Source organism: Homo sapiens, chromosome 5 (assembly GCF_000001405.40).
Source record: "Homo sapiens chromosome 5, GRCh38.p14 Primary Assembly".
Lineage (NCBI taxonomy): Eukaryota > Metazoa > Chordata > Mammalia > Primates > Hominidae > Homo > Homo sapiens.
In genome coordinates this window covers 43,440,499-43,559,579 of record NC_000005.10, presented here as the reverse complement: position 1 = coordinate 43,559,579, position 119,081 = coordinate 43,440,499, and the positions used below count along the sequence as shown (strand labels likewise).

General features: G+C 39.1%; 3 protein-coding genes, 2 long non-coding RNA genes and 1 pseudogene across 25 annotated transcripts, besides 8 other annotated features; 4 read left to right on the top strand and 2 right to left on the bottom strand.

The window, feature by feature from the left end:
• Nucleotides 2,169-33,313, top strand: PAIP1 (poly(A) binding protein interacting protein 1). Of its 3 annotated transcripts, none has more exons than NM_183323.3 (11): nt 2,169-2,240; nt 3,581-3,750; nt 11,667-11,852; nt 16,464-16,576; nt 20,545-20,656; nt 22,636-22,761; nt 23,940-24,046; nt 24,610-24,727; nt 25,788-25,842; nt 29,701-29,794; nt 32,111-33,313. In NM_183323.3, the coding sequence occupies exons 2-11, from the start codon at nt 3,652-3,654 to the stop codon at nt 32,202-32,204; spliced, it is 1,104 nt and encodes a 367-aa protein (NP_899152.1). In that variant the 5' UTR covers nt 2,169-2,240; nt 3,581-3,651; the 3' UTR covers nt 32,205-33,313. The 3 variants fall into 3 exon arrangements, with proteins under 3 accessions (NP_899152.1, NP_877590.1, NP_006442.2); NM_182789.4 differs by lacking the exon at nt 2,169-2,240 and adding an exon at nt 2,503-2,761; NM_006451.5 differs by lacking the exon at nt 2,169-2,240 and adding an exon at nt 2,503-2,998.
• Nucleotides 2,208-3,067: a silencer, noted in NCBI's record as "silent region_15995". NCBI's record gives its function as "represses an Ori minimal core promoter by ATAC-STARR-seq in GM12878 lymphoblastoid cells {active_cell/tissue: GM12878}" and the evidence as "EXISTENCE:reporter gene assay evidence [ECO:0000049][PMID:35858748]".
• Nucleotides 37,134-37,743: an enhancer, noted in NCBI's record as "H3K27ac-H3K4me1 hESC enhancer chr5:43521939-43522548 (GRCh37/hg19 assembly coordinates)". NCBI's record gives its function as "activates a minimal SCP1, AML or CMV promoter by ChIP-STARR-seq in naive H9 embryonic stem cells {active_cell/tissue: H9 hESC(naive)}" and the evidence as "EXISTENCE:reporter gene assay evidence [ECO:0000049][PMID:30033119]".
• LOC124900190 (uncharacterized) lies at nt 39,726-50,211 on the bottom strand. Of its 2 annotated transcripts, none has more exons than XR_007058764.1 (3): nt 48,281-50,211; nt 40,278-45,387; nt 39,726-40,147 (listed from the first exon to the last, which is right to left on the bottom strand). It is a non-coding gene; the product is annotated as an uncharacterized LOC124900190 (long non-coding RNA). The 2 variants fall into 2 exon arrangements; XR_007058765.1 differs by having other exon boundaries at nt 43,616-45,387; nt 48,281-48,322.
• C5orf34 (chromosome 5 open reading frame 34) lies at nt 44,432-72,871 on the top strand. Of its 5 annotated transcripts, NM_198566.4 has the most exons (13): nt 44,432-44,774; nt 50,205-50,435; nt 50,914-51,003; nt 53,186-53,832; nt 55,820-55,915; nt 57,085-57,208; nt 64,979-65,070; nt 65,968-66,037; nt 66,690-66,860; nt 67,271-67,365; nt 68,851-68,949; nt 71,631-71,671; nt 72,469-72,871. In NM_198566.4, the coding sequence occupies exons 2-13, from the start codon at nt 50,241-50,243 to the stop codon at nt 72,663-72,665; spliced, it is 1,917 nt and encodes a 638-aa protein (NP_940968.1). In that variant the 5' UTR covers nt 44,432-44,774; nt 50,205-50,240; the 3' UTR covers nt 72,666-72,871. The 5 variants fall into 5 exon arrangements, with proteins under 5 accessions (NP_940968.1, XP_016864934.1, XP_011512340.1 ...); XM_017009445.2 differs by lacking the exon at nt 50,205-50,435; XM_011514038.4 differs by having other exon boundaries at nt 70,591-72,871.
• Nucleotides 44,665-44,824: an enhancer, noted in NCBI's record as "active region_22540". NCBI's record gives its function as "activates an Ori minimal core promoter by ATAC-STARR-seq in GM12878 lymphoblastoid cells {active_cell/tissue: GM12878}" and the evidence as "EXISTENCE:reporter gene assay evidence [ECO:0000049][PMID:35858748]".
• C5orf34-AS1 (C5orf34 antisense RNA 1) lies at nt 52,383-75,661 on the bottom strand. The gene is made up of 3 exons (XR_007058763.1): nt 75,579-75,661; nt 71,438-71,536; nt 52,383-53,372 (listed from the first exon to the last, which is right to left on the bottom strand). It is a non-coding gene; the product is annotated as a C5orf34 antisense RNA 1 (long non-coding RNA).
• On the top strand, nt 63,058-64,702 carry EEF1A1P19 (eukaryotic translation elongation factor 1 alpha 1 pseudogene 19; annotated as a pseudogene).
• Nucleotides 70,598-70,767: an enhancer, noted in NCBI's record as "experimental_85282 CRE fragment used in MPRA reporter constructs". NCBI's record gives its function as "activates a minimal promoter by MPRAs in K562 erythroleukemia cells, with activity observed for both the introgressed and non-introgressed 5:43489000 variant alleles {active_cell/tissue: K562}" and the evidence as "EXISTENCE:reporter gene assay evidence [ECO:0000049][PMID:34662402]".
• Nucleotides 74,841-75,684: an enhancer, noted in NCBI's record as "NANOG-H3K27ac-H3K4me1 hESC enhancer chr5:43483998-43484841 (GRCh37/hg19 assembly coordinates)". NCBI's record gives its function as "activates a minimal SCP1, AML or CMV promoter by ChIP-STARR-seq in primed H9 embryonic stem cells {active_cell/tissue: H9 hESC(primed)}" and the evidence as "EXISTENCE:reporter gene assay evidence [ECO:0000049][PMID:30033119]".
• Nucleotides 74,841-75,860: a biological region, named in NCBI's record as "NANOG-H3K27ac-H3K4me1 hESC enhancer GRCh37_chr5:43483998-43484841".
• Nucleotides 75,193-115,328, top strand: TMEM267 (transmembrane protein 267). 14 transcript variants are annotated; one of them, NM_001377403.1, is made up of 5 exons: nt 75,715-75,758; nt 79,593-79,690; nt 83,322-83,466; nt 105,537-105,922; nt 113,023-115,328. In NM_001377403.1, the coding sequence occupies exons 4-5, from the start codon at nt 105,611-105,613 to the stop codon at nt 113,356-113,358; spliced, it is 648 nt and encodes a 215-aa protein (NP_001364332.1). In that variant the 5' UTR covers nt 75,715-75,758; nt 79,593-79,690; nt 83,322-83,466; nt 105,537-105,610; the 3' UTR covers nt 113,359-115,328. The 14 variants fall into 14 exon arrangements, with proteins under 14 accessions (NP_001364325.1, NP_001364332.1, NP_001364324.1 ...); NM_001377395.1 differs by having other exon boundaries at nt 83,091-83,466; NM_001377398.1 differs by having other exon boundaries at nt 75,715-75,831; nt 83,091-83,466.
• Nucleotides 75,386-75,575: an enhancer, noted in NCBI's record as "active region_22539". NCBI's record gives its function as "activates an Ori minimal core promoter by ATAC-STARR-seq in GM12878 lymphoblastoid cells {active_cell/tissue: GM12878}" and the evidence as "EXISTENCE:reporter gene assay evidence [ECO:0000049][PMID:35858748]".
• Nucleotides 75,630-75,860: a silencer, noted in NCBI's record as "fragment chr5:43483822-43484052 (GRCh37/hg19 assembly coordinates)". NCBI's record gives its function as "represses an EF-1alpha promoter that drives an FKBP-Casp9 reporter gene in an ReSE screen in HepG2 liver carcinoma cells {active_cell/tissue: HepG2}" and the evidence as "EXISTENCE:reporter gene assay evidence [ECO:0000049][PMID:32094911]".
• Nucleotides 115,329-119,081: the final 3,753 nt, after the last annotated feature.

Below are 119,081 nucleotides of genomic sequence, written 5' to 3'. Positions count from 1 at the left end.
TGTTTCTGTCTATGCATTTTGCAATACCTGCCAGTTAGCTCTAAAACAGTCCCAAGATGGATCTGAGCCCTTGCGGTATCTTGGCACCTTTTATGTAAAGTGAAAATATTGGAATGTCTATCTCACAGGATATGAGGATAAAATAAAATGATAAAATAAAAGCTCTTAAAAGGTGACTGACGCATAATAAATATTAGATATTTTTATTATCATGATGCAAAATCCATTCGTGTTATCTCCAAGTCCACCATCCACACATTATAAGAATAGGGCAAAAGTTATACAGTAACAAATACAGAGAAGGCAAAGGATATCTTACCTAATTTTCCTAACAAGAGGGTGTGAAGATGTCGTGACATCACCATGGATGCAGAATGGCCTTATCTTCACATGGGAAAGTCCCAGTTGTTAGAAAAGGTGCTGTTCATCATAAAAGTTTTAAGGGGAAATGAAAAGGTGGTGAGTGCAAACAAAAGCTTGGGGCAGAGTTGGGGCATCTACTTCAGTGGAACATAACTCATTGTTAGTTTTTTAGCATAGTTTATGGGTCTTTCCTGTATGATAAAAAAGTCCAGGCAAGAAGTGACTGGTGACCACATACAATAATGAATTTGAAAATATTAAAATTGTAATTTTTAAATTGTAATCTTGTCTCTGCAATATATGCTGAGTGTTACCACACAGTTATTATTTTACAGATGAGGAAAGTGAGGCTCAGAGAAGCTAAACCCCTTACTTACTCAAAATCACACAGACAGCAATAGTCAAGAGTGGAATCCCAACTAAGCTCTGGCAGACTGAATCCTAAACTTTCCGTACACCGAAGAGCCACACGTACTGCTGGCTTCCTTCCCTGACTTCATTATTTTGCCTAACATCAATAGCATGAACCATTTATTCATGATTGCCCTCGGTGAAGCCATTTTCTCATTCGTTTAGGGGAAGACATTGTTTTCTTTATTAATGAGAAGAGAAAACGGTTAACAAGAGTTTGTGTCCCTAATTGAAATGATTCTTAAGATGAAAAGATAGAAAAACATGAAACCCTGCTTAAAACAAAAGGCTAAAATCAGAATTTATGGAGATGGATCAATCCAACAGTAAAGAAATCAATTTTTCCTTCCTTGTCGTTACTTATATTCATCTATCCTTTATTTGGCATTAATACTGTCAGGCCTGACAAAAACAACAATTTACATATTAATAAAATCTAGAATTGTGCTGTGCAACGCAGTAGCCACTAGCCACATGTGGCTCTTGAGCCCTTGAAATGTGCCAATCCCGACTAAGATGTGCCATAAGTGTAAAATATACACTGGATTTCAACTAGTATCTAAAAAACAGAGAAAATATTTAATATTTTAAATCGCATGTTAAAAAACCATTTTGAACATAATGGATTAAATAAATTTAAATTAATTTCACCTGGTTTTTGTTTTGTTTTGTTTTGTTTTTTGAGACAGAGTTTGGCTCTTGTTGCCCAGGCTGGAGTGCAACGGTACGATCTCGGCTCACTGCAACCTCTGCCTCCTGCGTTCAAGCGATTCTCCTGCCTCAGCCTCCAGAATAGCTAGGATTACAGGCATGTGCCACCACGCCCGGCTAACTTTGTATTTTTAGTAGAGACGGGGTTTCTCCATGTTGGTCTGGCTGGTCTCGAACTCCCGACCTCAGGTGATCCGCCCCCCTCGGCCTCCCAAAGTGCTGGGATTACAGGCGTGAGCCACTGCGCCTGGCCACACCTGTTTCTTTTCACTCATTTAATGTGGCTTCTCCAAAATGTAAAATTACATAAGTGGCTTGCATTTGTGGCTCGCATTATATTTTCATTGGACAGCACTGATGCAAGATGAAAAAGAGGGCAGAGTTACACTGAAAGGTAGCACATTTTCTTGAAATTTCTGGAGGGGAAGGTTAACGGGAAGAGAACGAAGCTTGTTAAACGTAGGTGTGACCTACTGTGGTAAACACCTAGGGTGAATTAAAGAGGGGACACATATTTTGATTCCGTTTCTACTCCCTTCCCCCGATGCTAACGGAGCAGGTGACAGTCTCCCAGGGACCACTCCTCAGCAGTCCGCGGGTCTCGGCCGGAGCCGAGTCATTGAACACACCTGTGCGCCAGCGAACCCTGGCGCAGGGTCCACGCCCCCTCCCCCCGTGTTTTTATTTCCCGGGCGTCAACTGTCGGTCTCGCACGTCTCTCCTGAGAACTACCGAGTAGGTCGGGCCTGCCTGTGGTAAGCGTCCCCCTCACCCCTCATCCCTCATCCCCCCCAGCCTGGCCCCGGAACCGAGATGCCCCTGCCCGAGCCTGGCTGCGGGCCGGCAGGTGGCCAAGACGCCACTCGGCGGGCGGCCTGCTGGGCCCGGCGGCCGGCCAGCCGCGAACTGGAGGATCCTCGCGGGCGCGTCCCGGGCCTCCGGGCCGCAGGGGGCCGCTGTGACCCGCCTGCGCCCCTGCCGCGCCGAAGGCGGGGAGCCGGGTTTTGGGGGAGAACTGGAAAGCCGAGGGTAGCCGAGCGGGGCGGGCGCTCTGGAGCGGCGGGTGCTCGGGCTGCCGTCCGCTCCGCCAGAAGCACCGAGCAGCCGAGCCGGGGCCCGCCGCCCTCCTCCTCCATGAGGCCCGAGTGAGGCGCGGCGGCTATAGCCGACCCGCGGCGCCTTCCCCCCGCGTCCTATCGCGAGCGCAGCGGCAGCGGCCCCTGGAGGAGGAGGCGGAGGAGGAGGAGCATGTCGGACGGTTTCGATCGGGCCCCAGGTGCTGGTCGGGGCCGGAGCCGGGGCCTGGGCCGCGGAGGGGGCGGGCCTGAGGGCGGCGGTTTCCCGAACGGAGCGGGGCCTGCTGAGCGGGCGCGGCACCAGCCGCCGCAACCCAAAGCCCCGGGCTTCCTGCAGCCACCGCCGCTGCGCCAGCCCAGGACGACCCCGCCGCCAGGGGCCCAGTGCGAGGTCCCCGCCAGCCCCCAGCGGCCTTCCCGGCCCGGGGCGCTCCCAGGTACGGAGCAGCTCTAAGGGCCCCAGTCCTCCTTGGCGAACGCTTCCCCACGGCCCTCCACGCGTGCCGAGGCCCGACGCGCTGTCTGCGGTCCCCACCCCCGGTTCCCCGAAAGCATTCCCCGAGAGGGCCGCGTGACCGGGTAGGGACGGGCCCGGAACCGGGTTTGGAAGGTGTCTGCTGGAATCCTTTGTGCGCCTGGCTGGGGGGAGGGGCCGGGTGCGCGGTCTCGGAGTTCGGGGTCCCGGGAGGAAGTAAAAATCGCCTCCCCTCAGCAGCCCTCTAAAGCGAGACCCTAGCGAGTAACCACCTCTTTTCCACCGACCCCTTTAAAACGACAGAGAGGAAAAAAGCTCGCAAGCACTCATTTGAGAGGCAGGTATGCCCATAACGGAGTCACAGCAAGTCTATTGTTCCTTTTTGTAGGCTGTCTGTACACATTCCGGCGATAACCATAAATTTCATGATGGTTCCTGTTTAACTCTTAAAAACAGACGCTTTTCAGATGGTTTTTCAGTATATAGCAAGTTGCTGTACAAAGGAAAGAATGCATCTGACGCCCCGTTTTTTTTTCTTTTGCAGAGCAAACGAGGCCCCTGAGAGCTCCACCTAGTTCACAGGATAAAATCCCACAGCAGAACTCGGAGTCAGCAATGGCTAAGCCCCAGGTGGTTGTAGCTCCTGTATTAATGTCTAAGCTGTCTGTGAATGCCCCTGAATTTTACCCTTCAGGTTATTCTTCCAGTTACACAGTAAGTACACCCTTTTTCCTACAACTCTGGGTTAATTTACTGGAATAATGTGGTTGTTACTTTGTTAATCAGAGTATGTTTGTGCTTTCTGTACTACACGTAAAAAAATTTTTTTATTGTGAATGTTTTGAATTATTGAACTCAGAAGGAAACAAAGCTGATTCAGAAATACATTTTGTAGTTATATTCAAGGTATTAGAATGTAAGCTTGAGATACACATCTGTGTTCTTGTTTCTAGTGATTATTCCATTATGTTAAAATAGACATAGTTTTGATCCTAATTATTGTATGCAGAAATGTCCTACGGGGTTGTGATAAAGTATTTACATAGGTATAAAGAATGTTTAAACTTTCAGTTTTTCTTTGTCACTTATATAACAACTTTAAAAAATAGTCACTTTTCTTAAATAGCCGTACAAAGCACAGTTGGAATATGTAGAAAGGAATTTGTTGTACTGGATAAACCCAGATGAGTAAATGCATAGGGATTAATTATAGAGAAGTGGGAGGGAATCATTGGAGAAATGATTGATGATACTTTAGCTTAAATCCTGTCTTTCCTATCTTCTTAGTTTTATTGAAGTATAGCAGAGAATAGTGTACTTAAGTGTTAGCTCAGTCTCATAAAGTGAACACTCAACTAACCAGCATCCCAGTCAGGAAATAGAACATTATCAACATCCCGAAAACCCACTCTGTCTCCTTCCAGTTGTTCTTGATGTCCAAGTATAGCACTGTTTTGACTTCATAGGATAGTTTTGCCTGTGTTCAAAGTTTATATAAATAAAGTCATATAGAATATATTCTTTCTCACTTTCAATATCAAGATTACTCCATATTGTAGCATATAATTGGAGGTGACTTATTTTTATAACATTCCATTGCATGAATATATCCCATTTGTCTGTTGATGAACGTTGGTAGCTTTCACTCTTGGGTTATTATGAATAGGGCACATTTTGTGTCTTGCTGGCTGTATGCCTTTATTTCTTTTTGGTATATTACCAAGGTATGGAGTTGCTGGGACTTAGGGTAGCCAGCTTTAGCAGAGACTGCCAAGTAGTTTTCCAGAGATTGTTCCACTGTACATTCTGAGTAGTGTATGATTTCCAGTTACTCTGCTTCCTGGTCGGCACTTGGTATTTTCTGTTTAACCATTCTGGTGGGCATATAGTATCTAGTTGTGGTTTTAATTTATATTTCCCTTATAACTGATAATGACACACCTTTTTTATTACCTCTTTTTGGCTCTCCTTCCATATTTGACAGTAAAAGTATGGAAAAAGCTGTGTTCCATGTTTTAGATACTCCATGATTCTTATGCTGTATAGGAAAAAGCTTTGGGATTGGAAAGAAAAAGATACAGGCATAGCAGGAAAAGCAATTGATATGGGGTGAAAAAGGCCATCTATCGTGTAAGGTAGAAATGAGAGCATCTTGAGTTCTTGCCAGAAAATTGTATTTAGCTCACAGAGGAAAAGAACCATTAGAGCCACTGTAAGAGGTTGAATAAACTCTTAAGGATGCTTGTTCTAGCAGCTACAAGCAGGTTCCCATTTATTTTCTTCCCTATTGACTTGGGCTGTTTTATGATGGAGGGATACAGGGGTGTGTTTGTGTATGTAATAATCGTGTATCAACTATTTTTACGTGGTTCAAGTGACTTTGGGGCTGTCGAGCAGTATATAAAGTCATGTTAGTCCACCTACTTTGAGCCACTGCATCTTTTAGGCATTCCTTGCCATCCTCTAATAGATCAGCACCTCCTGTGCTCAATTTACCAAAACAGATTGCAGCCTGGCACCTGGAAACCTGTGTGGCCTGCAGGTGTCTTCTCTAGCCCTGAATGGGTTTGTTTTTTCTTTAAGTTGTTTTATTTAATTAACCAATACCTAAATTAGATATTAGAAACTTGAATGTTCTGGTTTGTCATAAAATCTGGCCTTAGTGGACTGGCATTTTGATACAGCAAAAATTGGTTGGAGCTGAGTAGAGGCATTCTCTTTAGATGGAGTCTGTGAGCTCTAATTTGCTTTCTGGCTTATTTCATTCATTTGTAATCTACCTGAATTCTACAGGCATTCAGGCTTACTACCCCTGTTCTGGTATATTCTCTAGCCTTACTGGTTTACCCTAATCTTTACCCATAGTTAAGGCTAAGAGAGTTTTTCTCAATCCAATTAGTCATAGAACAGCAGGATCCTTTTTTCCCCCGACTCTTAGGATAAGCTCTTGTTGCAAAGGAAACATTTCCTTTTAGTAGCCATAATCCAAAGTTAGCTACATTCACTCATTCAACAAATAGTCAAGTACTTATCATGAGTCAAGCACCGGTGATACAGCAACAAACAAAATGGACAGAAATTCCTGTCTTCATGGAGTCTCTATTCTAGTAGTCTCCTGGCTCAGTTTGCAGACATTTATTGAATCTGCTTTTGTTCTACACATGAAAATCTATTTCCTGGTATCCTTTTTCTAACAGCCTTTATGGTAGTCTTCTGCTGTGCTTTCTTAACTCTTTCAAGGCACCAAGCCCTTTTATCTTCAGTTCTTCCTCTAATCCTGCTGCTAGAATTTCCTACTTTCCATGTCTTCTTACCAGTGAGTTGCTATATCCATTTATCCCTGGCCATTATTTCTTCTCAGACAAACCATTATGCCTTGAATATTTGTCACAGTTCACTTACCAGAGCCAAAAATTTAACATAGGAATTCATAAAGCATTGATGAAGAGACAGAAGTCCCCTTCCTCCCCTGCAAAAAAACGAGCTTTTTTTCTAAGAGAATCCCTCTTCAAGTTACTTCCCAGTTTTTGTTCTGCCTTGCAGTAGTATCATTCTCCAATAGGTAAAATTATTCACTGTCTCTCACTGTTCAGACCTCTGCAGTCTGATCTCCCTAATTGTATTGATACTATTTTTGTGACTGATGTTCTTCCGATTTTTAAATTTATCTTCCTAAATCTCATTTTAAAACTTTGAGCACTGTAGGATCTATTCAGTTTATAAATCCCCATGTGCCAGGTCCTGTGCTAGGTGCAAAGGTACCTTTTTAGTCTATCAGAAGCTCCCTCCCATTGTTTTAAGAACTAAGTATTTGAGGTACTAGTTTTGTTCTTTTTTCTCTCTGAGTATAATCTCCTTCACTCCCGAGACTCTGCAATGATAATTCTCTTCCAGATTTCAACCTATGAATTTATTCTGTAGCATTTGTTGTTATGAGCATCTCTTCTCCCCTACCTCTTTGGCTTCTGTGGCAGTACTTTATCCTCCCAACTTGCAGATCATTCCTTTTCCCCTCAGATGACAGTTGGTGACGTTCTTTCTTCCATTTTATTACCTCCTTTGCTAATCCCGCCTATTCCATAGAATCTATCACTTATTTATGTGCTAATAACCCTGACATCTAATTATTCCTTTGAACTCTAGTGAACTCTAGGCATACATTTTCATTTATTTGACCACTTCTTGAGGACCTCACATTCAAATGCAAGTATAAAATCTATACACAGTGTAAGAATTATTTATCTCATGCGAATCTCTTCTAACTAGCTGCTTACACTAAGAACTTGGTGGCATATTGACTCACCTCTCCTGCACACCCTTGCCTTAATTCAATCCAGCTAGCTAAAGTAGTCGTGACTATATTCACTCTCTGTAGTGTCTGATCAGTTTTCTTTTATTCCCACGGTTCTGTAATAGGTTCTCATCTCTTGACAATGTATATAGAGTACCTACCATGAAAAAGTACATTTTCTATTTCTCCCAATCTCCCATAGAATTCTAAGAAAAATAAAACTTGAAAATATCTCTGTTTGGAAGCCATTTGACTCCACATTGAAGACTGAAGAAATTTGTGGCTTTAAAAAATCTGGTGCTAGAGAAGTAATGCAGGCTTTGATTCAAACACGTTGGAGTGCCTGTCTGTTCCAAATACTCTATGCCTCCTTTTTTTGCTTAAAATGGCAGGCTCTGGATCCTCTGTTCTGCTATATTCAGAGCAGTTCTACTTTCTTCTTTTACTGATCAGATTTTACATTTTCTTAAAAGAGAGTTCTGTTGACTTTAAAAAAAAAAAAAAAAAGATTGCAAATCAGCGCTCTAAGCAGCATTTTTGCCACGAAGAATGACATTTGATGGAAACAGGAAATTAGTACTTTCAGCTGGGACCCGTACCTTTGCCTTTCTGCTGTTCCTTGTCATTAATAGTGGTAGGATACTACAAGTCTGTAAAACTAGTAACTGTATATCAAAAACTTAAGACTAGTTTTTAGTTATAAAATTCACGCATGTATGTAGTTAACATTAAGTATATGAATGTGTACAATTATGCCTAACTGCTTTCACAACTTTATAATGTCAATATTTATAATGGGAACATTTTCTCACTCTAGAGGTAAGTACTGTTGTCTCTTGTTTTCTTAAATGGCTATAATATTCCATTATACAGATATATGATAATGTATTTAACCAATTCCTTGTTAATGGATTGTTACGTGGATTTTTTGGCAATGAACATCTTTGTACATAAAATTGGGTTTTAAGCTTTTGTCCTTTATTTTGAGTTTCACAGAGAGGTTAAAAATATAGGCTTTGTTCTGCGCTCAGTTCTTCTAATCAGTTTTGTGACCATGCACAGTCACTTAAGTTGGTGCATGGTCCTTCCTTGTTCAAACCCTCTTTCCCCCATCCTGTTTTTCCTACTTCCTTAAGAGCCAGTTTCCTTAATTTGGCCCCCAAAGCCCTCTAAGATCTCCTTATCTGCCTCATTGACCTCATTAGTTACCACCCATCCTCAGTTTCTGTATTCTAGTTATTGTCTTTTTCAAAGTTATTAGGCCTCCTTGGGGCCTGTGTGCTTCTTGTGCCCATAGAAAGAGAATATCTTTCCTTAGATATTTGTATGGCTGGATCTTTTTTTCTTTCTTAGTTTATATATTAACTCTAAGAATCTCTACTTGGCTTTTTGCTTTTTTTTTTTTTTTTTTTTTTGTAGTATATTTCAACTTCTGAATGTGTCTTCCATCATGGGGTATGAGCTCCATGAGAGGAGAGCCTTGTCTGCTTTATTCATGGCAGATATTCATGTCATGGCAGTATCCCATCCCCTAAGACAGTCTTTGGCACTTAGTAGGTACTCAGCAGCCACACCATTTTGAATGAATAACCAAAGTGACTTAACTACTCTGTGCCTGTTTCTTCTATGCAGGGAGGATAGTGATGCTTACCTCAAAATGTTCTAGGTTAAACAAGATGCAGGCAAAGCCCTTATGGTGTCTATCACATATCATATATGCAGCTGGTGGCTATTAGCTTATTAACTGGAGTACCATCCTAGGTGCCAAGAAATACAGCTTTTTATCATTCATTTTGGATGCTTTTTATACTTTAGTCCCTTTATGTATGAATACATGGCTGTTGCATTTGGAATATGACTCAGTATTCTCCTAGAAATTTAAAATGTAATTCATTTGTTGAACATTCTGTGCTTTACTATGTGCTCTTCACCAATCTAGGTGAATTTGATTAATTCACTTAATCCTCAGAGTCACAGTGATAATATTTATGATTAGTAAATAAATGCATCAACATTAATACCTCCTATTATAGTAGAATGTTTAACTTGAATTCAAATGCGTGACAAAAATCTAATGTATTAGAGTTTATCCTTCTATTCAATGAACACTATATGTGAATGAAAAAGGCACATGAATCTGCTATTTCTGCAGCTGGTTTTACTTCCTGACTGCCTCTCATAGTACATGCAACTTTTGCTAAGTATCACTTCAGTCTCTGAAGATACATAGGCCGGGCATGGTGGCTCTCGCCTGTAATCCCAGCGCTTTGGGAGGCCGAGTTGGGTGGATCATTTGAGGTCAGGAGTTTGAGACCATCCTGATCAACATGGTGAAACCCCATCTCCTCTAAAAATACAAAAAAAATTAGCTGGGCCTGGTGGTACATGCCTGTAGTCCCAGCTACTCTGGGAGGCTGAGGCAGGAGAATTGCTTGAACCTGGGAGGCAGAGGTTGCAGTGAGCCAAGATCTTGCCACTGTACTCCAGCCTGGGTGACAGAGCGAGACTCCATCTCAAAAATAAAAATAAAAAATAAAGATAAAATAAAAAGTGTAAAACATGACCTCCAAATGATGGTTATTTGAAGTGGTAGCACTATAGTGGTCCATTTTCATGCTGCTGACAAAGACATACCCGAGACTGGGAAGAAAAAGAGATTTAATTGGACTTACAGTTCCACAAGGCTGGGAAAGCCTCAGAATCATGGCGGGAGGTGAAAGGCACATCTTACGTGGCCGCAGCAAGAGAAAAATGAGGAAGAAGCAAAAGCGGAAACCCCTGATAAACCCATCAGATCTCGTGAGACGTATTCACTATGACAAGAATAGCACCGGAAAGACTGGCCCCATTGATTCAGTTACCTCCCTCCTGGGTCCCTCCCACAACACATGGGAATTCTGGGAGATACAATTCAAGTTGAGATTTAGGTGGGGACACAGCCAAACCATATCAAGCACCAACAGTAAAGGGACAAGTGGACAATTGGCAATGTTGGTCTTTCTCCTAAGACTGTGTCCTGGGCCAGGCGCAGTGGCCTGTAATCCCAGCACTTTGGGAGGCCAAGGTGGGGGAATCACCTGAAGTCAGAGTTTGAGACCAGCCTGGCCAACATGGTGAAACCCTGTCTCTACTAAAAATACAAAAATTAGCCAGGCATGGTGGTGCATGCCTGTAATCCCAGCTACTTGAGAGGCTGAGGTACAGGAATAGCTTGAACCCGGGAGGCGGAGGTTGCAGTGAGCCAAGATTGCACCACTGCACTCCAGCCTGGGCGACAGAACAAGACTGTCTCAAAGAAAAAAAAAGACTGTCTTTCTCCAACATGGAGCATTTCTAAGGGTGTTTTGACCATGTATGACTTTTTTTTTCTTCTATGCACTCACTGACTTTAGAACTTAACCCCTTCACAAAATGCTTCTGTTTTGTAGTCATAACTTTTTTATGTGGCTTTTCATTTACTCTGTTTGGAGAAGGTTAAATTTCATACAAGCAGTGTAGTTATTATTAGATTTTAACTGTTTGGTAAACTTTAAAGCGCTTCGGGTGGTATTCCAGGCATTGAGATGTGAAAGTTGTTGCTCAAGTCTATTATCTTTTGTAAAACTCGCCCACTCAGCCTTCTGCCATTAATGAAAAGGTTGGAAACTGCCAAAGGTGACAGTGGTGGAAACAACATTAGCTGGAAACTACTGCTGCTATCAAGGTTGTGTTAGCAACCTGGATGTAGCAGCCAAAAGGTCTCCTTCCATTTATACCGTGATGAAATTTTAGTTACTCGAGCAGCTTTATGCATTTCTTTGCCCTTGGGGATTAACAGATGATAAACCTTATTAGGTTTTTGTTTTTGTTTTTTTTTTCCCCAATAAAAAAGTTGTCAACATTTGCAGAAATACAGAGAATGGTATAATGAATCCTCATGGCCTCAACAGTAAGCTACATGTGGCCGTTCTTGTTTTTATATCCCTAGTCCATACTTCCCCTCCCACTTTGAAGCAAATCCTAGATCTTATTTCATTCGTAAGTGGATCAGATTCTTAATTTTTATATTGGCATTGTAGTGAAATATTGGTTTAAACTTTATTCCTCAGCCATCTTAGAAGTTGACCCAGAATGAGAAGACAATTCCCTGTTTAGCTGAACAGAACCTTTCTGCTGTTAATTATAACACTTCAGCTTTTAGGCAAGGAAGAAAAATAGCTCAATTGACAATTTTATTGATGAACATAAATTTTTATCATGTGAGGGATCTTTAAAAAAGCATTTGTGCTAGAGACATACCACCTTGTGTGTTTTAGCCAGTTGCATAGATTAAAATTGTTTTTTCATTTTTGATCCGTAGGAATCCTATGAGGATGGTTGTGAGGATTATCCTACTCTATCAGAATATGTTCAGGATTTTTTGAATCATCTTACAGAGCAGCCTGGCAGTTTTGAAACTGAAATTGAACAGTTTGCAGAGACCCTGAATGGTTGTGTTACAACAGATGATGCTTTGCAAGAACTTGTGGAACTCATCTATCAACAGGTATGTTGGCTTATAGCATGCAGTGACCTTCAGATAGCTTCCTTGAAGCCCAAGGATAGTGGCTACTCCTTGAGGGAGACCAGATTCATGATCACCTGCCTCCACACTTACTCTTTATAGTTTCCGGGAGTTCTAAGTCTGTCTTGTATAAAACTCCTATAGTTAGGGATCCAAGGGTAGAGCCAGACAGGATTGCAAGTTCACATGTGTAGTCAAGATTCAATATAGGTAATATTCACCTGTTTAGCCAAAGCTCTATACAAGCAGTATAGTATAGAAGGTGATATGGGCACTGAAAACGAAGGCTACATAAGTGTCACCCCCACCAAAACCCTGCCCCTTGTTTTGCAGGCTCTGAAATTAGCAGTACCAGAAAAGACTGCAATTCTTTTCCCCTATGTGTTGAATTGAATAGTAGTATTAGAGTAGGGGAGGAAAAAAATTGAGAGAATTTGCTTGCCTCATAAGTAGGTCTTTAAAAAAAAGAAAGCCAAACCATAAAATGTCTTGTCTTAGCATTTCTACTTGCCTTTGCTTTCTTTTAAAATTTAAGGATTTCATCTTAATTCCTTGAAAGTCTAATTTAGTCAGTTGAAATTGTTTCATTATACAACATTTAGTTTTTATCCCAGCATATTGGTCATTAACATATTAACGCTTTTTTTTTTTTTTTTTTTTTTTTTTTGATATGGAGTCTTGCCCTGTCTCCCAGGCTGGAGTGCAGTGGCGCAGTCTCAGCTCCCTGCGACCTCCGTCTCCCGGGTTCAAGCGATTCTCCTGCGTCAGTCTCCCAGGTAGCTGAGATTACAGGTGTGCACCACCATGCCCAGCTAATTTTTGTATTTTTGATAGAGACAGGGTTCCACCGTGTTGACCGGGCTGGTCTCGAACTCCTGACCGCAAGTGATCTGCTTGCCTTGGTCTCCCAAAATGCTGGGATTTTACAGACATGAGCCGCTGCACCTGGCCTCATTAATGCTATTTTAAAAGTGAAAAATACAGTAGACAACACTGGCTTAACACAAAATTTCTTAGTCAGTGTGAGACTGGTCAAAAAAAATGGGCCATGATCAGAAATGTAAACTTTAGGTTCTTTAAGTCACTGTTACAAGAGCAACTCAAATTTGGAATATATGGAAGGGAGATTATAATGCAAATTAATGATTATTTTCTATCCTAATGTTTCATTTGGCTGCTTTTCCAAGTTATTCTGGATGGTTACTGGACCCCAAGATTACCTAGCCAACTGTCAGTTTTGAGGAAGTACCTGAGATGTTAGGAAGACAGAACTGCACTGTTTGTCCTCATTTCTGCTTTCTGCTGATAAATGGATTGAAAAGGAATATGAGATAAGAAAATGAAACAAATGTATTTATTTCTTGTTGCCTTTCTGGCTTCCTCCACTATTTAGTTTCAGTTATTCAGTAGGCTGCGTAATTATACTTATTCAGGGCTGGACAAAGGGTCAGTAACCTGATAAGCGTCAACTATTTCTCTGATTGTCAAATATGTAGTCAGTATGTTTAATGTTTTAATATTCTATGATCAATGATGCATAGGTTTATCAATAGCTGCTAAGTTTCATTGAGGTAATTTATGGAAATTTACTCATAGCAACTAACAAACGAGGAAGTATTACAAAAGATGACAGATTAGGCCAGGCGCAGTGGCTCATGTCTGTAATCCCAGCACTTTGGGAGGCCGAGGCGGGTGGATCACCTGAGGTCAGGAGTTCAAGACCAGCCTGACCAACATGGAGAAACCCTGTCTCTACTAAAAAAAAATACAAAATTAGCTGGGCTTGGTGGTGCATGCCTGTGATCCCAGCTACTCGGGAGGCTGAGGCAGGAGAATCGCTTGAACCCGGGAGGCGGAGGTTGCAGTGAGCCGAGATTGCGCCACTGCACTCCAGCTTGGGCAACGAGCGAAACTCTGAATCAAAAAAAAAAAAAATGACAGATTAAATACACATTCAACTCTGATATCTCCCAAACACCACTAAAATGATGCTATGGGGATTTTTAAAAGGCGGAAGCTCATAGGGACAGAGAAGAGGAAAAGAAAAGCACTAGTTTTGAAGACTAGAAAGCAGGTGGGTGAGTGGTACCTGATTTGGCAGATCTAACGTTGAATTCCAAGCCAGTGGTGGTAAAGCTGAGAATCACCATGACTTACAGTGCAAAACCTAAAAGGTTCTAAAATAAGGATGGAATGAGGCTAAAAGGATTGCTTGAGAATCTAAAAAGTTAGACCATCCAGATCTTTTTACACTGAACAGCCGGTTTGAAATTTTGTTGTAACCCTTCTTATGAAATTAACAAAGGACGTACTCTGTCAAAAAGAGGAGTTATGCCACGGATGAAGACATGGGAACCAGGAAAAGGAACTCTACAGGAGAGACTAAGTGAACTGTCCAGATGATGGTTCAAAGGAGATCTCAAAACAATAGCAGCATGCATAGTAGGTCTGAAGCAGCCAGGCTTCACTGGACTAGGTCAGAAGGCTCCAGGAAAGACTTCCGTAATAAGATGAGCACACATGCTGTAAGACATAAGAAGAAATTTACAGAGTAGTGAGTTTAGGGATAAATCAATGAGAAGAATATAAAAGTGTAGTAAAAACTGAATCTAGGGAAGACAAAGTTGTGCAAAAGTAAAAGCAGTGTAATACATGGTTCAGCTATAAATGAAAACACAGCAAATGAATAAAATCATAACCATACTGTGATAGGAGGAAATAGTAGAGTGGGGTGAAATTAAGCAGGGTGAAAGCTAAAAGCTCATCTTCCATGATGGGAAACTGTAAGTTGAGTATCCCGTATCTGAAATGCTTGAGATTTCAAGCATTTCAGATGGATTTTTTCAGATTTAGCATATCCAGTATATAATGAGACACCTCAGGGAGGGTACCTAAGTATATTACAGCTGAAGGGGGTTGACAGGGTCTTTTTTCCTTTGGGGATGCTGAATAAATTATGTGTTGTACACCTGTGTTTTGACTGACCTGTCACATGAGGTCAGGTGTGGAATTTTCCACTTTTGGCATTATGTGGACACTCATATTTTCTGTTTTTGGAGGATTTTAGATTTTTGGACAGGGATGCTCAAGTTGCAGTAAGAAATAACATCTAAACTGAAAAATTACGTAGTGCGGAGATATGGGGATTAAAACATTTTTGGCTGAAGAAGTCAAAAGTGGTTGTCTTTGGGAGTAAAACCGGGATGTAAGTAGGAAACTGTTGAATGACAAGCCTTATAGAACTTGTCTTTAAATCGTGTTATAACACTAAAAAGAAGCTAAAGGAAAACATGCAGTGCCAATAATGGGAAAAATGTAAGGGTGAACCAAGTCTTGGGTACCAGCTAAACATACATGATGTCAGGAGAAATCACTCTTTCTCCCTTAATGTGACATATACTGGCCCCATGTGAGCAAGGAAATAATTAGAAATAAAAGTTAGTAAGTAGACCCAACATATAGAGTCAGAGGGGTAGCAGGACATTTGTTAGATCTAGATTCTATGTTCAATTACATTTGTGGCCAAGTCCCTTAGCTTTTTTTTTTTTTTTTTTTTTTTTTTTAAAAAGATGGGGGCTTTGTTTTGTCACCCAGACTAGAGTGCAGTGGCGTGACCACAGCTCACTGCAGCCTTGAACTCCTACACTCAAGTGATCCTTCCACCTCAGCCTCCAGAGTAGCTGGGACTACGGTGCATGCTACCGTGCCCAGCTAATTTTAAAATTTTTTTATAGAGATGGTGGTCACACTGTGTTGACTAGGCTGGTCTTGAACTCATGGCCTCAAGCGATCCTCTGGCCTTGGCCTTCCAGAGTACTAGGAATACAGGCATGAGCCACTGTGCCCGACTTCTTAACCTTTTAATGTGTGTTTTCTTACCTAATATTAGATGGTAAACTATGTTCTCTACTATTCTTTAGAAATTGCAATTAAAGTTAAACTTGCTGAACACTGCTTCAGTTATATCAACAATCTTTGATGTGTAGTGTTTTCTTACTTTTTTTTTTTTCTGTTTTTAAGTAGCTTAGCTGTTTTCATTTCCCCTTTACCCAATCATTCTTGGAGTGTTTAAGTGTTAGTTGCTTGTGCCAGTTACCATTAATCACCTCTTTAAAGTCTAACTGAAGCTCAGGGAGGTTTACTGATGTCCAAAGTCATGAAGCAAAATGCCAGGGAATCTTGTCCTGGACTGCCAAACACTAAAAAGTCTGTGCTTTCCTGCCCCAAGAAGCCCCACTGGTCAACAGTTTGGCAGTATTCTCATTCATAATTGTCACTGTGCAGTTGAGGACATGTACAGGTTTTCTGCAAAAAATGGGTTAGCATCAGGAGACATTATCTCTTCGCTTTCTGGTAGCCTCAGGTAACTGATGGGTTTTTTCTTTTTTTTTTTTTTTTTGTACTTATTGTGGTTCTTGCTGTAAGGTTGGGAGGGAAAGTGAATTTAATTTCCTTAAGCCTAACAATGACAAAAGACTTGTATATATGGTCAGTTTGGGGAGTCAATTTTTTCTTCTTTAGAATGTTGCTGTTAAGTATTTACATTAATAATGATGTACCTATGTCATATAACACTTTTCTTCTTTTTAAAAGGCCACATCTATCCCAAATTTCTCTTATATGGGAGCTCGCCTGTGTAATTACCTGTCCCATCATCTGACAATTAGCCCACAGAGTGGCAACTTCCGCCAATTGCTACTTCAAAGGTCAGTGTAAATGTGAAATTAAAGGAAAACTACTTCTAAATATACTAGAATTTGACCATTCCTCAGACCATATATTATAAAAAGCTGCAGGAAAGAATAGGGCAGCCTATTCTTATGTGCATTATATTTGAAGTTTATAGTTCAGTATACCAGTCTTTTTTCTGTAATGGTCTGTGAATTTGGTTTTGTGTTTAGAAAGATCTTTCCTTTTCCAAGATCTTAAAAATAAACACTTATGTAATTCTTATTACTTTGGTAGCTTTGGTTTGAATAAGGATCTAATTTTATTTAGATTAGAATAAAAGTGAATAATCCATTTTTCCTTATTGATTTGAATTGCCACTTTTATCACACTTGCATTATTTGGGTTTTGATTCTGGATTTTCATTCCATTTATCACTTATTCTGTTCCTTTTTATTACCATACAATTCATACAATAGCTATTAAAAAGCTTTTTTTTTTTTTTTTTGAGATGGAGTCTCACTTTGTCTCCCAGGCTGGAGTGCAGCGGCACGCTCTTGGCTCACTGCAACCTCTGCCTCCCACAGGTTCAAGTGATTTTCCTGCCTCAGCCTACCCAGTAGCTGGGACTACAGGCACCCGCCACCATGCCCGGCTAATTTTTGTATTTTTAGTAGAGACGGGTTTCACCATGTTGGCTAGGCTGGTCTCAAACTCCTGATCTCATGTGATCCACCCACCTCAGCCTCCCAAAGTGCTGGGATTACAGGCATGAGCCACCCTGCACTGCCAAAAGCTATCATTTTTAAAAATATCTTAGGGTAATTAGTTTTTTGTTCTTTTGTGGGATTTTTTTTTTTTTTTCCGAGACCGAGTCTTGCTCTGTCACCCAGGCTGGAGTGCAGTGGCTCAGTCTTGGCTCACTGCAACCTCTACCTCTGAGGCTCAAGCGATTCTCGTGCCTCAGCCTCCCCAGTAGCTGGGATGATGGGTGCGTACCACCATGCCCAGCTAATTTTTGTATTTTTAGTAGAGATGGGGTTCACCATGTTGGCCAGGCTGGTCTCGAACTCCTGACCTCAAGTGATCCGCCCACCTCAGCCTCCCAAAGTGCTGGGATTACAGGCGTGAGCCACCACGCCCAGCCTGTCAAATATTCTTTGCTATGCTTGTTTCGTCTAATGAACTTTAGAATCAGTGTTTGAAATTACACAAGTCTTGCTAGTATGTTAGATATTTTGGAGATAATACTCAATTTATAAGCTAATTTAGAGAAAACTAGTTTTCTTATAATTTGATGTCTTCAGTAACAAGGTTATCTTCAAGTTTATTATAGTTCGTCCATTAGTTTTTTAAGTGACTTTTAATGATTGCAAAGCATTCCATTGTGTGGTTAAACTGCAGTGGAACAGAATAAAGATTCTAGAAGTAGACCCCAGAGACCCTTGAAAATTCAAGCTTTTGATAAAAAGGATAAATTGTGCTGGTAGCATAACTGGATAGTCATTTGGGAAAAAAAGATGAGTTCCCATCTCACTCTCTGTGCTGAAATCCCAAATATGTCAGAGACTTATTAAAAGTGAAATGATAGGTGGGGCACAGTGGCTCATGCCTGTAATCCCAGTACTTTGGGAGGCTGAGGTGGGCGGCTCACGAGTTCAGGAGATTGAGGCCATCCTGGCTAACATGGTGAAACCTCATCTTTACTAAAATAACAAAAAAAAACCCTAAAAATACAAAAAAAAAAAAAAAAGCTGGGCGTGGTGGCGGGTACCTTTAGTCCCAGCTACTTGGGAGGCTGAGGCAGGAGAATGGCGTGAACCCGGGAGGCGGAGCTTGCAGTGAGCAGAGATCGCGCCACTGCACTCCAGCCTGGGTGACAGCCAGACTCCGTATCAAAAATAATAATAATAATGAAAATACTTGGAATAGCGCCAAATAGATATAGATACAGTTTGGAAAAATACAAATGTCAAAGTTATAAAAAGATATCTAACCATACTTATAATTAAAGAAACACAAATTATAGCTTCTGTAAAGATTCAGAGTGGGTACTTGTAGGCGGTAGGACGCCAGGAATGCTCACTCATATTTTTCAGTGCTTCTCACCCCCGGCTGTGCCTTAGAGTTACCTAGATACTTAAAGCCGAGATCCTGTCTGAACCCTTTGAAATTCTGGTGTAATTAGACGAGGTGGAGCTAGGACATGGTTTTTTAAAGCTTCCCAAGTGATTCTACTGTATAGCTATGATTGAGACCCACTCTTCTCATTGACTGTTACCCACCATATGTGCTTCTGTAGTACTGTAATCCTGTCAATAATAATGTAGAGAAATACTAGTGAGCTAACAAGTAAAAAGCAAAGCATAATTCTGCTACCTCTTTAAAAAATATATACATACTTTGAAAAAGATGGAACGGAAGTTACCTTCACAGCAGTTATCTCTTGTTTTTAGTAGTAGTGCAGGTGACTTTGTTCTTTATACTTTTTCTGTTTTAACCTTTCCAAAATAAACATACATTGCTTTTATAATTGAAAATCTTTAGCTTAAAAATTTGACTTTTCACCTAGTCAATTATGTAGGTATTTGTTTGCATGTACATAATCATATCCTAACGTACAGTCTGTCATAGCATTTTATGAAAAAAAAAGTTATTTCATCAACTCTTACCGACAAAGTTGTAACAGAAAAGCAGCCAACAGGTGTTTTTAAATAACTGATTTGGCATTAATTAACTGATCTCTTCCATTATTAACCAGAATGTACTATCTATAAATATCCCAACTTTTTTCTGATGAGGAATTTAATATGTACAAGATGATAACAAATATCTTACCACATTTGACTTAAACAGAAGATGTTGCTCAGTTAATATACCTCGTAAACATTGGAATTGGCCACGTAAGCACAGTAAGCTGTGCTGGGGTTTCGTGGTTGGCAAACTGACCCAGAGTCAATTACTGAACAAGAGGTAATTTATTTTTTCTTTGTTAAAAATTGTTTACAAAGTCAACCTAAACTGGCTGCGTGGAAACCATTCAGTACCCATAGCTTTTCCCTTTGTCTTGAAAAGGAAAACTGTCAAAACCAGTTTTGTGAAGCAAGTTACTTTCCCAGAGTTTTCTCACCTTATCAATAAAGATTACAAATACTTAATAACAAAATGATAAACTTTTACAGTCCATTTAAAAAATCTATGTTAGTAACAATATCTGACACTGTAGTTCACTTATGAAGGCAGTGACAGGATTATTGTGCCTAGTTTAGTTACCTTGTAGGAACTATGACTGACAATAAGCTCCAAGAAGAGGATTTCTTCTTTTTCTCCTCTGTGTGAAGCAAATGGGTCAAGTCAGGGGCAAAGAGAGCAAGGAAAAATCAGTTATTTGAAGCTGTCAGTCTCATTGGAAATAGAAAACAAGTCCGGTGCTTTCTATATTGTGGTTTTAATGGGGGAATTTTTTCCTCACATTAGTACTTCTCTGATACGTATAATGGAAATTACAAGAATAATGGACTTAAAAACAATTCATTTTATTTTCAGTTGGAGGTTGTGTGTGTGTGTGTGTGTGTGTGTGTGTGTGTGTATTTAAAGATCCTTTTCAAAGTTGTAGTATTAAAAAAAAAATTACAGAGACAATTTGGGTAAAATCAGTGCTTTCTTAGTAAAAAACCTATAAGACAAGGTGAGGCTCTCTCTCCCCTCTTTGGGCTGCCAGTATGCTGTGAATCAGATTACACCTATGTTGCTTAAACATATTAAATTTGATAAAAATCGTTGAAAATAAAACTATCAGTTTTTTCAAACTGGGAGACTTAGTATGAAAAGATGGTGTATATTCTAGCCTCTTCAATAGTCAGGAACAGTTTCTTTATTGTAGAAAGAGCATTGGGACATTGTCCTTGCCTCTTGCTGTGGACAACCAAACTGACAAATGGTTATTTTGTTTGACTATTTAAAAAGCAAAGCAATGTGAGATTATAAAAGATATGTCTTTAATTAGATGTCGGACTGAATATGAAGTTAAAGATCAAGCTGCAAAAGGGGATGAAGTTACTCGAAAACGATTTCATGCATTTGTACTCTTTCTGGGAGAACTTTATCTTAACCTGGAGGTGAGAAGTTTTTCTTTTGTTAAGTACTAACAAGGCCTGAGAACATAAGTTGATCTCAATGAGGAATTTGTGTTCACATTGTACTTTTACAACATTAAGAGTGAAATGAAAGAGAGAGGAAAGAAAACATGTTTCGGCACCTGCTAGTGTCTGTGGTTTACTGGACCGTCTGTCCATAACATTTACTCATGGACAGAATGTTAGGAAATAATTACTGAGGTAAAAATCTGCGTACTTTTAGGAAGCTGTGGTTTACATGCAAATTTAAGTTCTTGAGATATCAACAGTGATACCTTTTTGAGTTCTTACATCTTATATATTAATACATTTAGTATGTTGACTTTCAGATGGTGGCTCAAAGCAGTTTACTCTGCAGAACTCTGAGTGAAAAGAGAGACTAGAGTCTCTCTAGGCTTTTCACTCTAATTCACCCAAATAGTTTTTTAAAAATATTTTTTTAATTGACAAAAATTATATCTTTATGGTACACAACACTTTGATATATGCATACATCGTAGAATGGCTAAATCAAGCTATTTAACATATGCATTACTTGACATACTTTTTTGTGTTAAGAACACTTAAAATTTTTAGCAGTTTTCATGTATACAATATATTGTTAACTATAGTCATCATGGTGTACAAGAGATCTCTTGAACTTATTCCCCCTAAATGAAATTCTGTGTCCTTTGACCAACATCTCCCCAATACCCCAACCCCTAAGAATAGTTCTTTTTTGTCCTATTTTATATATTAATCTTCCACATAAAAATGCATTTGTACAAAGTCTACAGCTAAACGTATTTATAAATTTGGGTGGTATACTTAAGTATATGCTTGTTAGTAGGCAATAGAAGTGCTGGATTCAGCACGGCATTATTACTGTGTAATAGATTTGCTTGATTTTTTTTTTTTTTTTTTTTTTTTGGGTGGGGACAGTCTCGCTCTGTCACCCAGGCTGGAGTGCAGTGACGTGATCTCGGCTCACTACAACCTCCGCCTCCCGGGTTCAAGCGATTCTCCTGCTTCAGCCTTCTGAGCAGCTGGGATTACAGGCACGTACCACTATGCCTGGCTAATGTTTATATTTTTAGCAGAGATGGGGTTTCACCATGTTGGCCACGCTGGTCTCAAACTCCTGACCTCAGGTGCTACCCGCCTCAGCCTCCCAGAGTGCTGGGATTACAGGCATGAGCCACCATGCCCAGCCTCTGCTTGATTTTTTAAATTAGTGAATATCAGATATAAGCTTATACCTTCTTACACCCTGATTTGAGAACTTAAGATCGTAAACGCCATAATATCAGAAACATCATAAGACAATGTGAATCTATCAAATGTGCATCTCAGTCATTGTATCTAAAAGGTCTATGTCCAGTCCAGAGCCTAACTTACTATGCCTTTTTACCACAGGTAGACTTAGTTTTTTGAAAAATCTTATGCCATGTTCTTTTTCAGTCTAATTTTTGTTTAAGCCAAAATATGGACAGCAATCTAAAATAAATACTGTTGAGCATTTTCTATATGGAGATAATGATGCTAGGTCAATGGGGGATGTAAAGATAAGGCTTAGTTCCTGCACCTAAAATTCTTCTACACAGTGATATAAGATACATATACCACTCTGATGCAAAATACCATATTTTAAAATATTTTAAAAGCAGAATAAAATGCTGTGTGTTCAAAAAAAAGTGGTAGTTGAACAAACTAAAGAAAGCTTTATGAAGTAGTAACATCAAAGTGGGCTTAAATTATGCTGACTCTGGTATTAAATTTTACCCATAGCTTACCAGTTTTATTAGAGGTCTTAGTTACATATAAAGTAATTCTAACAAATTCTGTGAAGATATCAGAGTGTGTTCCTGTGACTTTTGTGATTTAGCTAAAATGCTTATTTTGCCAACACCTTGTTAGTTCATTTATGTATCTGTATTATATTTTGGCATCATTCCTTTTGTTCTTTTTTTTGGTCCCGAAAGATCAAGGGAACAAATGGACAGGTTACAAGAGCAGATATTCTTCAGGTTGGTCTTCGAGAATTGCTGAATGCCCTGTTTTCTAATCCTATGGATGACAATTTAATTTGTGCAGTAAAATTGTTAAAGGTAGGTTTTTTTTTTTAATTTAACTAATTTACGTATTTACTTATGATTTAGAGGAAGGTTAGTCTATATAGTATACAGATGAATTCAAGATTTATCACTTTAAGGTAAATATTGACATTTTACTTTTTTCTCGAATATTTTGGAAAAGCGAGATATACTTATTGTTTAATATATGAAGCAAGTTCAGAAGTGAAAAATGGAAGTCCTTTACGCCATTTCCATTTGCAAATTCTGTCTTCTTCCCTTCTTATCTCTGTATATGTGCTCTTATTAAATAAGATCTTACTCTGTTCTGGCTTTTTGTTTTTGTTTTTGCCACCTAATGAAACATCTTAGATTTTTCCATGGCACAGAGATTTACCTCTTTTATTGAATAACTTCCTAGTATTCTGTCATATGCATATGCATTGTTTATCCATTCCGTAACATCTATCAATGTTTACTAATGAATATTTGGATTATCTTCAGTTTAGCCATGGCAGCATTGCTTGTAATCTTTCCTCTTGTCATATATATGTGCAGATACTTTTGTAGGTTAAATTCTTAAACACGGATTTGGTGGGTGGACGAGCATATGTATTTTACGACAAGTAATGGCTAATTTGCCTTCCAAATGCTGAACCAGAGTATAGCCCCATCAGCAGAATGAGTACATCTCTTCCTACATCCTTATAGTGATGGATATAATCAATCTTGGTTTTTGTTTTGTCAGATGATTTTAAGCATTTCTTCATGTTTATTAGCCATTTGTTTATTATTTCCTATAAATTACCTGTTTAAATCCTTAACTGATTTATTTCCTGATGAAATGCATGTTTGTGTTTTTTTTTTTTATTCAAAGCTTCTATACTTGTTGCTTGCTGTATATTTCAAAAAAAGTGACATGTTCATTAAAATCTAATAGCCTATCTTAGTCATACAGGGAATATAACAGTCGTTGACATAAAACCCATGATTAAAGTTCTGCTATTGTTTTTTTTGTTTTAGTTTCTCTCAGTCAAGAGAAATATAGAGGGCGTAGAGATCACTGAATATTAGATGGTAGACAGAATAATTAGGAATATTAAACTTGCTAAATTCATCTTGTTTAGAGAATGCTTGAACTGTTACTGGTATCTTTTTAGAATTTCTATAATACACTATTGAATTTCTTATTTTACTGACACCTGCTTTTTTAGTTGACAGGATCAGTTTTGGAAGATGCTTGGAAGGAAAAAGGAAAGATGGATATGGAAGAAATTATTCAGAGAATTGAAAACGTTGTCCTAGATGCAAACTGCAGTAGGTAGGAAAAGAAGTAATGTAAATAGCCAGTGCATCTCAATTTCTTGCTTTTTCTTTGGAGATTGTTTTTTAATTTGCTATACTTCAGCAGGGTAAGTTGATGGCTAACGGATATACAAAAATGCTTTTCTTTAAAGGAATAATATTTTACCTATAGTTTCTGCTCACTAGACATTTTTGTGATAGACGTGTCAGATATTTTTGCTCAATTACATTTAGAAATTGAAAAAGCTAATTTTCTTAAGATATGAATTAAATGAAAAACAAAATCCAAATATTAACTGTCCAACAAATAAAAGTACTACTGTAAGTATAGTAGGACACATAAAAATGTTTGAAGGATAGCCACTGCCTTTAAGGTCCATATAGTCATAGTTACGTGGAACATAATTCAAGGCTATTTTTTTTTTAAATGAATTTATGTCATATAGGAAACGTCTAGAAAGTCAAGGCATCAGATGTACCTGTTAAATTAAGGAAATAAAGTTTTGGGAATCTGAGATATTTTAGGGTCTGACAGCCCTTATGGTGGATACACTAACTCATTTTCAACTTTGTCTACAGAGATGTAAAACAGATGCTCTTGAAGCTTGTAGAACTCCGGTCAAGTAACTGGGGCAGAGTCCATGCAACTTCAACATATAGAGAAGCAACACCAGAAAATGATCCTAACTACTTTATGGTATGCCAGTGTTTATATTTTAAGTTTTACTTATTGCTTGAATTCCGTTTTGGAAATTAGAAGAGCTACATAAAGCTGTTCTCAGAATTCAGTGCCTAATAACTGTCTTCACTGGCTTTGAGTGACATGGCAGCCATCAGACTGGGTAAAAAAGAAAAGAGACCTGGAATTCTCCAGTGAAAGGGTGGACTAGAGAAAGATATATCCAATGGCAAGAGAGATTGACAAGGCTTGGACTTAAGTGAGCACAGGGATGCCAGGAAGCAGCTTTTCCAGAGAATTTATAACCAAGGACCTGCATCTCAGACTTTTACTTTGCATGTTGTAGTAACGAAAAATAAAATAAAATTGGTTGGCTGGGCGTAGTGGCTCACACCTGTAATCCCAGCGCTTTGGGAGGCCAAGGTGGGCAGATCACCTGAGGTCAGGAGTTCAAGACCAGCCTGACCAACGTGGAGAAACCCCGTCTCTACTAAAACTACAAAGTCAGCTGGGCGTGGCAGTACTTGCCTGTAATCCCAGCTACTCGGGAGGCTGAGGCAGGAGAATTGCTTGAAGCCTGGAGGCAGAGGTTGTGGTGAGCTGAAATCACGCCATTGCACTCCAGCCCAGGCAACAAGAGCACAACTCTGTCTCAGGGAAAAAAAAAAAATGGCTACTAGGCCAGTGATGCCCTGAAGCTCCTGACATGAACAAACATAAAGCAGCTGTGGAGAAATGTTCCTCCAGCCCTGGTCCTGGAAATTCTTAAAAGAAATGGTGGGGTTGGAAACCACAGCTAAAAATGCACTGACACTAAATGACAATGCACAACAGAACAGTTCACTGAAAGACAATAGACAGCACCGTTAGAACCACAAGAACTTGAGATAATGGCATGGAAATCTGAAAACCATAGACTTTCTCAGTGAAGTGAAAATGGCTACCAGGAAGTTAGGTTCCTTTGCTTGTTCTTGCATTATTAGGTGCAGACGGGTGACATCAGCCATGCTTCATTATTGTACTTACAAAAATCAATTCTGAAATGATTACATATTTTTATCACTTTGATTCATCCTAGAATGAACCAACATTTTATACATCTGATGGTGTTCCTTTCACTGCAGCTGATCCAGGTATGTTGTCTCACAGTCATTCCCTCCTCCCAGTTGTTTGGTAAAGTAGTAAATTTACAGAAAACCACATCCTCACCAGCACAAGATTGTAACTTTTTGATGTCTTCACATCATTCTAAAATACCAGTGTAATGGTTTGTCTAATATAGAATGCTCTTCATAGTGACCACTTGAAACATTTCAAATGAAAGTATGATTCCACATATAATGTCTTGTCACTTAACAACAGAGGATGGGAAGAATTCTCAATTAAATGCAACTATTTTAATTTTATATTTCCTCTAACTTTTTTATAATCTTAAATTTTCAGGTGATTAGAATGGAGGGGAAAGACGATTCTAGTTCACTGCATAGTCAGCAACATATATTAATATGGGTTAATACTTTACACGAAGAATTACACATTTCATTCATACTTGGTGTGTGACAGTTAATTAAAATCCAAATCTCTGCACATTTCCTCTTCCAGAAGAGGACCATTTATAGAAAGATTGCCTTAATTGTATTAGATGGAACTGTAGAGTGAGGAAGAGAAATTTTTCCCTTTGGTACAAACTGCAACCAGCTTATGGTTGGAATTTTTCCATTTGTTTCCTCTGGATTCCAAGCATTGACTGTCCTGTGTCTCTAGCACAGAGAAGTTTTTTTAGGGCAAGGAAGTAGAATTAAGTTACACGCTATGGGCATCTTAAACTTCACTAAATGTTACTAAATTGTTTTCTAGCATGATTATGCCACTTAATCTTCCCATCAGCAGCACATGAGGGTTCCTGCTCCTCATCTTTGGCAATACTTTTTATTAAACTTAATTTTTGTCCATCAGATTGTATGAAATTCTATCTTGCTGATATTTTATTTCCCTGACAAGTGATATTGAAGTTTTCTTGTTCTTGTTGACCTTTTTGATTTCTTTCTTTGAGAATTGCCTGCTAATACTCTTTGTTCATATTTCTGTTGGATCATTTGTCTGTCTTACTGATCTGTAATTCCTTTTGTAGTCTAGAACAAAGTGATTCTTAGCTGAGGGTTTTGGTTACCTTCTTTCTCTCAGTATTTGCCTGTCTTTGCATTTTGTTTATAATGTCATGTAGAACCTTTGAGTTTTAATGTGAACAAAATTTATCAGTCTTGTTTGTAATTTCTGTGGTTTAAGAAAGTTTCCTTACCATTTCTGTTTTCTTCTAAAAATCATTGTTCTTTTTTATTTTTAGGTCTTTAATCTACCAGTGCAATTTTTATATAGGATGATATCATAGGAATTATCTTTTCCATTGCCTGTTGTCTCAACAATTGGTATTAAGCCATCCTTCCTTTCCTAGTTATAATAAGCCCCCTTTGTTGTATACTATGTAACTCTTCTATCAAATTGTGTCTTATTCCTGTGTTTGTGTGAATCTTTTTTTCTGTTAATCTCTTTCTATGCCAATACTACACTTAAATTATTTTTACCTTACTGTGAATCTTGCTATGTCTGGTAAGACAAATCTTTCCTCTTATTCTTAAAAATTACCTTGATTTATTTTGATTATTTGTTTTTTATTTTTTCTAACCTGTTTAATTGTTTCTAGTACTGTTCGATTTACAGAAATTCAGTTTGGTTGTTCAGTTTCTTTTCAAGGAAAAGAAGTAATGTAGACAGCCAGTAGATCTCAGTTTCTTTTTCTTAAACGTTTTTTAATCTGCTATACTTCATGAAAGTAAAAGAAATCTTACAGTTTTACAGAAAAATCAAGCTAAATTTTGTTTCTGCATTTTGTTCAAATAATCTTGACCTTTTCTCAGAGTTTCAAGTTATTTTTTCTCATCATTCTAAACATGCTTACTTCTGTCTTATATTTTTGTTTTATCTCTTAATTATAACCCTTCTGTTATTTCTGATCATCACACATAAAATTTTTGCCTTAACCGTCTTAAACTTTTATTTGGAAATGATTTCAAACTTACAGAAAAGTTACAAAAGTAAAATTGTACAAGGAATACCTTTTACCCAGGTGTACTTTTTGTTAACAGTTACTTGCTTTATCATTTGTGCTCTTTCCACACACTTTTCTTTTTTTCTCTTTTTTTTTTTTTTTTTTTTTGAGACAGAGTCTCACTCTGTTACCCAGGCTGGGGTGCGGTGATGCAACCTCGGCTTACTGCAACCTCCACCTCCTGAGTTCAAGCAATTCTCCTGCCTCAGCCTCCCAAGTAGCTGGGATTACAGGCCTGTGCCACCACGCCTGGCTAATTTTGTATTTTTTTTTTTTTTTTATTGAGACAGGGTTTCACCATGTTGGTCAGGCTGGTCTTGACTTCCTGACCTTGTCCACACACTTTTTTTTTTTTTCTTAAACCATTTGAAGTTTCATATTAATATGACCCTGATTAAATGCTTCAGTGCTTTGTCTTTTTTCTTTTTTCTTTTTTCATTTTTTTTTTAATGAAAAACACTGTGGCTTGGATTATAGGAACCTCTGTCCAAAATGGTTTATATTTCCTTCTGCCAGGAGCCACAGAGTAGGTATCACTGACTTGGACAAATTTTTTGTTTTCTTGTCATAGGGGTTCTTTATGTGGGTAGTAGGAATTTGAGGTGCAGGCCCATTGTTAAAAATTCTCTGGGGCACCAATTTCTACAAAGTGCTCTGTCCCTATTCCAAACCCAGGCAGACATGACCAAGCTTCCTGCTATCTCGCAGGGAAGATAAAATACCACTGAGATATTTCTTGGTCTTTTTTCCTGATTCACCTTTTGTTTAAGATACCAGACCTTTGAGGGTCCCAGGTTTGTGCAGGTGAGGTTGGGCATGGAGCATGGATTTCATTTTCCTGTTTCACATGGGGCCCAAGACCTTGCTTTCTGGCTTTCTGTGGGTTTTAAAATCCAAGCCCCTTAGTTACCGAGACCAACATCATCTGTCAGCCTCCCAGCTGCAGCAGCTGCAGTTTATATATGGCTTTCAGTTCCTTCTTCATTTGTGACCTGATGACTTGGATTTTCTTTTTTGTGAACTTATCCATACATTTAAAAGAATGCCTGTCTTTTTGTAGCAGGAAGGTTTTACTGTTAAAACGGTCTCTAAATTGTCAAAATTGGGTATCAAAATGTCCCCAGCCCTTGAAGCTGGAGTTACGGTTTTATACAGACTGACACAGTCTTGGAAGAACATGGCTTTTACCCAGTCTAATATAATTGCAAAATTTCCGTTGGCTTCTGTTCATAAGAAACTATAAGGTAACTAGTCTTAATATATACTGATTCATTTTTTTATTCAGAGGTTAGGACTTCATAAAGAAATACTTAACTTAAAAGGTACCCAATAACTCTTCCTAAGACAATTGGCAGATAGGTGTAATATCACCTGTATTACCTTGGAGGACCCAATGAAAGGAAAGTTGGCAGAGCTGAAACGTTTACCAGGTAGCTGCCTTCCCCATCTCTCTGGGAAGAAAGGGAAGGAAAATCCCCCATTGTTAAAACTTTTGGTAGGTTAACTTCATCTGAGGAACAGAGACCAATTGTTGTTACCTGCTTTCTTTACTTCCTTGTGGAGGAGTACAGAGGGAGCTGGAAACCAGTAGTATTTGATTAATATCTTTCCAATGGAAGGACTGTTCTTCCCCAACAGTTATATAACCATTATTTTGTCTGATGGAAAGCAGCAGTAGAGGATATAAACACATTGGCTATGAATGTACATCACCTACAGTGGCTTTGATTTCCAACTTATATCTATAGTACTATATGTAATTACTTTAAGATTTCTGAGCATGCAGGGGGGCAAAAGTCATAATATTAAAAAACATTTAGGGGTGATTGGTCATTTCATGTGATATTTTTTCAGTATTTAGTTTTTCTCCTATGTTGTCTTACAGATTACCAAGAGAAATACCAAGAATTACTTGAAAGAGAGGACTTTTTTCCAGATTATGAAGAAAATGGAACAGATTTATCCGGGGCTGGTGATCCGTAAGTTTTCTTCAGTTACTAACTTCGTGAAATTTCTGTGTCTAATTTATAGGTGGAGATTAGACAAAGTAGCTCATGAAGGAATGGTGTTTGGGGCCAGGCGCAGTGGCTCGTGCCTGTAATCCCAACACTTTGGGAGGCTGAGGAGGGCAGATCACTTGAGGCCAAGAGTTCAAGACCAGCCTGGCCAACATGGCGAAACCCTGTCTCTACTAAAAGTACAAAAATTAGCCAGGATCACAGAATCACAGCTACTCGGGAGGCTGAGGCACAAGAATTGCTTGAACTTGGAAGGCAGAGGTTGCAGTGAGCCGAGATCGTGCCACTGCACTCCAGCTTGGGAGACATAACTAGATTCTGTCTCAAAAAAAAAAAAGGCATTTTGATTTGATGGTGCTATGTGGTAGTGTTTATGTACTAAAAATTTTCAGAAAATTGTATTAACTCACAGACTAGTTCTGAAAAATGTATAGTTGAGGAAAATAACCATTAAAATATAGTATACTTAAGCATAATTATTTTTTTAAAATAGATTCTATTGTATTTAGACTTTAAGAAGCTCTAAAACTTACTGTAAGATCTTGGGCAACTTCTGTTCTGCTTCTCCATCTATAAAATAAGAATAGTAGTACCTGTTGAGTCTTTTTTTTTTTTTTCTTGAGAACTACATGAGAATACATAAATACTTAGCCTTCCGGCACACAGTAGAAGGCTCAAATCTTAGCTATTAAAGGGTAAGTTAAGAGTAAAGAAAACAGATTACTATGTAAAAATGTTTGAACTGATAAGAAGATGTTAATTATAGGACTGTTTATATATCTGTTTCTTCACCTGCCACTCTTTGTAATTAAAGATCCCTTTAAACATATTACTCACTTACCATCAGAGTGCACTACATTTTCTTATAGAAGGACCAGGAAATTGTGAGGTTTAGTACCAATTCTGTTAACAACTTGTGTATATTTGGACAGGCTACTTAGTTTCTTTTCTTCCTAAGTAGGAGATGGGAGGGAATAAATTATATCTTGAACTTATTTTTTTTTTAATATCTCCTGTGTTGTAGATTTTTTTAAAAAAGTGAACCACTTTTATTCTAGTGATATTTTAATTATGTGTCGGTTTGAGATCTAGAAATACAATTGTTGCTGTACTTCTATATTCTAGTTTAATAGAAAACAAAAAAAATACAGGGATTTAAGGACCCAGGCAGAACTAGGAAAGTTCCATCTACTTGGGTATACCGCTGGAAGATAAAGTTGTTCTTGGCATTGAACTTCAGGTTATCCTCTTAAGTTTATTTGGTAAGCATCATATTCTCTTGCCCTAATGAGCTCATGGTTATTTCAACACATGGCCCTGTATTGGAAATGGGGAAGAAACAGAAAAGGACTCATCAGCAGTTGGTAGGGTTGGCAAGATTGTTTTTTCATGCTTGTAGGTGGAAGGGATTGGATTATTGGAGGGGTGGGGAAGATGTTGATAGAATCATGTTATGGAGGAAAAGGGGTAAGACCTGGAGTCAAATTCTGGCCCCGCCACACACTTAAAATTTTACATTGTTCATTTAACCTTCCAGAATCTCTTTATTTTCCATCTCCAAAATGAAGATGATCGTAATGCATATCTTTTTAAGATGGCTATGGACATTCAGTAAGAATGTGTAGATTAAATCCTTAATTGACACTTTAAATCTTTCCCGCCATACTTAACTATGGGAAGCCTTGCTTTCCACCATTTTAAACTACCTAATAGTTGGAAAAAAATCTGGAATAGATGATCTCAAAAGTAGCTTCCTGTGAAAATCTGATTCCAAATAAATGGGAATGTGACTAAATTGTCATCATGGGAATAACCCAGCAGAAATCATAGCAGGAATAGCACTTTCTGTTATTAAGTAGACACAAAATATTAGTGCATCACTAGAGGTGAATGGCATATTTGAAATTATGTTCTATTAATAGTTATATTCTAATTGTTTGTTGGTAAGGTAAATTTATTAATATCGATCTTGAGCCCCAAGTTTATATGTCAAGCCTTTGATTAACTTTCAGGTTATAGAATTTAACTTATGTCTAAAAGTATATATATTCTTTACTATAATTTCACACACAAGGGACTCAGAATCTGTAAAATTTTACTTACCAAATTAAGCATTTGGTTGTCCGAAGACTGCCATTAATGTAATTCTAAAGTTAGGCTTGTGTTCTATTATAAGTCAGTCTAGGAAAGTTGTATTACATTATTTTTTTCATGATTTAGCATCTTACTTTCTGAGTTGAAAAACCTTACACTTATGAATCATCTTTGCTTTTACAGATACTTGGATGATATTGATGATGAGATGGACCCAGAGATAGAAGAAGCTTATGAAAAGTTTTGTTTGGAATCAGAGCGTAAGCGAAAACAGTAAAGTTAAATTTCAGCATATCAGTTTTATAAAGCAGTTTAGGTATGGTGATTTAGCAGAACACAAGAGAGCAAGAAAATGTCACATCTATACCAAATTAAGGATGTTGAGTTATGTTACTAATGTATGCAACTTTAATTTTGTTTAACACTATCTGCCAAAATAAACTTTATTCCCTATAACTTAAAATGTGTATATATATATAATAGTTTATTATGTACAGTTAATTCTACTGTTTTGGCTGCAATAAAATCGATTTTGAAATAAATGAAATGTTGAAAATTTTGCTAGTTGGTTAGATGCTTATCCTTTAAATTCTACTTTTCTTGAGGGGAAAAAGTCTTCTTCTGGAAATACATATTACTGCAAAAATGTAGCATCCTTTTTTAGGTAGGAGTATTATAGCTTTCATTTTAGTTTGACATTTAGTGTCCCAATGAATTGAATTTCAAATATGAATCATAATCTTGAAAATCTTTAGCACTAAAGTCTTGGAATATATCAACAACTGATTTACATATGCAGATGCTATTTGATACCAAGGGCTTTTTAAATGTCATGGGGGGGAAAAACCCAACTTGGTGAACTCCCAGCTAAACAACCAAGACTTCACTGAAGATTTATTCCAATTCTAGAATTGTTCTTTTTTATTTTTATTTTTTCAACTGACTAACTTCATTACCTTAAAGGCTAGAACATTATTCTGCTTTATTTATATGGCTTTCTCACTTTTATTTTGTAGCATGGGTTGCATCGACTTTTTTACTAGAGAATTTTACTAGATATTTGTCATTCAAGTTTTCATCTGCTTTATAATTGATACACCTTGAGGGTCACTTTTCTAATACTTTTACTATAATGTGGTACCACCTCAGCCCTAATAAATAATATTTTTACCTAATGTCAAATCTTTTTCCAGCTAACTAAAAACTGTGTACAAAAGGATTGCTTGTAAATATGCATGTAAATAGTTCTGTTAATAACCCACTGTTTTACATTTGGTACATCTGTGTCTGCTAATACAGTTAGCTTTCTCACTTTTCTGCTTGTTTGTTCAGTCTGAATTAAAATTAGACTTTGAAAATAAAGCTTAAATAGTTGTTTCCTCTAAATTTTTGAAGTAGCATCTGGTATTTTAAATAATTTGCTGTTGAACTTAAATGACATAATTAATTTACTTAATGGTTTGAAATCAAAGAAATCATATTAGAAGATATTTTATTCATTCTCTGAATAAGAATTCAGTAACAAGTCTACCTTGAAAAACTAGCAAATATAAAACATTAAAACTTTAAAATTCCTTCTATAAAGGAAATAATGTACGTAATTGTGGTTTTTGGAAGTTGTAGTAAGAAATGTTTTTCAAAATGGCTCCTGTAACATGGCAGCTATTAACATAATCTGCAGTTCTCTAAAGATAGCACTGACTATAAATATTGGAGGGAGAGGAGGTGTAGAGAAGAGATGGTACATTAGACCAGGGACAAGGAATGCTAACTGCATATACTTGAAACTTCTAGCAGCTGCTCTGTGAATAACTGTCCAGTATTTGTCTACTAGCTCATTGTCACCAACTACTGCTCTACTCACAGTAGCTACCGACAAGATCAATATCTGTTCCCGGTATTATGCTTAATAAAAAAAGCACAGAAATCTAGCATCTTAAAACAATCATTTTATTATGCTCATGGACTCTATAGTTCAGGAACTTGGAGAGGGCACAATGGGGATGGCTTTATTCTATGATGTCTGAGGCCTAGGCAAGGAAAACTAAGGGCTGAGGGTAATTTGAATATCTGAGAGCTATAATCATCTGAATTCATGGTACTGAGATGACTTTTAAAGCCAAGACTAGATTGGAATCGTTCACCAGAACCATCTACACTTGTCCATGTAGCTTGAACTTCTCACAGCATGTTGCCTGGATTCTGAAGGGCCATTTCAAAAGACCCAGAAAGCAGCTGCATTTGGAAGTTACACAGCATTAGTTCCATTATATTCTCTTGGTCCTAAGGGAGTTACTAAAGCCATATCACATAGGCCATCAAGGAGCATGTGGCCATATTTTAAAACTGATGGCTTGAGCCTGGTGGTCTTTGGTTGACCAGACTTTGCATAATTGACTACACCAGTACATAATGAAAGGAAGAGTTGCCCCCGTCCACAATTGTTGGCCTTTAGGATTGTCATGCCTTAAACAGAAACGTGTCAGCAAGTCTTGAGGAAAGATCATTTTCCAATGAGCAAGGACACAGAGCTGCTAGTAAATATAGTCTTGCGTTCTGGCAAAAAAAAAAAAAAAACCACAAATATTGGTCTTAACCTAGAAGTTGTCATCAACTCTGACCCTCTGTCTTTATGTTGTTAATGCTCTCCAGCCATAGACTACCAGGAACACACTGTACCTGAACATGTTGAGCTTACTGGGTTTTGTTTTTTTTTTTGTTTGTTTGTTTGTTTTTTGAGGCAGAGTATTGTTCTTGTTGCCCAGGCTGGAGTGCAGTGGCGTGATCTCAGCTCACCTCAACCTCTGCCTCCCGGGTTCAAGCAATTCTGCCTCAGCCTCCCAAGTAGCTGGGATTACAGGCACGCACCACCATGCCCGGCTAATTTTGTATTTTTAGTAGAGACGGGGTTTCGCCATGTTGGCCAGGTTGGCCTCAAGCTCCCAATCTCAGATGATCTGCCCACCTCGGCCTCCCAAAGTGCTGGGATTACAGGCGTGAGCCACCTCGCCCGGCCTGAGCTTATTGTTGCAGTAAAGGAGAACATACACCTTGTGGGAGTTGTGGGGTGCATCAGTAAGAGTGTGTTAGAATCTGTGGTAGGATTTGGGCTTTGGTGATTTAGGGGATGGTCTAAAACTTAACGTTCACTCTAGGCTGGGTCTTGCCAGAAAGCAAGCTTAATTCTATAATTAGGTATTTCATTAAATCTTTAGAGAGGACAGATGCATATGGATTAAGTTGTACTTTAGGGGGAAAAATCATTCACATTTAATGAGAGGAGGATGTTTGGTATGAAAGTAAACTCTAGGACTCAAAGTGGCTCAAACTGAAAAAAAAAGCTCCACCACTGTCAGGGGGACAGGCAAGGCAGCTGCAAAGTTAACATGAAACTGTTAGGTCCTGCAGCAGCTATAAAATACCATCATGACTCCCTCATGTGACCACTGCTTTGTTGGCTGTGACACCCTTAGACCTATTTTGCTATAACCCATCTACTACTGGGGATATCCAGTTGCTAAACTTGCCCTCACCTCATTGCAGCACCAATCTCTAGTTAATTCTCACATCTAATCTTGCTACAGAAATAGCATCCAACCCAGAACTGGTCTCCTTTCCCTTATAGCTTGCTCAGAACCCTACACTGGGAACCCAAACCTTACCAAAGATGGCACCCCCTGCCCTCTTGTGGAATGCACCATCTTTGCTGCTTCTGGTTCCCTTGCTTGCAAATCAATAAATGGTTTTGTCAGAAGACAGGCTTGAGCCTGGTGATCTTTGGCGGACTAGACTTCAGCAGATGTAAATAATTTAAGCTCATGTATGCTGCTGCTCTATTGTGTCAGCCTGGCAAAATACCAGCCCTGGATGAACCCAACACTGCTTCTGCATCCTTGCAGCTGGAGGTCGTTTCTGGTAGATTTTTATCACTGTAAATTCATGCTCAGCACATTGAGTTAGGCTGTCAGTACTGCCAACAATGTTAATGTGTTTCTCTTCAATCCTTCTGTAACTATTTCAAACCCCTTTCCCTCTAAAGCCCCTTTCACCCCCTAACTGATTACTTCACAGGGGAAAAAAAAACCATGATACCCATGTACACAAATGCATCTGCATTCACTTCATCCCTCCTCTTCCTGTACAGGAAGAATCCCTCCTCTTATTAAAGGCCAGTTATTCAACATGTGCTGCAATCCTATCTCCTCTCGTTCTCTCATGGAGTCTGTTGTTACTTGGTCTGTATTTTTCCTCTCTTTCTCCATTGGCTCTTTGCATGGACAGTTGAACACACCATTCTCATCAGAAGAAATCTGCTTCTCATATTTGTATCTGACCACAGTCCTATCTCTGCTTCATAGTCAGACTTCTCAAGTGCCTTCCCATGTTTTCCATGTCCTTACCTCCTATTTGAGCTTAAAACCCACTATGGCTCCTGCCCCCACTATATACAGTGGCCCTCACTAGAGTCACCAATGACCTCTATGACACTAAGTCCTGGAGAGATTTCATCCTTAGCTTATCCTGTGGCAATATGTGACATTGTTTTTTTCTTTTTTTTCTTTTTTTTTTATTATTTTTTTATTTTTTATTGATCATTCTTGGGTGTTTCTCGCAGAGGGGGATTTGGCAGGGTCATAGGACAATAGTGGAGGGAAGGTCAGCAGATAAACAAGTGAACAAAGGTCTATGGCTTTCCTAGGCAGAGGACCCTGCGGCCTTCCGCAATGTTTGTGTCCCTGGGTCCTTGAGGTTAGGGAGTGGTGATGACTCTTAACGAGCATGCTGCCTTCAAGCATCTGTTTAACAAAGCACATCTTGCACCGCCCTTAATCCATTTAACTCTGAGTGGACACAGCACATGTTTCAGAGAGCACAGGGTTGGGGGTAAGGTCACAGATCAACAGGATAAGAATTTTTCTTAGTACAGAACAAAATGAAAAGTCTCCCATGTCTACCTCTTTCTACACAGACGCGGCAACCATCCGATTTCTCAATCTTTTCCCCACCTTTCCCCCCTTTGTATTCCACAAAACCGCCATTGTCATCATGGCCTGTTCTCAATGAGCTGTTCGATACACCTCCCAGACGGGGTGGTGGCCGGGTAGAGGGGCTCCTCACTTCCCAGTAGGGGCGGCCGGGCAGAGGCGCCCCTCACCTCCCGGACGGGGCAGCTGGCCGGGCGGGGGGCTGACCCCCCCACCTCCCTCCCGGACGGGGCGGCTGGCTGGGCAGAGGGGCTCCTCACTTCCCAGTAGGGGCAGCCGGGCAGAGGCGCCCCTCACCTCCCGGGCGGGGCGGCTGGCCGGGTGGGGGGCTGACCCCCACCTCCCTCCCAGACGGGGTGGCTGCCGGGCGGAGGGGCTCCTCACTTCCCAGACGGGGCGGCTGCCGGACGGAGGGGCTCCTCACTTCTCAGACGGGGCAGCTGCCGGGCGGAGGGACTCCTCACTTCTCAGACGGGGCAGCCGGGCAGAGACGCTCCTCACCTCCCAGACGGGGTCGCGGCCGGGTAGAGGCGCTCCTCACATCCCAGACGGGGCAGCGGGGCAGAGGCGCTCCCCACATCTCAGACGATGGGAGGCCGGGAAGAGGCGCTCCTCACTTCCTAGATGGGATGGCGGCCGGGCAGAGACGCTCCTCACTTTCCAGACTGGGCAGCCAGGCAGAGGGGCTCCTCACGTCCCAGACGATGGGTGGCCAGGCAGAGACGCTCCTCACTTCCCAAACGGGGTGGTGGCGAGGCAGAGGCTGCAATCTCGGCACTTTGGGAGGCCAAGGCAGGCGGCTGGGAGGTGGAGGTTGTAGCGAGCCGAGATCACGCCACTGCACTCCAGCCTGGGCACCATTGAGCACTGAGTGAACCAGACTCCGTCTGCAATCCCGGCACCTCGGGAGGCCGAGGCTGGCAGATCACTCGCGGTTAGGAGCTGGAGACCAGCCCGGCCAACACAGCGAAACCCCTTCTCCACCAAAAAAATACGAAAACCAGTCAGGCGTGGCGGCGCGCTCCTGCAATCGCAGGCACTCGGCAGGCTGAGGCAGGAGAATCAGGCAGGGAGGTTGCAGTGAGCCGAGATGGCAGCAGTACAGTCCAGCTTCGGCTCGGCATCAGAGGGAGACCGTGGAAAGAGAGGGAGACCGTGGGGAGAGGGGAGAGGGGAGAGGGAAGAGGGAAGCAACAAATAAATTTTCTCAATATGTGACATTGTTAAGTGACACTAAAATTGAAAACCTCAGGCTGGGCGCGGTGGCTCATGCCTGTAATCCCAGCACTTTGGGAGGCCGAGGCGGGCGGATCACAAGGTCAGGAGATCGAGACCATCCTGGCTAAGACGGTGAAACCCCATCTCTACTAAAAATACAAAAAATTAGCCTGGCGTGGTGGTGGGCGCCTGTAGTCCCAGCTACTCAGGAAGCTGAGGCAGGAGAATGGCGTGAACCTGGGAGGCGGAGCTTGTAGTGAACCCAGATTGCACCACTGCACTCCAGCCTGCGTGACAGAGTGAGACTCTGTCTCAAAAAAAAAAAAAAGAAAAAGAAAACCTCTAGGCATTTAGGACACAGTTAACTTGCTTTCCATCTTCATGCTGTTCCTCCTCAATGTTTTTGTGGGCTTCTCTTCCTTTACCTAATCTGTACATACTAGTGTTCTTCAAAGTTCAGTCCTAAACATTCTTTTCTCATGTCACAATATTCTTGGACTATTTCATCCTCTCCTGTAGCTTCAGTTAGCAGCTATCAGCCAGTGACCTCCAGATTTGTTTCTATCTCCTGATTGCAGACCTCTACTAATTTACCATTTCGATCAGGTGGACTAACAAAATTTAAATCATGCTATCAGTAAATTTGCTCTTCCTCTTAACATCCCCTTTCTTATCAGTAGCACTGCCACCTATCCACTTGTCCCAACCAGAAACCCTGATTGCCTATGACTCCTACCCCTCCCTTAGCCCCAGGTTCAACCACCATCAAGTATACAGTCAATCTCCTAAATATTTCCTGGAGCTGTGCTCATCATCTTCACTGCCCAGGTCCTGCGTCCAAGCTGCCATGATCTCTACTGTTGCTTTTTCAAAAACCTTCTACTGAGCTATCCACATCAACCTTGCATCCTATAATCCTTTCTCCACTTAGCAGTTCCAAGAATCTTTCTAATGGACAAATAGCATCACAAAACTCTGTAGTAGATAGGATTTCGATATAGGAGGTTCTTAGAAGGTAAAAGGTGGGGGTGGGACAGGAACTAAGTTAGCATTATGTGATACAAACTGATGTTACAGGTCAATGAAAATGTGATCTTTAAAGATGCCTTTATTTACACTTCATGGAAGATTGATATCAATTTGCATATCAGCCTTTTTTAAATGGAGGTAAATTAGGGGTTTATGTTGCCCCCCCCATCCTGTGGTGCTGCCACATTTGCTTAAACACCTTGTTGTTTTCTGTTTTTGTTTTTGTTTTTGAGATGGAGTCTTGCTCTGTTGTTCAGGCTGGAGTGCAGTGGCACGATCTTGGCTCATTGCAACCTCCCCCTCCCAGGTTCAAGCAATTCTCCTGCCTCAGCCTCCTGAGTCGCTGGGATTACAGGTGCCTGGCACCATGCTCAGCTAATTTTTGTATTTTTAGTAGAGATGGGGTTTCACCATGTTGGCCAGGCTGGTCTGGAACTACTGACCTCAGGTGGTCCACCTGCCTTGGCCTCCCAAAGTGCTGGGATTACAGATGTGAGCCACCGTGCCCAGCCTACTTAAACACCTTGTAATAAACAATTATACCTCAATAAAGCTGTTTAAAACACACACACACACACACACACACACACACACACACACAACTTGGCCAAAAATAGAGACCTCTTTTTTTCCTAATTTGGTGTCAGAGAATATAAATCTTGAGTCCATAAATCCCTAATGTTCTGTACTCTGCCTGCCTACCTCTGTATCCCACTCCAGGATTCCCTCCCCTTCAGGCCTCTTTCCTCCCTAACCATGCTTAAACCACATTTGCTTTCTTTCAGTCCTTTTTAAAGGGAAAGCTCCTTCCCTTGGGCCTCACAGCCTTAACACAGGGACTTTAACCTCTGCTTGAAATACTTTTCCCCCTACTTTACCTGGCTAACACGTACTTAAATTTCAAACTTCAGTGGAAATATTTTCTCATCTTAGGTTAAATCTGCTCATTACAGGTATTCCATGGAGATATTGCTAGTTCCGTTCCAGACTACAATAAAGCAAATATTGCAATAAAGTAAGTTGGGAATTCTTTGGTTTCCCAGTACATATAAAAGTTATGTTTATACTATACTGAGGCCTATTAAGTGTGCGAAAGCATATTCTTTAAATATACATACCTTAATTTAAAAATTCTTTATTGCTAGAAAATACAAATGATCATATGAGTCTTCAGTGAATCGTAATCTTTTTGCTGGTGGAGGGTCTTGCCCCAGTGTTGATAGCTGTTGACTGATTCGGGTGGTGGTTGCCGAAGGCTGGGACAGCTGTGGCAATTTCTTAAAATAAGCCAACAATGAGGTTTGCCTCTTCCTTTCAAGAAAGATTTATCCAGTTTGCAATGCTGTGTGATAGCATTTTAACCACAATAGAACTTCTTTAAAAATTTGAGTCAATCATCTTAAACCCTGCTGCTGTTTTATCAACAAAGTTTATGTAATATTCAAAATCCTTTATTGTCATTTCAACAATACTCAGCATCTTCACTAGGAGTAGTTTCCATTTCAAGAAATCACTTTCTTTGCTAATCCATAAGAAGCAACGCAGGCCAGGCGCCGTGGCTCACGCCTGTAATCCCAGCACTTTGGGAGGCCGAGGCAGGCGGGTCACAAGGTCAGGAGTTCAAGACCAGCCTGGACAGCATGGTGAAACCCTGTCTCTACCAAAAATACAAAAAATTAGCCGGGCATGGTGGCGCATGCCTGTAGTCCCAGCTACTCGGGAGGCTGAGGCAGAAGAATTGCTTGAACCCAGCAAGCGGAGGTTGCACTGAGCCAAGATTGTGCCACTGCACTCCAGCCTGGGTGACAGAGCAAGACTCCATCTCAAAAAAAAAAGAAGCAACTCATCCATTCAAGGTTTATCAGGAGATTGCAGCAATTCAGTCACATCTTCAGGCTCCCCTTCTCATTCAGTTCTCTTGCTGTTTCCATCACATCTGCAGTCACTTCTTTCACTAAAGACATGAAGCCCTCAAACTCAACCATGAGGATTGGAATAAACTTCTTCCAAACTTCTCTTAATTGGATATTTTGACCTCCTCCCATGAAGCACAAATGTTCTCAATGGCATCTAGAATGGTGAATCTTTTCCCAAAGGTTTTCAATTGATTTTGCCCAGATCCATTAGAGACATCACTCTGTATGTCAGCTATAGCCTCAAGAAATGTATTGTTTAAATAATAAGACCTGAAAATCAAAATTACTTCTTGACTCTTAGGCTGTAGAATGGATGCTGCGTTAGCAGACATGAAAACAACATTAATCTCCTTGTACGTCATCAGAGCTCTTAGGTGACCAGGTGCATTGTCAATAAGTAGCAATATTTTAAAAGAAATCTATTTTTCTGAATGTCATTTTCAACAGTGGGCTTAAAATATTCAGTAAATCATACTCTAAACAGATGTGCTGTCATCCAGGCTCTGTTGTTTCTGGAGTGCAGGCAGAGTAGATTTAACATAATTCTTAAGGGCCCTAGGATTTTGAAATGAGAAATGAGCATTGGTTTCAACTTCAAGTCACCAGCTGCATTAGACCTTCACAAGACAATCAGCCTGTCCTTTGAAGCTTTGAAACCAGGCATTAATTTCTCTCTGGCTATGAAAGTCCTGGATGACATCTTCCACTAGAAGGCTGTTGCATCTACATTAAAAATCCGCTGTTTAATTTGGCCACCTTCATCAATGGTCTTCGTTAGATCTTCTGGATAACTTGCTGCAGCTTCTACATCAGCACTTGTGGCTTCACCTTGCCCTTTTATGTTACAGAGATGGCTTCTTTCCTTAAATTTCATGAACCAACTACTGATAGCTTTAAACTTTTCTTCAACTCCCTCACCTTTCTCAGCCTTCATAGAATCGAAGAGAGTTAGGGCTTTGTTCTGGATTAGGCTTTGGTTTAAGGGAATGTTGTAGCTGGTTTGATCTTCTATCCAGACCATTCAAACTTCCTCCCTGTCAGTAATAAGGCTGTTTTGGTTTTTCTTATTATTCATGTGTTCACTGGAGTAGTACTTTTAATTTCCTTTAAGAATTTTTTCTTTGTATTCACAACTTGGCTGTTTGACACAAGAGGCTTAGCTTTCAGCCTATCTTAGCTTTCAACATGCCTTCCTTACAGGCTTAATCATGCATTTCTAGGTTATGATTTAAAGTGAGAGACATACAACCCTCTTTTACTTGGACACTTAGAAGCCACTGTAGGGGTATTACTTTGCCTAATTTTGATATTGTTGTGTCTCAAGGAATAGGAAGGCTCTAGGAGAGGGTGAGAGATGAGAGTGGCCAGTGAATACAGCAGCCAGACACACACAATATATATCAATCGACTTGTTACTAGTGGAAGAGATCTGAGTTACCCCAAGTTACCAGCAGCCTATCCTTGCAGGTCCATAGCAACTTCAGTCCTGGCCTCCTCAGAGAAGAAAGAATTTGACTGACAGACATAAAGCAGAAAAGAGACTGAAGCAAGTTCCAGAGTAGGAATGGAGGTTTATTTAAACAGGCATTAGAACAGGAAAGAAAGGAAGGTACGCATGGAAGAGACCCAAGTGGGCATGTGAAGGTTAAAGAGAGAAGGCCAGCCGGGTGCAGTGGCTCACGCCTATAATCCCAGAACTTTGGGAGGCTGAAGCAGGTGGATCATGAGGTCAGGAGTTCAAGACCAGCCTGGCCAAGATGGTGAAACCCTGTCTCTACTAAAAATACAAAAAAATTAGCCGGGTATGGTGGTGGGCGCCTGTAATCCCAGCTACTCGGGGAGGGGGCTGAGGCAGAGAATTGCTTGAACCCGGGAGGCGGAGATTGCAGTGAGCTGAAATCGCGCCACTGCACTGCAGCCTGGGCGACAGAGTGAGACTCCGTCTCAAAAAAAAAAGAAAAAGAAAAGGAGAGAGAGAGAGAGAAGGTCAAGTGCCGCATTTAACCATGATCTTAGGATGGGCTCCCTGCATGCTCAGAGCCCTCTTTACCCTTGGGAAGTGAGCACACACAGTGATTTTATGGATTTATACACATGCCCATCTGAGGCTTTCTTCCTTTTTCCGGTGGAGTGTATCAGAAAAATCATACTTCATCACTTTTGTCTCTTAACCGGCATGCCCAGGAAGTTGCTTCTCTCTGGGGCCTGCATTCAATTAACATTTTGATGTTAACAGGTGTGGGCCATCAGGAAATGGCCTTTCCCTGGCGCTGCCAAATTTTCATTTTTAGAGAGGCCATGTGATAATTGCTGAACCATCACCCAACATTTCTAGTGGGTGGGTGGCAGGGGAGAGCCCTCTCCTGCCTTGCTCATGCCTAACTACCTGTAACAGATTCAGTTCGCCATTTTATAATGTATGAGCATGATCTGTGGTCCCCCAAAACAATTACAGTAGTGACATCAAAGATCAGTGATCACACAGATCACTCTAACAGATACAAAAATAATGAAAAAGTTTGAAATATTGTGGGAATTACCAAAATATGTCAGAGACACAAAGTGAGCACATGATGTTGGAAAAACATGGCACCCATACACTTGCTCCATCAAGGTTGCCTCAAACCTTCCATTTGTAGTAAACTCAGTATCTGCAAAGCACAATAAAATGCACAATAAAACAAGGTATGCCTCTCTATGCTCTCACAAACCTCTGTATTTTATCTTAGAAACACTCACAACTGTAATAAATGATTGTTTATTCTTTCTTTCCAGTTAATCTCTAGCTCTGATCCTCACCCGCAAAGAACTGGGCCACCTTCCCTGCTTTATCCCCACTATGCCTAAACACACAGTGAGTGTTCCATAAACACTTGTTTAGTGGCAATAAATATAGCAGACACATTTATTTGCCACTTTATAAGGAAAAAAGGTGCAGATACATAGACGACCTATTTTCTGATACCAAATTAGGAAGAGTTCTCCATCTTTGGCCAAGTTTTTTTTTTTCTAAACAGCTTTACTGAAGTATAATCGTTTTTTACCTTATTTAAAAATAAGTACCACTCCACTAAAACGCGCTCTGTGGTTAGTTCTCGGCTGGACCGTTCAAAAGGCTGATCCTTACAGCCTTTATTATTAATACAACCAGGTCGGGACTGCTTTTGCGTGGGTCACCAGAAGTAAAAAATCAAAGAGGAGCCAACCCCATTCCGAACAAGGAAACACCCGTCCCCTTCCTACACCAATTCCTGCTCCGCCCTTCGTAGGGAACGCAGCGAGGGCAGCCTCCGGAGTGGAGGGGCGGGACTTCCGGCCCTTCCTGTTGTGGAGGGGCGGGACTTCCTGTCTTCCCTGTTGCGGAGCTCTGAAGCGGCTCCCTGAGGGCGCTGGTTTTGAACTGGTCTTGTGCGGTTTGCGCTTTCTCTTAGTGGTTACAGTTGGCGCTGTCTCCGCTTTCCTGTTTCGTGGCGGGCATCTTGGCCAAAACACTCTCCCTGCCACCTTATTCCTCTAGGGTTGTGATTTTTTTCTTTCACCAAGAAATATCACTCGCTGGTAATTTGTCAAACTGAAGAAACCCCTGAAGAAGCAGTGGTGGGCAGGCGCCGACGCTGCGGCTTCCAGAGCATTTTGGCAAATCAAAGCCAGGGACCGTTGCTGGGCCTCATTTCCGCAACTTTTCGGCTCCGAACTGCTGTGAGTGGAAGACTTTTGGTGGTTGTTTTGATCAGGCTCCTTCTGTAACTAGAGACTATAGCATTTTGAAAGAAATGAGATTCTCATTCATGTCAAGAACAGACTTGTGGATTTTTGAGTGTTAAACATACCCTGACGTAATGTGCTGGGTGATGAGAACGCAAGCGGGAATGAGACTGTAGAGATGAGAATGGCAGTGTGGGTTGGAGCCGGGTTATGGTTTCCTATGGTATGCCAAGAACCTTAGTCATTACACTGTTTGTTGTGTATGCTTGATTATTTAAAATTAGAAAACCGCCTCAGTAAAGCTATTAAAAAAAAGACCTGACCAAAGATAGACTATTTTTCCCAAATTGGAATCAGAAAATGTCTTCCATCTATGTATCAGCACCCGTTTTTTCCCCTAAAATACCAAGTAGACATACCCGATATATACGTGTGTGTTTATATATATATCTGTAATCTATATTGCCATTTGATAAGTACGTAAACAGGTGATGTAAAGCACTTGGTATGGTGTGACTTGTGGAAAGTTACCTATGTCATCAATACTAGAGATGGATTGGAGAGAGAAGAAATTCCAGACAGTTGCAGGAGTTGGAGAGTCTATGGCCTGAAAAAGAGAAAGAGGTAGAGAGAGTCAGGTTCCAAAGACAGAAAATCAACAGGACTTGTTACAGGGGCATGGAGTGGAAAGTCAAGTTTTAGAATATTGGCTGCTAACAATGAGACACCATTAATTCAAATTGCAAATTCAAGAGGAGCAGTTTACTTATTTTTCATCATTCAAATATTTATTGTGCCATTTACTATTTGCCTAATACTGTTTTAGATGCCAGAGATACTGTTACATATAAGACAGATAAGGCCCCTGCTTCGGTTGACTTTATATCCTAGTGGGAGAAAATAAAAAGCAAGTAAATAATCAATTTTGATGATAGATTCTATGAAGAAAAAACTTGAAGAGGGATGACAAATGATTGGGAGATGTTTGGGAGTAACTTTAACTTAGTTGGTCGTTGGGCCCTTGTAGGAGTTACATTTGTGCTGAAACCTTGATGATGATAAAGAACCAGCCTTGTGATTAGCCAAGGAAAAGACAAGGCAGGCAGAAAGAACTGCAAAGATGGGAAAGAGCTTGTTTAAAGAACATTTAAAATGCCAATGTATCTAAAGTGCCCTGTAGAAGTAGGAGAGAGTTGAGAAATGACATTGGGAGAGGTAGATAGGACCAGACTGTGTGGCCTTTGTAGGCCATAGTTTAGGAGTTTGGATTTTAAGTAGAAATGGAAGGTACTGGTGGGTTTTAAGCCACGAAGTGATAGATGTGATTTTCATTTTAAAAGATCCCTCTGGGCACTACTGTATGCAGACTGGATTTGAGGGAAGAGATGAGAGTGAAAGTGCAATTAGGGGGTATTACAGAAGCCTGCTTTTGGTAGGAGTGATTAAGTTCCATTTTAGTTATGTTGAGTTTGATTTATCTATGGGACAGGGACATAGAGAGCGGTCTAGCAGGCAGCCACCTGAAAGCTCTGTGAGAGGTCAGGTACATTTAGTTCTCTAGAGAAAGAAAATAATTAAAAGTGTGTGAATCTCCTCAGGAGAGACCATGTGGTTAAATATTTACTTATATCCTGACATATCCTCAGAAGATTACAGATGATATCACCTACAGCTGATTACATACATTAAAGGGGGTAAGGTTAAAAAAAGACAAGGTGGGCCAGGTGCGGTGGCTCACGCCTGTAATCCCAGCACTTTGGGAGGCCAAAACGGGTGGATCACGAGGTGTGGAGTTCCAGACCATTCTGGCCAACATGGTGAAAACCTGTCTCTACTAAAAATACAAAAAATGAGCCAGGCGTGGTGGCACGCACCTGTAGTCCCAGCTACTCAGGAGGCTGAGGCAGGAGAATCACTTGAACCCGGGAGGCAGAGGTTGCAGTGAGCCCAGATTGCGCCACTCTACTCCAGCCTGGCAACAGAGCAAGACTCTGTCTCAAAAAAAAAAAAAAAAAAAAAAAAAAAAAAAAAAAAAAAAAGACAAGGTGGGGCATAAAAGTGACATCAGTGTTATGTTAAGAAGGGATGAAATGTGGACTAAGGTCAGGTCTTGAAGAATCCTTGATTTAAGGGAATGGTGAAGAAGAATGATTAAACTAAAAACAGGTAGAAGTGAAGAAGAAAACTGTGGCAGCCCAATGTTAGGGGAGAAAAGTAGGGGAAAAGAGAGTTTGGTGCAAGGGAATGTAGACAATGCTGTTACACGTTGATGAGGTTTAGTAGGATGAAGACTAAAGTCATTGGGTATAAGAAGACATTGGCGACCATTGCGAAACAATGTCAGTAAAGAGATAGAGGTGAAAGCTGGATTGCAGTGAATTGAAGACTGATAGGAGAGAAGGTTGGTAGTGAGTGAATACTACACTTGAGCTGTTTATAGGTAGGAAATAGGGATAAAGTGAAAGTGTTTTCTATAGAACGTTATTTTTTTCTGGCAGGTAAAACTTGATCATCTTGGTAGTAGAAGGGGATAATGTGGAAGGGGATGGGGTTAGTGTTGGAAAGGAATAAAAACATTTCATAAGATTGCTTGAGTGCCTGCAAGGCAGCATCCACAGTGCTGGTCACTGTCATATTTGTTTTCTCTTTTAATACACACAACAATCCTGTTACTACTCCCATTTTACAAATGAGGAACAACCTGAGACTTATAGCTAGCTAGTAAATGGTAAGGTGTGAATGAAACCCAACTCTTTTTTTTTTTTTTTTTTTTAGTTGATCATTCTTGGGTGTTTCTCACAGAGGGGGATTTGGCAGGGTCATAGGACAATAGTGGAGGGAAGGTCAGCAGATAAACAGGTGAACAAAGGTCTCTGGTTTTCCTAGGCAGAGGACCCTGCAGCCTTCCGCAGTGTTTGTGTCCCTGGGTACTTGAGATTAGGGAGTGGTGATGACTCTTAACGAGCATGCTGCCTTCAAGCATCTGTTTAACAAAGCACATCTTGCACTGCCCTTAATCCATTTAACCCTGAGTGGACACAGCACATGTTTCAGAGAGCACAGGGTTGGGGGTAAGGTCATAGATCAACAGCATCCCAAGGCAGAAGTATTTTTCTTAGTACAGAACAAAATGGAGTCTCCTATGTCTACTTCTTTCTACACGGACACAGCAACAATCTGATTTCTCTATCTTTTCCCCACATTTCCCCTTTTTCTATTTGACAAAACCGCCATCGTCATCATGGCCCGTTCTTAATGAGCTGTTGGGTACACCTCCCAGACGGGGTGGCGGCCGGGCAGAGGGGCTCCTCACTTCCCAGAAGGGGCGGCCAGGCAGAGGCGCCCCCCACCTCCCGGTTGGGGCGGCGGCCGGGCGGAGGCGCCCCCCACCTCCCTCCCGGACGGAGCGGCTGGCCGGGTCGGGGCTGCCCCCCACCTCCCTCCCGGACGGGGCGGCTGCCGGACGGGGCGGCTGCCGGGCAGAGACGGTCCTCACTAACCAGACAGGGCAGCTGCCGGGCGGAGGGGCTCCTCACTTCTCAGACGGGGCGGCTGCCAGGCGGAGAGGCTCCTCACTTCTCAGACGGGTCGGCTGCCGGGCAGAGGGGCTCCTCACTTCTCAGACAGGGCGGCTGCCAGGCAGAGGGGCTCCTCACTTCTCAGATGGGGCGGCCGGGCAGAGACGCTCCTCATCTCCCAGATGGGGTCGCGGCCCGGCAGAGGCGCTCCTCACATCCCAGACGGGGCGGCGGGGCAGAGGCGCTCCCCACATCTCAGACGATGGGCGGCCGGGCAGAGACGCTCCTCACTTCCTAGATGGGATGGCGGCCGGGAAGAGGTGCTCTTCACTTCCCAGACTGGGCAGTCGGGCAGAGGGGCTCCTCACATCCCAGATGATGGGCGGCCAGGCAGAGACACTCCTCACTTCCCAGATGGGGTGGCGTCCGGGCAGAGGCTGCAATCTTGGCACTTTGGGAGGCCAAGGCAGGCGGCTGGGAGGTGGAGGTTGTAGCTAGCCGAGATCACGCCACTGCACTCCAGCCTGGGCACCATTGAGCACTGAGTGAATGAGACTCTGTCTGCAATCCCGGCACCTCGGGAGGCCGAGGCTGGCAGATCACTCGCGGTTAGGAGCTGGAGACCAGCCCGGCCAACACAGCGAAACCCCGTCTCCACCAAAAAAATATGAAAACCAGTCAGGCGTGGCAGCGCGCGCCTGCAATCACAGGCACTGGGCAGGCTGAGGCAGGAGAATCAGACAGGGAGGTTGCAGTGAGCCGAGATGGCAGCAGTACAGTCCAGCTTCCGCTAGGCATCAGAGGGAGACCGTAGAAAGAGAGGGAGAGGGAGACCGTGGGGAGAGGGAGAGGGAGGAAACCCAACTCTTTAATTCCCCTTCTGTCACTGCTGTATGGAGAGCATAGGTGAAGACATAGTACTTTAGAGGTAGAGAAGAAGAAACTGAATGCAGAGAAATAAGGACAAATCCAAGATAATAGGAGATTAAGTTGCTCAGTAGTAATAAAGAGCTGTTTCTTTAATGCTAGGGTAGAGACAGGATTCCAGGTATTTGGATTTCTTCTTCAGGGTCCTTTTCCCATAGGCCTAATAGTTACTTTCTGCCTGTCTTTGGAATTTATATTACAAACAATTTGCTGCATTCTTACCATAAAGGTGGAATTTGCTTATTATTTGAAATTTAAAATGAGATAATGAGCATATAATTTATAGAAATTAAATTTCTTTAGGCCGGGCGCAGTGGCTCATGTCTGTAATGCCAGCACTTTGGGAGGCTGAGGCAGGCAGATCTCAAGGTCAGGAGTTCCAGACCAGCCTGACCAATATGGTAAAACCCCGTCTCTACTAAATTACAAAAATTAGCCAGGCATGGTGGCACACACCTGTAATCCCAGCTACTCAGGAGGCTAAGGCAGAAGAATCACTTGAACCTGAGAGGCAGAGGTTACAGTGAGCCGAGATCACACCACTGCACTCTAGCCTGGATGACAGAGCGAGACTCCATCTCAAAAAAAAACAAAAAAAACAAAAAGAAATTAGATTTCTTCTTGGTTATGTTCCTGCATTGGAGTAAACTTCTAGAAGTTATAAGCTTCTAAATAATAAGCATATAATTTACAAAAATTAAATTTCAGTAGAAGTGAAGCTATTAAAATTATAAAGACAGTTATCACTTGTGGTTGTCTCTTCTTGGTTATGTTCCTCCATTGGAGTAAACTTCTAGGGGTTAATTAAGGCATTTTGTTAAGGATGTTCATTTCAGATTTATCCAGTGTAGTTAGTATTCTTAACAAAAGTAAATGCAATGGCAATGTCATCTTCTTAGAAAATGCACGCACTTATTTTGATAAAAGTTTTGTACATTAAGAGAACTATTTATGCTGTTGTTTTTCCTATTTCATTCAGTCTTTGACTTAGAAGATATCTTATCCTGCCGTTGTAATGGCAGCTGAACTGCGAATGATACTTTATGAAGATGATTCAGTACAAGTACAATATGTTGATGGTTCCACATTGCAACTTTCTCCCTGTGGCTCTGAATTTTTATTTGAAAAGTCACCACCTGTTTCAGCACATCCTTTAGAACAACCAGAAAGAATTCGTCAAAGGACACATTTTGTCATTAGCACTTACAGAGTAAGTAAAGATATCACGTAAACAACTTTTTTGTTTTTTAGAGACAGGTTCTTGCTCTGTCACCCAGGCTGGAGTACAGTGGCACTACCATAGCTCACTGCAGCCTCGAACACCTAGGCTCAAGTGATTCTCCTGCCTCAGCCTCCTTTTACAAGGGAGTTACTCTAGGACTACAGGTGTGCACTACCACATCTGGCTAATTTTTAAATTTTTTGTAGAGCATTGTCTAGCTATGTTGCACAAACTGGTTCTCACACTCCTGGCCTCAAGTAATCCTCCCATCTTGGCCTCCCATTATGCCAGGATTACAGGAGTGAACCACCGTGCCTGGCCAAAACTACTCTTTGAATACCAAAATACTGTTGACGTGGCTAGAATATGAAAAGTAATTAGTATTATGGATTATACTGTACTGTCATTTTTAATTGATTTTCAAATCATTTTACATTAAGGTTACATTTTATATTTCTTTTCATAGGAGCAACTACAGCGAGCCCTAGATTTTCGAAACTCTTCAGCTACTTGCCCTTTTTTATCTGAAACCATCATACCTTCTGAAAGAAAAAAGGTGATTTTTTTAACTTCATTTTTGTTAGTATTATTTGAGGACAAGTAACTAGAAACAGGTAATTTAATATTTAGCCTTTTTTTCCTTTTCAGGACACCTGGGGATACATTGCTATAAAACATCAAAGTTACATAGTGTATCCCCCTTGCCATTTTCTTTGTATCCAAGCATTATAATCAGAATTTTTAGATTGGTGACTTTTTCATTCTCAGAGGTCTCAAAATTAAGTAATTATGTGACCATTTTCAGTAACAGCGTATTTGTTAATGTATAGTAGAAATATGTAACTATGGGTATGACCTTTATTATTTTGCTTATATAGTATTGTGTTTGGACTTTTAGGAATAATAACTGTCATTTACTGAGGGTTTACTATGTCCAACAACTATGAACAATATTAGAAATATTTAATAACACCATACTGATCAAAATGGATGTCCATCCAATCAAAACAGGTATATTGGCTAGATGGCAGCCTCTTTTTTTTTTTTTTTTTTCTGAGACGGAGTCTCACACTGTCGCCAGGGCTGGAGTGCAGTGGCACGATCTCGGCTCACTGCAACCTCCACCTCCCAGGTTGACGCCATTCTCCTGCCTCAGCCTCCCGAGTAGCTGGGGCTACAGGCACCCGCCACCACACCCGGCTAATTTCTTGCATTTTTAGTAGAGACGGGGTTTCATCATGTTAGCCAGCATGGTCTCGATCTCCTGACCTCGTGATCCGCCCGCCTCAGCCTCCCAAAGTGCTGGGATTACAGGCGTGAGCCACCGCGCCCGGCCGGCAGCCTCTTTTTATAGGCAAGGAAATTATGTCTTAGAGAGTTTACCTAATTTGTCTATGGCAGTTTTCTCAGTGGCAAAGTCAGGATTTGAACCTAGTCTATCTGACTCTGTAAACTCTGTTTCTCAACTACTTTCTGCTACCTTTCTATGCTGTCAAGATGCTTGCCTGCCGGCTGAGTAATTTTATATTGTCTCGTGGCAAAGGAGCCATAAAAAATTATAAGTTGTAACTTAGCCTAGAATGGTAATTTTCCATTGTGTCTTTTGAGTCACTTTATTCACTGAAACTGCCTAGCTTGTTGCTGATGCTGCAGCAGGATTATTAGATAGTCTAATTCTAAAAGAGGAGTTTGATGACCATCCTTACAAACCAGCTTTGCTGTCAGTAAATACAGCCCTCAATTTTAGTGTCCTAACATCGTACATATAGATAGCATGGTAAATTTAGGAAGCTTTCTTGACAATAGTTTGTGTAAACGTAAGATTTTACATAAATGGAATTGAAATGCTAAATGCTTGGCAAAATTAATTCAGTAAAAACCTCTCACGCAATATCTACTGTTTATATCTTATATGAAAAGTCACAATCAACACTGTTACTTGTTATGAGTCTTTTATTAGTCAGAATCAATTTTTCTTTGAGTAATTAAACTTTTTTAAAGTTTCCTCTAAGCCTCCTGAAATTTATTTTAGTGTATGGTGTGCCAGGTACTACCTAGGATGGGTACTTTTTACATGTTACCTTATTTGGTTCATGTGATAACCCTGCAAGACAGAATTTCCCAAATGCTGTTCAGTAATTCTAGTACTAGTTTAAATAATTTTCTCTTTTCCCTCTTGCTCTGAAAAACTTATGTTATCTCATGTAAATTTTAAGATATGATTGAGTTTGTTTTTGAATTTTCTGAGTTGTTCTGTCAATAATTTTTATGGTAGTCCTGTACCATTTAAGCTATGGTTGCTTTTTTTTTTATTTAAAACTTAAAGAAAAATTTTTAGCTATGATTGCTTTTAATATAATGTATCATAGTGTTGGTCTTCCCTTATTTCTAGTTTTTTTTCAGAGTAAACTTTTGCAGGGTGAGGGGAGGGATACAAATCTGTTTAATTCATTGTACATTTAAAACCAAAATACATTTAACACTAAATATGACCATTTCTCTCATTTTGTGTCTGTTTTACATCTCTTTTTTTTAAGGGTGATAATCTTAACAATATCAAACATTCTCTGGAAAATCATATATAGGCTGAGATCTGGCCCTCCATTTTTTCATTCTCTGTAGATAGTAAAACACAAATATTTAAGAGCTTTCTTACACAATACTTAAATATCAAATATATGGAAAAATTGGACTGTTAACAGAAAATACTCACCGTCTCTTTTCCCCTCTCCTTGCAGCATATCTTCATTGACATAACAGAAGTGAGATGGCCCAGTCTTGATACAGATGGTACCATGATATATATGGAGAGTGGCATTGTGAAGATAACATCTTTAGATGGTCATGCATACCTCTGCCTGCCCAGATCTCAGCATGAATTTACAGTACATTTTTTGTGTAAAGTTAGCCAGAAGTCAGACTCATCTGCAGTGTTGTCAGAAACAAATAATAAAGCCCCAAAAGATAAACTAGTTGAAAAAACTGGCAAAATCTGTATACGTGGAAATTTACCAGGACAGAGACTGAAGAATAAAGAAAATGAGTTTCATTGCCAGATCATGAAATCCAAAGAAACTTTAAAGAAGATGAGTTGTGTAAATGGAACTGAAGGGAGGGAAGAGCTGCCTTCGCCTGGTACAAAGCACACATGTGTATACACATGGGTCAAGCAGTGCTGGTCTGTGGCTGCCTGTCCAGAGGAATGGAAATATCCTTTGTCTTTAGCACTTCATTTTCATAATAAAATCAGCAATATGTCTAAAATTGATGCACATATAACTCAGAGTAGATTTTTAACTTCTGATATTTCAGAGGAAAGAGGAAAAGTGGTTTCTGTTCTTCCCAGGGCCCTGTCACTCAGCTGTCCAGTCCCACACCTACACAGGTAATGCAGTAATGGCTATTGGTCATGAAGCTTTTTATCAGAACCAGTCTTAACCTGGATAATTTTCTTTTTATCTGATACCATTCACAAGGAAAGTTTATCTCATCCAAAATTTTGCTTTTAACTGATAGTAAATAATTTCCCTAGCAAATGTGTTGCTTATGTTTTTTACTCTGTGTCCATGCATTGAATGTAGAAGGCTGACTCTACACTAGATACTGTGCTAAGTCCAGTAACTGCAGAGATGACTAAGACACAGTCCCTGCTTTATAGCAACTTAGAATCTAGTGAAGGTCACTGTACCTAAAAAGATTATTAAAGTATGCTAAATGATGGGACAGGAGTCTGCACAGGGCTCTGTGGGCCCAGGGGAGCACCTGCTGCCGCTCACTGGAGCCCGTGACCTTGCTTGCTGGAGTGTGGATCTGACACAGTTCTTTTGTCCATACCTAGCTTCAGAGGCTACCCGTGTCTTTGGTTCACTGACTATAAATACGTCTGTTTTCAAAAGGGGTACACACGGAGTGGCTTCTGTAAGGCTAAGTATAAAACTTTTAACTCCACTAAGGATTGTAGATTTGTAACATCAACTTTGCATAAACAGTGCAAATCATAATGATAAAAACTAACACTTACAAAACACTTATGTGCCAGGTACTGTTGGACTTCACCCGTTTGATTCTCAAAGCATTCCCATGAAGTTAAAAAACGTATCATCCCTATATGTAGAGGAACTTGCGACATAGAAATGTTAAATAACTTGAGGAAAGGTACACAGCTAGTACTTGTAAAATTGAGATTTGATCCCAGGCAATCTCTGAGTATACATTTGTTATTTAAAACAAAAATATGGGAATGACTGTTAGGCTTGTCATGATTATCTGGTTAAAATGAGAAAAGTATTACGAGTACACATCAAAAGGGAATTATGCTTCAAAAGTAATGATTTTTCAATAACTTACCATGATGTTTAGGTTGAAATCCATGATCCTTCACATAGCTTACCAGGTCTTTTGTGACCTGGTCCCTTCCTATATCTGTAATCCTCAACTCTCTCACTACTCTTGCCCTTGCTTTCTCTATTCTTGCTAAGCTGGACTTTAGCAATCCCTAAAATGCTTGCTCAAGCACTCTGTGACCACTGCACCTACTCTTTACTCTGCAGGAGTGTTCTCTTTCTCTCTCAGCTGGCTAAATTATGCTCATTTCCAGGTTTCAGCTTAAACCTAACTTCTTTAGAGTGGTTTTCCTGAAGACCCTAAACAAGTTAAGTCCTATACAATTCCATAGCATGCAGTACTTGCCTCTTCTTTACACTCAATGTTTATTATTTAATGTCCCTGCTGAGGGCAGAGACCATGTCTACATTTTTTTGGTTGTTATATCCACAGTGTGTATAGCACAGTGCTTGGCCCACTATAGATATTTTAGTAATTTTTTTTTTTTTTTTTGAGATGGATTCTCGCTCTGTCACCCAGGCTGGCGCGATCTCAGCTCACTGCAACCTCCGCCTCCCGGGTTCAAGCGATTCTTCTGCCTCAGCCTCCTGAGTAGCTGGGATTACAGGCACGTGCCACTACGCCTAATTTTTGTATTTTTAGTAGAGACGGGTTTTCACCATGTTGGTCAGGCTGATCTCAAACTCCTGACCTCGTGATCCGCCCGCCTTGGCCTCCCAAAGTGCTGGGATTACAGGCATGAGCCACCATGCCTAGCGAATCCAGGCTAAATTTTAAATGTTATTAAAACTGTTAATTTATGTAATTGTGCTGAGATTCAATAATGAGATTATTGAAAATAGTGAAAAAAACATGGAAAAAGACTTGCTTTTTACATTTCATTAATATACCTTCATATTAATTTTTATTCTTTGATCTAGTGAGTTAAACAAGAAATTAATCCTGTTACAGTAGCAACATTTTGTTGACTTCTAAAGACAATTATATTGAGCAACCAGAAGTAATAGCTTGTATTTTATCCTTCACAGGTGGAATTTTTGTGATTCACTTTTACAGAGACAATCTGATGAATATTCCTATCCTGAACTAGTGAAAATGGTTTGGTACAAAGGTGTTACATATAGGTAAGGCACCTATGTTGGCTTCTATGTTGGAGTTAGAGCTGTTTATTGATGTCACAGAGAAGATGGGACGAGCCTTATAGACAGACTCTCAGAAGAGGACACAGTTCTGTTGGGCCAACTGTGCTCCTGTGTTTGATCCTGAGTTTTACAGGTCTCAAAACTAATGTTATTAGTGCACACAAGGGTCCTGTGACTCACTCACATTAACCATTTTTATAAGACTTATGTGGTACCTCCAAAGCCAATGAGGGATTGGTTTGCTAGTGAATGTAACATTCATATCAGTTATTTAGGATACTCCTTCCAAGCATTGGAGGATCAAGTTGTTTGAAATAGTCAAAACAGAATTGCTTGAGCATGGAATTAGAGAAGTTAGATCACCTAAGGGAGATTTTAGCCTTCATTCACAAAGCAAATACTCATTGAGTGGCCACTCTGTGCCAGCACTGTTCCATTGAATTATCCATACCCCACAACAAAGGACACCCTTCTAGTGACTAGAATACTAGTGTTAGCCAGATTGAGAGTTTCACTTCCATGAACAATGCTAGAAGAGCACTGCTAAATTTTTGGAGAGCGAGGGGGCTCTCCTTTTCCTATGTGAAGACCTATTCCTTCTAACAACATATTCTAACATGTATGTTAATAAAATTAACTTGGCTTAAGTTTCTATTTGGTATATACCCAGTACCTTGATTGTACCTGGCTGCTCCAGGTACAGCCATCTTTTCTTAGGGATAGCCCCTTGTGCAGACGGCTAATCTTATCCATAAAGTATTGATTCCGCTAGTTTCATTAATCTATTTTCAGGTTCTGGAAATGTTGTATTTAACACGTATGCAATAGACATTGCTTTGGTGACCCTTATATGCCAGCCTTGTGATTAGCAGTGGGGATATCAAGAAGATGATAAGACAAGATGCCTGAATTCCAGAAGTTCTTAGTTTAGTTGTTGAAATAAATGCATAAGCCAATTCTATTTATCTTTTCGTGAAAGAGTTAATTTAGCTGGTTGGGTTCAGAATATGAAATTATCTGCTTCACTGGACAGGCAAAAAGACTGTGTTGTTTTGCTTAGATTTTGTTGTTACTGTTTTTTGATGACTATCTTCATGCATGTTTTAATCTCAAGTGGAAAAAAATTTTTAATGGTTATTTCTATTTCTTAGACTTACCCATCAAAATATGAACTCAATAGAGATTTATTCTGGGGATGGATCTGTTTTCAAATCAGAAGGGGCTTATTTTGGGAACTATTTTACTTATTATTCTATTCAAGAAGGATCAGGAAAGGTAAGCCAACAATGAACTCAACTCAAGAAGAGTTTTGCTGTATAGCTCTTTCTAAATAATTCCAAATATATATGGGAAATTTGGTCATTATATAACATTGCTTCCTACTCCCCAGTCTGGAGTATTAATATAATCTTACTGCCAGCATTGGTACAGTAATTATTAACCACCTTATTTTTACTGTATTTTCACCTGCTATCTCCATTTGCCTAAGCAGTTCATGTTTAAATCAGAAACTTTCTTTTGTCATAGACTTTATTGATGGAAAATGCTGAAACCAGGACTTTGAGTTAATACACTACTTTGAATTAATATTTGTACATTAAAAAGCAAAAGCACATTCTTTTTTCCCCACCATGTAATTGTGTATTTTAAGCACCTCTTAACTTCTAAATCTTTATATACAACTAGACAGTTGAATAAGATTGTTCTCTGTTGCTGAAAACAGTGAAACATAACATGGTATAATTACCAGCCCATAGTCTTAATAATGTCAATATTTTGTTAATGAGTTTTAATTTGCTTATTGCCCCTCTGATATTTGACATCTACCATTTCACAGCAATCACTATAGTATCACACTACTTTGCATGCTAGAACAAAATAAGTATGTTTTCTCTCTTCATTACAGAGTGGAGTATTTAAATACTAATCAGATTATCAGAATCCCTAGGGAATAGAGTTAAAAATTGAGATTTTTTTAACTATGGAAATTTCAAACATATACAAAAGTAGACAAATATAAGGGACCCCTATGTACCCATCACCCATCTTGTTCATTTATACTTCCTGCTTCTCCCTCCACTCCCTGTTTATTTTTAAGTAAATCCCAACCAAATATTGTTTTCTTCATAAATACTTCAGTATATATTGGAACAGATTCCCAACTGGGGCCTATTTCTAGGAAAATATTTAGTAAATACATATTAATTGAACAGTAACTCTTTGGCAGGCATTCTGGTAAGCACTGACAAGGATGAAGATGAAGAAGAGTTCCTGCCCTCAAGAGTTCACAGTCTTGTGTTCAGTTAGACAGGCAAACAAGCAAATGAGATACAAGCATGCCCAGTAACATGTATACGTATATATGTGTGTATGTGTGTTTATATAGTACATCAGACAATCAAGTGAGCAAGCAAATAGAGTAGGTATGCATAGTCATATTGCTGACTGCTGTATATCAGAGGGTGTGCAAAATTGCAAGATAAAAGGAGTGTGTCTTCCTGGAGCTTCAATTTTACTCAAAGCTGTTGCGGGAGGGGGTGATAATTTTTATACTAAAGCAAATATATCATGGAGTAGAAGCATGAGCTTTTGGGTTAAAACGCATTTGTGGTGGACTGCCTTGGGCTTCACTCTCCAACCTTTGTGTGCAACACCTTCACCTTTCTCTGTCTGTTTTAGTGCAAAGGTTTAGAAACAATTGACCCTCTTTTGGGGATAAAGTTGTTTGCTCCTTACTTTAACCCAGACTCCAAAATAAATTTCAGATGAATTAAAGAGCTAAATGTAAGAAACCAAACTTTATAAGTGTTAGAAGAAAATATAGAAGAACAATGTTTAAAATCTCTGGGTAAAGGAGGCCTTGTTAAGTAGAATACAGAAAACCAGAAGGCATAAAAGAAAAGTTTGACAAGCTTGAAATCTTCAAACTTACGTTAAATTATAAATATTTAGGCTGGGCACAGTGGCTTATGCCTGTAATCACAGCACTTTGGGAGGCCAAGGCTGGTGGATCACATGAGGCCAGGAGTTCGAGACAAGCCCAGCCAACATGGCAAAACCTCGTCTCTACTGAAAATACAAAAATTAGCCAGGCATGGTGGTGCTTGTGTGTAATCCCAGCTACTTGGGAGACTGAGGCATGAGAATCGCTTGAACCTGGGAGGTGGAGGTTGCAGTGAGCCAAGATCACACCACTGCACACCAGTCTAGGAGACAGAGCAAGACTCTGTCTCAAAAAAATTTTTTTAATTAAAAGAAAATTTTAGAATTTCTGTTAAAAAGATAAGCAAAAGCCCAGAAGATATTCCACACTATAAATCAGTAATAGACCAAAAAACCAAAATACCCTAATAGAAAAATGGGCAAAGGGTAAAAATGGATTTAGCCATAGAAAAGATAATGTAAATTAAAAAGTCATAATATTTGAAAACATATTCAACTTTACTACTTGCATCAGGGAAATGCAAATTAAAATATCAATGACATAACATTTTTCCCTTACCAAATTGCCAATAACTAAAAAGACTGATGACATCTGCTGGGAAGGGTGTGGGAAAAGTGGTGCTTTCATAGTGTTGGTTGAAGTGTTAATTGGTTTGGCTTTCTTAAAGGACAATTTGATAACATCAAATGAAATTGATGAGAAATTCTGCTTCTCAGTATCTAGCCTAGAGAAATATTTGCACGTGTTCAAAGAAGCACGGCCAAGGGTGTGTTTTGTGGCATTATTTGTAGCAGCAAAAAATCAGAAGCAACCTAAATAAATGTTCATTAATAGGGAAATGGTGAAATAAGTTGTAATTATCAAATTATGGGAATGGTGTACAGTAGTTGAAAAGAATGAGGTAGATGTCGATGCATACAGTAATAGATTCTGGAAGATCTCAAAGATCGGGTTGTTGAGCGAATAAAGAAACTTGCGTTAGAACACGTACAATGATATCTTTTGTGTAAAGAACAAAAAATAAACCCATACCTATATAGTACTTTCTGTAATACACATGCACAAGCACAAGTAAGGATCCTGGGCAAATACACACTGAAGTAGCTATGTTTGGGAAAGAGTGTGGGATTTTGTGAGGGAGGAGAAGTCTGAGAGGACTCAATTTTCATACTTTTTGAACTTTTTTTAACAAAAACTTAATGTATTATTTATTGTATAATTAAAAATTGAAATAGGAAAGATTGACAAGTACTCACAGTGTAAGTACTTCCATAGAGATAAGAACTTGGTGCTTTGGGACCACATAAGAAAGGGCACCAGACCCAGTGTTTGAGGCTCCAGAAACAACTCCTGAAGGAAAACTTGGCTAAGCTAGGATCTATAATTCCAAAGGAGGAGTTGTACAAAAGACAGATGGAGGTAGGAGGAGCATATAGCTAAGGGAACAATTTACTTTCTCAATTGTTTGCATGGCTGGCTTCTTGTCACTCAGATTTCTATCTAAATGTCATCTCCTCACAGACGCTTTTCCTGACTATTCAAATTAAAGAAGCTACCCAAGACACTCCCTATCATGACATCCTCATGTTTTTTCTTCAAAGCACTGAATATTGGGTGACATTTTCTTAATGATGTATGTTCTTTATCAGCTACACTAGATTTAAGCCCTATCTTATTCAACACATTATTATTGCTGCTTCTTAGCACAGTTTATAAATGGCACCTAACTGGACACAAGAGCCTGGGGCGAGTGTGGAGTGTTGAAGGAAGTGAAAATGTTGTAGTTTGGTAGGCCAAAACATAGATGGGATGCTGGGGGAAATGTCCAGAGAAGAAGCCAGATCACTAAGATGGCCAGCTCACAACTGGAGCATGAGTAACCTCACTGCATTTGGGGAACCATTGAATGATTTCAAGTAGGGAAGTGACATCAGATTTTTGTTAGATTATTTCAGAGGAAGATGAACTGGGTGGGGAAGAGGTAAAACTTGAAGCTGTAGAACCAGTCAGAAGACATGTATAGTAGTTCAAGTGAAGGCCAGGCAGTGGTAGGAAAAATGAGAAGGAATATTAAGGAGACAGAATTGATTGCTGACTGGACGCTGAGGATGAGGAAGGAGTTGAAAGGGATGCCAAATTATTAATCAATGAATGGTGGTGCCCGGTACTGTGTGAAACCAAAATTTTTATCAAATCTAAATTTTTTTGATGATGGCTTTTTTTTCTTTTGCGCCTACCATGAGATGTCAATTAAGGATTTGAGATTATTAAAATTCAACTATATCTCAACCCCACCTGCCTAATAGATTATAAGACACTCTTAATTGTAAGATGGATCCAGATTTCAGAGAGGTTAAATTGTGAAAAATGAGCATTTTAGAGTTGATGAAATAGGGTCTTGGAAATAAGAACCCAGAGGGAACTCAATATCCAGTAGAGAAAGACATAAATAATTAAAATATGGTATTTTGAGTGCTTCCCATGTGCTAAGCACTGTGCTAATAAATGATAATGATACAGACATGAGCAAAACAGACACAGCCCCTTCCTTCATGGAGCTGCATTCTAACAGGGAAAACAGACATTAAGTAAAAAACTATTAAATTGAAGTTGTAATTAAGACCAAGAGGCAGGATTAGAGGGAACTGTGCTTGTGGACATAACTAGGGGATTTCTCCTAGTCTATGAGACCTCTGCAATGGCTTCCCTGAGACGGAAGGAAAAACAGGTGTTAGCTAGGCAAAGGGAGGTGCTGGAGGAGGGAACTGAGTTCTAGGTAGAGGGAACAACGTGATAAATGACATACCAAAGGTAAATACAGCGTAGAGAAAGTGAAAGTGCAAATTTTGAAATGACGCTAATTCCAGTTTTAACATGGTGATGTTGAGGTGTCTGTTTTCATAGCCAAAAGAGAAGCCCAATAGAGATTTAGATAGTCAGGTCTGTAGACCAAGATAAAAGGACAAAGACTTTTGTTTGGTACCTATTATATGCTAAATTCTGTCCCAGGAACTTCATATGTATATTATATCATTAATCCTCAGATAAGTCTGGATGGTAGGCAGTATCCCCATTTCACAGGCTGCAGGCACTGAGGCTTACAAAAGGTTGTATAGCCTGCCCATCATTATAGTTGGTAAGAGGCAGACTTGTGATTTGAATCCACATCTGTCTGACTTTGAAGCCCCTCTTCTTCCCCTAATGGTAAAGAGTATGAGCTGCACTCTCTTGGTGGTTTAAATCAGATCTCTACTGTTTCTTAGCCCTCAGTCTCAGTTTTCTCATCTGAAGAACAAGCATTAATAGTTATCTCAGAATTATTTTGAGGAATAAATGAGATAATCCATGTAAAGTGAGTAGGATAGTGCCTAGCGCATAGTATCTGCTCCACAAATGTTAGCTGTTGCTATTATGATATTTAATGTGAACACAGCTTTGGACCCTTTTAGTATTATCTAAAAAGAAATCAAGAAGTCAGAAGAGAAGGCTGGAGACAGAGTGCTGGGAAACACTAGCAAGTCTGAGGAGGAGGAAACTCAGAAAGAATTTTAAAATAACAATTTTTTTCAAATTTCAGTAACCTCCGCCTGTAAATAATTTTTTCTTCCACAAACTGTAGCAGTATTTCTTCCATTAATGTAGCAAAATGGTATATTCATTCAATTAAAATAGTTTTTTTAAATCTATATATCCATGTCTTTTTGTCTTAAGGGAAAGGGGTGGCTCATGATAAATTTCCTGCTAATGTGTAGGAAAATTAGTTTGGTTACCATGTTAATGTAAATGTAGCTAATATTTAAATTGCACAATAAGTTATTAGAATGTAACTTTTGGGCCAGGCACAGTGGCTCATGCCTGTAATCTCAGCACTTTGGGATCCCTTGAGCCCAGGAGTTTGAGACTAGTCTGGGTAATATAGTAAGACCTCGCCTCTACAAAAAAACTTAAAAAATTAGCCCGGTATGGTGGCATGTGCCTGTGGTCCTGGCTACTTGGGAGGCTGAGGTGGGAAGACTCCTTGAGCCACAGAGGCTGCAGTGAGCTGTAATTGCGCCACTGTACTCCAGCCCTGGGCAACAGAGTAAAACCCTGTCTCCAAAAAAAAAAAAAAAAAAAAAAATTAAAAAAAACTTTTGAATGAATAGGAGTAATTCTATATTTTTAAAAAATGGGAAAATGGCTTTTTTTTCCCACAATGGGTTTGCCACCAGAACACAGGTGTTGTGAAAACTACCCCTAAAAGCCAAAATGGGAAAGGAAAAGACTCATATCAACATTGTCGTCATTGGACACGTAAATTCGGGCAAGTCCACCACTACTGGCCATCTGACCTACAAATGTGGTGGCATCGACAAAAGAACCATTGAAAAATTTGAGAAGGAGGCTGCTGAGATGGGAAAGGACTCCTTCAAGTATGCCTGGGTCTTGCATAAACTGAAAGCTGAGCGTGAACGTGGTATCACCATTGATATCTCCTTGTGGAAATTTGAGACCAGCAAGTACTATGTGACTATCATTGATGCCCCAGGACTCAGAGACTTCATCAAAAACATGATTACAGGGACATCTCAGGCTGTGCTGTCCTGATGGTTGCTGCTGGTGTTGGCGAATTTGAAACTGGTATCTCCAAGAATGGGCAGACCTGAGAGCATGCCCTTCTGGCTTACACACTGGGTGTGAAACAACTAATTGTTGGTGTTAACAAAATGGATTCCACTGAGCCACCCTACAGCCAGAAGAGAGAAGAGGAAATTGTTAAGGAAGTCAGCACTTACATTAAGAAAATTGGTTACAACCCTGACACAGTAGCATTTGTGCCAATTTCTGGTTGGAATGGTGACAACATGCTGGAGCCGAGTGCTAACATGCCTTGGCTCAAGGGATGGAAAGCCACCCGTAAGGATGGCAGTGCCAGCGGCACCATGCTGCTTGAGGCTCTGGACTGCATCCTACCACCAACTCATCCAACTGACAAGCCCTTGCGCCTGCCTCTCCAGGATGTCTACAAAATTGGTGGTATTGGTACTGTTCCTGTTGGCCGAGTGGAGACTGGTGTTCTCAAACCTGGTGTGGTGGTCACCTTTGCTCCAGTCAACATTACAACAGAAGTAAAATCTGTCGAAATGCACCATGAAGCTTTGAGTGAAGCTCTTCCTGGGGACAATGTGGGCTTCAATGTCAAGAATGTGTCTGTCAAGGATGTTCGTCGTGGCAACGTTGCTGGTGACAGCAAAAATGACCCACCAATGGAAACAGCTGACTTCATTGCTCAGGTAATTATCCTGAACCATCCAGGCCAAATAAGCGCTGGCTATGCCCCTATATTGGATTGCCACGCGGCTCACATTGCATGCAAGTTTGCTGAGCTGAAGGAAAAGATTGATCGCGGTTCTGGTAAAAAGCTGGAAGATGGCCCTAAATTCTTGAAGTCTGGTGATGCTGCCATTGTTGATATGGTTCCTGGCAAGCCCATTGTTGAGAGCTTCTCAGACTATCCACCTTTGGGTCATTTTGCTGTTCGTGATATGAGACAGACAGTTGCGGTGGGTGTCATCAAAGCAGTGGACAAGAAGGCTGCTGGAGGTGGCAAGGTCACGAAGTCTGCCCAGACAGCTCAGAAGGCTAAATGAATATTATCCCTAATACCTGCCACCCAACTCTTAATCAGTGGTGGAAGAATGGTCTCAGAACTGTTTGTTTCAATTGGCCATTTAAGTTTAGTAGTGAAAGACTGGTTAATGATAACAATGCATCGTAAAACCTTCAGAAGGAAAGGAGAATGTTTTGTGGACCACTTTGGTTTTCTTTTTTGCATGTGGTAGTTTTAAGTTATTAGTTTTTAAAATCAGTACTTTTTAATGGAAACAACTTGACCAAAAATTTGTCACAGAATTTTGAGACCTGTTAAAAAAGTTTAATGAGAAAAAAAAAATGGGAAAATGAAAAAGCATCATAAAATACCATGATTTTGTGGGCTTTATTTTGTTAAAATAACTACTCGTCTTGTCACTATTGTAAAAACATATTTCAAGGAAAAGCAGCTAAGTAATAAAGGCCAAAATTTATTATTAATGAAATTTTTCATTTTAACTAATTTTCAGAGAGAAGAGAAAACTTACTCAGTAAATAACCTTCCTCCAGATAGACCGGGAAGTCCATTCACTGTCGGTTCTCTAATTAAACAGGCAACAAGGTAAGTTCTTCCCATTCAATTGAATCAAATGTTATGTGTCTAAACATCTTGGCACATTTTCTTGTGATTAAGGATAAGATTAAGAATTGGCAGGTACAATGGAAATATATGCCTTCGGTAAAATTTGTCAACTTTTTTGGTGTCATAATTTATAAAATAAGGTAATTTTTGTGTCATTTATTAAGATTACTTCTGGCTTTGTAATTTAAATATGGAGAAATATCCATATATGGTGAGCAAGTGCTGAGAGGAAGTAAGTGCCCTTTCTTTGCATAAGTGTGGCATCATTATTGTTCCTTGAAATCAAGTTGGAGATTTGATGTTACATTTAAAATTTTTATACTTCTTTATTATCTTCAGAGTAATAGATTTCTGAAAATATACTAATGATAAAGCATAGATTGGTTCTTTGGTTCATATGTTTTTAAAATTCTCTCAATCTATGATACCCAGAAGAATGCAAGTGGACTGTTGTTTCTTTTTATAAATTTATGTACAAGCAATTTCCAAAATAGATTTGAAGAAGCATATTCTGTAATTTGATTTCCTAGGGATAGTTGATTCACATCCCTACCATTTTTAGCCTATGTGAAACTTTCCAGGCAGTGTGAATCTATCACCTCTTAAAAAAGGAGTTCCTGAAAATTCTGTCCATGGAATCATTTCATTGCTAAAAATTAAAGGAATAGCCTTAAGTAGGTAAGATTAGCACAAAGGGAAGCAACAGTATTTCCCTTCTAGGGGCTTAAGGATTTCTGGAGAAAAAAAGAGTTCCCAACACATTTCAGTGAAAATGATTTACTGATCATCTAAAATGTTGTATGGCAGTGAAAATGGGTTGCTAGAATTGGAAAATGTCATTTGCAAATGTTTAAGTAGTATTTTTTGTGTTCACAGAATTCTTCAACATTGTGTGAAGATGAGACTTTCTTTAAGCCATAACTATCGTATATGCTGCTGGAAAATGGTATGTTAAAATTATTTTAAAAGCAAGATATTTTTAAATTGTTTTATTGTTTATATCCATACTTCTGAGTTCAAACAGTTTTCCTCTAAGTCATGTGAGAAATTCTTGTAACATTAATGTTGGTTTATTCAGAAAAATACCTACCTAGTAGACAAACACTGAAAGTTCAGGCTTTTATGTTATAGTTTTATTGTATATGGTTCTTATTTTTCATGAAGAGGAAAGGATAGGGGAACTGATTGGATTTGAAGTATGTAAAATCATTAGTCATTATAAACCATGATATTATAGTGTTCTATATTTTCATAACCGTAAAAATAAATTCCTTAATGCTGATTTGGAGGAAGTGATTCTCAGACTTTGATTTCTGTATCTATATTCATTTAATTACAAACCTGTAAGCTCCTAATTTTTGTCTATAATGGATGTAAAGTTCAGAGCAGAACAGTGACTTTACAAATATATTATAACTGAATCTGCTTGAAAAAAAGACTGTTTTGGGTATCCACTTCTGGAAAAATTAAAATATAAGGATTTTATAATATTTGACTTCTGAATAAGTATCCAAAATTGCCCTAGAGTCATTAATATTCATTTAAATCTTGTTCTTAGATAACTCTATTTCCTGCTATTTTTATTTACTTGGTTTTAGGTACCTGGGATAAATGATAGCAATATACTGCCTTTGGTTTTGAAAGAGTCACTCATACCCAGTGTGGGAAGATTTCTTGCCTACTCTGATGACAAAGTACATGCTATCTTTTTAGATGGCATTACTCTAACCCTAAATTGGAATTTCAGCTCTCCTATTGAGAAGAGACAGGTGGGTATACTTCAGACTTAGATCTATTTTTTATTGGTAATCTGTGGAAAACAGAACAAAGAAAACAAAGTACCACACTATTTCAGTTCATTTTTTGAAGTATAAAATCTGTCAAGAAGCTTTACTGATCTCTTTGGATTTCCTAGCAAAAATCAGAATGATTTGACAAATAGTCACTTTTCTAAAGATAACTGATTATAGAGAAAGGGATTAGTATTTTCATTTGCTTTGATAATTACCTATATGAGTGGTGGTTAAATAACACCCATATCTCATGTAAACAACATTTAAACTGTTGCATCTTTAATGATTCCTCTACTTATTTCTTTAAGTTAATGAAGTTAGAATAGGTTGTTTATGTTCTTTTTTTCAGTTCTAAAATGATAAAACTTATCTTTCTACTTCTTCAGGTAAATCAAGGTCTTAACTTAGGTTGGTGTAAGTTAACTTTTCCTGATGGACAAGAGCAGTTAATTCAGATTGAACACCCTGAACCATATGAAAGGTACTGAAAAGCAATTTTAAAAATTATTTTTATGTTTTACTTTTAACTAACAGAGAATAAGCAATAAGCATTATTTAAGTGTTATATATATTTTTAGTTTTTCCATGTGGATAATAATGAAGGCATTTCAGTCGTTTCAGAGTTGATAGCTGTACTTGTGTTTAGCATAACTAAATAGATCAAGTCAGCTTTTTTTTTTTTTTTTTTTTTGAGACAGAGTTTTGCTCCTGTGGCCTGGGCCGGAGTACAATGGCACGATCTCGGCTCACCACAACCTCCGCCTCCTGGGTTCAAGCGATTCTCCTGCCTCAGCCTCCTGAGTAGCTGGGATTACAGGCATGTGCCACCATGCCCGGCTAATTTTTGTATTTTTAGTAGAGATGGGGTTTCTCCATGTTGGTCAGGCTTGTCTTGAACTCCCGACCTCAGGTGATCTGCCCACCTTGGCCTCCCAAAGTGCTGAGATTACAGGCATGAGCCACCATGCCCGGCCTTCAGGTCAGCTTTAATCATTTCATTTGTATTCAAGTAACTTTTCAAAATGAAATGTGTTATAGACATACTGATTTGCTGTGGAGGTTGGATATGGTCAGCTGTGTTAACAATTAACTAATCCTCTAGCCAATTTGAAATAAGATTTGCAACCACAAATAACTGAAATTCTGTATATTTCTATAAAGTGGATAAAATTACGCAATGATTATCTTAAAATGGGGAAGAGTCTTCAGCTTTTTATGAATTTTTTTTCTTTTGGTTTATCTAATTTATTACAGTAAATCTTGTGATAGTCTTCACATTTTAGTGATTTCACTTGAGAATATTCACAAAATAATAGCTTTTTGTTACCTCTTGAATGTATTTTTCTGTTGGGTTTTATTGTGTTTCAGTCTAAGTGCTCATTCATTGCTATTAATGATTTGCCTCAAAAAAGATAGTTTCTTTAGCAAACATTTCTATTGATTCAGCCAATCATTTCAGATCATTCATTTTATTAAACTTGATACTTGTTTTAGATATGTAGTAAGTTACATATAATTACACATATGCATACAAGCATATGTGTATATGCATTAGCAGGTGTTTTTTGGTTTAAATTTTAGTAAGCAAATGCTCAGTCAGTCTTATTTTGTGTGAATATTTTTTGATAAAACTTAAACGCATTTTACTTTGAAAAACTAAAAGAATTAGAACATTTAAAATTGAACTTTAAATGAAATCCAAATATCGCCTTTATTTTGATTCTTAAATGTCACTTGTATTAATCACAAATATAAGTAAATCATTTTATTCTTGATGAATAATGGAAAAAATTTGGCTTTTCTATGACCAGTGAAAAATATTTTGAGAATTGCCCAGTAAATGCTTCACTTTAACATTTTTTCTTTATCCTTTTTTCCCAAATTGTCTTATTTTTACATTTGTTTATAATTTTATAATGTATTCAAGTTCATTTTTCAAGTATTTCTTTTAATGTATTCACTTTAGATATGTGACAACAGTAACATCATGGTGCAGGAGACTGACCCAGACTAGTCCCAGAGAGATGCCCACTCATTCGTCATCTTCTGTTCTCCAAGAAAATTGGTATTTTTCTTTTAAACTTAAATCTGTTTAGAAGAGCTAATACTTTAAAAAAAATTAAAATGTCAAATGGTAAACTGAGACTTTTTTCCCCAAAAAAACTTTCTTAGTTTTGAATATGTTTAACTCCTAAAGTATTTTTGATAGCTTAAGCTTGAAAATAATTTCTAATCAGACATCTAATTTATTACATTTCATCATATTCTATTTTACCTAAAGGTAAGAAAACCTTGCATTGAAAACTTAACATGAAAATGAGTGGCTCTTTTTATGTGACAAATTCATCCTGAAAACTTTATGGAAAAATTTAAAGGGGATTCTTAAATTTTTAGTAATGTTGAAGGAAATAAAAGGTTTAATAACATAAGCTTTCAGAAAACATTGATTTTTAAATAATTTCTGTCATATTAGTTACTTCTCCCAAATTAACTGGCAGATCAAATAAAGCAAGTATTTTAGTCCCTCCTGTGTGCTTTTCAGTGTGCAGGGTACTAGAACTGGGCTTCAAGGGAACTTTCTGTGAAAATATAAGACATTTTAGGGAGGAAATAAGGGCAGAAGTAAAAAGGATATTTTAGCCTGTGGAGATAGAAGATAGTTTTTATGGAACATATGCTATCTATTAGTATATAGTATGAGTTTTGAGGGCTAGGAATGGATCTTATAATAAATAGGAGTTCAGACCTGATGGAATTAGAAAGTCCTAAATGGAAAAATGATAGGAAGAAAGGTCATTAGAAGATTAGTGTCACTGAGAGTCTAACCTGAATATATGGGAAGACAGGGATACCAGGAACAATTTGGGAAGCTTTTTAAGTAAGTTTTGTGAGGTGACCTAACATAGTGTAGTGAAACAAAATGTAAACATTAAGCCAATTTTTGTTACCTTTTCCTAAGCCCTTTCTTAGAACAAATCAAATCATATCAGTAAGCGTTATTTGAATATCTCAGGTAGCTTAAGGATCCAGCTTTGCAGATCCCTCATCCTTTAGCTGTAGCCTGTTTGGAAGCAGAAAAGTTGCTAAAGTAACTAGCAAAAAACAATTGTGATGGAAGGAAAATTGTACTTGTCTATAAAACCATCACTTCACCATTGCTTAGCTGGCAGTTTGTAAAATATCATCAGCCTTTTTATTTGAAAGCTGAGAAGAGGCTGTCAATACACACTAAAAACTGCAAGTAGAGATTGGTGATAGTAGCTAAAGGTGAAAGCAACTAGGAACAGCAGAGGCAAGATAAAGAAATTGAGGAGTAGCTCCATTCCCCCTATAAAGCCTTAGGTATCTCCACTTCGGTTTTTCTTATCAAAGAGGGTAGGTTGAAGGAAGAAACAAGATTGTACAATAAAAAGCTACCTAAGTTGTATTCTAGTATTTTTTTTCCGCCACACCCTCCATTATTAGCTTATTAATTCAACTTTTTAGTCAACAAATAGTACGTTTCATAAAAAGTTCGTTCATTATGAGAGCAATAACAATAAAGGTTGTATTGTTTCTTACATCCAGAAAAATGCGTTGGGTTTAAAAAAAAAAAGATATTTTGCAATAATGAACAATCAGCTGGTTGTTGGGGTAAGTTGTATCCAAGTTCTTTGCCACAGGTGTTTAAAATTATGAAATATTTCTTTTCATTCTCCATCCATAGGCTGGAGTACAAGGGAAAGAGTACAAGCTGACAGGGAGGTGCATGTGATCTGTTGTAGTAAAGCCAATAAAGCAGACAAGTCACACAACCTACTACGAACTGTGAAGATTTTTCTGGTGACTTGAATATTTTAGACTAATGTCTTCATTAATTTTGCAGAGAGCTAGTCAAGTTACAGTTTGTAGTTGTATGCCATTGCTCATATTTCATTCTAACTTGATAAGAAAAAGGATAAAGAACACACACTTAGGGGTTCTGCTGGAGACGTATATATTAGCCCTCTACTCCATACCAGTTGTCCCACTATCTTTCTATAGAACATGGTATAAGAGCTAATGTTCATCATGTTAACCCTCTGTGCTTAAAAAAACAATGAAATAAGTAGGTAGTCTATTCCAGAAAGAATTTAATAAAAAATAGTTGTTTTGACACGTAATTCAACTATTTAAAAACTTGGATCTCCCATACCATCCATTCCCAAAGAGTTCCATATAAATGAGGTCTTAATATATGCACAAGTACAGAAAAGTAAAAAATCCTTTCTTCTGAGAGAAACAATCTAGGTAGGAAGAGCAGGAAGTTAAATAGTTCAAGAGAAGATATTACAAATAAGTATGTGATTAATTAATATGCTATAGGAATTCAAGGAAGGAGAGAGCAGTTCTTTCACAGAAGGAATGGGATTTTAATAGGTTTGTAAAGTTTGCGTAAACTTTAGGGAGGAAAGTAGAGTGTAAGCTAGGTTAGTACTAAGAAGTAACAGGAAGGCCCATTATCCTCAAACATCAATATTTGATTACAAATTCCTTGAAGTGGATTTACAAGGGGTAGACTTTTATTCACTTACCTTTAAAGGCACTCAGTAAGTATCAGTTGAGTCAAGTTGATTTGTTGCTAAATAAAGGTAACATAAAGAGAATTCTTCTGCGTTCTTCCGTTTAAAATTCTAATGAAAAAAAAAGTCAGGTATGCTTATTTGAAATATCATGAATACAAAAGAATCAGACAACTGAATGAATTTTTTCTTTTTCCTTGGACAGGTCTGTTGCTTCTGAACTTGAAAAGATACAGAAGTTTAACTGTATCCTTTAAACAGAATGCACTGTCCTACATAATTACTCTCTTTCATTCTAGGCTTAATTCATGACTTCAGTACTTTGTGAATATTAATCTATACTTAATATATTGCTAACCTTTATTGAGTCAGCAAATACCTAAGATTGTAATTTAAGATGGATCTTGTCCATAGAAGGTATAGCATGTTAACATTTATACTTTTCTTTGAGTTTAAATTGGGCAAAGAACAGTTAATTAGGGTTAAGGTCTCCTTTGGAGACTTTTTCACTTACATAATTATATAATAAAATTATAACTGTTTAAGACCTCTTTTTTTAAATGAAATATTTCATTCTGTACATTCTCACCCAATTCATCTAAATTTGTTTTCTCTTGTGGTTTTTCTCTAATCTTATTCAAATAAGTTAGTTCTATAGCGAACAGGTTTTTCACTCTAAATCTTTTTAAATTAAAAATAGACACTACACAGATTCCTTATAATCCTGTCATCCTACTCTTTAATTCCCGTGTCATTTCTTCACTTAAAGAAATGTTACTGAAATTTTCATTTCCTCCTTACCACCAAACCTCCACCCAAACACACACATACACACTCTATTCTCTTTCCCCCTCCCTTATACTGTAATTAGTTTCTTCATCTACAAGGAGCAGACTTGATAAGCCTTGCAGTTCCAACTGTATTATGAATCCAAGAGGTCTTCCAGCTGAGAAATATTTTAATATGAAGCCTATGCTTTCTGTATATAAAGATATTTATATAGTGAAAAATGTGGGGAAAACCTCCTTAACTAAGCAACTTAGTGCTACTAGAAAATAGTGGTATCCTAAACCAGATTTCTAACAAGAAAAATGAACAACAGTCTTTTGATCATTATAAACCAGGATCTTCAGAAACCTTGCTAGGAGAAGTTAATGAAAATAGAGTATCAATAGCATTGAAAAAAACCTCTGAAATCCTTCACGATATTGACTGTCTTCTATCAAACTCTAAAAAGTGAAAAATGGAATTATTACAACATATTATTAAAGTTTAAGGATGTTGTTTCAAGTGACTGGTATAAAATTACTAGTAAGCCAAGATATTGTACGTATTACCCCGGCACAATGATTGTGAAAGAACTGACATTTAACTTTGAAGGTATTTTTAACTTGTACATTTTTAAAATATGTATTTATATCTTAATAATAAATATTTCGAAGTTTTGAACGTTTCACATTTAATTCTTATTTCAGATTAACAAGAAAAAAAATTTGTAACATTATAAAGTTGTTGCTGTTTTTATCTTGTGGAGCATTCACTATTAATCTTCAGGTTTTTTCATTTTGTTTGTTTTTACTGTTTGAGATACGGTCTTGCTTTGTCACCCAGGCTGCAATGCAGTGGTGCAATCATAGCTCACTGCAGCCTTGAACTTGTGGGCTCAAGGGATCTTCCCACCTCAGCCTTCTGAGTAGCTGGAACCACAGACATGTACCACCATGCCTGGCTAATTTTTAAAAATTTTTTTTGTAGAGACAGGAATCTCCCTATCTTGCCCAGGCTGGTCTTGAACTCCTGGCTTCAAGCTATCCTCCTGCCTCCGTTTCCCAAAATGCTGGAATTACAGGTGTGAGCCACTGCACCCAGCCTCTTTTTTTTTAATATGCAGAATTGTGCATTTGTTCACTTGCTATTTGGTCCCTTTACTCCAAGTATTTTTCAGTAGAGCTATGAGACAAGAACTACATCTCAAAAACAAAAACGGAGACAAGCAACATTGTAAACTAAAAATCAGGCACTTTGGCAAAGACTGTATCTAAACTGTCTCATGAACCAGATACTTTCTTTTGAACACAGGAAAAGATTTATGCTGCAAAGTGTTTAACAGAAATGAGCTCACCAAAAGTGCTATTTATTATAAGCTTGTCTATTAAGAAAGAACAAAACCAAATATCTATAATGACGTCAAGATTACACCAAACACAACCAGAAATGTTCTAATTTTCTGATTTCTATAAAAGACCTGGCTCTTCAAATAAACGGGAAGCAGTAACAGAGAAAACGAGAAAAATGGGGAGAAGAGTGTAGATCAGGAATGATAATGTCACTAAGTTAAAGGGGCACAATGCCTTTTTTTTTTTTTAGTTCCTCTGACACTGGATTCCTTCACATTTCAATTCTCAAACAAGTACCATTTCCTCAAAAGGGCCTTCCTTACTACCTGACTAAAGTTAGCATCTCCCAAGTCTATTACATCACCCTATTTACTTCCTTTATAGTACTTATTACAATCTGTCTAGCTTGTTTCCTTGTGGCTCACACCCTCCACTAGAACTTGAGCTCCATAGTCATTCTGTAGCACACTGAGAGCACTCTGTTTGTATAAATGAATCAGTAAGCTGGGCACAGTGGCTCACGCCTGTAATCCCAACACTTTGAGAAGCCAAGGAGGGGGGAACACTTGAGCCCAGGACTTTAACACCAGCCTGGGCAACATAGCGAGATGCCCATCTCTACAAAAAACTTAATTACCTGCACGATGGCATGTGCCTGTGGTCCCAGCTACTCCAGAGGCTGAGGCCGGAGAATCCCTTGAGCCCAGGAGGTCAAGGCTGCAGTGAGCTATGATTGCACCACTGCACTCCAGCCTGGGTGACAGAGGGAGACCCTGTCTCAAAAAAAAAAAAAAAAAAAAAAGGAATAAACATCTACAGGCAGTAGACCGACTACAGAGAAAAGAACTACTATTACATTGTTTGGGTTTGCATGAAGCCATCTATGTTGTTCCTCAATAGCTCCATAAAGCCTAGATTATAAGACTTTGTACCACACTGCCAAAAGGGTAATGCCAAATTATTACTGCATTCAGAAGGAGAAAATTTGTCCTTAACATGGCTAAAAGCACTCAAAATTATAAATACATTTGCTGAAAGATACTTTAAATTCTCATTTAAGGTGTGTGGGAGTTAAAAGGTGTTTAATTTTCCCTGTCAGTTGGGTGTTTTACATTGGCTAAGAACCAAGACTGTGACAAGAAATGAGTTCTATGATTGAGAAACTCTAAGATTCTGGGGGTGGCCTAGGAGTTTACTTTGAGATTGAAATTTATTTTCTATGGTCAACTGTATAATTACGATGATACCACCCCTTGCTTTCCATCTGACACTTGGTTTGAGAAACTGTAGGTAGGAAAGGGAAAGAAGAATGTCCCTCCTTGGGCCTCTTCTTTTGGGCCTGTGCTTCCTAGAGTCAAATGTCAAGCTGGTATTTCCTTGGTGCTAAGAGCAACCACCACTCTGAGGCAGAGACGGGATGGGACCTAGCCAAAGTCCCAGTAAACAAACTGTATCTTGTAAGCGCAATTTAATTAGGGTCAAACTATTCTGTATGGACTTGCTTTTTCGACTTCTGAGGATTTAGTAGTCATGATTAAGTGCTGTCACGCTACTGCGATCTACAAACAGTAGCTCCACAACATCCGCCCGCATCGTGGCAAAGAATTATCAAGAAATCCCCAAGGGGGCGGTGAGGAGCCGCCGGTCGGCCAGGTCGCCCGGTCCCTCAGTCTGGTGAAAAGCTCCGTTGCCCACCCTGAGGGCTTCGCGGAAGGAAGTTGGCCGTATCGCTGCACCTTAGAGATGCGACGGCCGAGGCTCCCAGCTCAAGCTTCTGGTAGTAAGGCCTGTGTGCCTGGCATTCGGGGAGGCCACTTTTCTATCCCCAGCTTCCGGGCCACCACTTGGGTGCGTCGTGGGGATGTCGGCAGCTACGTTTGCGGCACAGCTCCGGCTAAACTGAAAAACGAATCCTCAGGTTTGACAAAACTAAACTAAAAAGACACTTTTCTCCTCTCACTCTGACGTCCCAAAAGTTTCCTTTTTAGGGGTCGGGGCCTACGGTGGGCGAGGAGAAACTCGAGGTATCTACCCACCGCACCAAACAACTCATGCGTCGCTTCCTTTCGACTTGGAGCTGGCCAGTATCCCGGCGTCCTCTCGGCCGACGCTGCGGTCTGAGGCCACTCTGGCCGGCAGCCGACGTCTCTATGGCTCCGACCGAGGGGCGGAGCCGCTGCTCGAGCTGCTGCTGGATTGAACTCAGAGAAGCCGGGGTGGGTATGGCTGAGCCGCTGCGTGGGACTGAGGGGAGGGGGCCGGGTGGACGCCGCGGAACTGCGTCCTGAGGTGGGAGACCGGAGGTGGGGGACCACTGAGTCTGATGTCTGGAGGGTCCGGTTGCGGGTCGGAGGGCGTGCTGGAACAGCCGCCACGCGGGAGCCAGGAGCCTCCTGGGTGCGTGTGACCCACGAGCCGGCACCGTCCCGCGGCCCTGGGGTCTGCGAGGAGCCCTGGCGCCGCCCTCCGGCTTCGCGCTTTTTCTAGATCCCTAGAACCCCAGCCCTCCGCCTACGCTCCGCGCCCCTGGCCTTTTTCTGGCCCAGGGTGGGGTTCCGGGAGTCGTGCCGAAGGAGCCCATTGCCGTCCTTAACCGGTTGTAAGAGCCTTTCGTGCCCCGGAGCCTTTGAGGCTTGAATGCTGAGAGTGTGACATGGTCCTTTCCCTGCAGCCTGGCCCATTTTTTTAAATGACATTTGAAAAATTATTGCATCACACCAGACTCAGAAAAGGATGTCTGGGAACTTCTGAGGCTTGAAACATGTTGAAATACAGAATTTTGTTTTATTCGTAATGGGCATAGGAACTAAACATTTTAAGTGCAGACATCTGATGGCTATAAAAAGTTTCAGTGAAAGTAAGCAAGATTTGTGTTTCCTTTGTCAGTTAGTTGCATCAGATTTGGCATCTGCTTTTGATATTTTTCCATTAAAGAAATTAAATATATTAAGTTTACAGCAACTACAGTTCAGTGAAGAAGACTTACTGGTAAAGCATAATAAAGGCGGTTTCTGGAATTTGGACCGTGTTTTGACCTTGGGTTTTTGCATATAATGTGTAAGGTTGGTGGGGAAGAGGGAAAGTTAAAACAGATGACACTTACTTAGAGAATGTATCAGCTCTTATTTGTTTTGACAGAAATAATGTCTAAGAGATTATTAGCAAACAATACATGATAGCGTATAATTAAAGTGACCAGCTAATTATATGTTTGTGGAATTCAGGAAGGAGAAAAGTACTGTTATGTATACTCTGAAGGCCCCAAAGTTAGTGGTATTTGCTATAAGGGGGATGGGGTGTGACAAAGTTTGGCCATTGCAGAAAATGGCTTCTGCGAGTCATAGGGAGGAATTTATAATATGTCAGTTATGTCAGAGAAGCTATCCCAAACAGTATCTTTAGTTCATAGGCTGCGGATTTATTATGTGATTATCTCTTGTATTAGTAAAATGGAATATTTATTAAATACCTTGAGCACACTGGATTTTTAAACATGACAAGTTTAAAAGAGATCACTACTCTTAAGGAACCTTATCAACAAAAGTGAATATGTAAAAGGAGGTTCGGGAGTCCGTTTTATTTGTAGGGGGAGGAATAGGAAGTGGAAAAGGAAATAAAAAGTTTAAGAAGAAAAATGGGTACCCTTAGGTGTATTATTCAGAGACAATAAGTAATACAGGAAGAACACTTAGTAAATTTCTCTTTTTCTAATACTCAGACTCTGAGCCAGATGTTAAATATCTGCACCAAAAGTTGGAGTAGAATAGATGCCAGAAATGTGGGGTTCTGGAACTGCAATTATACCTTCCTTAAAAATAGAAATAGTTCTCTTCTACGTATCTATTGTGTAATAAATTACACCAAAACTTAGAGGCTTAAAACAGTAGACAGTAGGGGCCAGGCGCCGTGGCTCACGCCCGTAATCCCAGCACTTTGGGAGGCCGAGGCGGGCGGATCACGAGATCAGGAGATCGAGACCATCCTGGCTAACACGGGTGAAACCCCGTCTCTGCTAAAAATACAAGAAATTAGCCGGGCGTGGTGGCGGGCGCCTGTAGTCCCAGCTATTCGGGAGGCTGAGGCAGGAGAATGGCGTGAACCCGGGAGGGGGAGCTTGCAGTGAGCCGAGATCATGCCACTGCACTCCAGCCTGGGTGACAGAGCGAGGAACCATCTCACACAAAACACAAACAAACAAAAAACAGTAGACAATAATTTTATTCTTTCTGTGGGGTCAAGACTTAGCTGGCGGTTCTGGCCCAGGGTCTCATGAAGTTGCAGTCAGGATGTCGGCAGTGGCTGCGGACATCTGAAGGGTTGACTGGGGCTGAAGGATCTGCTTCCAAGTTCACTGTGAGCTTTTTCCTTCCTCTTTCATCAGCAAGCTGTTTTGTACTTTCCATTGGTAAAATGCATTCGCATTATACCCATTATATATAATATATGTGTTCCTATTCGTAAACCGTGATACAGTTTTTTGTAAACAGTAAATTTTGCTTGTTGAGGTCGCTTTAAATTTGGATCATCATGTAAATACTTCAAGTAATCTTTTGATTTTTCACTTTGCTCACGACACTTTATTAGCAAACTAATCCTTTTAAAATCTGAACTCATCATGTAAAATGTAGAGTTAGTAGGTTCGGTGTGGTAGTTTCTGCCTGTAGTCCCAGCACTTTGGGAGGCCAAAGTGGAAGGATCACTTGAGGCCAGGAGCTGAAGACCAGCCCGGGCAACACAATGAGACCCCATCTCTACAAAACACTTTAAAAACAAAAATCTAGCCAAGTATAGTTGTGCATTTCTGTAGTCCTAGCTACTCAGGAGGCTGAAGCAGGAGCCCATGAGTTCAAGGTTACAGTGAGCTATGATCGTGCCACTACACTTCAGCTTGGGCAACAGAGATACCTTGTCAAAAAAAAAAAAAAAAAAAAGTAAGCCGGGCGCAGTGGCTCACGCCTGTAATCCTAGCACTTTGGGAGGCCGAGGCGGGCGGATCACGAAGTCAGGAGATCGAGACCATCCTGGCTAACATGGTGAAACCCCGTCTCTAGTAAAAATACAAAAAATTAGCTGAGCGTGGTGGCGGGCACCTGTAGTCCCAGCTACTCGGGAGGCTGAGAGGCAGGAGAGTGGCATGAACCCGGGAGGCAGAGCTTGCAGTGAGCCGAGATCGCGCCACTGCACTCCAGCCTGGTCGACAGAGCAAGACTCCGTCTCAAAAAAAAAAAAAAAAAAAAAAAGTAAGATTATTAACATTTAAATATATATTGTGATTATTAAAAATTGCTTCATGAGTGAAAGAAAATATAATGCACTGGCTTTATAAGGACATCATGAAATTTGCAGTTAAGTGGATATTGGCTTTTTATTTTTGTCTTCCTTCTGGAATGAGGGTTGAAAATAAATTTGTAATTGGGTCAGGCTCAGTGGCTCACTCCTGTAATCCCAGTGCTTTGGGAGGCTGAGACAGGAGGAACACTTGAGGCCAGGAGTTTGAGACCAGCCTGGACAACATAGAGGGACCCTGTCTCTTAAAAAAAAAAGAAAAAAGAAAAAATTGCCCAAGCTTGGTGGCACTTGCCTGTAGTCCCAGCTACTCAGGAGACTGAGTCAGGAGAATTGCTTGAGCCTAGGAGTTAGAGGCTACAGTGACCTAGCACCATGCCACTGCACTCCAGCCTGGGCAACAGAACAAGACTTTGTCTCTAAAAAAAGAAAAGAAAATTTGTGATAATATATAAACAAAGATTGAGTGGCAGCAGAGCTTTTGTGTTAGGCGTCTGTGTAGTCTGTGCCCAGCCTAGGTTCTTCTCATACCTGAATGGCCTTCTTTCTCATTAGGGCTAACTTACAGGCCATACTTTATTGAAGGAGGGGAATATTGCTGCTGCCGCTGCTCTGGGTTGGCCATTAATTCAAGTTTTCAGTGTCCCTGTTTCAGTCCAGCTAAGTGGATAAGGGCATTTATTTTTAGTTGAAAGGGACATTTTATCAACTTTAAAGTTATATGCATTAAATATTTAAATATGTTGACTTCTTTATCCATTCAGGTGTTGAATGTTTGTTTTCTAAAGGAGACAATGATTCATAATTTGTGACACTGTAAATCCTGAGGTTTATAGAAAGGATTCATGACTTTGTAATGGAGGTATGTTTTGCATTTTTTGTATTTTGGTCACATCTCTTGGTTGAGAGTACCTGGAAATCATTATTTCCAGATCCTGGAAGAATCTATAGAAAATAATCCATCTTAATGCTTTAGAGAACAATTTTCATTATTGCAAATGATCAAGAATGAGCATTGTTGTAGACTCCATTATCATTTAAAAAATAGTTGTTATCTGCAAAGTAAGTACGCTTCACATAAGGAATCTGCATAAGTTATTTCTTGTGTCTATTATTACATAACTATGAACAAATTGTTATGTTATACAATAAATTTGATTTATGAGATTGGATGTAATTTTATTAATACCAATTAGTGTTATATATTTAATGTGCATATTAATATATATTTATAATGTTATACCTTTTTTATTACCTTTTTAAAATTACACTTTTAAGAGACTGACTTTAACAATCAAGTATGAGTTGTTTAATTACTCCTGGCTTTAACTTTTCAAAGTAGCTTTATTGGTTTTATGGTCATAACAGTAAGACATCGAAATTTTTCAAAAATTCAAAAAAGGAAAAAAAGTAATGATTACATTTGTAAGCCCACCGCTGAGAAACAAACCAAATAAACAGTCTTCCAGATTTTTTAATAGACCTGTATATATTTTTTAACAAAAATGTAATTTTTTACATATTATTTTATAGGTTATCTTTTAAATTTGAATACTTAATGAACATCTTTCTATTTCAGTAAATATGAGAATAAGTATTTTTTAATGGCTGCATATTTGTGGAATTTATTTCACTAGTGCCATATTTCAGACATATACATTATTTTAAAATTTTTCTTGTAAACAATGCTATGCTGAATATTCATATATAGCTGTTCATATTTATCTAATTATTTCCTTATTTTCCTGGAATTGGAAATGTAGCATCAAAAGTGTTTGCTTATTTTTTGTGGTTTTTGATAAATAGTCAAATTGACCACGAGAAAGTTTATACCAATTTACATTCTTGCCAATAATCTTTGAGAGTGATCATTATTTCCCTACTCCTACTATCACAGAGTATTAGTAATCTTTTGTCAGTCTTACATTGAAATCTCATTGTTATAATTTGAATTCAACTGATTACTAATAAGATTGAAATCTTTTCATATTTTTTGACACTTTGTATTTCTTTTCCAAATTGTCTTTTTATGTACATTGCCCACATTATTATTGGGATGCTTATTTCTGTATTAATTTTAAGAGCCCTTAATACATTAGGGCTACTAATCTTTCTCTGTCATAAATGTTCTAAATTTCCTCCATTTATTTGTCTTTAACTTTGCCATGCAGAAACTTTATTGTGTAGTCATGCCTATCAGATTTTTAAAAATAATTTTGAGCTCTTCTAGCTAAAAGCTTTACATTATTATATAGTCATTCCTATCAGATTTTTTAAAATATTTTTGGGCTCCTCTAGTTAGCTGGACTATGTAGAATTCTGTTGACAAATTCATATAAGTATCCCAAATTTGATAACCCAGTTGATCACAAAAGCTATCTAACCATGGAAGTTTTCCAGGCAGCTAGTCAACCAAATTGATTCCCTTTCTTAATTTAATCAGAGAAAGAGTCTATATTGTAAAACATGGGGTGTGACGTTTTAAAATCTAAAGTTGTTTATATAAAATTACATTATACAGACTGAAAGTTGATTATCCAAACTAGGTTTTGTCTGATGATTGATTTTCTTCAGTGGTATTTAGTAATTATAGCCTTTTCTACCTAGTGATTACCGATATGGACAGGTCATTTCCTGTTCAATGTAATATATTTGGGAGGTTCCTCTTCCAATCTATTGTGAAGGAAGATAGAACCCATGTTCATCTATACAGATGTTCCTTTACTTATGATGGTGTCCATGTCCTGATAAACCCATCGTAAGTCAAAAATTACATAAGTTGAAAATACATTAACGCCCACAAACCCACTGTAGAGTCAAAAAAATAATAAATTGAACCATCGTAGGTTGAAACCATCTGTATATACTGAAAAGGCCACATACTCTTCTGTCTTCTCCAGCCTTGCAGCTTGAGTGTGGTCATATGACCTAGACTTAGCCAATCAGACACATACTTTACCTCGCTCCGAATTTTGTATTGAGAGCAAGAAACAAATACTGCCAAGAATCTTTTATAGCAGCAGCAGACAAGGCAGCACTGGCAGCAATGCCATTGGAAATACCTGGTGACAGGAGTTTGGTCAGTGCAAGCTGGGCTTGGTGGCAGGGAGATCTTCATCGGACCAGTTGTCTGGTGTCCTTTTTTTTTTTTTTTTTTTTTTGAGACGGAGTCTCACTCTGTTGCCAGGCTGGAGTGTAGTGGCGCATTCTGCTCACTGCAACCTCCGCCTCCTGGGTTCAAGCGATTCTTCTGCCTCAGCTTCCCAAGTAGCTGGGATTACAGGCACACGCCATCATGCCCAGCTAAATTTTTTGTATTTTGTTTTTAGTAGAGATGGGGTTTCACGGTGTTGGTCAGGCTGGTCTTGAACTCCTGACCTCATGATCCGCCCACCTCGGCCTCCCAAAGTGCTGGGATTACAGGCGTGAGCCACCGCCCCCGGCCTGTGTCTGGTGTCATTTTAACTGAAGTTCTTGAGGGATAGTTTCAAAGCCTGGTTTTCAAAACCTGACAAGTCTGTGATTTCCCAATTTCCTTATTTGTTGTTGTTGTTGTTTTTCAGACAGGGTCTTACCCTGTCATTTAGGCTGGAGTGCAGTAGGGCGATCGTAGTTTTTTACTGCAGCTTCAAAATCCTAGACGCATGTGATCCTTCTACCTTAGCCTCCTGAGTAACTAGGACTACAGGTGTACACCACCACGCCTGGCTTTTTTTTTTTTTTTTTCTAGTACAGACAGTCTGTGTTGCCCAGGTTGGTTTCAAACTCCTGGCCTCAAGCAATCCTCCTGCCTTGGCCTCCCAAAGTGCTGGGATTACAGGTGGGAGCTACCACTCCTGGCCTCAAAAATTTTAATATTTTTTTTTTTTTACTTATACAAAACTGTTTTTGCCCTTCCTTGCACTTGGAACCATAGCTGATAACGAGATCTGGGTCAAATATTACATCATTCCTCTACCAATTCAGAATTATGTACACATTTCTCCCCACCATATACGTACTGGGTCTGGTTCTCGATTTTGTATTCACCTTTATGTACTCACATTATGCTACTTTTTTTTCAAAAGTTTATTAGCATGTACTCTTTCAAATGAAATTTAAAATTATTTTGTGAAGTTCCTAGAAGAAAATCCCTTTATGATTTTGATTAAAATTGCATTAAATTTATAGATTAATTTGGAGAGAATAACACCATCAGTGTTGTCTTCTTATGCAAAAAAAAAAAAAAAAAAAAAAAAAAAAAGGTCTGGCTTTTGTATCAGTTAGGATCCATCAAAGAAGCAGAACTACTTTGTGAGCTAAAGACCTATGGAATTGTGGGAGGTGGCAGAGCGGTCTGCAGACTTGCCTCTGAGTCTCTTGTTCAGCCTGAAGTTGCTGCAGATCTACTAGACTGGCAGTCAGACAGGGATACTGGATGTGGATGAGAGAAAAGACAAACTGAAACCCTTGGGAACAAAACGGAACCTGCATCAGCCTCTCACCAACCCTAGTTTTGATGCTTGAGTAACCTGCAGGAGAGGATGACACTTTCGATGTCAGAGCTGCACTTGTGGGCCCAGGATTTGGAGAAGTGGAGAGAAGGTCTGATGGGAGTTGAAGGAGCTGCAGGTCCAGCTTCTTCCCCATGCCAGCAAGGTGAGCTAACAGATCGGCAGCACATGCAAACTTCACAGTGTGCTCTCCATTGACCTTCACGGTGTAAAAAATATGACTTGCTTCATTTGTGAGTTCCATATAATGTCTCCTATAGCCAACAGTACCCAGAACTATATAAGGAAGGGAATTCTGGGAAATGTTTTTAAGTCCGAGTTAGCTGAGTTGATACAGTACAAAGCCATTAGAGCTCTAGTTAACTGATCTTTTTCATCTTTTAATAGAGTTTTGTTGTTTCATTCTTGCTATTTTAATTCTTGGCATTTTGAGTTGCTGTTGTGAATGTTCATTTTCCCATCTTATGATTATTGCTATTATATTGAAAAATTGTTTTAGTTCATACCTTGAACTAACCACATTTTTCAACTTAAATTCCAACAGTTTTCTGTTGGTTCTCTTGGGTAGGCAGTCATTTCACCTGCAAACTAATGTAATTATCTTTTCCTTCCTGATAATGTAATGATACATTTTCTTCCCTCCCTCTCCTGCCTTTATTCTTTTTCCTCATTACATTGATTAAAACCGCCAAAACGATGTTATAATAGCTATACTGTTTCTGACTTTTTTTTAAATTATACTTTAAGTTCTGGGGTACATGTGCAGAATGTGCAGGTTTGTTGCATAGGTATACACGTGCCATGGTGGTTTGCTGCACCCATCAACCTGTCATCTACATTAGGTATTTCTCCTAATGCTATCCCTCCCCTAGCCCCCCACCCACCTATAGGCCCTGGTATTCCCCTCCCTGTGTACCCTCTCTGTGTCCATGTGTTCTCATTGTTCAACTTCCACTTATGAGTGAGAACATGCGGTGTTTGGTTTTCTGTTCTGTTAGTTTGCTGAGAATGATGGTTTCCAGCTTCATCCATGTCCCTGCAAAGGACATGAGTTCATTCTTTTTTATGGTTGCATAGTATTCTGTGGTGTATATGTGCCACATTTTCTTTATCCAGTCTATCACTGATGGGCATTTCGTTCCAAGCCTTTGCTATTGTAAACAGTGCCACAATAAACATACGTGTGCATGAGTCTTTATAGTAGAATGATTTATAACCCTTTGGGTATATACCCAGGAATGGGATTGCTGGATCAAATGGTATTTCTAGTTCTAGATCCTTGAGGAATCGCCACACTGTCTTCCACATTGGTTGAACTAATTTACACTCCCACCAACAGTGTAAAAGCGTTCCTATTTCTCCACATCCTCTCCAGCATCTGTTGTTTCCTGACTTTTTAATGATCGCCATTCTAACTGGCGTGAGATGTGGTTTTGATTTGCATATCTCTAATGACCAGTGATGATGAGCCTTTTTTCATTTTTTTTTTTTTTTTTTTTGAGACAGAGTTTTGCTCTTGTTGCCCGGGCTGGAGTGCAATGGCGTGATCTTGGCTCACCACAACCTCTGCCTGCTGGATTCAAGCAATTCTCCTGCCTCATCCTCCCGAGTAGCCGGGATTACAAGCATGCACCACCACGCTTGGCTAATTTTGTATTTTTAGTAGAGATGGGATTTCTCCGTGTTGGTCAGGCTGGTCTCGAACTCCCGACCTCAGGTGATCCACCTGCCTCAGCCTCCCAAAGTGCTGGGATTACAGGCGTGAGCACCACGCCTGGCAAATGTCTTCTTTTGAGAAGTGTCTGTTCATATCCTTCACCCACTTTTTGATGGGGTTGTTTGCTTTTTTCTTGTAAATTGGTTTCTCTGTAGATTCTGGATATTAGCCCTTTTTCAGTTGGATAGATTGCAAAAAATTTTCTCCCAGTCTGTAGGTGGCCTGTTCGCTCTGATGATCGTTTCTTTTGCTGTGTAGAAGCTCTTTCGTTTAATTAGATCTCATTTGTCTATTTTGGCTTTTGTTGCCATTGCTTTTGGTAACAAAAGACGAAGTCTTTGCCCATGCCTGTGTCCTAAATTGCCTAGGTTTTCTTCTTGGGTTTTTATGGTTTTAGGTCTTACGTTTAAGTCTTTAATCCATCTTGAGTTAATTTTTGTATAAGGTGTAAGGAAGGGATCCAGTTTCAGCTTTCTGCATATGGCTAGCCAGTTTTCCCAACACCATTTATTAACTAGGAATTCCTTTCCCCATTGCTTTTTTTTGTCAGATTTGTCAAAGATCAGATGGTTGTAGATGTGTGGTGTTATTTCTCAGGCCTCTGTTCTGTTCCATTGATCTATATATCTGTTTTGGTACCAGTACCATGCTGTTTTTGTTACTGTAGCCTTGTAGTATAGATTGAAGTCAGGTCACGTGATGCCTCCACCTTTGTTCCTTTTGCTTAGGATTGTCTTGGCTATTTATGCATGCTGTTTTTTGGTTCCATGTGAAATTTAAAGTTGTTTTTTCCAATTTTGTGAAGGAAGTCAATGGTAGCTTGATGAGGATAGCATTGAATCTGTAAATTACTTTGGGCAGTATGGCCATTTTCATGATATTCATTCTTCCTATCCATGAGCATGGAATGTTTTTCCATTTGTTTGTGTCCTCTCTTATTTCCTTGATCAGTGAGTGGTTTGTAGCTCTCCTTGAAGAGGTCCTTCATATCCCTTGTAAGTTGTATTCCTAGGTATTTTATTCTCCTTGTAGCAATTGTGAATGGGAGTTCACTCATGATTTGGCTCTCTGTTTGTCTGTTATTGGTGTATAGGAATGCTTGTGATTTTTGCGCATTGATTTTGTATCCTGAGACTTTGCTGAAGTTGCTTATCAGCTTAAGGAGATTTTGGGCTGAGACGATGGGGTTTTCTAATTATACAATCATGTCATCTGCAAACAGAGACAATTTGACTTCCTCTTTCCCTAATTGAATACCCTTTATTTCTTTCTCTTGCCTGATTGCCCTGGCCAGAACTATGTTGAATGTACAATTAAGTTATTATTCACTGTAGTTACCCTGTTGTGCTATCAAGTACTAGGTCTTACTCATTCTTTCTATTTTTTTTTTTTTTTTTTTTTTGTGACACGGAGTCTCGCTCTGTAGTCCAGGCTGGAGTGCAGTGGCGTGATCTCGTCTTGCTGCAACCTCCGCCTCCTGGGTTCGAGTGATTCTCCTGCCTCAGCCTCCTGAGTAGCTGGGATTACAGGTGCACGCCACCACACCCGGCTAATTTTTGTATTTTTTGTAGAGACAGGGTTTCACTGTGGTGATCAGGCTGGTCTTGAACTCCTGACCTTGTGATCCGCCCACTTCGGCCTCCTGAAGTGCTGGGATTACAGGTGTGAGCCACCGTGCCCGGCCTTCTGTTTTTTTAGTACCCATAAACCATCCCCACCTCCCCCTGCTGACCCCCCACCACCCTTCACAGCCTCTGGTAATGATCCTTCTACTCTCTATGTCCACGAGTTCAATTGTTTTGATATTTAGATCCCACAAATAAGTGAGAATATGTGATATTTGTGTTTCTGTGTCTGGCTTATTTCACTTAGCAAAATGTTCTCCAGTTCCATCCATGTTGTTGCAAATAACTGGATCTCATTCTTTCTTATGGCTGAATAGTAGTCCATTGTGAATATGCACCATATTTTCTTTATCCATTCATATGTTGATAGACCCTTAGGTTGCTTCCACATCTTAGCTATTGTAAACAATGCTGCAACAAACATAGGAGTGTAGATATCTCTTTGATATACTGATTTCCTTTCTTTTCGGTATATACCCAGCAGTGGGATTGCTGGATCATATGGTAGTTCAATTTTTAGTTTTTTGAGGAACGTTCAAATTGTTCTCCATAGTGGCTGTACTAATTTACATTCCCACCAAGAGAGTACAAGGTTTCCCTTTTCTGCACATCCTCTTCATCATTTGTTATTGCCTGTCTTTTGGATATAAGCCATTTTAACTGGGGGAGATGATACCTCATTATAGTTTTGATTTGCATTTCTCTGATGATCAAAAATACTGAGCACCTTTACATATGCCTGTTTGCCATTTCTATGTCTTCATTTGAGAAATGTCTATTCAAATATTTTGCCCATTTTTTATTAGATTATTGTATTTTTTTTCCTATAGAGCAGTTTGAGCACTTACGTATTTTGGTTATTATTCCTTTGTCAGATGGGTAATTTGCAAATATTTTTTCCCGTTCTCTGTGTTTTTTTCTTCACTTTACTGATTGTATCCTTTGTGCAGAAGCATTTTAACCTGATGTGATCCCATTTGTCCATTTTTGTTTTGGTTACCTGTGCTTGAGGGATATTGGTCAAGAAATTTTTGCCCACATCAATGTCGTGGAGATTTTCCCCAATGTTTTCTTGTAGTAGTTTAATAGTTTGAAGTATAGATTTAAGTTTTTAATCCATTTTGATTTGATTTTTGTATATGGTGTGAGATAGGGGTCTACTTTCATTCTTCTGCATATAGATATCTAGTTTTCCCATTACCATTTGTTGAATAGACTGTCTTTTCCCCAGTGTATGTTCTTGGCACCTTTGTCAAAAATTAGTTCGCTATAGGTGTGCAGATTTGTTTCTTGGTACTCTTTTCTGTTTCATTGGCTGATGTGTCTGTTTTTATGTCAGAACCATGCTGTTTTGGTTACTATAGCTCTGTAGTATAATTTGAAATCAGGTAATGTGATTCTTCCAGTTTTGTTCTTTTTGCTTAGGATAGCTTTGGGTATTCTGGGCCTTTTGTGGGTCCATATAAATTTTAGGATTTTTTTTTTTTCTGTTTCTGTGAAGAATGTCATTAGTATTTTGATAGGGATTGCATTGAATCTATAGATTGCTTTGGGTATTATGGACATTTTAACAATATTGATTCCTCCAGTCCATGAACATGGATAATTTTTCAATTTTTTGGTGTCCTCTTCAATTTCTTTCTTCACTGTTTTATACTTTCCATTATAGAAATCTTTCACTTCTTTGGTTAATTCCTAGGTATTTAATTTTATGTGTGGCTATTATAAGTGGAATTACTTTAAAAATTTCTGTTTCACATTGTTCAATATTGTCATATTGAAATGCTAGTGACTTTTGTATGTTGCTTTTGTATCCTGCAACTTTACTGAAGTTGTTTATCTTCTCTCTTTTATCTTCCCTCTTTTTTTCTTAGTCTGGCTAAAGTTTTGCCAATTTTGTTTAACTTTTAAAAAAACCAACCTTGTGTTTCATTGATCTTTTGTATTTTTTTATTTCAATTTTATTTATTTATTCTCTGATCTTTATTATTTCTTTTCTTCTACTAATTTTGGGCTTGGTTTGCTCATGCTTTTCTAGTTTAATAGTTTTAATAGTTTTCTTGTCGCGTCTTTAGGTTTTTCCAAATATAAGATCATATCATCCGCAAACAAGGCTAATTTGACTCCATCCTTTCCAATTTGGTTGCCTTTTATATCTTTCTCTTATCTGATTGCTCTAGCTAGGATGTCTATTACTGCTGAAAAACAGTGATGACAATGGGCATCATCCTTATCTTGTTCCAGATCTTAGAGGAAAAGCTTTCAATTTTCCCCCATTTGGTGTTGTGAACATAAAATATCTGAGACAGCTCTCAATCAGTTTAGAAAGTTTATTTTGTCAAGGTTAAGGATGTGCCCGTGACACAGCCTCAAGAGGCTCTGATGACATGTGCCCAAAGTGATCAGGGTACAGCTTGCTTTTATACATTTTGGGAGTCATGAGACATCAATCAGTATGTGTAAGATGTATGTTGGGGCCAGGCATGGTGGCTCACACCTGTAGTACCAGCACTTTCGGAGGCTGAAGCAGTGGATCACTTGAGATCAGGAGTTCAAGGCCAGCCTGGCCAACATGGTGAAACCTCATCTCTACTAAAAATACAAAAATTGTTTGGGTATGGTGGTGTGTGCCTGTAATTCCAGCTACTTGGGAGGCTGAGGCACAAGAATCACTTGAACCTAGGAGGTGGAGGCTGCAATGAGCTGAGATTGCACCACTGCACTCCAGCCTTGAGGTGGCAGAGCGAGACTCCATCTGAAAACAAAACAAAACAAAAAAGATGTATGTTGATTCCTTCTGGAAAGGCGGGACAACTCAAAGGGAAGACTTCCAGGTCATAGGTAGATAAGAGAAAAAAGGTTGCATTATTTTGAGTCCTGGCCCAGCCTTTTAATGAATACACAATTTTATCTGGCTCAGTGAATCTGCATTTTTACATAAATAGGGCAAAGGAAGCAATCAGATATCCATTTGTCTCAGGTGAGCAGGGGGATGATTTACTGTCCTGCACCTGTGAAGATAAGCCATCCGTTTACATCGCCAGGGTGAAATTGGGTGGAACTGTTTCAGGGTAAAGATCTTGAGATCCGCAAGGAATTTCCTTCTGGGCAAATTGTGAGGGAGGTATGTAGCTTTTTATCTTTGTAGCTATCTTATTTGAGAATAAAATAGGAGGCAGGTTTACCTGACATAGTTCCCAAGTTTACTTTTCTCTTGATTTAGTGATTTCAGGGTCCCGAGATTTATTTTCCTTTCACAGTATGATACTAGCTATGGATCTGTCATATACAGCTTTTATTATGTTGAGGTATGTTCTTCCATACCCAGTTATTTTTAGGGTTTTTAAAACAAATAAATGTTGAATTTTACCTAGCCCTTTTTCAGCATCAATTGAAATGATCATATGGTTTGTGTCCTTCATTTTGTTGATATGATGTATCACACTGATTGATTTGCGTATGTTGAAGCATCATTGCATCCCGGGGATAAAGCCCACTTAGTCATGATGAGTGATCTTTCTAATGTATTGGTGAATTCAGTTTGCTAGTATTTTATTGAGAATTTTTGCATCAATATTCATCAGAGATATTGGCCTTTAGTTTTCTTTTTTTGTGTGTCTTTGTTTAACTTTTCCAAAAAACAACCTTATGTTTCATTAATCTTTTGTATTTTTTTATTTCAATTTCATTTATTTCTTCTCTGATCTTTATTATTTCTTTTCTTCTACTAATTTTGGGCTTGCTTTGCTCTTGCTTTTCTAGTTAAGATGCACTGTTAAATTGTTCATACGAAGTTCCTCTTTTTTGATGTAGGCATTTATAGCTGTAAACTTACCTGAGTACTGCTTTTGCCATATCCCTTAGGTTTTGATATATTATGTTTCCATTATTATTTGTTTCAAGAAATTTTTAAATTTCCTTCTTAATTTCTTCATTGACCCACTGGTCATTCAGGAGAATATTGTTTTATTTCCATGTATTTGTATAGTTTCCAAAATTCCTCTTGTTATTAATTTCTAGTTTTATTCCACTGTGGTCAGGGAAGATGCTTGATATTAATTCAATTTTTGTTAATGTTTTAAGACTTGTTTTGTATAGTCTATCCCTGAGAATATCCATGTGCTGAGGAAAAGAATGTATATTCTGCAGCTCTTAGATGAAATGTTCTGTAAATATTTATTAGATCGATTTGGTCTGCAGTGCAGATTAAGTCTTGTGAACCCCGAAAATTTGAGACAGGTTTCAGTTAATTTAGAAAGTTTATTTTGCCAAGGTTGAGGATGCATCCATAACACAGCCTCAGGAAGTCCTGATGACATGTGCCCAAGGTGGTCAGGGCACAGCTTGGTTTTTTACATTTTAGGGAGACATAAGACATCAATCTGTAATGCCCAACCTCACTTTTACTAACCCTGTTTTTAGACTCTCCCTTTTTCCTTTAATCACTTAGCCTTGTTTCCACCTGAATGGACTCTCCCTTAGCTAAGAGAACCAGACAGACTCCATCTTGGCTCTTTCACTGGCAGCCCCTTCCTCAAGGACTTAACTTGTGCAAGCTGACTCCCAGCACATCCAAGAATGCAATTAACCGATAAGATACTGTGGCAAGCTATATCCGCAGTTCCCAGGAATTCATCTGATTGATAATGCCCAAAGCCCCGCGTCTTTCACCTTGTAATAGTCTTAAAGCCCCTGCACCTGGAACTGTTTACTTTCCTGTAACCATTTATCCTTTTAACTTTTTGCCTACTTTACTTCTGTAAAATTGTTCTAACTAGACACCCGCCCCCCCACTCCCCTTCCTAAACCAAGGTATGAAAGTTAATCAAGCCCCTTCCTCAGGGCCGAGAGAATTTTGAGCATTAGCTGTCTCTTGGTCACTGGCTAATAAAGGACTCTTAATTCGTCTCAAAATGTGGCATTTTTCTAACTCGCTCAGGTACAACAAATCAATAAGAAGTACATCAGTTCCATCCAGAAAGGCAGATACAGCTCAAAGTAAGGCCCCCCCCAACTGAGGGCTTCCAGGTCACAGGTAGGTGAGAGACAGATGGTTGCATTCTTTTGAGTTTCTGATAAGTCTTTCCCAAGAAGGCAATCAGAATATGTATCTATCTCTGTGAGCAAAGGGATGACTTGAATAGAATGAGAGGCAGATTTGCCCTGAGTGGTTCCCAGCTTGAAAGGACCCAGGATGTTTTCCTTTCACAGTCTGATGTTTCTTTGTTGATTTTCTGTCTGGAAGATCTGTCCAATGCCAAAAGTGGGGTGTCAAAGTATCCAACTATTATTATATTGGGGCCTATCTCTCTCTTTAGCTCTAATAATATTTCCTTTATATATCTGGGTGCTGCAGTGTTGGTTGCACATACATTTAAAATTGTTATATCCTCTTACTGAAATTACATCTTTGTCATTATACAGTGACCTTGTCTCTTATACTTTTTGTCTTGAAATCTATTTTGTTCAGTATAGGTATAGCTATTCCTGCTCTTTTTTGGCTTCCATTAACATGGAATATCTTTTCCCATCCCTTCACTTTCAGTCTATGTGTGTCTTTATAGGTAAAGTGTGTTTCTTGTAGGTAACAGATAAATAGGTCTTGGTTTTTCATACATTCAGCCAGTCTATGGCTTTTGATTAGAGAATTTAGTCCATTTATATTTAATGTTATCATTAATAAGTAAGGACTTACTCTTTCCATTTTGTTATTTATTTTTTGGTTGTTTTATGGTCTTTTCTTCCTTCTTTTTTTTTTTTTTTTTTTTTTGACAGAGTCTCTCTCTGTTGCCCAGACTGGAGTGCAATGGCACAGTCTCAGCTCACTGCAACCCCCACTTCCCAGGTTCAAGCAATTCTCCTGCCTCAGCCTCCCAAGTAGCTGGGACTACAGATGTGCGCCACGACACACAGCTAATTTTTATATTTTTAGTAGAGACAGGATTTCATCATGTTGGCTAGGCTACTCTCAAACTCCTGACCTCAAATGATCGACTCACCTTGCTTTCCCAAAGTGCTGAAATTACAGGTATGAGCCACTGCATCTGGCCTCTTCCTTCTTTCTTTCCTTCCTGTCTTCCTTTAGTTAAAATGATTTTCTCTGGGGATGTGATTTAGTTTCTTGCTTTTTATTTTTTGTGTATTCATTGCATGTTTTTTGGTTTGAGGTTATTATGAGGTTTGTAGATACTCTTACAACCCATTATTTTGCCTGATAACAACTTAACACTGTCTGTGTAAACAAATAAACAGCAAAAAGAAAACTGATAAAAACTCTGTTTTAACTTCATCCCCCCCGCCTACTTTTTCACTTTCTATTTTTTTGTGTACTTGCTATTACCAGTGAGTTTTGTACCTTCAAATTATTTCTTATTGCTCATTAACATCCTTTCCTTTCTGACTGAAGTTCTCCCTTTAGCTTTTCTTATAGGACAGGTCTAGTGTTGATTTAATCCCTCAGTGTTTGTTTGTCTGGGAAAGTTTTTATTTCTTCTTCATGTTTGAAGGACATTTTTGCCAGATATGTTATTCTAAGATAAAAGTTTTTTTTCCTTCAGCACTTTTAAGATGTCATACCACTGTCTCCTAGCCTGAAAAGGTTTCCACTGAAAAGTCTGCTGCCAGATGTATTGAAGCTCTATAGTATGTTATTTGTTTATTTTCTCTTGCTGCTTTTAGGATTGTTACTTTATCCTTGACCTTTGGGAGTTTTATTATTAAATGCCTTAAGGTAGTCTTCTTTGGGTTAAATGTACTTGGTGTTCTACAAGCTTCTTGTACTTGGATAGCGATATCTAAGTTTGAGAAGTTCTCTGTTATCCCATTCAATAAACTTTCTACCCCTATCTCTTCCTCTGTCTCATCTTTACAGCCAATAACTATTTTTTTTAAAGTTTTAAAAAGTTTATTCCCTATATACTCCTTTCTTTTTTTTTCTTTTCTTTTTTTTAAATTTTATTATTATTATACTTTAAGTTTTAGGGTACATGTGCACAATGTGCAGGTTTGTTACATATGTATACATGTGCCATGTTGGTGTGCTGCACCCATTAACTTGTCATTTAGCATTAGGTATATGTCCTAATGCTATCCCTCCCCACTTCCCCCACCCCACAACAGGACCCAGTGTGTGATGTTCCCCTTCCTGTGTCCATGTGTTCTCATTGTTCAGTTCCCACCTATGAGTGAGAACGTGCAGTGTTTGGTTTTTTGTCCTTGTGATAGTTTGCTGACGATGGTTTCCAGTTTCATCCATGTCCCTACAAAGGATATGAACTCATCCTTTTTTATGGCTGCATAGTATTCCATGGTGTATATGTGCCACATGTTCTTAATCCAGTCTATCATTGTTGGACATTTGGGTTGGTTCCAAGTCTTTGCTATTGTGAATAGTGCCGCAATAAACATACATGTGTCTTTATAGCTGCATGATTTATAATCCTTTGGGTATATACCCAGTAATGGGATGGCTGGGTCAAATGGTATTTCTAGTTCTAGATCCCAGAGGAATCGCCACACTGACTTCCACAATGGTTGAACTAGTTTACAGTCCCACCAACAGTGTAAAAGTGTCCCTATTTCTCCACATCCACATCCTCTCCAGCACCTGTTGTTTCCTGACTTTTGAATGATTGCCATTCTAACTGGTGTGAGATGGTATCTCATTGTGGTTTTGATTTGCATTTCTCTGATGGCCAGTGATGATGAGCATTTTTTCATGTGTTTTTTGGCTGCATAAATGTCTTCTTTTGAGAAGGGTCTGTTCATATCCTTTGCCCACTTTTGGATGGGGTTGTTTGTTTTTTTCTTGTAAATTTGTTTGAGTTCATTGTAGATTCTGGATATTAGCCCTTTGTCAGATGAGTAGATTGCAAAAATTTTCTCCCATTTTGTAGGTTGCCCGTTCACTCTGATGGTAGTTTCTTTTGCTGTGCAGAAGCTCTTTAGTTTAATTAGATCCCATTTGTCAATTTTGGCTTTGGTTGCCATTGCTTTTGGTGTCTTAGACATGAAGTCCTTGCCCATGCCTGTGTCCTGAATGGTATTGACTAGGTTTTCTTCTAGGGTTTTTATGGTTTTTGGTCTAACACTTAAGTCTTTAATCCATCTTGAATTAATTTTTCTATAAGGTGTAAGGAAGGGATCCAGTTTCAGCTTTCTACATATGGCTAGCCAGTTTTCCCAGCACCATTTATTAAATAGGGAATCCTTCCCCCATTTCTTGTTTTTGTCAGGTTTGTCAAAGATCAGATGGTTGTAGATATGTGGCATTATTTCTGAGGGCTCTGTTCTGTTCCATTGATCTATATCTCTGTTTTGGTACCAGTACCATGCTGTTTTGGTTACTGTAGCCTTGTAGTATAGTTTGAAGTCAGGTAGCGTGATGCCTCTGGCTTTGTTCTTTTGGCTTAGGATTGACTTGGTAATGCGGGCTCTTTTTTGGTTCCATAGGAACTTTAAAGTAGTTTTTTCCAATTCTGTGAAGAAAGTCATTGGTAACTTGATAGGGATGGCATTGAATCTATAAATTACCTTGGGCAGTATGGCCATTTTCACGATATTGATTCTTCCTACCCATGAGCATGGAATGTTCTTCCGTTTGTTTGTATCCTCTTTTATTTCATTGAGCAGTGGTTTGTAGTTCTCCTTGAAGAGGTCCTTCACATCCCTTGTAAGTTGGATTCCTAGGTATTTTATTCTCTTTGAAGCAATTGTGAATGGGAGTTCACTCATGATTTAGCTCTCTGTTTGTCTGTTATTGGTGTATAAGAATGCTTGTGATTTTTGTACATTGATTTTGTATCCTGAGACTTTGCTGAAGTTGCTTATCAACTTAAGGAGATTTTGGGCTGAGACAATGGGGTTTTCTAGATATACAATCATGTCATCTGCAAACAGGAACAATTTGACTTCCTCTTTTCCTAATTGAATACCCTTTATTTCCTTCTCCTGCCTAATTGCTCTGGCCAGAACTTCCAACACTATGTTGAATAGGAGTGGTGAGAGAGGGCATCCCTGTCTTGTGCCAGTTTTCAAAGGGAATGCTTCCAGTTTTTGCCCATTCCGTATGATATTGGCTGTGCGTTTGTCATAGATAGCTCTGATTATTTGGAGATACATCCCATCGATACCTAATTTATTGAGAGTTTTTAGCATGAAGAGTTGTTGAATTTTGTCAAAGGCCTTTTCTGCATCTGTTGAGATAATCATGTGGTTTTTGGCTTTGCTTCTGTTTATATGCTGGATTACGTTTATTGATTTGAGTATATTGAACCAGCCTTGCATCCCAGGGATGAAGCCCACTTGATCATGGTGGGCTGGATCATGGTGGGGTGGATTTTTGATGTGCTGCTGGATTCGGTTTGCCAGTATTTTATTGAGGATTTTTGTATCAATGTTCATCAAGGATATTGGTCTAAAATTCTCTTTTTTGGTTGTGTCTCTGCCAGGCTTTGGTATCAGGATGATGCTGGCCTCATAAAATGAGTTAGGGAGGATTCCCTCTTTTTCTATTGATTGGAATAGTTTCAGAAGGAATGGTACCAGCTCCTCCTTGTACCTCTGGTAGAATTCGGCTGTGAATACATCTGGTCCTGGACCTTTTTTGGTTGGTAAGCTATTGATTATTGCCACAATTTCAGAGCCTGTTATTGGTCTATTCAGTGATTCAACTTCTTCTTGGTTTAGTCTTGGGAGGGTGTATGTGTCGAGGAATTTATCCATTTCTTCTAGATTTTCTAGTTTATTTGCATAGAGGTGTTTCTAGTATTCTCTGATGGTAGTTTGTATTTCTGTGGAATCAGTGGTGATATCCCCTTTATCATTTTTTATTGCATCTATTTGATTCTTCTCTCTTTTCTTCTTTATTAGTCTTGCTAGCGGTCTATCGATTTTGTTGGTCTTTTCAAAAAACCAGCTCCTGGATTCATTAATTTTTTGAAAAGTTTTTTGTGTCTCTATTTCCTTCAGTTCTGCTCTGATTTTAGTTATTTCTTGCCTTCTGCTAGCTTTTGAATGTGTTTGCTCTTGCTTTTCTAGTTGTTTTAATTGTGATGTTAGGGTGTCAATTTTGGGTCTTTCCTGCTTTCTGCCAATAACTATTAAATTTGCTTTTTTAAGGCTATTTTTTAGATCCTGTATGTGTGCTTCATTGTTTTTTATTCTTTTTCCTTTTGTCTCCTCTGACTGTATTTTCAAATAGCCTGGCTTCAAGCTCACTAATTCTTCTGCTTGATCAGTTTTGTTATTAAATGACTGTGGTGCATTCTTCAGTATGCCAATTGCATTTTTCAGCTCCAGAATTTCAGCTTGATTCTGTTTAATTATTTCAATCTTTTTGTTAAATTTATCTGATAGACTTCTGGATTCCTTTTCTGTGTTATCTTGAATTTCTTTGAATTTCCTCAACACAGCTATTTTAAATTCTCTGTCTGAAAAGTCACATATCTTCTTTTCCAAGATTGGTCTTTAGTGCCTTATTTAGTTCATTTGGTGAGGTCATGTTTTCCTGGATGGTGTTGATGCTAGTAGATGTTCTTCAGTGTCTGGGCATTGATGACTTAGGTATTTATTGTAGGCTTCATTGTCGGGGCTTATTTGTACCCGTCCTTCTTGGGAAGGTTTTCCAGATATTTGAAAGGACTTTGGTGTTATAATCTAAACTATATCTGCTTTAGAGGGCACTCCAAGCCCAGTAATGCTGTGGTTCTTGCAGACTCATAGAGGTACCGCCTTGATGGTCATGGACAAGATATGGGAGAATTCTCTGGATTACCAGGCTAGGACTCTTGTTCTCTTCCTTTACTTTCCCTCAAACAGTCTGTTTCTGTGTTCTGAGCCACCTAAAGCTAGGGTGAAGTAACCCAAGCACCCCTGTGGCCACAACTACCATGACTGTGCTGGGTCAGACCTGAACCCAGCATGGCACTTGGTCTCACACAATGCCTGCTATATTCACTTCCTGGCTACTGCCTATGTTTGCTGTAGGCCCTGGGACTCTACAATCAGCCAGTAGCAAAGCCAGCCAGGCCTATGTCCTTCCTTTCAGGGCAGTGAGGTCCCCCAGGCCCTGGGTGGGTCTAGAGGTACCATCTGGGAGTCAGGGACTAGAGTCAAAAACCTTAGACGTCTACCTGATGTTCTATTGCACTGCAGCTGAGCTGGCACTCAAACCACAAGATGCAGTCCTTCCCACTTTTCCCTCCCCTTTTCAAAGACAGAGGAGCCTGACTCCATAGCCACCACCACCCCAGGTCACAAAGAGTACTGCCAGAACACTGCTAATGCCCCTTAAGGCACAAGGTCTCTTAAGTCAGTTTGTGGTGGATGCTGCCTGGCCTGAGACCCACCCTTTAGGGCAGTGGGCTCCTCTGTGGCCCAGGGCAGGTCCAGAAATGCCATCCAAGAGTCATATCCTGGAATCAGGGACCCCAAGAGCTCACTTGGTGCTCTATCCTCCTATGCCTGTGCTGATACCTAAGGTGAAAGGCAAAGTCCCCTTTAGTTTTCTCTCTGCTTTTGTCAAACAGAGGGAGTTTTTTCCCATAGCCACCACAGCTGATAATGTGCTGAGTCTCACCTGAAGCCAGCAAGTCTCAGAGGCTCACGCAAGGCCCTTGATGTAGTACCTGTGTATCACTGCTGGTTGTTCAGGTCCCAAGGGCTCTTCAGTTAGCAGGTGATGAATGCTGCCAGTTTTTGAGTCCTGTCCTTCAAGGCAGGGGTTTCCCTTCTGGCTCTGAGTATGTCTAGAAATGACATCTGGGAACTAGGGCCTGGAATGGGGCCCTCATGACTCTGACCAGTGTCCTGTCTTGCTGTGGTTGAGCTGTTATTCTCCTCAAGCAAAAAGAAGGGGTCTCTTTTGGAGCCTCAAGATGTGCAGCATGGGGTTAGGTGAGGGTGATGCCAGCATACCTTTGGCTGCCCCAACTTTGGTCTCAGTATGTCATGTGCCCACGCAGTCCACTGTCTCTGGGCCTAGTTCAGCTCTAGGACTCACCTAAGGGTTGCAGTCCTTAAGGCCTACACTGCCTTTCAAGTTTACCTGGAGACAGAGGGCACTGTAGCCCTCAGTGGCGAGGTTTGCAGAAACTCAAATTCGGACCAATGGAATGGGCATTTCCCCTCTGGCTTGGGCTAATTTAAATGCTCCCTCCGTGGCTGGACATCAACTGAGTTTAGTCTGGTTTTCCTTTCTGCTCTAACAGGACAGCACTGAGTTCAGTGCCTCAAAACTGCTGTGTTCTCCCTCCCTCAGTGCCCAGAGATGCTCTCTGCCCCACTCTGCCACTTCTGGGGTGTAGGGGAGGGGTGGCCTTAGTGATTCAGGACTGTTTTTTGCTTTTCTGTGTTTTGTTTTTTTTTTAATCCCTTCTGTGCCTCTTTCAGTGGTGTGAAGTTAAAACCAGGTACTATGAGTCTCACCTGATTTTTGGTTCTTATGAAGGTATTTTTTTTCTGTGTAGATAGTTGTTAACTTGTGTTTGGGGATGATTGGTGGAGGCTTCTATTCTGCTATTTTGCTCTGCCTCCCTAATTCAAATATGTGGTTAACTTTTATGGGGGTTCCGTGAACATTTGAAAAGAATGTGTACTGTTTATAGCAGGAGTCCCCACCCCCAGGCCATGGACCAGTACAGGTTCATGGCCCATTAGGATCCAGGCCGCAAAGCAGGAGGTGAACGGCAGGCTAGCAAGTGAAGCTTCATCTGTGTTTACAGCCACTCTCCATCACTGACATTACTGCCTGAGCTCCACCTCCTTTCAGATCAGTGGCAGCGTTAGCTTCTCATTGGAGAGTGAACCTATTGTGAACTGCACATGCGAGTTCTAGGTCACGTGCTTCTTATGAGAATCTAATGCCTGATGATCTGTCACTGTCTCCCACCATCCTAAGATGGAACTCTCTAGATGCAGGAAAACAAGCTAAGGGCTCCCACTGATTCTACATTATGTTGAGTTGTGTAATTATTTAATTATATATTACAATGTAATAATAATAGAAATAAAGTACACAATAAATGTAATGCACTTGAATCATCGCAAAACCATCCCCCTCCACAGTCCATGGAAAAATTGTCTTCCACAAAACCAGTCCCTGGTGCCAAAAAGGACTGGGACCACTGCTTCATAGCATATGAAGTTGTATACCTGAGTATGAAATAAAATTTATAAATTATATTATTCAGATTATGCCTTTTATTGACCACTTAATTTTTTGCTGCTGTTGTTTGACATGTAAGCATCCTCTTACCCCATAGAACTTTACTGTGATGTGAATATTTTATCCTTTTCAGTTCTAATTAATCATTTTTACCTTGAATTCTGTGTTTGCAGTTAATATTACCATTGCTACTTAATTTTGTTTGTATTTCTTAGACATATATTTTCTCATCTCTTTATTTTCTATATTGTGAAGACTTTTTGTTTGAGGTGTTTTGTTTTGAACAATAATTTAGTGATGTTTTCTTTTGCCCCAATCTGATTATGTTTGTCTCTTTATAGAGAAATTTAACACATTCACATTTGTTGTGGTATTTGTATTTTATTTGGTCCCTATTGCTTTTTGCAGAGTGGGGGTGAGCTGGAGGGAAGTAAGGTTTTCTTTTTTTTCTTTTCTGTCTTGCTGTATTGATCAAATTTTCTTTATTTGTCTCCCTTCCTGCTAGAGATTGAGAAGTTCTACTGCTCAGTTTCCCCTACCCCCCAAAATCATACATGGGTGTATAATTTCTAAGGCAAAACTTTTAAAATTCACAGTTGCCACATAGGTGCCATAATTTAACTATGCTTAGAATGCTACAGTCTATGATCTTTTTCTCTCAGAGTTCTGTAAATGTTACCTCACAGTATTCTGACATTTAGGGTTGATGATAATCACATTCTCTTTCTTTGGAAGATAATTTTTTTTTTTTGACATAGAAACTCTAAAGGTTTTCTCTTTATTTTTGGAAATTTTTTTTCAATGCCCAACTCTTTGTCTTATATTTTCCCCTTAAGCTTTGGAAAAATTATTTGCAAATGTTCTCATTTACTAATTTTGATGTTTGAAAGATTCACGCCACTGTGCATTCCTTCAGTGCATAGTAGACTTTGCATTGAGTTTTTATTTGGGTAATCAACTTTTTCATTTCCATAGTTTCTTGTTTTCATATTTCTCCTTTTTTACAAAAGCCTGCTGTTTTATAATCAATGAAGTGTACCTTCCTAACTTTTTAACATCTTTGTTGGAGTATAATTGACATGTAATTAACTGTATATGTTTAAAATATACAGTTTGATACGTTTTGACATATGTATGAAACTGTGAACCATGGAACTATCACCACAGTCAAGATAATGAACATATGCGTCCCTTACCAAAGTTTCTTTATTCTCCTTTTTAATCATTCCTGCCTCTACTGTCTTCAGGAAACCATGGATCTGCTTTCTGTCACTATAAATTAGTTTGTATTTTGTAGACTTTTAAATAAGTAGAATTATACTATGCACTCTTTTTAAAAACATATTTCTAGGCCAGGTTCAGTGGCTCACGCCTGTAATCCCAGCACTTTGGGAGGCTGAGGTGGGAAGATTGCTTGAGGCCAGGAGCTGCAGACCAGCCTGGGCAACATGGTGAAATTCCATCTCTACAAAAAAATTTAAAAATTAGCCAGGCATGGTGGCCTGTGACTGTGATTCCAGCTACTCAGGAGGCTGAGGCAGGGGGATCTCATGAGCCCAGGACATAGAGGCTGCAGTGAGCCATATTCACACCACTGCACTCCAGCCTGGACAACAGAGCAAGACCCTGTCTCAAAAATTAAGGAAAGAAAGAATTTTTTAAATTAAATAAATAGAAATGGAAACATATAGCCAGGCATGATGGCTCATGCCTGTAGTCCCAGCTACTCAGGAGGTGAGGTGGGAGGATCACCTGAGACTAGGAAGTCAAGGTTGCAGTGAGCCAAGATCAAGCCACTGCACTCCAGTGTGGGCAACACAGTGAGACCCTGTCCTCAAAATAAATAAATTTAATAAAAACATTTCTAAATGAAAATTTCAAACATACAGAAAAATAGAGAAAAATATAATGAACTACAGTACATCTATTACTTAAATTTATAATATTTGTTGGCGGTTCATTTATTTAATTTTTTAAAATAAATTGACTTTATTTTTAAGTTTTTGTAAGTTTTTCTAATTAATAGACTTTATAAACTGATATGGTTTGGATTTGTGTCCTCACCCAAATCTCATGTCAAATTGTAATCCCCAGTGTTGGAGGAGGAGCCTGGTGGGAGGTGACTGGTTCATGGGGGCAGATATCCCCCTAGGTGTTCTCATGATAGTGAGTTCGTTCTCACGAGATCTGGCTGTTTAAAGTGTGTAGCACCTTCCACTTTAGTCTTCTACTCTGGCCATGTAAAACGTGACTCCTTCCTCTTTACCTTCCACCATGATTGTAAGTTTCCTGAGGTTTCCTCAGCCATGCTTCCTGTACAGCCTGCAGAACTGTAAGCCAATTAAGCTTCTTTTCATTGTAAATTACCCAGTTTCAGGTAGTTCCATGCAATAACAGACTAATACATAAACCTAAATAGTAGTTTTAGGTTTACAGAAAAATTGAGCCAATATTATAGAGAATTCTTATAGATGCCCTTTGCCCTGCATACATTTTCCCCATTATTAATATTTGCAATAGTGTGGTATATTTGATACAAGTAGGGAACCAATATTGATATGTTATTTTTGACTAAAGTCCATACTTTATATTAGGGTTCATCCTTTATGTCGCACAGTTCTATGGGTTTTAACTGTGTAATTTTTGTTTGTTTGACTTCTTTCACTTACTATAATCATTTCAAGATTCATTCATGTTTTTATGTGTATCACATGTTTGTTCCTTTTTATTCCACCTTTTGTTTATTCACATGTTTGTGGACATTTGAGTTGTTTCCAACTTGGAACAAATTCAGATAAAGCTGCTATGAACATTCATGTGTAAGCCTTTGTGTACACATAAGCTTTTGGGAAAATACCTAGAAGTGGAATGACTGGGTTATATGGTAAGAGTACGTTTAACTTTCTGAGAAATTGGAAAACTGTTTTTCCAAAATAGTCATACTGTTTTTTATTCCGACCAGCAGCGTATGAGTTCTGGTTGCTCCACATCTTTGTCAACATCTGGGATTGTCAGTCTTTAATTTTAGCCATTTAACAGGTGTGTGATATCTAATTTTTAAAATTTGCATTTCCCTAATAATTAATGGTGATGAACATATTTCTTATACTTATTGGCTATCTGAATATCATCAATGGTAGGTACCCATTTTCACATCTTTTGTCCATTTTTGTATTGGTTTGTTTTCCTATTACTCTGTTTTGAGAGTTCTTTATATATTCTGGATGTAAGTCCTTTATCAGATATAAGATTTAAAAATTGTTTTTTCTTTCTCTTAACATTGTCTTTCAAAGATCAGAAGCTTTTAATTTTGATAAGTTCAACTTACCAATTTTTTAATGGATCAAGCTTTTGGTATTTTATCTAATAACTCTTTGCGTGACCCAAGGACACAAAAATACTTTATGTTTTTTTCCAGAAATTTTATCTTTTTATGTTTTATTTACATTTAGGTTTGTGATTCATTTTGAGATAATTTTTGTATATGGAGTAAGATATAGATTCAGGTTTATGATTTTTGCATATGGATATCCATTTGTTCTCACACCATTTGTTGAAAAGAATATTCTTCCTCCATTGATTTATCTTTGCACCTTTATCAAAAATTAATTGACCAGGCTGGGCATGATGGCTCATGCCTGTAATCTCAGCACTTTGGGAAGCCAAGGATCACTTGAGGCCAGGAGTTCGAGACCAGCTAGGAGTTCGAGGCCTCTCTAGAGACAGGGAGACCTTGTCTCTTTGAAAAAAAAAAAAGGCATGGTGACACACATCTGTGGCTCCAGCTACTCAAGAGACTGAGGTAGGAGAACTTCTTAAACGTGGGAGGTAAAGGGTGTAGTGAGCCATAACTGTGCCACTACACTCCAGTAAAACTCTGTCTTAAATAAAAAAAAATTGGCTGGGCACGATGGCTCACGCCTATTATCCCAGCTCTTTGGGAGGCTGAGGTGGGTGGATCACTTGAGGTCAGAAGTTCGAAACCAGCCTGGCCAACATGGTGAAACCCATCTCTACTAAAAATACAAACAAAAAAATTAGCCAGGCATGGTGGCGGGCACCTGTAATCCCAGCTACTTGAGAGGCTGAGGCAGGAGAATTGCTTGAACCCAGGAGGCAGAGGTTGCAGCGAGCCAAGATCACACCACTGCACTCCAGCCTGGGTGACAGAGTGAGACTCCATCTCAAAAAATAAATACATAAATAAATAAAATTGACTAGGTATGTTTGGTTCTATTTCTGATCCCACTCTGTATTCTGTTTTGTTAGTCTGTATGTCTGTCATTATACCAATACTACACTGTTTTGATTACTGTAGCTTTTTTTTTTTTAAGACAGGGTCTCTGTGTTGCCCAGGCTGGCATGCAGTAGCACGATTACAGCCCACTGCAGCCTCAACCTCCGGGGCTTAAGCGATCCTCCCACCTCAGCCTCTCAAGTAGCTGGGACTACAGGCATGCACCACCACGCCTAGCTAATTTTTTATTATTTGTAGAGACAGTGTCTCACTATGTTGCCCAGGTTGGTCTCGAGCTCCTGTCCTCAAGCAATCCTCCTGCCTCAGCCTCCTAAAGTGTTGGGATTACAGGTGTAAGCCACTGTGCCCAGCCTACTGTAGCTTTATAATGAAACTTAAAATAAGATGGCATAAGTAGTCCTCCAACTTAGTTTCTGTTTTTCAAAATTGTTTTATTCTTCTAGGTCCTCTGCAGTTTTAGAATATATATAATGAGCTATGTATAGCTTTTATTGTGTAATAGAAGTTGAGTCATTATCAATAAATCAGTTATTCTTTAGTCTCAGGATTAAAACAAAACAATGTAAAAGAAAAAACTTCATGTGTCACACTTTAGGTAGACAAATATTTTCTAGCTAGGTAAATAATGTCAATATTCTGTGCCATGTGAGAACTCAGCATAGAATTATGATTGCATTTTTATATCAATTAAGGTTATTTGGTTCAAGGCATCAGAAATGTAAAGGGGATTTGATGGGAAAATGTTGGGGTAGCTCATTGAAGTGGAGGGGGAGCTGCAAGATCTAGGGTAGCTCTGAGAACCTTTAGACGTTGGACATAAGTACTCACTGTCATCATGATTCTATTAGCCTTTCTCCTTTGTGTCTCTCTGGGATTTTATTTTCCTAGGCTATTTCGTGTAGTGGAGCCCATGGCCTCCAAGAAGAGGAACTTTCTCTACCACAAGACAAATTTTGGAAAGGAATCTGATTGGCTCAGCCTGGACCACTTTCATTACTAGATTAGTCACCATTATTAGGGAAATGGAAAACTCTAATTGGTGAGCTCTGGAGTTTAATGTGAGAAAGTTTTCCCAAAGGAAGGGATTACTGTTGTCAGAAGTATGGAAAGTAGTTGTTGGGTACACAAACCCAACGGATATTCACCACCATGTACTACACACAGCTGGGAGATAGATCTATTTGATGACCTTAAAGCAATAGATTGCAGTTGGTGGGCTTTCTGAAATTCTCCTTGATACATACCATGTACCCTGCTCTTCCTAAAAAAAAAAAAAAAAAAAAAATCTATTCTCCTTGGGCTATGTGACATATTATATATAACATGTAAAAGTTGCCAGTATTTACATCTTGGTTTTATGTTTGTGAAATTATTGCTGATACTGTTTTGTTTAAATATTATATGGTAGTCCATAATCTTCATTCATATTTTTCTCTACTTTCTCCTTTAGGGTGCTGGAAATGTAAACAAGAATAGACTGTTCATTCCTGATGGCTTTTAGTCTATACTAACATATTGTTTGTCATGGCATCCGAGACTGAAAAGACCCATGCTTTACTGCAGACTTGTAGCACTGAATCTCTTATTTCCAGCCTTGGTCTGGGGGCATTTTGCCTCGTAGCTGACAGACTTCTTCAGTTTTCCACAATTCAGCAAAATGACTGGCTTCGTGCTCTCTCAGATAATGCAGTACATTGTGTAATTGGCATGTGGTCATGGGCGGTAGTCACTGGAATCAAGAAGAAGACTGACTTTGGAGAAATCATTTTAGCTGGATTTTTAGCCTCTGTTATTGATGTAGACCACTTTTTTCTAGCTGGATCCATGTCTTTAAAGGTAAAAAGCATAGGCTTAATTTTTCTGATCTTTAATTTCCTTAGCACTATTTTGCTGATCTTTACAGCATCATTTAGAACTAGAGAGGATTTGTCTTAAAATAGGAAAGCACATTCATGTAACCTTTTTGACCACTTAGTACTTGCCTAAAGATGCACACAGACATGTTGCTAATCAAATTATTTGCCATCACAAACTGCTATGGATTCACATAGAGCAAAGACCCACGAACTGTACCTAAAGAGTTCAGTGCTGGCTTACAGAGGATGCGTTTAGCCAGGTCTTGAAGAAAGTATTAGCAAACCGGTTTAAATTAACAGGGGTGATTCTCAAGGCTGTCCTAGTTCTTTCTGTATCAGTGTACTTTCTTCAGGAGCACACTTAACATTTCCCCCTTATTCTTTATGTTTTACAGTTAGTATGCAGCTCCTAAGTACTCCATAAAAGTTGAATAGCTTTAAGATGATTCCCAGTCCTAAGGAATGACTTGAACAGATTAATTCTCCCAGTCCCTTTTGGAGCGAAAGGCATGTATTTCAACTGGACTGGCTAGAACACAGTCCCTTGTGAAGAAATTGAGGAATTTCACTGAGGCATTCAGGAGTTCAGTTATATAGTTCACAAATGAACTAAACTTAAAATGTTGGTTCAGATAATATTTTCTAAATGTCAGAAGATTTGCCTATATTTTACGTGCTTATGATCTATAAACATTTCAGGAAAGAAATCTAAACTCATAGAGCAAGGACTTTCTGTTTCATTCACCCCTGGCCTAGAACAATGCCTGGCTTACCTAGTAGATATTCAGGAAATATTTGTGGAATGAATGAGAAATATTCACTTTTTCCTATTATGCGTCAAGTACCAGGTATTTCTCAGAAATTGATTCACTTATTTAGAAACTTAATCAGTAAAGAATCAGTAATTGCTAATTAAAGACAAACTTTTGTGCTATAAGTAGAGTTAGCATAACATTTTGTTTAAGATTGAAATGAGAAGACTTGAGTTTGAATCCTGGTTGTTTGGTGTTAGTAGAGTACTTTTCTTTTCTTCAGTTTTTTTTTTTTTTTTTATGGATTTAGGGCCACAAGCACAGTTGTATAACGTGTATGTATTGCATAGCGGTAAAGTCTGAGCTTTTAGTGTACCTGTCACTCTAATGCTGTACAAATAGTATTTTATCTCTCACCTCTTCTCACTCTCCCACCTCTTGGAGTCTCCAGTGTCTGTTATTCCACTCTGTATGTCCATGTGTACCCATTGTTTAGCTCTCGCTTACAAGTGAGAACATGTGTGTCTTTTTTACTTTCTGTTTCTGCATCATTTCACTAAGGATAATGGCCTCCAGTTCCATCCATGTTGCTGTACAAGACACGATTTTATTATTTTGTATGGGCAAGTAGTGTTCCATGGTGTGATTATATATCAATCACATTTTATCCAGTCATCCACTGAAGGACACTTAAGTTAATTCCATGACTTTGCTATTGTGTATAGTGCTGTCATAATCATACAAGTGCAGGTGTCTTTTTTATATAATGATTTCTTTTCTTTTTTCTTTCTTTTTTTTTTTTTTTTTTGAGATAGGGTCTTGCTGTGATGCCCAGGCTGGAGTGCAGTGGTGTGATCACGGCTCACTGCAGCATCAACCTCTTGGGCTCAGGCAATTCTCCCACCTCAGCCTCCTGAGTATCTGGGACCATAGTCACATGCCACCATGCCAGGCTAATTTTTAAAAAATTATTTGTAGAGGCAGGGTCTCCCTATGTTGCCCAGTCTGGTCTCAAACTCTTAGACTCAAGTGATCCTCCCGCCTCAACCTCCCAAAGTGCTGGGATTACAGGCATGAGCCACTGTGGCTGGCAATGATTAAGTTTTTTATAATAACTTATTTTCCTTTTAGAAGCTATTCAGTAGTGGGATTGCTGGATCAAAGGGTAGTTCTATTTTTAGTTCTTTGAGAAATCTCCATATTGTTTTCCATAGAGGTTATACTAATTTATATTCCCACCAACAATGTATAAGTGTTCCCTTTTCTCTGCATCCTTGCCAACATCTGTTGGTTTTTGACTTTTTAATAATAGCCATTCTGATGGTGTGTGATGGCATCTCATTGTGGTTTTAATTTGCATTTCTCTGATTATTAGTGATATGGAGCATTTTTTCATGTTTATTGGCTGCTTCTGTGTCTTCTTTTGAAAAATGTCTGTTCATGTCCTTTGCCCACTTTTTGATGGGGTTATTTGTTTTATTCTTGTTGAGTTGTTTGAGTTCCTTGTAGATTCTGGATATGAGCCCTTTTTCAAATGAACCCTACTTTCTCCCATCCTGTAGGTTGTCTGTTTACTCTATTGATTATTTCCTTTGCTGTGCAGAAGCTCTTTAGTTTAATTAAGTTCCCTTTTCTTCTTTAAGTTTTAATTTCTTCATCTGTAATATGTGGATTATAACATTACTTACCTTGTGGGGTTGTTGTGAGGATTAAATAAGCATGATAAGTGACATGTCCTGGTAAATATTAACAGTAAATGGGCCGGGTGCGGTGGCTTATGCCTGTAATCTCCCAGCACTTTGGAGGCTGAGGTGAGATCAAAAGATCAAGACCATCCTGGCCAACATGGTGAAATCCCGTCTCTACTAAAAATACAAAAAAAAATTAGCCGGGCATAGTGGCAGGCACCTGTAATCCCAGCTACTTGGGAGGTTGAGGCAAGAGAATTGCTTGAACCCGGGAGGTGGAGGTTGCAATGAGCCAAGATCACACTATTGCACTCCAGCCTGGGCAAGAAGAGCGAAACTCTGTCTCAAAAAAACAAAACAAAACAAAACAAAAAAAACAATAAATGTTAGAGATTGGGATAAGCTATGAAACATTATAAAATATGTGATTCATAAATGTGTTCATCTAGAATTTATTCTATTATAATTTTTAAAAGCATTTAGGCTGCATAACGTATTTATCCTTTAATTCACTTAGAAGCACTATTGTTAAGAATATGAACTATAGAGTTAGACCCAGGGTCAAATCCCAGCTGTGCCACTCATTAACTGCACAGTATGGGGGAAGTAACTAGCCTCACTGCCTCAGTTTCCTCTGCTGTAAAATGCTACCTACCACATAGAGTTGTTATAAGGATCAAGTGAGATAGTGCACATAAAGTACAGCATAGTTCTAGTATTAATCATTATTTTTGAATTAAGTATTAAAATATTTTACATCCACCATAAGGTGGTATGTGATTATCAGTAATAAATATCAAAACTGAATAAGTATTCATGACAGTGATCTATTTTTACTTCTATGATTCTATGATAATTCCATTTTCTTTCATTATTCATTGTTTTTCTATTAATAAAAAAATCAAAGGCCAGGCGCAGTGGCTCATGCCTGTAACCCCAACACTGTGAGGCTGAGATGGGAGGATCACTTGAGGCCAGGAGCTGAAGACCAGCTTGGGCAACAGGGCCAGACCCCATCTCTACAAAAAATAAAAAACTAGCCCGGCATGGTGGTGTATGCCTATAGTTCCACCTAATCAGGAGGCTGAGGCAAGAGGATCACTTGAGCCCAGGAGTTTGAGGTTACAGTGAGCTAAGATTGTGCCACTATACTCCAGCCTGGGCTTTGAGACAGCACAAGTCTCTGTCAAAAAAAAAACAAAAAAAAAAACGCTACATTGATATTTTAGACATCAGCCAACAACAAGAATTTCCAGTTTCTTTTTTAGCAGCTATTAATATAAATAGATGTTAATTCACAAATAAGAGTGTAAAGAATCAGTATGGCTGTAAACATATCCAGAGCATAACTCAACATCAGGTTATTGCTTTCTTGCAAGTAGTGATTACCATAGGCTCCTTAATCCCATCCTGTTGAAAATGTTGTACTTCCTATTAAAGGTGTCTCCAGTCTTTCCAATCAGTTCTATGATTTATATTTTACTAATATGGATTATAAACTAAACCTTTATTACTATAGTACATAAAAGTGCTTTTGTTGGGGGGAGAAATCCAATGCCAGTGTAATACTATTGCCTCTGCAAGTTATTTTATCTTTTGCGTGGAGGGCTTAAAAACTGTTCTTTTATCATTATTACAGTAATAGCTCTACTAAATTGTCTTGAAGCTTATCATTGAGTCAGTTTTTTCAGATGGGCTCTTTTAATAGATTTGCATTTTTATTTTTCGTTTTCTTGGATCATAGCTTTAAATACTAGTTCCATTCTATTTCTTTGTTTTTCTTCTTTAGGGACTTCAGTTACACATATGTTGTTTCTTTTTGCCTGTATTCTATTTCAGCTATTTTCTACCTGACTGTTTTTACTTTTTTCCTCATATCATTTTTATTCTCTTGGTTGGTTTCCTGCATTTTTTCTTTTCTTTCTTGAGACAGAGTCTTACTCTGTTGCCCAGTTTGGGGTGCAGTGGTGTGATCTCAGCTCACTGCAACCTCTGCCTCCTATGTTCAAGGGATTCTCATGCCTCAGCCTCCTGAGTAGCTGGAATAGCAGGCATGCACCACCATACCCAGCTAATTTTTGTATTAATTTTTTCAGTGTGCCTTATTAAACTTTCATTTGACCTATTCTCCCTTGGATACATTGCTATATAGTCATTTATTAGATTGTTTTTGTTTTTTTTCCATACTGAGTTTAATCAATTATTATCTTTTTTTAATCTATTTTTTTTCCATTTTTGAATTTCTGATTCAAGATTTTTTTATGTCCCCATGTGGTTGTTTGAGATTTAACGTACTTTGGAGTCGTGTGATATAATTTTCTTATGTTTTATGTAGTTTAAAAAAAATTTTTTTTTGTTTTGTATTTGTTACTAGGAACAGGGTTCAAGAGATAGTTTTTTTTGTGGGGGGGGGTTGTTTTTTAGACAGAGTTTCACTCTTATTGCCCAGGCTGGAGTGCAACGGTATGATCTCAGCTCACCTCAACCTCCACCTCCCAGGTTCAAGCGATTCTCCTACCTCAGCCTCCCAATTAGCTGGGATTACAGGCATGCACCACCATGCCCAGCTAATTTTGTATTTTTAGTAGAAACGGGGTTTCTTCATGTTGGTCAGGCTGGTCTCGAGCTCCTGACCTCAGGTGATCAGCCCGCCTCAGCCTCTCAAAGTGCTGGGATTAGAGGCGTGAGCCACTCCACCTGGCTTGATATTTTTATTCTGTTTCTGATTTTCCTCCTATACTAGCTTTTTATAGATTTGTTCTATTTTATCACTTCATTTCATGATATTACATGATTCTTTATTCTAACATATTCTTGGTTAAGGCAGTGTTAGCAAAAGGACCAATGATGAACTTAACATATTGTGGATATAGAATTTAAAAACAAAGGTGAAGACAAAAGTAGAATAATAATATAGAAATGGTACATGTTCTGATGAAGTAGAAGTAAAACAAAATGTGGAGGAGAAGGCAGGGAAAGAGGAGCGTAAAATAAACTCTTTGATGTTCAGACCGTAGGTGAGAGGTAAAGAATACTCGTTTGAGGAGAGGGTTTATAGGATTCCTTGTTCAAGGGTGGTCTGATTTGACAGTGGGACAAGGTAGAGTCTCTTTAATAGGTAACTTTTTTTCATGTGGTCGGAACATTGTCTGATTTTTGTTTGTGTTTTTTGGACAGGAAACTACATTTCTTCCTTTTACTACTTCTTTTCCTTTTCACCATCCAGTCTCCAAAGAGTGTCTCTCCCTTTCTTACCATCGTCTCCCCCAGAATCAATACCTTTCAGAGTCTTGAAGGTCCACTCTTAAGTCCTTTCCCTGCAGTTAGTGCTGTGACCTACTAGGACACTCTTCAGTATTTTCACACTTAAACTGAACTTCCTAGTGGTAATTTTAGATCAATCTTAGGTTTCCCCTCTTCTCTCTTCAATATAGTTTTTCCTGACTTGGATGGAAGTGTGAGAGAGAGAACCCACTGATTTGGTGTTTATGTTAATACTTATGGGTAATTTCAAATATGGGCATTCTCTGGCTTCTGTTTATGCTGAGGGTTTGAGATTTTGTGTAGTTTTATTTGTCCTTCATGTTTTATAATACTTTTAGAGGATATGTGCAGAGATTCAGATTTAGACAATCATAACTATCCTCAGCTTTATTTTTGTTTAGGGATTATCTCGCTGCAAATTAGTCTTTAAAGCAGGTGAGAACAAAACCCTACTCATGAATCATTCAGGGATTAAGCCTGAAATTTTTATTGGTTCAGATATTGAGTATACATTTTGGTAGTGGTTTAGAAATTTACTGAAGTTTGCCGGGCGTCATGGCTCACGTCTGTAATCCCAGCACCTTGGGAGGCCAAGGTGGGTGGATCATCTGAGTTCAGGAGTTCGAGACCAGCCTGGCCAACATGGTGAAACCCTGTCTCTACTAAAAATACAAAAATTAGCCGGGCATGGTGGCAGGTGCCTATGATCCCAGCTACTCGGGAGGCTGAGGCTGGAGAATTTTAACCCAAGAGGCAGAGATTGCAGTGAGCCGAGATTGCGCCACCGCACTCCAGCCTGGGCAACTGAGCAAGACTCCACCTAAAAAAAAAAAAAAGAAATTTACTGAAGTTTATTTAACTCAATTTTAGAATACGTATTTAAAATAATATAATTTTTCTAAATGTTGTAAATAAATTCCAAAAGTGTTTATAGCTAATATAAAATGGATATAACAAAAATATTTCCCTCTTTTGCCTTAACTAAAGAATATTTTATTTGGTTGTGAGATATTTTTACAGTGCTCTTAGAGGCCCTGGATAATTATATAAAACTCCAAATTACACAAACTGTACACTTAGATTATAAATTATGTTCATATTGTGAATTTTCTAAGCAAATAATGGGAAACTTAAAAAATTAATCACCATATTCCTGAGACCTTGATTTTATTTTTAATGTAAAGGATATCCTGCTCACACTTTTATATTCTTTTATATATATATAATTTTGGTATATGTATCCTGAAGTGGCATAGAACATGTTTCTTTTGCATGTCCAATAGACTCTGGAAAATATTTTAAAATATTAAGAAGCATGTATAAAATTTTGTTTTGCTAGAAAGGAAATGATACTCGCTATTACTTTGCTCCCTCAGGCTGCTTTGACTCTCCCGCGAAGACCTTTCCTTCACTGTTCTACTGTGATTCCCGTTGTGGTTCTGACCCTGAAATTTACTATGCACCTTTTCAAGCTCAAAGACTCATGGTGCTTTCTTCCCTGGATGTTATTTATATCCTGGACTTCACATCATATCCGAGATGGGATTCGTCATGGTTTGTGGATATGCCCATTTGGAAAAACTTCTCCTTTGCCATTCTGGCTTTATGTAATAATCACATCATCTTTACCTCACATCTGTTCATTCGTTATGTATTTAACAGGAACCAGACAAATGATGTCTTCAAAACATGGAGTTCGTATTGATGTCTGAGGTACACGGCAGTCTTAGAGAAGCAAATGGCTCAGATGATGATAATTAAGAGTAGCCAACATTAAAGTTAATTTTTAAAAATACAGTTAGGTGTTTATATTATTTAGTTATTATAATTCTGCAATCCTCTTGCTCAGGAAGTGTATACAACTTTTTTAAAAATTATACTTGTTATTATTCTACTTCTCTCTTCTATGACAACTCTAGTGCAATATTAGAGTTTCATTTATTCCACAATATATTTTTACTGTTTTTTTCTATTTATCTGGCTTTACTAGTAGTTCTTTTAGATTAACATCCAGTTCATTTTCTGGAAATATACCTGGAATTTAGTCCATTTCCTAATGAAAAACAGCTCAAATTTTAGGGTAACTAATTTGTAAAGAGTTAACATTATATTTGGATCCAATTTTCCTGAGATATTGAAATAGTGAAATCACCAAATAAATGATATGAATCATTTAACTATACAAATGTATAGTTAATGCTAACATGTATTTATTTTCATATATGTTGATCCTGAGTGAAATTTAATTTGCAGAATGCTTTATGAGTTATGATTACTGGCAAAACCTTCAGAGCACTTGTGACACATCATTATAATATCCAGTAGCTAACATTAGATCTAGCTTATTATTTCAGAAATTAATTTAGGAAATAATTATTAAAACATGTTGGCTACAGTAGCACTTTACTGAAGTAGTATTTTTTGGTATCTCTAGCCTAGAATCTCGTGTGTTAGTTTTAACTGTTTTGAAAATAATAAGTAACATTAACAAAATGTTGATATTTGGATCATAACCGTAACATTTGAATTTATGCAAAAAAAAGACCAGAAATGTCATTTCAAATGTAAATTCCTGAATGTACCATTAAAATTATTTTAGTTGCTATCAGTTTGTTTATATACTATTTTATATACTATTCTAAAATATTTTACTCTGCCTGATACTGAAAGACAGCATATATTTTTTTCAAAATAAAGTTTTAGGAAATTTGCTTTTTCCTTTTTCTTTCAGGTTGATCTTCTATTAAAATGATTCCTCTTTATTAGAGAAGGAAAATTTAGTTGCTATACATCTTATATTTGCACAGTTTATTAAAGTCAGTGCCCTAAAGGTACCTGCTTTTCTTTGTGGCATATATGGCATCTGCTGTCTTCAGATTTTCTTACACTTTTGTGATTTATAATGTTAGTGATTGGTGCCTTATTCTCTGAGGAAAGATGGAGGGTTCATAAAGCAATGCCTTATCCACAGCAGATTTTCTTGTATATTAAGTTAAACAGAATTCTGTAAATTATTATGAAGGTTCAAGCTCTTTAGGGGAGTTTTTTTTCTTGTTGTTAACAAATTGGTTGCAATCTATTATATTTTGCAATTGATTAGATATTACAGTCTACTTATTTTTCAAGAGTAATTATTGTATAAGTTTGGTTGGTATAATGGTAAATATTATATAGTGGGGGTAAATTTGATTAGAGTTTTTTTTTTAAGCACTGGCTTCAGAAATCCATGGAAATAAAGTCTGTATCTTGTGTAACAATTCCTGACTAAATTGCAAAACCTTTTCTACTTTTTCTTTCTTCATATTAAACAAATAAATATTATTAAAAATATAGGGCCTTATTTAAGAATGCTACATAGTGACCGGACGTGGTGGCTCACGCCTGTAATCCCAACACTTTGGGAGGCCGAGGCAGGCAGGTCACTTGAGGTCAGGAGTTCGAGACCAGCCTGGCCAACATGGTGAAACCCCGTCTCTACTAAAAATACAAAAATTAACTGGGCGTGCTGGTGTGCACCTGTAGTTTCAGCTATTCGGGAGGCTGAGGCAGACAATGGCTTGAACCTGGGAGGCAGAGGTTGTAGTGAGCTGAGATGGGGCCACTGCACTGCAGCCTGTGTGACAGAGGGAGACTGTCTTAAAAAATAAACATAAAATAAATAAATAAGAATGCTACATAGGCATTTTTTGGGTTGTCATAACTTTTCTTTATTAGAATGGGAATTCACTTTTGAACATAACTCCTTGCTTAAACAATCTGCACATTTTATGTGTGGATTCATCTTGGTTCCTACCTCTACCATCGGAAATCTTCCTTGTCCTCTAAATCAGCAGTCCCCAGCCTTTTGGCACCAGAGACTGGAGAGACTAGTTTGGTGGAAGACAATTTTTCCACAGATGGCAGGGGCGGGGTGGGGGTGGGGATGGTTTCAGGATGAAACAGTTCCATTTTAGATCATTCAGCATTAGATTCTCATAAGGAGCTTTCAACCTAGATCTCTCACATGTGCAGTTCACAATAGGTTTCCTGCTCCTATGGGTCTCTAATGCTGGAGCTGATCTAACAGGAGGTAGAGCTCAGGTGATAATGCTCGCTCACCCACCACTCACTTCCTGCTCTGTGGCCCAGTTACTAACAGGCCATGGACCAGTACCTGTCCACAGCCAAGGAGTTGGGGACCCCTTCTCTAAATGGACCACAAAAGTTGTGATTGTAATGTCTGGAAAACTAGCAACCACCTCCCCATGCCCGCACTTTGTTTTTGCTTACAATGAAAGAATTTGTGTCAATACAATGTTGTGATTGAAAGTTAGATTGTACCTTATTTGCACGTGTGCATTCTTCTCCATCCTCTAGACTAACTTCCTTCACCTAGTGTTTCTCTCTTTGCTGTTTCACTGATCCAACCTCCCAGTCTACCATTCTCTTTTCTTGAGTTGTGTTATTCATGCTGGCTTCTGGACAACTTCTGCCACTGAACTATGTTCTACTCATCCCCAAGCCCAGCTTTCTTTAATGGCAGGCTTAAGAATCCCTGTTGTGGAGAATGCCACAAAGATACTCCTTGAGAAGAGCAACTCCAAGACACATAATTGTCAGATTCACCAAAGTCAAAATGAAGGAAAAAATGTTAAGGGCAGCCAGAGAGAAAGGTCGGGTTACCCACAAAGGGAAGCCCATCAGACTAACAGCTGATCTCTCGGCAGAAACTCTATAAGCCAGAAGAGAGTCGGGGCCAATATTCAACATTCTTAAAGAAAAGAATTTTCAACCCAGAATTTCATATCCAACCAAACTAAGCTCCATAAGTGAAGGAGAAATAAAATCCTTTACAGACAAACAAATGCTGACAGGTTTTGTCACCACACAGACAAACAAATGCTGACAGGTTTTGTCACCACCAGGCCTGCCTTACAAGAGCTCCTGAAGGAAGCACTAAATATGGAAAGGAACAACTGGTACCAGCCACTGCAAAAACATGCCAAATTGTAAAGACCATCAATGCTAGGAAGAAATTGCATCAACTAACGAGCAAAATAACCAGCTAACATCGTAATGACAGGATCAAATTCACGCATAACAATATTAACCTTAAATGTAAATGGGCGAAATGCTCCAATTAAAAGACACAGACTGGCAAATTGGATAAAGAGTCAAGACCCATCAGTGTGCTGTATTCAGGAGACCCATCTCACCTGCAGAGACATAGGCTCAAAATAAAGGGATGGAGGAAGATCTGCCAAGCAAATGCAAAACAAAAAAAGGCAGGGGTTGCAATCCTAGTCTCTGATAAAACAGACTTTAAACCAACAAGATTAAAAGAGACAAAGAAGGCCATTACATAATGGTAAAGGGATCAATTCAACAAGAGCTAACTATCCTAAATATATATGCACCCAATACAGGAGCACCCAGATTCATAAAGCAAGTCCTTAGAGACCTACAAAGAGACCTAGACTCCCACACAATAATAATGGGAGATTTTAACACCCCACTGTCAACATTAGACAGATTAATGCGACAAAAAGTTAAAAAGGATACCCAGGACTTGAACTCAGCTCTGCACCAAGCTGACCTAATAGACATATACAGAACTCTCCGCCCCAAATCAACAGAATATACATTCTTCTCAGCACCACATCGCACTTATTCCAAAATTGACCACATAGTTGGAAGTAAAGCACTCCTCAGCAAATGTAAAAGAAAGAAATTATAACAAACTGTCTCTCAGACCACAGTGCAATCAAACTAGAACTCAGGATTAAGAAACTCACTCAAAACCACTCAACTACATGGAAACTGAACTACCTGCTCCTGAATGACTACTGGGTACATAACAAAATGAAGGCAGAAATAAAGATATTCTTTGACACCAATGAGAACAAAGACACAACATACCAGAATCTCTGGGACACATTTAAAGCACTGTGTAGAGGGAAATTTATAGCACTAAATGCCCACCAGAGAAAGCAGGAAAAATCTAAAATTGACACCCTAACATCACAATTAAAAGAACTAGAGAAGCAAGAGCAAACACATTCAAAAGCTAGCAGAAGGCAAGAAATAACTAAGATCAGAGCAGAACTGAAGGAGATAGAAACACAAAAAAACCCTCCAAAAAATCCATGACTCCAGGAGCTGGTTTTTTGAAAAGATCAGCAAAATTGATAGACTGCTAGGAAGACTAATAAAGAAGAAAAGAAGAATCAAATAGATGCAATAAAAAATGATAAAGGGTATATCACCACTGATCCCACAGAAATACAAACTACCATCAGAGAATACTACAAACACCTCTACACAAATAAACTAGAAAATCTAGAAGAAATGGATAAATTCCTGGACACATACACCTTCCCAAGACTAAACCAGGAAGAAGTTGAATCCTTGACTAGACCAATAACAGGCTGTGAAGTTGAGGCAATAATTAATAACTTACCAACCAAAAAAAGTCCAGATTCACAGCCAAATTCTATCAGAGGTACAAGGAGGAACTGGTACCATTCCTTCTGAAACTATTCCAACCAATAGAAAAAGAGGGAATCCTCCCTATTTTATGAGGCCAGCATCATCCTGATACCAAAGCCTGGCAGAGACACAACCAAAAAAGAGAATTTTAGACCAATATCCCTGATGAACATCAATGCAAAAATCCTCAATAAAATACTGGCAAACCGAATCCAGCAGCACATCAAAAAGCTTATCCTCCATGATCAAGTTGGCTTCATCCCTGAGATGCAAGGCTGGTTCAACATACACAAATCAATAAACACAATCCGTCACATAGACAGAACCAAAGACAAAAACCACATGATTATCTCAATAGATGCAGAAAAGGCCTTCAACAAAATTCAACAACCCTTCATGCTAAAAAATCTCAATAAACTGGGTACTGATGAAACACATCTCAAAACAATAAGAGCTATTTATGACAAACCCACAGCCAATATCATACTGAATGGGCAAAAACTGGAAGCATTCCCTTTGAAAACTGGCACAAGACAGGGATGCCCTCTCTCACCACTCCTATTCAACATAGTGTTGGAAGTTCTGGCCAGGGCAATCAGGCAGGAGAAAGAAATAAAGAGTATTCAGTTAGGAAAAGAGGAAGTCAAATTGTTCCTCTTTGCAGATGACATGATTGTATATTTAGAAAACCCCATCGTCTCAGCCCAAAATCTCCTTAATCTTATAAACAACTTCAGCAAAGTCACAGGATACAAAATCAATGTGCAAAAATCACAAGCATTCCTCTACCAATAACAGACAGAGAGCCAAATCATGAGTGAACTCCCATTCACAATTACTACAAAGAGAGTAAAATACCTAGGAATCCAACTTAAAAAGGATTTGAAGGACCTCTTCAAGGAAGAACTACAAACCACTGCTCAATGAAATAAAAGAGGACACAAACAAATGGAAGAACATTCCATGC

Bases quoted from the DNA above. Each gene is read 5' to 3' on its own strand.
- PAIP1 (NM_006451.5), top strand. From the start codon at position 2,734: ATGTCGGACGGTTTCGATCGGGCCCCAGGTGCTGGTCGGGGCCGGAGC. The intron at 16,577-20,544 runs GTCAGTGTAAAT...GTCTTTAATTAG, and splicing joins CGCCAATTGCTACTTCAAAG to ATGTCGGACTGAATATGAAG. The intron at 20,657-22,635 runs GTGAGAAGTTTT...TGGTCCCGAAAG, and splicing joins AACTTTATCTTAACCTGGAG to ATCAAGGGAACAAATGGACA.
- C5orf34 (NM_198566.4), top strand. From the start codon at position 50,241: ATGGCAGCTGAACTGCGAATGATACTTTATGAAGATGATTCAGTACAA. The intron at 55,916-57,084 runs GTAAGGCACCTA...TCTATTTCTTAG, and splicing joins TACAAAGGTGTTACATATAG to ACTTACCCATCAAAATATGA. The intron at 57,209-64,978 runs GTAAGCCAACAA...ACTAATTTTCAG, and splicing joins TTCAAGAAGGATCAGGAAAG to AGAGAAGAGAAAACTTACTC.
- TMEM267 (NM_001377396.1), top strand. From the start codon at position 105,611: ATGGCATCCGAGACTGAAAAGACCCATGCTTTACTGCAGACTTGTAGC. The intron at 105,923-113,022 runs GTAAAAAGCATA...TTGCTCCCTCAG, and splicing joins CTGGATCCATGTCTTTAAAG to GCTGCTTTGACTCTCCCGCG.